The 144179-nt window shown below is 36.1% G+C and overlaps 11 protein-coding genes, 3 long non-coding RNA genes and 3 pseudogenes across 18 annotated transcripts; 8 read left to right on the top strand and 9 right to left on the bottom strand.

The window, feature by feature from the left end:
• Window positions 1–5589, bottom strand: part of LOC106379789 — a 14127-nt pseudogene extending 8538 nt beyond the window's left edge.
• Window positions 5590–19229: 13640 nt separating this feature from the next.
• LOC106382052 lies at window positions 19230–20969 on the bottom strand (annotated as a pseudogene).
• A 1328-nt stretch (window positions 20970–22297) lies between these two features.
• On the bottom strand, window positions 22298–23543 carry LOC106379791. The gene is made up of 5 exons (XR_001276180.3): window positions 23337–23543; window positions 23058–23240; window positions 22701–22971; window positions 22514–22604; window positions 22298–22393 (listed from the first exon to the last, which is right to left on the bottom strand). It is a non-coding gene; the product is annotated as an uncharacterized LOC106379791 (long non-coding RNA).
• A 1866-nt stretch (window positions 23544–25409) lies between these two features.
• Window positions 25410–27328, top strand: LOC106378616 (uncharacterized protein At3g60930, chloroplastic-like). The gene is made up of 4 exons (XM_013818721.2): window positions 25410–25921; window positions 26021–26191; window positions 26291–26647; window positions 26746–27328. The coding sequence occupies exons 1-4, from the start codon at window positions 25410–25412 to the stop codon at window positions 27326–27328; spliced, it is 1623 nt and encodes a 540-aa protein (XP_013674175.2).
• Window positions 27329–32376: 5048 nt separating this feature from the next.
• LOC111210994 (putative F-box/kelch-repeat protein At4g39600) lies at window positions 32377–33642 on the top strand. The gene has a single exon (XM_022711812.2). It carries the CDS (start codon window positions 32625–32627, stop codon window positions 33399–33401), a length of 777 nt encoding a protein of 258 aa, XP_022567533.2. The 5' UTR covers window positions 32377–32624; the 3' UTR covers window positions 33402–33642.
• A 5661-nt stretch (window positions 33643–39303) lies between these two features.
• Window positions 39304–39927, bottom strand: LOC106398319. The gene has a single exon (XM_013838895.1). The coding sequence runs from the start codon at window positions 39925–39927 to the stop codon at window positions 39304–39306; it is 624 nt and encodes a 207-aa protein (XP_013694349.1).
• Window positions 39928–40721: 794 nt separating this feature from the next.
• Window positions 40722–41662, top strand: LOC106397831 (annotated as a pseudogene).
• Window positions 41663–41832: 170 nt separating this feature from the next.
• On the bottom strand, window positions 41833–44281 carry LOC106397832. Its single transcript, XM_013838453.3, has 2 exons — window positions 42241–44281; window positions 41833–42165 (listed from the first exon to the last, which is right to left on the bottom strand). Exon 1 carries the CDS (start codon window positions 44181–44183, stop codon window positions 42507–42509), a length of 1677 nt encoding a protein of 558 aa, XP_013693907.2. The 5' UTR covers window positions 44184–44281; the 3' UTR covers window positions 41833–42165; window positions 42241–42506.
• Window positions 44282–57783: 13502 nt separating this feature from the next.
• Window positions 57784–61698, bottom strand: LOC106379998. 2 transcript variants are annotated; one of them, XR_007322336.1, is made up of 3 exons: window positions 60245–61698; window positions 59687–59835; window positions 57784–58084 (listed from the first exon to the last, which is right to left on the bottom strand). It is a non-coding gene; the product is annotated as an uncharacterized LOC106379998 (long non-coding RNA). The 2 variants fall into 2 exon arrangements; XR_007322335.1 differs by having other exon boundaries at window positions 59687–61698.
• An 11709-nt stretch (window positions 61699–73407) lies between these two features.
• LOC106449774 (lipid transfer protein EARLI 1) lies at window positions 73408–74078 on the top strand. The gene has a single exon (XM_013891473.3). The coding sequence runs from the start codon at window positions 73486–73488 to the stop codon at window positions 73891–73893; it is 408 nt and encodes a 135-aa protein (XP_013746927.1). The 5' UTR covers window positions 73408–73485; the 3' UTR covers window positions 73894–74078.
• Window positions 74079–77925: 3847 nt separating this feature from the next.
• LOC106382527 (lipid transfer protein EARLI 1) lies at window positions 77926–78738 on the top strand. The gene has a single exon (XM_013822556.3). It carries the CDS (start codon window positions 78026–78028, stop codon window positions 78524–78526), a length of 501 nt encoding a protein of 166 aa, XP_013678010.2. The 5' UTR covers window positions 77926–78025; the 3' UTR covers window positions 78527–78738.
• A 1469-nt stretch (window positions 78739–80207) lies between these two features.
• LOC111210523 lies at window positions 80208–80993 on the top strand. The gene is made up of 2 exons (XM_048755498.1): window positions 80208–80219; window positions 80277–80993. Exons 1-2 carry the CDS (start codon window positions 80208–80210, stop codon window positions 80991–80993), a joined length of 729 nt encoding a protein of 242 aa, XP_048611455.1.
• A 91-nt stretch (window positions 80994–81084) lies between these two features.
• Window positions 81085–81753, top strand: LOC125575150. Its single transcript, XM_048755497.1, has one exon. It carries the CDS (start codon window positions 81085–81087, stop codon window positions 81751–81753), a length of 669 nt encoding a protein of 222 aa, XP_048611454.1.
• A 258-nt stretch (window positions 81754–82011) lies between these two features.
• Window positions 82012–82863, top strand: LOC111208123. The gene has a single exon (XM_022706869.2). It carries the CDS (start codon window positions 82012–82014, stop codon window positions 82861–82863), a length of 852 nt encoding a protein of 283 aa, XP_022562590.2.
• Window positions 82864–102453: 19590 nt separating this feature from the next.
• Window positions 102454–106968, bottom strand: LOC106371580 (cell division cycle 20.2, cofactor of APC complex-like). Of its 2 annotated transcripts, none has more exons than XM_048754463.1 (4): window positions 105452–106968; window positions 103839–105288; window positions 103281–103377; window positions 102454–103113 (listed from the first exon to the last, which is right to left on the bottom strand). In XM_048754463.1, exon 1 carries the CDS (start codon window positions 106806–106808, stop codon window positions 105489–105491), a length of 1320 nt encoding a protein of 439 aa, XP_048610420.1. In that variant the 5' UTR covers window positions 106809–106968; the 3' UTR covers window positions 102454–103113; window positions 103281–103377; window positions 103839–105288; window positions 105452–105488. The 2 variants fall into 2 exon arrangements, with proteins under 2 accessions (XP_048610420.1, XP_048610423.1); XM_048754466.1 differs by having other exon boundaries at window positions 102454–103106.
• Window positions 106969–118284: 11316 nt separating this feature from the next.
• On the bottom strand, window positions 118285–139946 carry LOC111212346. 3 transcript variants are annotated; one of them, XR_007322334.1, is made up of 9 exons: window positions 139824–139946; window positions 139508–139727; window positions 120174–120380; window positions 119987–120077; window positions 119781–119866; window positions 119391–119672; window positions 118943–119303; window positions 118703–118854; window positions 118285–118627 (listed from the first exon to the last, which is right to left on the bottom strand). It is a non-coding gene; the product is annotated as an uncharacterized LOC111212346 (long non-coding RNA). The 3 variants fall into 3 exon arrangements; XR_007322333.1 differs by lacking the exons at window positions 139508–139727; window positions 139824–139946 and adding exons at window positions 120534–120753; window positions 120850–120992 and having other exon boundaries at window positions 120174–120447; XR_007322332.1 differs by lacking the exons at window positions 139508–139727; window positions 139824–139946 and adding exons at window positions 120534–120753; window positions 120850–120992.
• On the bottom strand, window positions 129192–131129 carry LOC125585429 (cell division cycle 20.2, cofactor of APC complex-like). Its single transcript, XM_048754462.1, has one exon. It carries the CDS (start codon window positions 131098–131100, stop codon window positions 129781–129783), a length of 1320 nt encoding a protein of 439 aa, XP_048610419.1. The 5' UTR covers window positions 131101–131129; the 3' UTR covers window positions 129192–129780.
• Window positions 139947–144179: the final 4233 nt, after the last annotated feature.

Raw genomic sequence — 144179 nt, 5'->3', positions numbered from 1 at the left:
TTGATCATCCAAGCAGGACGGCTAATTGGCAACGCTTCTATTTTTATGTCAAATCTGACAGTTTTTCCTTCGAGGAGCCGCCCAACGATTCCTTTCGGTTTTTGTGGAATCATAAGCTCGGTAGAACGCTGTTGTTAGCTTATCGACTGTTTCTTTTTCTTGTTTTCTGATGAGTCATTGTTTGATTGCAGTTGATCACCCAGACACGGCCTCCTATCCAGAAGATTTCGTTTCTGACGCTCGTGCAGCCGTGTCGCGTGTCCAAGTTAGTTGGAAAGACATCACCATCAAGAGGGTCCGACGAGTCCTTGACAGAATCTCGAAGCATAAGTCCTCTTTCCGTGGTTGCGTATTTTTCCTGACTCACGTTTGTTCGTTCGAGACTTTTATTTTTCCTGATCCTTTTCGGGGGATTCGAGATCTGATCTACCACCTTTGATTACCGGAAACAAGCGGCGGTTTTTGATATTCAGTAGTGCCGAGCAAAAGATCATCAACGCAGCCATGGAGATGAAAGAACTTCCGGATTTGAGTGCATTAATCAAGAAGAAGCTGAGCGGAGCGAAAATGGCATCTTCTGCGACTCTTAGTGAGACGACTCCTAGTGAGACGACTCCTCCCGCTACTCTTCCTCCCGCTCCTCTACACCTCGCCGTTTCCCCCGGGCCATCTGTAGGCCCGGTTAATGACGAGTCTTCGAGGGAGGATCTGATGCGGACCTCTGAATGGGAGACCGATAAGCCATCGGTGACCGATGGTAATAAGAAGAGATCCGCTCCTGATTCCTCTGCTTCGGTTGCTTCTCAAGCGAGGACCGAGTCTGATGGGCCCCCACAGAAGAAGAAGAAAAAGGAGAAAAAGAAGAAGCTTGTCGAGGGACAGTCGGAGCCTATTGGGGACATTGAGGGCTGCGAAACTGCCACCGAGGAAGGTTCCTCTCGTGATGCTGCGGCTCGAGCAGTCGTCGAATTAAACGACTCCCCGATCGTTTTGCCGAAGAGGAAGAAAACTTCTCGTAGTCATGAGTCGTCTACTCCTGCTGCATCCGCTTCTGCTGCGAAGACTCCTTCAGCCGCGCCTCTGACTATCGTTGAAGGTGGTTCAGCTTCGGAGGAGCGTCGGGTCAAATTTCGCGATCACGTGGAATTCAAGTATGTCGGCGAGACTCCACTTTCTTACGCCCCGTCTGAATGCGCTGAACTTATTCGACCGATTAAAGGTGGTCGCAGGGACTTGCCTACAGTCAAGGACCTTATCTTCAAGGACGCATATGTTGATGCAGCGAGGACCAAAATTTTGGTAAAAACTATTCTCCTCAGTTCGTCTCGTTTATATTCCTGTTTCTGATCCTTTCTTTCGTCCATACAGAGTGATGGAAGCATGAACTTCGTCGTCGAGTTGTACGACTCGGCCCTCAAGGAGGCCACATCCAAGTTAAAACAATCCGACAAGCTCCTTTTGGCGAAGGACGCAGCTCACGATCGCAAGGCAAAGGAGTTTAAAGCGACGGTCGATAGGGTTGCGGAAGAGCGGACTCGGTTGCTTGCCAGAAAGAAGCCTCAGAAGGCTCATTTCTTGGAGAAGTTCGGGGAGTTGAGAGATAAGTTCGAGGCTGCCGGCGCGAAGATCCGAGGACTTGAAGAGGAGAAGAAGGCTTAGACTAGAGAGAAAGTTGCCTTAGAAGAGAAGATGGTGTCCACGGCTCTGAGGCACTTGAAGGAGGTCAATAGGTTAAAGGATTCTCGGGGTTACGAGGTCACACACGAGCGAGTCCGCGTACAAACAACCATGATTGCTAAGAGCAATCATTGTTTCGCTAAAATTCGAGATCTCGAGAAGCGTCGTGGCGAGTTCGAAACGGCGAGGTCTTTGCAGAGCCAAGCCTTCGGGACGAAGAAATGCCTTGAGGCACTTAAGGAGAGTGGGACCGATATTCTGCAGGAGATGATTGACTTGTTCTCTGAACAAGAGAAAGAGTACGAGGCTGAAGCTGAACGCTTAGCCGTCGGCGGGATTCCCGAAGAGCTTCTCTGTCTATCTCCTCTTCGTCTTCGATCCCCCTTCTTGAACGAGAATGTGTTGGCGGCGATCGACCCATACGGGTCAAATGCAGGTCTGATTGACGATGGAACCGCTGCCTTCCTCCAAACTTCGAGTAGTTCTCAGGGTGATCATGTGACCGAAAAGTTGGATGACCCGACTGGATGAGAGCTCGGGGAGTCGTCTTTTCAGGAATGTGGGATTGCTAGCGAGGTCGTGAGGTCCGAGGACACGACTGCTCCACTTGTTTTGGACCCGACTGTGTTATCGGTCGGCCTCGTCGTGAATGAAGGTCCGTTGATCCCGACTCTCGGAGCTAGTGGTGTTACTCCCACTCCTATTCTGGGATTCGAGGAGACGGAAGTGGAGCCTGTTAACCTGCTTGACCTCTCGGACTTTTCGACTGAAGAGGTGGGTGGTGAGAAACCGGATGAAATTGAACCTGTCCTCGTGGACAATCCGCAACGAGAAGAGAGAGCGGTTGATGAAGCTGAGAATCCGCCTGTTCTGCCAACGGATGAGACTGGAGGTGCTTCGGATCAGCTTGAAGCTCAGGTCATCGAGGAGGGCCCTGATCGTATCGAGGACTAATTTGATATGTTGTTGTTGTTTTTCTTTAGCTTTCTATTTTTAGCCCTCGGAGGCTTTTGTCGATGTAATATCTGAACTCGTTTCGCTCTGCGGTTCTTTTGTTTCAGACTTTCAGTAAGTTTGTTTTCCTCAGAAATTATTTGTAGAGCAAAGTTTTCCTTAGTAGTGAGACATAGTTTCGTGGACTCGAAAGTGCCAGTTGGCTTTCGACGAGTCGCTGAATTCTACTTTGAATATTGGGTTTAAACGATTTTGATTTGGCAATTTGGTCGATGTCTTGAATTAAACCGGAGAGTCAATGACTCGGTCTTATCAAATTTTGACGCGTTATGCCGTCAGTTCGAGTCCTCGAGAACAGTTGAAATTTTCGAGTTTCGAAGACAATCGTTTATATTTTCGATCAACAACGGTTTTCACTCGATCTTGAAGTAATCCAAAAAATGTTAGGTTGGCCAAGCCCGGCTTTAGAGGATTATAAGATGATTGAAAGTTGTTGTCTCGATCGCATGGGTCAGGACCGAGATACGACCGAAAATCCCTTGAGCATGTGTCTGTTTAGGACATGCTCGTTAGTGGGTGTGAGTGCTAGTACGTTTGTCCGAGAGACAAGGTCGTGCTCGTGCGTAAGCATCACTTAAAACAATTCGCGCTCCTACATGTTGGGAGATTGTTTTTGTTATAGCTGGACCTGGTGAAAGGCTGTCTACGTACCTCTAGGAGAGGATCAAGCCATTCGTAGTTCGTTTTGGTTAGTGAAAGTGGCAGTGGATGCACATTCACTCTTTTGTCATTCACTCATTGATTTGGAGATTCGTCGATCGAGCAAGACTGTCAAGTGCTCGATCCTCAGGCCTATGCTCAAGAGTAGTATCGTCGGAGGTGCATGGAATTCCATGCTCTGGGAACGGGTTCGCCAGTCGACGTCTCGAGTCGGTAGACTCCTGGTTTAACAACTTCAGCAATTTTGTAAGGCCCTTCCCAGTTAGTTCCGAGCTTGCCTGCATTCAGCTCCTTAGTGTTTTCGAACACTTTACGCAGTACTATGTCGCCCAGTTCGAGAGGTCGAGACTTGACCTTCTTGTTGTAGTAGCCTTCGATCTGATGCTGATAATTCTGGATGTGTAGCAGAGCTTGGTCGCGGCGTTCTTCTATAGCGTCCAGGGCGTCGAAGAGCATATCACTGTTGAGTTCAATGTTCTGTGGCATCCTTGACCGTCGTAGACTGGTTATGTTTACTCCGGCGGGAGCCATGGCTTCGACTCCGTGTGCCATTGAGAAAGGAGTTGGTTTCGTTGCTCCTCGAGGAGTTGTCCTATGTGACCAGAGAACACCGTCCAGTTCATCAGCCCAGCACCCTTTTTTCAGGTCGAGGCGTTTCTTCAAACCGTCGATTATGATTTTGGTGGTTGCCTCGGCTTGACCATTGCTCTGCGGGTATCGCGGACTTGATGTGTTGAGTCGGATTCTCCATCTCTCGCAGAATTCTCAAAATTTGTTTGATATGAACTGGGAGCCGTTGTCGGTCACTATCTCGTAGGGTAAGCCGTGGTGACAGATGATGTTCTTCCACACGAACCGTTGGACTTCTGTTTCCTTTATGCTTGCGAAAGCTTCTGCCTCTTACTTCGTGAAGTAGTCTGTCAAGACTAGAACGAAGCGTTTCTGTCGAGAACTCGGCATTGGGCCGATTATGTCCATTCCCCATCGCATGAAAGGGTATGGAGCTGTCATCGTTCGCAACAGCTGCGTCGGGGAGCGGATCGTCGAGGCGTGTCTCTGGCATTGATCGCATCGCTGGGCGTAAGCTTCGCAGTTTGCATTCATTGTTGGCCAGTAAAAACCGAGACTTTTTACTTTTAAAGCAAGTGCTTGACCTCCGGAGTGATTTCCTGCAGCGTCTTCGTGCGTTTCGCCATGACTAGGTGCGTCTCCTCGCCGTTGATGCACTTCAGAAGCACCTTGGTTGCGGTCCATCTATGGAGCTCTCCATCGAGGACGACGTAATGGGCACTCCGCGTCTTGAGCCGTCTCGCAATCCATTTCTCGGGAGGTAGCTTTCCATCAACCAAGTAGTCGATAAATTCCGTCCTCCAGTCGGTGGCGTCAGCTGATTCCGCTTCAAGGACTTGATCCATGGGCGTGGCTTCGGTTATTGATGCTACGACGGTGGTCTCATTAGGAGGTAGATCGATGCTTGGTTTGTCGATCTTGTGGATAGGAATGGTACGTTTCACCTGATCGCGCAGTCTGCTACCTAGAGCAGCGAGGGCATCAGCGCACACGTTCTCTCCTCTGGGGACTTTGGTGAGTTCAAAGAATTCGAAGTCTTTGGCGAGTGCTTGAATGGTCTTGAGGTATGCGTCCATCCGTTCGTTACGGGCGTCGTAGTCGCCACTGGACTGACTGGTTACGAGTTGGGAGTCGCAGAACGCGCTGAGGCATTTTTCCTTGACTGCCTTGGCGAGTCGTAGTCCTGCGATCAACGACTCATACTCTGCTTCATTGTTCGAAGCGGCGAAGCCGAAGCTGAACGACTGTCTGATTAACTCTCCTGTTGGGGATTGCAGTTGTACCCCCGCTCCTGATCCTTTGTTTGTTGATGATCCGTCGACGTGGAGTATCCAATTTTGACTTGGAAGGATTAGATCTTGCTCGAGCTCTGGCGCGAGCTCGACGAGGAAATCTGCGAGGACTTGAGATTTTGCAGCTGTTCGATTCTTGAAAACAATGTCATGTTCGCTGAGCTCGATAGCCCACTTCGATAGCTGTCCAGATTGATTTGCAGGCGTAGCTTCCGCCTGTGAGAAGCTCCTCGCACATGTACGTTGTTCCCAAGTTACCTTTGCCTAATTCCTTGCCGAAGCTGTAAAGCTTTTTGATATCTTCTAGTGGCTTTCCTAGTATGTTCTGTAGCTCTCCATCTGACAGCGGCTGGTTCTTACTCCAGGAGCAACCCATTGGTTTGAGTGGGAGGAGTTATTAGCTGTTATTTTATATTCGATCTTTTTTAAAAAAAAACAAAAAAAAATAAATAATAAAAATAAAAAAATAAAAAATAAAAAATAATAGTAGTTATAAAAATAATTTTAAAAATATATAGCAAAACACTACTCTAAACCCTTGGGTAAACCTTAAACTCTTGGATAAACCTCAAACTCTTGGATAAATCCTACACTCTAAATAAAAAACACTAAACACTAAAACACTAAATCCTAAACTCTAAATCCTAAACCCTAAATCTTTGAATGTTTTAGTGTTTAGTGTTTTTGATTTAGAGTTTAGGATTTATCCGAGGGTTTAGGGTTTATCTGAGGGTTTAGGGTTTACGATTTAATGTTTAGGGATTATGATTTAGGATTTACGATTTAGTATTTTGCTGACGACGTTAAAAATATTTTTTTTCTGTAACTATTACTATTTTTATTTTTCTTTTATTTATTTATTTTTAAATATAATACAACTTGACAATATTCTTTTTCTTTTTTTTTTAAATTATCGAATATGAAATAACACAATTCTATTGGTTGGTGAACCTAGAGGTTCTTCCTATGGGGTGAACCCAAGAATAAGTCTTAAAGGAGAGTAGAGAACTTAGATTGTCAAAATGTAAGGTTCAGGAGCTGGTATTTTAAAATTTGAAGGAAGACAAACATATACTATATAGGGCCCGACTGGTTCAAACATAGCGGTTGCGGTTGCGGGTGCGGGAGTTTGCGGAAACTAGGGTTTGGCGACTCTCTCTCTATGCGCCGGCTCTCTCTCTCCTCTAGGGCGCGTCCAACTCTCTCTCTCTATAGCATTGGGCCGGTTATGGACATACACTATATGATTTATAACAAATTCGTAACATACTAAAATTAATTAGAAAAATTTGCCAAAACAGAACAATAAACAGCATAGTTGTCCCTTTGGTACAATAGCATCCAAGTTATCTCTTTAGTATATTTTTTTCATAATCTTAAAACTAACTCTTGATTAAGCAAATTAAACCCAAAACACAATTTAAAAGTTTAATTGAATTTTAAAATTTTTAATAAAAAGGAAAAAATGTTTTAAAAACGTTAAAATATAAAAGTTTATTTTTTACTAGTGGTTAGCCCGTCCTACGGGCGGGGTTAATTACTTTACATTTATATTTTTTTTTGTAAAATTTGGTGCAACTTGATTCGTAAAAGATCATGGTCTTCATTTTGTCACCAGCTTGGTCCATATAACTGTTTTATTTATTTGGGAGTTTTGTGTGATGTAATGAACCGTGATATATAGAATTTATTTTGCAAGTCTATTTAGCTTTTGATGCTAGTTGGAGAACAAATGATTTATGATATTTATTTTGGTGTGTTTTTTTGTAGATAGTCTCTTTTGTGGAGATGTATTTCTATATTTTCAGTTCGTAAGCGATGAAGAAGATTTTCTAAAAAAAAACTGATGAAGGAGTTGTTGAAAGCACTTAAGTAAAAATGTGGAACATATGAAAATTTGAAAATGTCGCCTATACGTGCACTGAAGTGATGGTTTAGGTGTAGAAGAAACCAACATGTTCCGTGGGTTTGGTGTAAAGTTTGAACTCATATTATCTTTATTCTATAGTTGATTCTTCTTTTCTTCTATTTTCCTTCTACATAACTTTTAAATACCAAACTTATTTTAGGTTGTAAAGGCCATCATTAGGGTTTTTGTAATGGAAAATTGTATAATCCTTTCTATGTATTGTTCCTCTACATTGGCAACACTTGTCACCGTTAACCATTTTTCATTACATTGTAGTACATACTTCTTGTTTAAAGTAGGTCTTTTGCGAAGAATGTGAATTAGGTTTATGTCGAAGGTGGTTTCAGTGGCAGCTTCAGTTTCACTGTGGTTACTTTTAACAGAGCTCCAGCGGTTGGGGTTTGGAAACTCCTTGCATGTCTCATCTCAGTATGTACTATTGATTATATAGTGGAACAAATAATGAAAGTTGTTATAGAAAAAATGTGAATGTTAATGTTATTTTGATTTGAAAATGAACTAAATCCTTAAAATCTGTTAATATTATTTCTTTTATTTTTTTACCCATTTTTAGGGTGATTGAACTCTAATTTTGCATAAAGATACATTATGATTGTTAGGAAGAAAAAAATCGTAAATTTTGTTTATGTTCTTTTTTGCATAAACACGATAATAAATTATTGACTTGCCTTTTTTCCTTGATAATGATGATGCTTGATGGTATATCCATTGTATAAACTTATAACAATTTTTAAACGATATATATTGAAAGAACAAAAATATTTCGTTAAAATAACACTATTTCATTTATATACAAAAATGAATCCTCATGAACTTCATGAGGGAACTACAGGGAGCACAAAAATGGAGCACGTAGACACTTAAAGTTATATACAGAAGCAAGAAAAAACTTAGCCAACGTCATCATCTTTTTATTCAACTATATCCTATAAGACCCTCAAGCTCTAAAAAGCTTCTGCAGTCAAACTACAACACCATTGCTTCTCCGCCGGAGGAGCCGCGTCACCATTTCATCAGCCGACAAGAAACAAACAACAACCACCGATACGTTATCAAATGTATTTAGCCTTGAAGCCTCTAAAGCAAGCTCTGTCACTTCTTCTTGACTTGTCAAAACGTCCCAAATCCCCTCACATCTCATTATCAGAAACTCGTCTACCTCTGTTAACGTATATGTTTGATCTCTGGCTATGCTATGAGTGTAGATCGTGACCCTCGTGATGTCCTAATCGCCTAGAGCTTGTGTGACTTATAGAATGCTGTTTAAGTAACCGTCATTGACGAAGCTTCCACTCTTGTTCTTTCTGGTAAGTAGATTGGTCTGTCGTCTTGAGACATGTTTATTGCTTCACCTTCTTACAGAGAACAGCTCTGCAATCCCCTGCATTTGTCTCAAGAAACAGAGAACAACAATCATGAGCAAACAAACCTACACTTAAAATCGAATCTTAGTGACTATGAGATGGGTTTGGTCGAAGCGAGCAAACATACCTTCCAAAAAGGGTAGCAAGAGCCGTGGTACAGGAAAAAGAGCCCGGAAGAAGAGCCGACGTAACACAAATAACATTGGCAAATCTGGACTATGATCACGTCATCCCATTGATTTCTAAGGTTTTCTTTGGAATAATAAATCGAATATAATATTATCTATAGATTGTGTACATTGTTTTCTCTCAGTACTAAGAAGCTAACTTCAACACAACCAAGAGTAGTAGTTTCTGACTGGTTTCATAAAATCAGAGCACTCTTTTTTTCCTTATTGATACTTATTTTGTTGCATTTTCTGGCTTATTTCCCAACCTCCCCAACCGTAAATGTTTTCCACTATAATTCTTTCCTCTATTCAGAAACCAGATACATTACAAAGACCAATTAAAAGATTAACTTTAGAGTGATTATGATCTCATGAAGGGTAGGATTATTTACTTTATCTTTGGAGAGACAGGTGATTAGTTGTTGCTGTTCTTCAGTAGTAAGTGTGTCCTTTAGGTACATCGTAGCAGCTGCAGCTTCATCGTGCCCGCCTTTCCATGTCAATCCTTGAGTTATGGCATCCAAAGCGTTACAACTTTAGAAATTTAGTATCAGAAACGAAAGAAAGTTTATGTCTACATACCTGTCACGAAGCAGACAGCCTTTGCCAATTTTGATATCCACATCATCATTCTCCTTCTCGAGATATTGGTATTAGACCAGCAACCTTACAAAGTACACCTAGGAGAGTTCATCATTCATATATAGTGTATGAGATAGGTGAGGAACGCTTGGAAGCTGGACGGATGAATTTATTGCTATGAATGAATGCCATCAACCACATCAAATCTTTAATCGCAGAGGAGTGGATGATTGGAGTAATTTCGACAGTTTCAGAAAGGCGGAGGTAGCTAGGAGAGTTTCGACCATAGAGGAGAGGTCGAAAACGTTTTAGCTTTTAAGCAATGGGCTATTGAACTAATTTAAACGGACAACAATATAAACATTTGTAATGGGCCAACGAAAAAGCATAAGTTCACTTCGTTCCCAAAAATCGAAAGACGGCCGAATGTGTTAAAAAGCAGGAGTACATGTGTCATCTTTTGCCCCTCAGTCCTCGCTGATGTGTACAACTTAAGGAGAGACAAAAGGCTCCTTTATTTATATAGATAGATAGATTAAAAAGTTTAATAAAACTAAAATTTTTACAAATGTTTTAATTTTTTTTTATAAAAATAAGAAGTTGTAAGACATTTTTTTATAAAGTTTATTTAATGTTTTTATCAAAAGCTTTTATAAACTTTTATTTTTATAAAGTTTACAAAGTTTATTTTTATTAAAAACGTTTTAAAATTTTTATTTTTTATTTTTTTTACAAAATTTTTAAAACGTTAAAATTAAAAAATTTAATTTTATTATACAGTTTAATTAAAAGTATAAAACTTTTTAAAAAAATTTTATTTAAAAGTTTAACAAAAAAAGAAAAGTGCACACACGTTTTAAGGAAGTTAGAATATTACAAATATTTTTTTGATATTTTTACAAGGCAAATCGACCTATACATGTTTTAGGAAAGTTAGAGTATTATAAATATTATTAGAATATTTTCTAAACTGAAGTTTTCATAATTTTCACCAAAATCTCATAAACAGATTCTACCTCATGTAGTCATTTGAATATTGTCTAGATTTTACATTCATAGAATTTAAAAATACCTCATAAAAGTAGAAATTGCATTCGTAAAAATAATATCTAACTTTACAATTATTAGAATTTGCATTCCCAATATTTAAGAGTTTAATTAAAAGTAGATGGTTTATTCTAGAAAAATAGATGAACTTGTTTAATCTGGAATTTAATTTCTATTAACCCATTTTCTGTAGAAGACGAAATTTACTTTTAGTAGAATGTAATTAAAATTTTGTTTATCAAATTTTTCAACAAAAACAACAAATTACCAGTTTGTGCATATGAGTGTTTTATCAAGAGATAATTGGCGTCCATATACACAGAGACAAACATAATTTGCATTCTACCATGATGGTGACTAAAATAATTTCGTTTACAATTTTACCCCTCTAGCCTATAACTCGATTCATGTGTACTGTGTGGTCAGTGTCAGTCTAGGGGTCAGAAAATCATGTCTTTATCCTGCAAATAAACCAATTAATTTAACTCTTCTATTTTTTCTGAAAAACGTAAACATTAGGCAAATAAATCATGTTAGTAATTCCAAAATATGTTTGTTTACTAGTCTCGATTCTAGTATACATTTTTTCATACATGGTTTGTTACTTAATAAATTGGTAGATATATGATTTGCGAGTTGATACATTTTTTGATAAATTGTTTGTTATCTGATAAATTATTTTGTTACATGGTACATAGACTTGTTGTTATCTGATAAAATATTTGTTACCTGGTATATGTTATGTTACCTGCTACATAAACTTCTTATTATCTGATAAAATATTTGTTATCTGGCATATGTTATGTTACCTGATATATAATTTGGTATAAAAAAATTAATAGATTGTTTATTACTTGGTACATGTTATGGTAGCTGATATATAATTTGTTATCTGATACATGTTATGTTAGATCAGATATAACAATATATCTTAGCGGTTGTAAGTTACATTAGTTGAAACATTTACATGTTGTCGTTGTTGTTAGACAGTTTGGAAGATCCCCCAAATATATTCTTTTTTTCATATGCTCGTAATTTTTCTAAATTGAGATTAATAAAGAGAATGTGAAAGTATAGGATGAAAGAGAATGTGAAAGTATAGGATGAAAGAGAATATAAGAAGAAAAAGAGTGTAAGAATATGTAAGAGGAAAGAAAGTGTAAGAATGTGTAAGAGGAAAGATAATGTAAGATTGTGTAAAAATGTGTAAGAATTTGAAAGAGGAAAGAGAGTGTGAAGAATGATAGTTTTGGAAATTCAATGTAAGAAATGTAGAGCAATTTACACATATGTCAAATCATGTATAGATTGCTAATTTTGACACTATTTATGTATATTGAGCAAATTCTCTCTTTTATCAATTGTTTTTATTTTTTTATAATGTTTTGATTCATAAAACTATTTATTTCATTAGATTTTAGAAATAGAAAGAGTAAAAAAGACAAAAAAAAAATGGATAAAAAAAGTTTTATACCAAAGAGACAACTATGCTGTTTTTGTTTCTTTTAGACAAATTCCCAATTAATTATTGGTTAAGTTAAACACCATCACATGACCCATAGGAGGGGCGGAGCGGAGGAGGGTCTGTGAATGCGGTAGTCGGTAGATCTCTTGAAGACTCAGCTTTCAAAATGACAGTCGGTTTTATTGATACTAGGTGCGGAGCCCCGCGCAAGCGTTGGGTTGTTGACAATGATTAATGTGATTTCCTATCAATCGGTGAGAGGCTGAGATTCTTAGAGAGAAACGGTTCCTTGGACGTGAAGTTAATAGGGTTGCATGAAATGTTGGCGTTGTAGTAAGAAATGGGGTGAAATTACACGGACTTTTGAAACAGTTACGCAGTGTGTGTCGTGATCATGCCCATTCTGGAGGGTGGGAATATGTTGCTGCGATGGATCCCTTAAAGGGGAGATATAAGTTAGCGGGTTTTATTTTTTAGTACATTGTACCTTTTTGCTTGAATTATGGGTTTTTACTTATAGTTGACTAGACGATGAGGTAAGAGTCTGCCTTATTGTAGATTTCAGTTTAATTGTAATGTACGTTTGTGTGCCATTTTTTGTGTGTTTTTATTTAGTAATTTCCTGATTTTTATTTAGTAATTTCCTGATTTTTATTTTGGCTGACTAATTGAAAGTATATATTCACTATGTTTATATATGATCATATAAAATCGTTATGTGTAGTTTTTTAATATCTATATTTTCGTAAATGCATGTAATTAAAAAGACTGAGCGTATAGGCGACGTATATCTCAATTCAGCATTTGTAGTTTGGTTAAGGTTTAATCTGTATATGTGCTGCTTTGTTTTTTTTTTGTTATCTAGCATACTAAATATTTTGTAACCGGCCCTTTTTATATTAAATCTTTAAAACTGTTCTCCTCATGTAGTTAGTTAGCCGTAAATGGCAAAAAAAAAACTGGAAATTTGAAAAAAGTATAAGAGTCTGAAATATGAAATGCAAAGTAAGTCCTGAAATTGTAAAGATACAGGAGCAGACTTGGGTTAACACTTAACAACTTTGTAACTTCAATCGCGGGGGCGTTTACGGCCACCCTCTTTGCCTTCAACACCGGATGGATATGGTTCATTGGCTTTACCCCCAACCTTGTAGGTGATAGATGCTGATGGTTAGACACCTTCCTAAACGTAGAGTTTAAAGTTCAATAGGGCGATCACGAGTGAAGCGTGATTCGTCTGCCATGGTTGTATCCTGGGACTCCATATTCGTACAGTCTCGTCTTACTAACGGAGCAATTATTTAGAGTTCAGGAAATAGATTATATCTCGACTCTATGTCCGTTTGCGAATACGATTTCTTATCGTTCTTGTATTCGTTTTTTACAATCGTCTATTTTCCTTAACATCGCTTTTATTATATCGTTTATGTCAGTCCGGTTTTCTGGCTTCTACAATCTTAACTTTAATTTCGCTTTCTGTCTAAAGCGTTAATCCGGTTGAAACGATTTATAAAGCAGTGTTTCAAACCGTGTTTGCGATTTGCTTTCTAGCACCTCCGCGAAACGTTTGTTACTTATCTCATAAACGGTTTGCGTTTTGCTCTGTAGCACTACCGAATAACGTTTATTGATATACGATTCATAGAAACCTTTTCTGGTTTTATTCAAACGATGTTTGTGATTTGCTATATGCTTATCCGCGAAACGTTTATTTGTTCTTCTGTAAACGTGTTTGTGATTTGCTTTATAGCACTTCTCCAAAACGTTTCTTATTTATTTCATAACACTCTGCGGATTCTTTTCTAGCATTATCTCAAAACATTTTTGATACATTCTTAAAACGAACGTTATTAAAATGATTCGTTTCCACGAATGCTTATAAAGCGAGTTTGTGAAACAATCCAAAAGTATACACAAAACGGTTTCTGCGAACGTTTTTCTAAGCGAGTTTGTAAAACGTTTTTTCAAACTGACATCGATATGATTTGGTTCAAACACCAAATATGACCATTGATTTTATACTATTATTTTCTTTAAAATAATATGTTATTTGTTGTTTGGAGTATTAATCCGTTTTCATGTTTTCTCTACAGAAAAATGACGAACGGTAACAACACCTCCGTTGACACCACCAATGTCACTCAGACTCCACTCAACGTTGCAGCAACTGCTGCAACCATGACAACCGTTGGAGCCAACACATCATCAACCGCTGCAGCAACAATAACAACAACAACTACCCTTCCAGTGGGCAATGATGCTGATGAAACCACGCGCCGTAGCCTATTCGGTGTTGGTCTTTATCAGACAGGTTCAGTTTCAGGAACCACAAGTTGTCTGGTGGTAGTTCAAACTCCTCCGTCTGTACCTAGCGTGTTCACTCAAGGATTGATGCCATACAAGTTTGACGGCAAAGGCTTCAAAACGTGGTAGAAGAAAATGTTGTTCTTCCTCACAACACTGAAGCTGGAAAAATTCATCCAGGAGGACAAGCCCCTTGTCTCTTACGGGATTGATGATGTGCACACTCTCGCAAGTGTTGACATATGTGTGCATTCCGACTTTTTCTGCAAAGGATACAACTTGGGCCGCCTCATTGACCCATTGTACCGAGTCTAATGTGAGATTCCCATTGCAAAAGGGCTATGGAGATCCTTGGACAGGAAGTACAGAGGTGAGGAAGCTGACTGCCAGAAGTATGTGATTGCAAAGTTCCATGACTTCAAAATGGTGGATTCAAAACCCATCATGGATCAGGTGGAAGCGTTTTAGGTCATGTGCCATGAAATCGCTGCTGAAGGAATGTCCACCTGCTAGATATTCACAACTCTTCGTTTCATTGAAAAGTTTCCTTCAAGCTATGCGAATTTCAAGAGCTACTTGAAGCACAAGAAGAAGAATATGGGGCTCGAGGAGCTCATCATGAGGCTTCAGATGGAATCCAAAACCAAACTGCTGACAAGGTCACATCTAAGGAGCATAGTGTCAACATGGCTGAGCACAAAGGAAAAGGAAATGCACACACCCATTCTCCTGCTAAGCCTTCCAAAACTGCTGCAGCCCTGAAGGCTTCTGGAAAAAACTTCAAGAACAAAGGCATTAAAATCAATGCGAATGTAGAGAAATTCAAGGGGAAGTGTCACTACTGCCACAAAGTGGGACACAAGACTGCTGAGTGTCGCAGCAAGATCAGAGATGAGAAGCATCAAGCGAATCTCACTGAGGAGGATCTCGTTACAATGGTTACTGAGGCCAACATGGTAGAAGGCAACAACCCAAAGGAATGGTGGTATGACATAGGAGAGACCACCCACATTTGCACTGATAGGGCGATGTTCAACACTTATCAGAAAAGCAAGACTCAGGAGAAGCTGTTCATGGAGAACATTGCAGTCTCCAAGATTGAAGGCCGCGGCAATGTGGTTCTGAAGATGACATCTAGACGTGAAGTCACTCTGACGAAAGTGAAGCATGTGCCTAACATGAGGAAGAACTTGGTCTCGGAAACCTTGCTCAGTAAGAATGGATTCGCCACAAGTATTGAGGTGGACAAGCTCATGATTAAGAAGAATGAGATGTATTTGGGAAATGGGTATGTTAAGGATGGACTTGTTAAGATGAATGTAATGACAGTCCCTCCGGAAGTTGTAGCTCCAAAAGTTTCAATGAATAAGAAAGAGCCAGTTGCTTATTTGGTTGAGTCTTTTAATATATGGCATGAAAGATTATGCCATGTAAACTACAAATCTATACAAAGATTAATGAATTTAAATCTAATTCCTAAATGCAAAACAATTAAACAAAAATGTGAAGTATGCGTACAAGCTAAGCTCAAAAAAACACCATCACCTCATGTTGAAATAACTAATAAACCTCTAGATTTAATTCACACCGATTTATAACATTTAAAATACATACAAACTAGATGTGGTAAAAAGTACTTTGTGATCTTCGTAGATGACTGCACAAAATATTGTTATGTATATTTACTACATAGCAAAGATGAAACCTTTGAAAAATTCAAAGAATTTAAACTTGAGGTCGAAAATCAGCTTAAAACAACTATTAAAGTAATTAGAAGCGACAAAGGAGGCGAGTATGATGGTCCATTTAATGCATTTTGTAAATAACATGGAATAATCTATCAAACTACAGCTCCTTACTCACCAGAATCTAATGGAGTTGTTGAGCACAAAAATCGAACTCTAAAAGAGACGATGAATGCAATGTTGTAGGAATCTGGGTTACCCCAGAACATGGGGGGGGGGGGGGGGGTGGGAAGCGTTGCTTACCACTAATTATATCCTCAACAAAATTCCACACAAAGTAACTGGTAAAACTTATATGAATTATGTAAAGGTAATTTACCTTCGTATAAATACCTTAAAGTGTGGGGGTGCTTGGCAAAAGTTGCGGTACCACCACCAAAAAGGGTCATCGAATATGCACATAATAGTAGTGCATATCGATTTCTGGTACATAAATATGAAATATCAGACATTCATGTCAATACAATTATGGAATCAAGAAATGCATCTTTCTTCGAAAATATTTTTCCGTGTAAGGAAAAACAATTTTCTAAACGAACTCGAGAAGAAAGAGACAACGACAAAGACTCAGAACCTGAGACAAATGTCGAGATTTCTATAAATGATATTTCTGAAAATGAAGAAAAAGATGAACTTCAAAGGAGCAAAAGAGCTCGAAAGGAAAAAACTTTTGGTAAAGATTTCCTAATGGCAGTTTTAGTAGAAAATGTTCCAAAAACTTTGGGAGTGAATTTGATTCTATGATTTCACCTGAAGCTCCATTTTGGAACGAAGCTGTCAGAAGTGAATTTGATTCTATCATGCAAAATTATACATGGTACATAACAAATTTATCACCTGGCTGCAAAGCATTAGAAAATAGATGGATAATGACACGAAAACTTGGTGGAAAATACAAATCTAGGCTTGTAGTTCAAGGATTCCGACAAAAGGGAGGCTTTGACTATTTTGATACATATTCTCCAGTAACAGAATAACATCAATATGACTGATGATAGCAATCACAGCCTTAAGAGACCTAGAAATCCATCAAATGGATGTAAAACCCGCTTTTCTAAATGGTGATTTAGAAGGGGAAATTTACATGAAACAACCTGAGGGTTTTGTCGTTCCTGGAGAGGAAGACAAAGTATGCCGACTTGTTAAGTCACTTTATGGGTTTAAACAAGCTCCTAAACAATGACACGAAAAATTTGACAATACAATGATGTCAAATGGTTTCAAACTAAATGAATGTGACAAATGCATATACTACAAAACTACCAAAAATGCGTACGTTTTGCTATGCCTATATGTAGATGATATGCTCATTATTGGAAGCAATAAATACATTATCAATCAAACAAAGAACATTCTCAAAGGGAAATTTGAGATGAAAGACTTGGGATTAGTAGATGTAATTCTCGGGGTTAAAGTCACAAGAAATTTAAACGGAATTATCTTAACCCAATTTCATTATGCTCAAACAATATTAGAGAGATTTAAAAATTACTCTAATAGTACGGCAAAAACTCCGTTAGATCCCCAAATGCACTTGACAAAGAATTCAAGTAAAGCAGTTTCACAAAACTAGTATGCACGTGTGATCGGAAGTCTCATGTACTTGACTAATTGTACAAGACCAGATCTAGCGCATGCTGTAAACGTACTTAGTCGATATACAAGTAATCCAGATCATACACACTGGAAAACTATAACGAGAGTACTCAATTACTTGCCCTACATCAAAGATTTTGGGCTTCACTTTGGTAAAGAACCAACAGTTTTAGAAGGATACTGTGATGCTAACTGGATATCAGATTCTAAGAACTCAAAATCCACAAGTGGATATGTCTTTGCACTAAGAGGAGCAACAATATCATGGAAATCTACCAAACAAACAGTGTTAGCCAGATCTACGATGAAATCTGAGTTCATAGCCTTAGACAAAGCAGCAGAAGAAGCTGAATGACTTAGAATTTTTTTGGAAGATATTCCTATGTGGGAGAAACCTGTTCCAGCTATACGCATACATTGTGATAGTCAATCAACTATAACTCGGGCTCAAAGTAATCTCTACAATGGTAAATCTCGTCACATCAGAAGACGACATAAAACCTTAGACAACTTATCTCAACTGGTGTAATCACAATAGACTACATCAAATCGGCTGACAACCTAGCGGATCCATTTACTAAAGGTTTTCCACGAGATGTTGTTGCTAAATCATCAAAAGGAATGGGTTTAAAACCTATAACGAACGAGGATGCTTGAATGCAACCCTACCTATCATGACTGGAGATCCCAAACGCAGGTTCAAAGGGAAAACAAAATCAAACAGAATCTAACCAAAGCACTTGAGACAAAGTAGTCTCTTCCCAGCTCCTAAGATGATAAAAGTGCTAACAAATGTAAGAAGGATACGCTTAAGCTTTTAATGATTCCATAGCTTCTAAAGCGAAGTATTACTCAATAGTTTTCATGGTCAATCACCTAATGAGTGTGAAATGGAGCCGTTTCTAGGAGAATGAATGCAAGGTAATATTCTCTAAGTTCACTCATGAAAACCAGGAATAGTTCAGGGCCACAATGAACACAATAGAGAACTAAGTTCTACGAGAAAATGAAGCTGCGTTATGCATGTTGTCTCCGTCTACATAAAACACCGGTTGGTTCAAAACATCATGTTCATCTGGTAAAGTAAACCCGACAGATATTAACTATGAGTGGTTCAAGGCTTAAAAATGCCACCAACTCAAACACATTGAATTTTTCGCAAACACTCTCGATAAGTCTGTTTAATCTAGTCAGGATTAGAATAAGTATAGTTTTTAGAGTCTATCGAGTCTGCATTTAGTCTGCATATGTTTATAGTCATTTATATTCATGTAGAGGATTGTTGGGTCAATTATTTAAAGTCCAAGGCTTATAAAAATAATTGTAAATCAGTGAAAAGAAATGGCCCATTAGTGGCCTTATCGATTAAATGAAGAGAAGATTAAGCATGTCCCACATCGGGGAACAAAAGTTTCTGGGAGTAGTTTATATATGTTCCCATGACATAAGGGTGTAAACAACTCAGGGAGAGAGGGAGTCTCTCCACAAGCGTGTCGCCGCCGTCCTACCGGCTCAGGTCTTGGTGGAGGGCCTTCTGCCTAATAGGATTTTTTTTGGACCAAGTTAAGCTCAATGTTTTGCCATTCATTTCGGAAAAAAACAACATACAATTTTATTTAAAACGACAAGTAGTTTGTCTAGAAAATAAAAACGTCATGCATTTTATCTTCTCGAAGCACTATATTTTTCCAAACGACAAGTAGTTTATCGTTCCTTTTATTCAAAGCACTATATTTTTCCATACAGTAACCAAAGTTTGATCTCGAACAAATAAGGAAGCGAGGTTAAACGATATGGACAACTGAAACATATGTTTGACTCAACAACTTTGATTAGAAAAGTTTACTTGGAAATACAAGAAAGAAAAAAAAAATTCTGTAACGATTAATGGCTTTGTTGTTATGACAGTTTCAACGGATACGAGGCACGGGAGAAAATGGCTCATGGGCTGCTTTCTGATCAGTTTTTTTGGCAGTGTCTGGCATTCCAAAAACATCCCAAAACCTCAAACTCTCGTCTCCTGCAGCTGAAGCAACGGTAGAGCCATCAGGACTCTGTGTCATATACAGAACTCTTGATGCATGGCCAGTGAGCTCAGCCATTTTCACCAAGGATGGGTACTTCCAAAGTGCAAGGTGGTTCTGAGAAAACCCATGTGAGCTAAGCAACTCTCTGTCATTCTTGCTCCACAACAAAGCACACACTTGGGATCCTGTGTCTACAGAGTTCAAGCAAGCTCCGGTGTGAGTGTTCCAGAACTTGATCGCCCCATCTGTTCCACCACCACCAGTTGCAAGCAAATTCGATTGGAAGGGGCACCAAGCAAGAGCTTTCACGGCAGAAGTATGTTCCTCAAGCCTGTGCAGCCATCTTGAAGACGCAGAAGAGCGATCCCATACGTGAACCACATTATCGTTGCCACCACTAGCAAGCTGCATTCCAGAACCTGACCACTTGAGTCCACAAATCTCTCCAGTGTGACCTCTGTAAGTTCCCACAACATGCGACCTGATCCTGACATCGTTGTTGATAATGTTCCCGTCCATTCCTCCGGTTGTGAGGATGTGATTGTTCCATGCAAGTGATCCTACTCTAGAGTGGTGGACACCGTTCAAAGTTCTTATCTTGCGGATGGATGAAGAATCCCAAAGCTGGACTTGAGAGTTGTTGAGGCCAAGTGCAACGTGGGAACCATCAGGTGCCCAGCTTATGCTTGTGATGGGTCCTTGGTCTTCCTCAATGGTCACGAACTCGGATACAGAGCCGGTAGAAGCATCCCAGAGGCAAAGAGTGTGGCCCAAGGCAATAGCTAAGACGTTACGAGAACCCCAGTCAAGCAAGTTGAGGTAGAAGTCGTCAAGAATGTTAGGAGCATCCAAGACTTTGCTACAAGACTGAGGAATGCGTCGGCGGCGAGGCTTTAGAGGTTGTTGGTGAAGAGAAGCAGAGTGATAATGAGAGTGGAGAGGAGGTTGAGGTTTGTTCCTGAAGGCGAGAATACGGGTGCGGTTGAGACCGAGCGTTTCCGCCAAACGCTTCCTGTAAGCCTCTTTGGAGGGTGAAAGCTCCCGCGCTTCTTTTTTTTGCCGTCTCTTGCTTCGATTAGGGCTTCGGTGAGGGCGTGATGAGCAAAGTCGAAATCCATAGCTGATCTGTTCGGTATGAATCTGTCCAGATTTTCCTTGGGAATCTTCCGACCATGTTCCTTCCAGTTCATACCTGCATTCATTATTACCAAACACACAACACAATACCGATCGACGATAAAAAAACTGATTAACCAAAACCTTAAAAACCGCTTAACAAAGGCAAGAAACGGACAACACAACAGCGACGACTGATAATATACGAAACCGGTGAACAAGTTTTCTAAAAATCTATAACGAATTTACAAGATTATCTGAACAACAAAACGCAATTAGCAGAGCGAGCAAAAGATATGCAAATATCAAATTCTCTAACAACCCTAAAACGAAATTGGCATAAACGTAGGAGAACAGAGCAAGCGAACGAGCAGGAGAGAGAGAGAGAGAAGCAACTATGTGAGAAATTGTGTGGGACTATTTCTGCTTCCAATTCTATTATTTATAGACAGCCATCGATTTTCTTTCCCGAATCTATCTTTCCTTTTTTTTTTTAATTAGGTTCGGGTAAAATCTAGAGAAAAAGACAAAAATAACACTAAATCAAGTTTTTGTTCTCAAACTAGTACTCAAGGTCAAAAGTCACAAAAATAGCACTTAATGTTTTATCAAAAGTCACAAACTTAGGGTTTAGAGTTAAAGGGTGGGTTTAGGATTTAGGGTTTAGGGTTTAGGGTTTAGAGTTTAGGGTTTAGGGTTTAGAGTTTAGGGTTTAGGGTTTAGGGTTTAGAGTTTAGGGTTTAGAGTTTAGGGTTTAGAGTTTAGGGTTTAGGGTTTAGAGTTTAGGGTTTAGGGTTTAGAGTTGAGAAATGAGGTTTTGGGGATAAGATTTCAAATTTTGAAAAATTAAAAAATTAAAATTTTCAAAAGATAAAATGCTATTTTGGTCATTTTAGTTTTTGAGTGCTATTTTTGTGATATAAAATTAGAAATGTGCTATTTTGGAGATTTGCCCTAAAATCTAATCTATATTTCTTTTTTTTAAACTATAATTCGTAACATACTAAAATTAATTTGGAAAATTTTGCCGTAAGAGAACAAAAAACAACAGTTATCTTTTTAGTATAATTTTTTCATAATCTTAAAACTAATTCCTGATTAATCAAATTAAACCCAAAACAAAATTTAAAAGTTTAATTTAATTTTAATTTTTTATTAAAAAGGAAAAAATGTTTTTAAAACGTTAAAAATTTAAAAGTTTATTTTTTATTAACAAGTTTAATAAAACTAAAAAAAATTACAAACGTTTTAATTTTTTTTTAATAAAAATAAGACATTATAAGACATTTTTTTATAAATTTTATTTAATGTTTTTATCAAAAACTTTTATAAACTTTTATTTTTATAAAGTTTGCAAAGTTTATTTTTATTAAAAAAAATTTAAAATTTAAAATTTTTTATTTTTTACAAACATTTTTAAAACGTTAAAATTTTAAAAAAAAATTAATTTTATTATACTGTTTAATTAAAAGTATAAAATTTTGTTAAAAAAGGTTTAGTTAAAAGTTAAATAAAAAAGAAAAGAATTTTCATAATTTTCACCTAAATAAAGTTTTCTTTTTAATTCTTACGTTGCACTTTCTAAACTACGTAGAACCAAAACAAAAATCTCATAAACAGATTCTACCTCATGTAACCATTTGAATAGTGTCTCGATTTTACATTCATAAAAAAGAGTGTGAGGTGTATATATAGGGATAGATGTTGCTGACTTTTAGTCTTGCTTTTGCCAATAAAGAATTGTAATATCTTTTTCAAAAATGACATTTTTGTAAGATTTCACTTATTTGATACCATAATACATCGCAGTTGAAGAGACCCCTAAACACTGCTCCTGCATCATCCCACAAAGATAGATACACAACCACCCTCTTGTTATGGAAATTGAAATAAGTTATTACGATAAAGATGACCTCTGAAAAAGTCAAACAAATTCACGGTTTTGGTTACTTACGGTTCAATCACGAAATGAACAACAACTTGACTCATCACTGTAGCGTCCTTGAGGTCCAAACTTTGGACAGATTGAAATTGCCCAACAACAACTGCGATGTGATGAACAAATTGAATTAATGCATTTTTTATCCACAACATATAATAACGTAAACAATTAAAAACCAAACGTTTGCAGAGTAACAAACCAGGGAGTTCTAAATTAGTGTTAGCGAGAGCTTGAAGAGGTCAAACTTCCGCAGCATGAATTTCTAGGTCGATGACGAGAGCATTCTCGATTACTTCATCAATGGTGGTTTGGGGGATGAACCGGATCACGAAAGGGTGTTCCGTAATCTTTTACATATTTGTACATCTTGCAACTTCATATCCTGAGAATCTCACGACTGAACCTGCTCGCAAAGACGGATGGTAATAAGGGGCGCGACCAACAAGAATGAACCCATGTATCTCCGATTTCTGCAATTAGATATCTAAGACTTAGATCATCGGCTATTTTTCAAAATAAAAGATAAAAAAGAAAAAGACGCTTCTGGTTACAATACCTTCTCATAAAGGAGGAGTAGAATAATTCCCATGAATTCACCTTGCTTCTTGATGTTTTTCGAGTCCAAAAATGGAGGCGACGACAACCAATGGTCTGGGCACAAGAACAATATCGGAGGAAGCCATCTCTGATAAACTGATGGTGGTTCTGAGGGTCAATCATCCTCACAAGCCGCTCATATCTATAGATATCAGGTGAAGGAAATAGAGGAGTCAACATCATGACTGGGTTTAATGTGATTAACAATGATTCCCGAATTAAAAGCAATACAACGAACCTCAGAGGAGGTGAAGAGATAATGTCAGGGGAGGTTTAGAGATGAGAAGAGAAGAGGTAGTTTTCCAGATCATGAAATGATAAAACGGCGGTTTGAGTTCTGTAAAGAAGGAAGGGAACGATGAAGCCCTAATCTCGGATGAACACGCATTAACGAAACCAAACTCGAAAAGCACAAACCAGATCCAACTTAACCGGCACAAACTAATAACCTATTCGTTCTAAATAAACCGAGATTAAGTGGGACCCACATGCTTTATGGGATGCATACGTGGACAGCCTTAGAGCTTCTCAAACCTTAGTTTCTAGGTAAAATGTTCACTTAAAAAAATGTAAAATCGGAAAGAGAAGGACGCGAGGTTCTCTGCAAATACTTTGCAAGAACTTGTTAAGATATTAAAAAATTTATTAAAACTAAAACATTTACAAACGTTTTAATTTTTTTTATAAAAATAAGGCGTTGTAAGACATTTTTTATAAAGTTTATTTAACGTTTTTATCAAAAACTTTTATAAACTTTTAATTTTATAAAGTTTATTATTTTTAATAAAAACTTTTTACAAAATTTTATTTTTTATTTTTTTACAAAAAATTTAAGAAGTTAAAATTAAAATTTTTAATTTTATTATACAGTATAACTAAAAGTATAAAAAAATTTTTAAAAAAAAGTTTAGTTAAAAGTTGAATAAAAAAGAAAAGTGCATACACGTTTTAGGGAAGTTAGAATATTACAAATATTTTTTTTTGATATTTTTACAAGGCAAATTGACCTATACATGTTTTAGAAATGTTCGAGTATTATAAATAATTTTAGAATATTTTATAAACTGAAGTTTTCATAATTTCACCAAAATCATGTTTTTTTTAATTCTTACATTTCACTTTCTACACTACGTAGAACAAAAAAAAAATCTCATAAACAGATTCTACCTCATGTAGCCATTTGAATATTGTCTAGATTTTACATTCATAGAATTTTAAAATACCTCATAAGAGTATAAATTGCATTCGTAAAAAAATATCTAACTTTACAATTATTAGAATTTGCATTCCCAATATTTAGGAGTTTAATTAAAAGTAGATGGTTTGTTTTAGAAAAATAGATGAACATGTTTAATCTGGAATTTAATTTCTATTAACTCGTTTTCTCTAGAAGACGAAATTTACTTTTAGTAGAATTTAATTAAAATTTTGTTTATCAAATTTTTCAACAAAAAAAAACAAATTACCACTTTGTGCATATGGGTGTTTTATCAAGAGATAATTGACGTCCATATACCCATATGTAGAACCTAAAATCTACATAAAATATTTGATAGTGATCGGAGTTTGATCTATGGAAGACAAATGATGTAGGGAACGATATCTTTAGAACACAACGATGTTAAATAGTTTCCGGTAGGCGAAAATGGACTTTATTGATAACTGGGATCGAATAGAATGAATTGAACTAGATCGAGTGATACAAGCGAGACCGATAAAAGAAGAATCTAGAAGTGGGTAGACAACAAGATCGATGTGAATGTGTAGCTCTCGCTAGGGTTTTCAACGTGTCCCCTTCCGTGTTTCTTCTCCTTCCTTTATAGTAAGTCGACTCCGAGATCTCCGCGACTCCTTCTCATGCTCGAATCCTAGTTGTGGGCCTCGGCCTGTCTTGGCCCATGCATTTGATCGTGGCCCATTACGGTGTTGACCAAAATTGGGTCCAACATTTGTCCCCCAGCCTCTTTTGATTTGATCGAAAAGGAAAAGGGGGCGGTTATCCTTCGGTCCAGATCTTGTGGTTAGATAATCGACATCTTTCGGATTCGGTTTTAATGATCATTTTCGAAAAGAGCCGTTCGTTGGCGCGTTTTCTTTTATTATTACTTTAATCGGTAACGGCTACTTTAGCTGTCGCTAGGGAATAGGCTAGGTCATAATTGATTTTCTCGATAGCGACGATATAGCTGTTAAGGTTGATTATATATAGCGACGATATAGCTGTATGGGTTTTTCTTTTAGCCTCACCTCTGCTTCTTATTTCAAATCTCTTTCTCCCTTGCTCTGAATCTTTCTATTCTTCGAGCTCAAGATGTGTTTGTCCCTTAATTTTCCTCACCCAACTACTACAGTTGATGATCTCGAGGACCTTTACAAGGTCTATGGGGTTGATCGTTCCGTCGTCCTTGATTTGGCCGGTACGCATGAGACTCCTGAAACCGTGAGAGAGGGCTACTATGGAGTCTATCTCTCCTTTTTTCACTCATGCGGTCTTATCTTCCCAATCCCGGAAATGATACTCGCGATCCTGGCGGAGCTTGGGTTATCGCTTACTCAGCTTCTCCCGAACTTTCTCAGGCATCTTATCGCCTTTCTGGTTAAGGCTAGGGAAGAGGGTCTTGCTTTTGGTCTTAGCGAGTTTCGCCAGTTCGTTCTGGTAAAGCGGAACAATCAGACTCCTGGGACTTTCCTCGTGTCTCCGCGTCCAGGTCGCCACGTCATAGAGGATGTCCCTTATCGTGACGAGAAGTGGCGCGAGCAATTCTTTGTTTTCCGGATGGATCGAGCATCCATGGGTGACTTCGATTTCTCCTGGCTTTCCTGGTGTTGGGTTGAGAATAACGGTTAGTTTTTGTTCCGCCTATCTGTCTAGGGTTTTCGGGATCGAAGACTAGAAGTTTCGTTTATTTTTGTTTGATGCAGCTCCCTCTGGAAGTTCTCAATGTCGGATGAGATCCGCGGTCTGATGAGGGTCCTTCGGAGAGGTCGTTCGAATTGGTCCACTTTTGACCGAACTCGGATCCAGACTGTTTTTGCCTTGCCAGTGGGGACTGGCAAAGCTCCTTTAATCGAGAAGTCTGAAGGTGAGGCCGGGCATTCCTGAGAGGTCGCGGGGACTCCTTCTGCCCAGGCACAGTCTTCGGATCGGTTGAATAGACAGCTTGTGAGGAGATCGTCGTTCCGAACTTCCAGGTCTGCCTCGATAGGTCGAGCTTCAAGAAAGTCTCCCTTAATCTCGATTCATGATTCCGATGAGAAAGATATTTCAGAAGAGAATCGACCTCCTGTTTCGCTGAGTCCTGGCTCGGATGACGAGACCGTGGTGGTGACTCGTAAGCGACGTCGATCATCGGAGGGGTCCTTGCCTGGTCCATCTCGTCCTAGGTTTGTTCCCGAGGGAGATGATTCTTCGTTTGCGGCTCAAAGCGATCTAATTTCCCTCGCTGGTCGTATGAGGTCCGCGGGTTGCCGCCTCCCATGTCTTGCTTCATCAGTCGATAGGGAAGCCTATGCAAAGGTTTCTGTGGCGAGTTCTAAGGTTTATTTCTCGTTTATTTTATTCTGAGAAGTTATTTCGTAGTACTTGCTTATCTTGATTTCTTCTCAGGTGATGGAGGCTTTCAATGAATATGTCGTGACGATGGAAGATATGTCGCGGCTTCCCGGAATGATAAAGAAATCGAAAGCATTGGTTCTGAGATCAAGAGGCTTTCGAAGGAGCTTGAAGCCATCAAGCGAGAAGGGAGGGAGGATGCTGAAAAGATCGAAGCTTTAACTAAAGACTGGAAGAGAGTTCACCTGGAAAATAAGGCTCTCGAATCGCAGATGGTCGCTCAAAGGGCAAGAATTGCGGCACTCGAGGTTGAGAGAGATCGGGATGTTCGACGTGCTTCTCATATTGCTCATCGTGACATTGTGGCCAAGCATCGAGAGGTTCTTGAATCCTTGAAGGACATGTGGGCGAGCAAGAAGAATGAAACATCTGCCGAGATTCGGCTACTGGAAGTGGTCGCGAATATCGATCTCCTGATCGAGCTCAAGGATGGAGGTTTGACTGTGGACGCGGAACTTGCTCGGTTAAAGGAAATGGAAAGAGATTGTGCGGATCTTCTCGCCTCGGCCACTGTGCCTGATTGGTCGATCTCTAAGCTCGATCTTCCTCAAGTTTCAGATGATTCAGTCTATCAAGTCGGGGGGTCGTCTGTCCCCGATGATCCCGCCTCTAGTTAGCTTTTTTCTTTTTAATATCTTTCGGGGTTTGGAGATCTTTTGATCTCGATATTTTGAATATCTTTCAATGGATAAATACAAAATTTCGGAATATCCTTGTTTCCTTCTTTTTCGAGATTCTTTTGTTCGGGTTGTTGGGATATTGCGAGGTCTCAATCTTTATAAAGCTTCTGGCTTGGTTCTGGGATTCGTCATAGTATTTCAGTCGGTCTTGTTTTTGCTTGCTAAAGAAACATGACTTCGAGAAGATCTAACTCTGGCAATTCCGATAGGGTGCGAACTCGAACTGGTGTTGCCAATGCGGAAAGTATTCGATCCGGAGATGTGAGCGACACGCTCACAGAAGTTCTTCGCGAGGAGGCCCGAATTCCGCGGTCTTCATCCCAAGGGACAAAAGATCCCGAGGGTGAAACATCTTCTGCTCGTGTTAAGTCGAGCAGCCCGACGGGTTCGGATGGGCGTGATTGTCCTCCAAAGAAGGCTAAAACGAATGGTTCGGACCGTCGTCTTGTTGTCCCGGGTGATGCCGCTGTTTCCAAGCCGTTTCATTGGCAATTCTTGCATTCGAAGGATTGCCCTATTACTGAAGATCCGGATAGTGTTGCTCAACTGGTGAGGCACTTCAAGCCCGCTGGATGTCCGCTTCCTTCTCTGCATAATATGACGGAACGCGAGGCCTATGTAAAAATGGTCGTGGCCCATGCCAAGGTGGTTCTTTTTAAAATATGATTTTCGTTGAACTTTTGGTTCGTCTTGTCTGTATTAATTTGTCGTGTTTCAGGCTATGGAAGCTAAAAATGAGTTCGCGGCGACTCTAAAGAAACGCCTACAGGATGTTCCGTGCTCAGACGAACTCAAAGAAATAAAGAAGGTCATTCGCGAGCTGAAGCTTGGTTTTAAGATGGCTCAAGATCAGGAGCGTGCCAATGCTGCCCAACTTGCTGCCGCCGAAAAGCTGGGGAATCAGGCTGCTACGCTTGAAGCTCGTCTGCGGGTTGTGAGTAACGAAAGGAGATAGGCCCTCGAGCAAGTTTCGATTTTGGAGGCGAAGGTTGAATCTTCTGCCAACAAGTTCTCTGATGATCTTCTCCGTGCGACCTATGATGCCAAGAAGATTATGGCGGATAGCTATCTGGAAGTGTTGGTTTCTCCGAAGGAGAAATGTGAAAGGAAGAATGCTGTGACTGATTGTGAGGCTCGTCTTCGGGAAGTTATGGCCAATATAGATCTCTTGAAGGAGATTATGGACAACAATCTCCTGGCCTCGGATGAGTTGTTGCGGCTTCGAGCGAAGGAGATCGAGCTTGGGTTCGAAGTCGATGTGATGGCGACCTCGGATTTTTCTATAGGGAAGCTCGACCTGCCCCAGATTTCGGAGGATCTGCCAGAGGATTTCTTTGCTAAGGTTCCTTCTGCGACGGATGGTGCGGCGAAGTGCTCAGATGACCGGTTTGAGGACGGTGAATTTGGCATCGAGGAATAGATTTAGAGATTTTTTCTTTTGTTTTTCCCTCTCCTTTCGTTGCTTTATTATTATTATTTTTTATTCAATAAAGAAGGGATTGTGGGTCCCGATTTGTTTGTCGTCACTTTATATTTTGTGTGAGGCTGACATTTTGGGGTCATGTGTCGATTTGTTATAGATATTTTTATCGACAGTTTAGATGTAACAAAAGATTTTGTTAGTTAGTTTCGTCGCACTTGTTGGCGGAGTTGGCCACGACCGAGGACTTGATCAGGGTCCTGGTTTTTGGTCAACTGTGAAGTTATGCGATTTTCTGACACGAGAAATCTGATGTGTTCGATTGTCTAAGAACTGTATTCATTAAGATGTTGGATTCTGTTTCGTTACATATTTTATGAAAGAAATCAGTTTTTGATATTGTCGAGCCGCTTTTCCTCGGATGCTGCGATACACCCGTTTTGAGTTCTGTAGGTGGGGGGGGGAGACTGAACTCGTGTCGTGAGTTGCCTACATACCTTCCTCTAGGGATCAAGTCATAACGTAGTTTGATTATTTTCCCAGGGAGAGGGTCAGTTGTTCGATTGTTCGTGTACGTAGGTATGTCTGTTGTCAACTTTGGTTGTGTGATTAAGGGTGTTGTTCGATATCTTTAAAGCTTGCGAGGTAGCATGTCCTTGAGTTCTTCTAGCCTCCTCTGATAGTTTCGACTCCCTTCGACGTTGGAAATTTCAGGCTGTATAGCCAAGGTCTACCAAGGATTGCGTTGAATGAGGCTGGACGGTCTATCACGATGAATTCTACGATTAATCTGACTTCTTCAGCGGTTACCGCGAGCTCGATCGATCCGAGAGAGTAGGTGGTCTCTCCTGCGAAGCCAATGAGGGGGGCTCGCTCTTGTCTTAGGAGTGCTTTAGTGAATCCCATTTTCTTAAACGCTTCGTAGAAGAGGACGTCGGCCGAGCTTCCGGTGTCGATCATTACTCGGGATAGTTCGCAACCACCAACGTCGATTCAGGGAGATAGGGATGCTCTCCACGCACGCGCCCCTGCTGCCGTCTGGCAGGCTCGGCGTGGGCTTGGGTCTTGGGTCTTGGTGGAGGGCCTCCGGTCCAATAAGATTTTTTAAGCTCAACGTTTTGCCATTCATTTCGCAAAAAAAACAACATACAATTTTATTTAAAACGACAAGTAGTTTGTCTTGAAAATAAAAACGTCATGCATTTTATCCTCTCGAAAGTTTTAAACGAGATAAGCGAGAGTCTTGGGAATAAGTTTCACAACTCAACTTCCCTCGATCTCCGCGAGATTCTCGCCCACGTGCAGCAGCTGTTGCGGGAAGTGGGTCTTCTCCTTCTCTTTAAATATCGACTCTCCTCCTTCTTCATTTCTAATTTTTTTTCACATCGAAACCGACAGCAAAAATTCCCTTAGCATAAGTCATAAATACGAGAGTGTTTCGTAGAGTTTAAAGTTCGATAAGGCGATCACGAGTGAAGCGTGATACGTCTGGCATGGCCGTGTCCTGGGACTCCATATTTGTACAGTCCCGTCTCACTAACGGAGCGAATATTTAGAGTTAAGAAAAGAGATTATATCTGGACTTCATGTCCGTTTGCGAATACTATTTCTTATTGTTCTTGTATTCAATTTTTACAATCGTTTATTTTCCTTAACGTCACTTTAATTATATCATTTATGTGAGTCCGGTTTTCCGGCTTCTGCAGTATCAAGTTTAGGTAGTGATTGTTTCCAAGATTATAAGATATTAGGTATTATCAGTGCCATGCATTCACATAATCTAATTTCTTAAAACGAATTATTAGAATAGGTGTGATATGCATACACATATTAGGCTTTGTCGGTTCTTTCTCCGGAAATTGAGAAGGTTCTGGTTTTTGTTTATTGGATGATCAGTGGTGAATCCTTTGGGATTCTTTTTATTAACCTTTTTGTATATCATGTAGCTTTGAAAAATGAATATGTGGCATTTCTGAGCTTTCCGCAACAACAACAAATAAAATTTCAAAAGTAGGCTAGGCTATACTGCTTGTTGATACTTTACCATTCTGCTCTGCCTCCTAGGCCTGGGCGTTCGGGTCTTTGGGTCGGGTTCGGGCCGGTTCTTTTCGGGTCCGAGTTTTTCCGGGTCCTAAATATTTAGACCCAATAGGTACTTAGAAATTTTTGTTTCGGGTTCGGATCGGTTCTTCTTGGGTCCGGATCGGTTCGGGTCTATATTAAAATACCCATAAAATACCCGTAATTTTTCATGTTCATATCGGGTCCGGGTCGGGTTCGGATATTTAGGATCTGAAAAGGACATGATATACTCAATTCCATCAACTTTAGTTGAATATTTGTCATATATATCTAAAATTTTACAAAACAGCTTAAATGAAACTATTAATAATTAAAATAAAACCTTTTAAAACTCTAAATTTTACATTTTAAAGCTTTATATTATTTAAAAAATGTTAAAAAATTATAACAAATGTTGTTCACAAAAGATATTTCAACTAAATCATAAAATAATATATATAAAATAGAACACAAAAACATCATAGTTTTAGATATACATGTTTTTAAGTCGGGTACAAATCGGTTCTTATCGGGTCGGGTCTATTCGGGTCGGTTCTTTTCGGGTCCGGGTCTATTCGGCCGGTTCCTTTTCGGTTCCGGTTCTTTCGGGTAAAAAATTTTAGACCCAAAAGGTACTTGTACATTTTCGGTCCGGTTCCGGATCGGGTATTTTTGGGTCGGTTCCAATTTGGGTCTTCAGGTATATTCGGGTCGGTTCCTTTTCGGTGCCTCCTTTGCCTGTTTTTGGATTTTGTTGCATTGCATCTGGAGTCATTTTTAGACGGTAGCTTTATGTGATTTGAGAATATGTCACTCGAATTTGTAGTGATTTTTCCTTAGTAGGTTAGCGTGAAATCGTTTCTTGAGAGGCTAGTTCGCCTGGAAGTTTAATTATTTGTGAAACATTACAACTTCTTTTTGTAGCCACATGTCATCACTTGGATGATTCTTAGAATTATTAGAAAAATAGGTTGGTCCATCTAATTATATAATAAGTTTTTTATTAAACTAACCATAAATTCATTATTAATGTCATTTATTATTTCCTTAAATAAAGATTACGGAATTGCCTAATGTGGGTAAAGTATATATGACAATTAATGATTTTGAATAATAAAGATCTGATAAAAAAAATATATCTTCTATCAAATTTGTTTAATTTAAAACTATTAAAATAATTTTTTAAAAACACAATAACCATATTATAAAAATTTAGATTTTTCTCTATATTTTATATTTTGAATTTTTAAAAATGACTATAAATTACTAAAACTATTAAAAGTCTCACATTCAAATTTTGCGATCCATGGTTTAAAATTTTTGTTATGACAAAATACAAATAATTACAAAATCATATAAATAAAAGTCTAATTTAATTAATCATTAAGATTTAAAATATATATGTATATATATCATTCTAAATTAAACTATAAACCATATTGAATAAATAAATATTTTAGTTTCAAAATTTACTTTGAATAATTTTTTTTGATAAAATATGTTCCAGAACTTGATCGCCCCATTTGTTCCACCACCACCAGTTGCAAGCAAATTCGATTGGAAGGGGCACCAAGCAAGAGCTTTCACGGCAGAAGTATGTTCCTCAAGCCTGTGCAGCCATCTCGAAGACGCAGAAGAGCGATCCCATACGTGAACCACATTATCGTTGCCACCACTAGCAAGCTGCATTCCAGAACCTGACCACTTGAGTCCACAAATCTCTCCAGTGTGACCTCTGTAAGTTCCCACAACATGCGACCTGATCCTGACATCGTTGTTGACAATCTTCCCGTCCATTCCTCCGGTTGTGAGGATGGTTCTCTCTTAAACCGCACCGAGAAGTGTCTCTATGTGTGCTTACAGTTCCCTACTGAACCAAACCTTCGTTGGTTCACTCTCTGTCGGAAACCAGACAAAACCGTTAACAAGACAGAGTCATTAAGTGGTAATATTTTGGTTCCTGTGCAGATTCGCAACTCTCCTCCCATAGAATGGTCCAATCTCGTAGCTGTTGATCATAAACTCTACGCCATCAACAAAGAAGATGACGTCACCTCCTGCTCGTCTAACGTCTTCTTCCTCGACTGCCGAACGCACACGTGGGTGGTCGAAGGACTTGTTGATTCGGCGTCTGGTAGGAGTGTTTTCCTTACAAAGGACTTGGTAGAGTTTGGTAGTGCTTGTTTGATCGAGAAAATAGACTATTGTTATGGATCTACTGGAGAGTTTCTTTGGTCTAACAATAGCGCCGAGGTAGATGGTTGGAAGAAAGTTGAAGGTTTGGAAGGACTGTCTAAGCTTGCCCGTTATAGCAATGTTAATTTGGTTGATTGTGGTGGTAAGATGCTGGTGTTTTGGGATAAGTATGTGCCTGCTGGGAATAAGGAGAAGATGATTTGGTGTGCTGAGATTTCTCTGGAAATGCGCAGCAGCGGTGAACAGGTTTGGGGGAAGGTCGAGTGGTTCGATGCTGTGCTTAAAGTACCCAAGTCTTACAAATTCGTGTATTCCATTGCTGCTACCGTTTGATTAACGACTCACGATGTGTGCGTTTGTCTTGTGTGTGAATATGATGTGTGCGTTTGTCTTGTGTTTTTAGGGGACAATGGTTCCCTTATAGACATATCTATTCACTAGCTTACTTACTCTGTGTCTTTGAAAACACTTTTTGTTTGTGTTGATGTTGCATTAGTTGCTACGGTTCTCTTTACAACCATGCGAATAGTCCAAAGCCTATGAAACTTTTTATAAGAACTTTTTTTTTTTAATATTATTAACCTATTACAAGCCATGACCGTAGTCATACAGTGTTTTGTGTTTTGACAAGTGATAACAAGAAAAGGGAACATATGATGAACCAGAAACAATCAAAGATCGATCTTCGACTGACTTAAAATACTATGAAGGAGATACTTCTAGCCACGTCCACCTCGATCCACGACCTCGGTTTCCCCTTCCACGAACCGTTGACTGCAAATGCATCTCTTTAGCTTTTATGGATGTTTTAACCGGTCTCTCTCTGAGAATCCTCTTTCCTAAAGGTGTCAAATCATTCATCGGATCAATCTCTTTGTCTGAATCTGATGAGTCTTCTTCTTCCTCAAGAGTAATCAATGAGGAAAACTTGTTGGAACCAAGGTCGGCTCATCTATTCTACTACTTTCCCTCTGGACCATAGAGGTTGCATGAGCAATATGAGTGTCAATTGTTAGGAAATACGCGGTCAAATTTTGTGGAAAACCAGAATTTGCGGAATTTATGTGAGCGGGAAAACACACACAAAATTGTTAACGGAGTTCGGCCAACTTTTGCCTACGTCTCCGGACCTGCTACAGATCTTTTTATTATCACCGGGAAAATTTTTACAAGCTCTCAACTCAACCCCGATCCCAAATACAATCAAAAATTACTCATAATTTCTTACGGAAGATATTTGTGAAAAAAAAAAGAATTTTTTTTTTCTCTTTCTCTCTCACGTTTTTCTCTTCTTCTTCTCTTCTTCTTCCCTCTGTTTTTCTTGTTTGAGATGAATTTCCATTTCTCCTTCATGCATGTATTTATAGGAGGGGGATTTGTGAGTTGGTGGTGAGTTGGTGTAACAACCAAACTTACCAACCAAAAAAACCAAAAAAAGAACGTGTTCTTCACCATCACCAACTTGCATGCGTTGCTTTTTTTTTGATCAACAATCTCCCACTTGAAGACTGATTTCAATCTGTCTTCACACCTTGATCAATGTAGCAGGTCTTCTCAGCTTGTTACTCTGACAAGCCAACTGAGGTTACACACAACCTCAGCTTATCATACGGCACGACCTTCGTTAGCATGTCTGTCGGATTCTTGCTTCATGGGATCTTCTCAAGCACCAACATTTCATCTTCCAACGCTGATCTGATGAAATGATATCGACGATGTATGTGCTTCGTCCGAGCATGGTAAACTGGATTCTTTGCCAAGTCGATGGCACTCTTACTATCACAGTACAACACACTTTTCTCTTGGTAATGGCCTAGCTCCTCTAGAAAAGACTGTAGCCATATCATCTCTTTTGTTGCCTCCGTTACCGCAACATACTCAGCTTCACAGCTTGATAGAGATACAATTTTCTGCAACTTTGAAACCCAACAAATTGCAGTACCGCCAAAAGTGTAAACATACCCGGTTGTGCTCTTCGTGCTGTCAACATCACCTCCATTGTCAGCATCAACATATCCCTGCAATCCCGTCTTAGACTTCGTGAAACATAGCGATAAGCTTGGATTTCCTTTCAGGTATCTGAAAATCCACTTAACGGCTTCCCAATGTTCCTTTCCTAGATTGCTCATAAATCTGCTGACGACTCCCACTGCATGTGCAATGTCTGGCCTTGTACATATCATCGCGTACATCAGGCTGCCTATAGCAGAAGCATATGGAACTATCCATATATGTCATCTCGTCTTCCGTCTTTGGAGACTGTTCTCTGGATAACCGAAAGTGACTTGCCTGGGGAGTACTAACTGGCTTCGCGTCATCCATATTAAACCTCTTGAGGACTTTCTTCACATACTCCTCTTGTGATAACTTAAGACCTTCCTTGCTTTTACTGATTCTCATCCCTAGAATTTGTCTTGCTTCTCCAAGGTCTTTCATCGCAAACTCTTCTGAGAGTTTTGTCTTCAAGCTATTGATCTCGTGCAAGTCTGCTCCTACTATCAGCATGTCATCGACATATAGGAGCAATATCAAGTAGGACTCTCCAAGCCTCTTGAAGTAACAACAGTGGTCAGCTTCACACCTCAAGAAACCAACGCCTTTAATAAAGCTGTCGAACCGTTTATACCACTGTCTTGGAGCTTGTTTTAAGCCGTACAAACTCCTTTTTAGCTTGCAAACAAGGCTTTCCTTTCCTTTGATCTCAAAGCCTTCGGGTTGCTTCATATAAATTTCCTCATCCAAATCACCGTGAAGAAATGCCGTCTTCACATCCATCTGTTGAAGATGCAGATCTTCTTGTGCTACCAGCCCAAGAACCGTTCTGATGGTCACCATCTTGACTACAGGAGAGAAGATTTCAGTGTAGTCAACGCCTTCTTTTTGTTGGAATCCCTTCACAACAAGCCTTGCTTTATAACGCTTACTTCCATCAGGTTCTTCTTTTATTCGGTAGACCCACTTATTATGCAATGACTTTTTCTCCTTAGGCAAATATGCTAACTCCCACGTGTGATTGGATAACAACGAGTCCATCTCGTCGTTCATTGCAAGCTCCCACTTGATCGACTCATCAACTTGCATAGCTTCCTCATAACATTCAGGCTCGCCTCTGTCTGCGAGCAGAATGTAGTTGAGCGATGGAGAAAATCTTACTGGCTTTCTGATGATTCTGCTTGACCGTCGTAACTCCGTGACTGGTGTATATGGGACCACTCCAGAATCATCACTTTCTTCAGCCTCACCACTCTCGTCTTGAGAGATTTCTTCTTCTGCTGTTGCGGTATCCTGTGGCAACTCCGGTGTCAAGATATCTTCTAAGTCAACAGCTCCAGGCTCTTTCTTCTCTGAGCCTTCTCTTAGCTTATCCTTGTACAACGCTTCTTCGTTGAACACAACATTCTTGCTGCGGATGATCTTCCGATTTTCATCATCCCAAAACCGGTTACCAAACTCCGCGTTACCATAACCGATGAAGTAACACTTCTTAGACTTCGAGTCAAGTTTACTTCTTGCAGCATCATCAATATGAACATAAGCTAAGCATCCGAACACCTTTAGATAAGAAAAATTTACTTTCTTTCCGCTCCAAACTTCTTCAGGGATCTTAAATCCCAACGGTACAGACAGTCCTCTGTTTATTAAGAAGGCTGCGGTATTGATTGCATCTGCCCAAAACGTCTTTGGCAATCCACATTGCAATCTCATGCTCCTTGCACGCTCATTCAAGGTTCGGTTCATCCTTTCCGCTATTCCATTCTGTTGAGGCGTTCCAGGAATAGTCTTCTCCATCTTGATCCCATTATCAGCGCAATATCTCTTGAACTCGCCGCTGATGTACTCACCACCATTATCAGACCTTAGACACTTCAACTTGAGATTCGTCTCAATCTCAACCATGGCTTTCCAAATTTTGAAAACCGAAAACACTTCATGCTTGTTCTTCATGAAGTAAACCCACACTTTTCTTGTGGAGTCATCAATAAAGGTCACATAGTAGTATGAACCTCCCAGCGATGCAACATGAGCGGGTCCCCACACGTCAGTGTGCACCAGCTCTAACTTCTCAGATTTTGGCTCTCTTCCTCCTTTAGAGAAACTAACCCGTTTCTGTTTTCCAAGGATGCATCTTTCACACATCTGATGATCCACCGTCTTCAGATCCGGAAGAGCGCCATTTTCCACCATGAGTTTCATCCCTTTCTCACTCATGTGCCCCAACCTACAATGCCACAACTTGGTCTGTTTGGCATTCTCGACAACAGCAACAGTGTCTTGATAACTCGTCGTCATATAAAGAGTGGCTCTTTTATGACCTCTAGCCACCACCATGGAACCTTTCTTGACTCTCCAGGCTCCACCACCAAAATTAACATCGTGCCCCATATCATCAAGTTGACCTACTGAAATCATATTTCGCATCAACTTTGGCACATGTCTGACCTTGGTAATCTTCCACACACGCCCGTCTGACATTTTCAGGTTGATCTCCAATACCAACTATGTCCAAAGGTAATCCATCAGCAAGATATACCTTTCCGTAATTTCCCGCAACATAATTTTCCATGATGTTATGGTGCGGTGTGGTGTGGAACGACGCTCCTGAGTCAAGCACCCATGAATCAATTGGGCTATCGACATAGGAGATTGTTGCTTTGGTGGTATTTGCAGTTGCATCACGAGCTTCAATTTTCCTCGGGGAATCAACAGACACTACCAATGCATCATCGATTTCACGTGTCACTGCATTGGCTCCGCCTCTAGTGTTGTCTTCCTTCTTCGGTGGTGCTCGGCAATTCTTCTTAATGTGACCTGTCTTTCCACAATTCCAGCACTCTGCAGGCTGTCTGAATTTGGACTGGCCCCATCCATTCCTTGACTTCGATCTGCCATTACTCCGGTTATTTCTATCTGGGTTTCTCCCTCTGTTTTCCACGTTGAAAGCAGAGCTCGTTGATGCCTCCCCAGAGTCTATCCTTCGAACTTCCTCACCAAGGATACGATCTCTAACATCATTGAATTTGAGCTTTTGAGTACCCACAGAATTACTAACCGCTGCCCTCATCGGCTCCCAACTATTTGGCAGAGATGCCAACAAAATCAGTGCTCGCACTTCATCATCAAACTCGATTTCAACCGATGACAGTTGGTTGACAATCGTATTGAACTCGTTCACATGTGCGGCAACCAGGCCACCTTCTTCCATCTTCAAATGAAAGAGTTTCTTCATGAGAAATACCTTATTGTTTGCCGAAGGTTTCTCATACATATCAGTGAGAACTTTCATGAGCCCTTCCGTGGTCTTCTCCTTCGCAACGTTGTGAGCAACATTTTTGGACAGTGTTAACCTTATAACACCCAGAACTTGTCTGTCAAGGAGCTCCCACTCATCCTGATCCATCTTCTCAGGCTTCTTGCTCAGCGGTTGATGAAGCTTCTTTCCGTACAGATAATCTTCAATTTGCATTCTCCAAAATGCATAATCTGTACCGTCAAATTTCCCGATACTGTGCGCCGAACCATCTTCGCCTCCCATCGTTTCTGGAACCACCGTGTATTAGAACACCTCCGTCGACAAACCGATGTTACCGACAAAATTCAGTATTCACGAATTACTGTTCACGTGAATAGTAATTCCACAAAACATTTGACCGAACACCGTAACTCAGGCTCTGATACTAGTTGTTAGGAAATACGCGGTCAAATTTTGTGGAAAACCAGAATTTGCGGAATTTATGGGAGCGGGAAAACACACAAAATTGTTAACGGAGTTCGGCCAACTTTTGCCTACGTCTCCGGACCTGCTACAGATCTTTTTATTATCACCGGGAAATTTTTACAAGCTCTCAACTCAACCCCGATCCCAAATACAATCAGAAATTACTCGTAATTTCTTACGGAAGATATTTGTGAAAAAAAAAGAAATTTTTTTTTCTCTTTCTCTCTCACGTTTTTCTCTTCTTCTTCTCTTCTTCTTCTCTCTGTTTTTCTTGTTTGAGATGAATTTCCCCTTCTCCTTCATGCATGTATTTATAGGAGGGGGATTTGTGAGTTGGTGGTGAGTTGGTGTAACAACCAAACTTACCAACCAAAAAACCAAAAAAAGAACGTGTTCTTCACCATCACCAACTTGCATGCGTTGCTTTTTTTGACCAACATCAATAACTGGTAAAATCTGGGCAGACTCTAAAACTGGACTCAATGGTTTCTTTGATGTTGGTTAGTGCAGACTGAGCTGTTATGGAAACATACATTCAAGAACAGAGATTGTAGCTAGTGGTATGAGATTGTCAACTTTGGCAACAGTATTTGGATCAACCAAGTTGGATTCATTGTGTACATCCAGAAGAATGTCAGGAGATACAACAATCTCTGAAACTGGAACTAAAGTAGTGTTAGGTTGAGGAGATTCAAAGGCAGTGACAGAAGTGGTCGTAACCACATCACTAATGTCGGAGGCCATCTCAATACCCTTGGGAGCAGCAATATGGGACTCATCGACCTTTTGCAAGCAAAGCTTGACCTTATGCCCAAGCTGACCACATCTACTACATTTCGAAGACAACCAAGCATATTCTACATCAACCATGGAAATGAAACCATTTTCATCATTAGCAGCGATTTTTGAAGGAAATGCTTTGCTTAACTCTACCTCAACCAAAATCTTAGCTTCACCCATTAAAATGGGATCTAACCGGGGTTTGTGAGTTGCCATCAGAGCACATAAACCAGAAGCTATATGACTTATTCCAGGAATAGAGTAGAAGATGTCAGGAATTTTCTTCAAAGTTACCCACACCGGAACTGTTTTGATCTCCGGGATAGCTAAAGATGCTTCCGGTTTCCATGGAGCAACAAACATTTAGCAGTCATCAACATGCCAAAGCCCTCTTTGAAGAACCCAAATTCTAGTCGATTCATCGGGAATATGGAACAAGTAATTAGATTCCCTAAGCTTCATTATAGTGATTCTACATTTCCTTCCCCATAACTTATTGAAAACTGCATAGATTAAACCACCAGGCGGAGGCAAGCATCTATAGAACTGACCCAAGATATATTCTTTTTGATTCTCTAATCCTTGTAAGAGAACATGCCTTGGTATAGTTAACTTAGGAGTACCATCTTCCAGGTACTCAGGTTCTGTTGCTCGGTAAAGATTCCTAGAAGCAGGATTCATCTTTGCTGCCCATGGAAATCGAATAGCATCTTCTTTCCTGTCTAGCGAATTTTGAGCTTGTGCCACTGCTGGGAAAGATTTAGTGACTGAGGAGCCTTAAATATTTCCCCTCTCATTTGACCCTTCTGAGATTCCTGTACAGACGGCCAGAGTTCAATTTTTATAAGAACTTTATTTGTTAAATCAAGTAAAATGATCAAAAAGAGATCAATTACCGGTCCTACAATGTGATTCGGTTCAAATATACTAATAAGAATCATCATTTCAAAAAAGTATGTTGAGATTCGATATTTAATATTTATAGAAAAACAAAACTAATATATAATTTTTGGGAAATCGGCCAAAAAAAACACTGAACTTTGCGGGAATTGCCAAAAGAAACCTGGACATATGGGCTAGCCAATAAAATCCTGAACTTTTGTTGACTTTTCGGGTTTATTAAGAAACTTACGATTGACTGACCAGATAAACACCGTTAACCGAGTTAACTGATAATTAAGCGGACGTTAATTTTGGGTGTTAAAGTATACGACGTCGTTTCATCACTTTGTCTGATTAAAGACAAACGACGTCGTTTATATAGCTGTGTTATTAAAAATATGTGTTTCCTACGGCTCGAACTCGTGTACTCGGGTTTAATGGTAGGGGTTTTTGCCACTGAGCTAGTGGACTTTGCAATGGATATACGAACACAGTTTCTTTTATTCTCTTTGAATCCGAGTTAAATGAATCAAAAAGAGACGACGGTTTTCTCCTCCGATTGGTATAAACCCTAAATGGGCGAAATCATGAATCCAGTTCGCGATTCTCTTCGATCTCGTCCTTAAGAATCTCGATTCTCATCTCTCCTTCTTCGAGTATCGCATGATGAGTTCGGGTTGTGAGGATTCGTCTGTGAATACGATGGGAATTCGTGGTATCCCGGAGCAATGCGGTTGTGGTCGAAGAACTGGGATATACACATCAAAAACGAAGGTCAATCCAGGAAGAACTTTCTTTAGATGCCCAACGTTTCAAAATGTAAGTGTTTAATTTGATTGTGTTTAAGATAAGAACATAAGATTCAATGGCTAGGTAGTAAGTGAGAAATTGTTTGAATATAAAGATTGTGTTCATGATTTGTGTCTAGGATCACTTGTATAAATGGGTAGATGAAGCTGTCTACGAAGAGGTTCAAGATGCATTGCCAAAAGTTGAATGCTTTGCATCAGATGTTATGAAAATTAAAATGGAGATCGAAAGCATGAAAACCGTGGAGGAAGACTTGAAAGAAGATGTCAGGAAGGCGAGCAATGAACTTAAGAAGCTGAATGTGATCATGAAAGTGGGTTTTTCGGTGGTTTGTTTAGGCGTTGTGATATGTCTTGTGTTGATCATGTTTGACAAAGCAGATGGGTTGTCTATGAATAGCTACTAAGAGACTGTTTATGTAAGGCTATGTTTATGTAAGAATCATGGTTCATGTAAGGCTATGTTTTAAGACAATGTTTCAGTAATGTTTATGTTTTACTTCTTGATTGTTTATAGAAGGACAAATGCACCATTGAACAGACCATCAAGATAAACAACATGATGAAAACACAAAGATAATAACCAAGACTATCTTCATTGAGAGTTTCAAATTAAAACAGCAGGAAAAGAAGAAAGAAAAAGGTAGTTCTTGTTCCAAAAGCATTCAGACAGAGACACCATCATAAACAACAGACAACGAAAGCATTCAGAAAGAGACCATCATAAACAACACACAAGCATCTAAAACAACCATCTTCCCCACGATGCTGTCTGTGATGCTTCAGCTTGTGAGGATTGACCTTCTGAAGATTGAGGAACTTCCCATGGTGATGCTTGAGCTTGTGAGGATTGATTTTGTGAGGTTTGAGCTTCTGAGGATTGAGCTTGTGACTCGCCAAAGTGTAGTCCCTGCAACATATAAATGAATTGTTAGACACATTACCGAGAGCTAAAAAACAATGAGATAGAAACTAAGACCCTAACCTGATATTTCCTTGGTCTGCCTCTTGGTTTTTTAGGTGGGCTCTCAACAAAAGCCTTCCGACATGTATTCTTGTAGTGCCCTTCTTCTTTGCAATTAGAGCATGTCATTACCCTGTTCGCACGACTCAGCTTGGTAGTAGACACTGTCTCATTGGTTCCCTTCTTTCGATCATGGTTTTTAGGCCTACCAGGCTTGCCATTTCGATTAGGTGGTGGAATCACACCTAATCTATTGGTCCGAGGCCACTCTATCATCCCATTGAGTATCATGAAAGCAAAGTGTTTACCTTTTGTTTGTCAGACATTATAACAAAGCCGTTCCCATTTTCCAATCCCAAATCCAAGGCCAAACGCTTCACAAACCAATCCCAGTTTGTATCATTCTCTATCTCCACTACAGCCCAAGCAATAGGGACAATCCTATTGTCTCCATCTCTTCCAACCGCAGCCAACAACTGTCCCTTGATGTCCCATTTCAAAAAGGCTCCATCTAAGCCAATAACAGGCCTACAAGTCTTCTTCCATGCTTCCTTTTGTGCTTGGAAACACATGTAGAGTCTGTAGAACCGTTGCTTGGTTCCAACCGTGGCTCCTGGTATGGTCTCAATTTCCATGGTTGATCCAGGATTGCTCCTCAATATCTCTGCTTGGTAATCCCAGATTTTATCAAAATGCTCCTCATGGGTCTTCCTCCTTTCTTTCATCACCTTCGTCTTGGCCTTAATGCATGAGTTTTCTAAAACTTCCATCTTATACTCCCTCAATATCTCAGATTGTATCTCCTTTGCCGTGAGCTTAGGATTCAGCCTTAACCTCTCAGCAAATAGACTTGCAATTGCTGACCTCTTAAGTATCTTCGAATACCCTGTCCTCTCACACTTATGGTCATTGACGTATGTCTTTACCATCAACTTCTGTTTCCTCCTATCATACGAACAGTAGACCATCCAGGGACAAGGAGCCTCATCATCTCTCATCTCAGCGGCACATTTTGCACCCATCTTCAAGCTACTGGATCTGTAGTACTTGATGTTGTATCTGGTTTTCAGGGTATACCTCAGACAAGCATGTTTGAAGTCCTCAGCATCTGAAAATGTCTTGCCTAGCTGAAGGAGCTCCTCTGGATCAGTGTCTTCTCTGTAAGCTTGCGCAGGTCTCATCTCCTCTTCATTCTCATCATCTGATGACAGAGGATCAGGGATTTTATCATCATCCCATGCATCATCATCGCCTTCGTCTTCATCAACCTCACAGTCATCATTTTTTGCTTTATCACCAAAATAAAGACTCAAATCTGTACAACCAACTTCCTCAATGCCAGCAATACCGTTCTCATCTTCCCTACCATCATCACCTATATCCCCAAATTCCTCAATCTGGAGAAATTCTTCTCTGTCATCACCATCATCACCTAGACTCCTCTCCGAGTTTACCTTCTGCTTCTTCGATTGTCTAGGAGACACAGGCGACCCGCCAGATGAAGTTCCCCGCCTTGTCTTCTTCGCAACTGTTGATGCCAACATCTCAGTCTCTGGCCATTCTTCTCTGTCATCACCAGAAGGAGCCACATTTACCTTCTGCTTCTTCGAAACTCTAGGAGACAGAGTTGAACCACGCCTCGTGGCCTTCACCGGAGATGACGCAGGCGACCCATATGAAGTTCCCCTCCTCGTGGTCTTCTCCGGAGATGACGCAGGCGACCCATATGAAGTTCCCCGCCTAGTCTTCGACGCCTTCGACACCTCTGTAGATGCCAACATCGATATCCCTTCAACGCTTTTACGAATCCTCGATCTCTCCAGCGATGGCAAACTCACAGAAGCATCGCGTTCTCCACCCTTCTTCGACTCTTGAACCGCTTCGTCACTCCCGTAATCGAAATTCCTCATCGCTCCGAAAATCATTACCTCCTTTCCATTCCTTGTGAACTTCGTCTTTACCATCTCTACAAGAGAAATCCCCAAATCGATTTGAGAAATTAGGGTTACGTTCAAACACGGGTTTCATTTTGTTTGATTGCAATCAAACACATCTTTTGATCAATAAAATAAACATGTGTGATAACCTTCCGAAAAGTCCACTAGCTCAGTGGCAATACCCCCTTACGACCACGAGTGCACGGGTTCGAGTCCAGGCAGCAACAACAATTTTAATTAAGCAAAACGACGTCGTCTTGAGATTTTGTGTTTAACAAAACAACTGAATGAAACGACGTAGTTTCACTAAACGGCAATAATTAACGGTGAGTTAACACTGTCTTAACTGTCGGTTAACGGTGTGTTAATTTGGTTAGTCAACCGTAAGTTTGTGAATTAACTAAAAACGTCAACAAAAAATCGGGGTTTTATTGGTCAGGTTCGAGTACAGGTTTCTTTTGGCAATTCCCGCAAAGTTCAGTGTTTTTTTGGCCGATTTCTCTATAATTTTTTGTGTCAATATCCCCTTTTATAAGTTTATGTTTGAGGTCAATAAAACTTGCGAAGGTATGTGATTTTTCCGTACCGACTAAGCCCATCAATGCCATCAAAATCATGTTTCTTGCAGTGAGAATTAGATATCTATTTCACCTGGCTACACAAACAAACATATCTGAAATGATAGGTTTCGAACCAGGAGTCCTTAACATCTTTCCAATCTCACCGTACCACTCGACCATATTTGTAATGTAGATTTTACCTTTAGGTTCCGTCAGATCTGCTACGGTTTACATTCTTTTTAAAATCGGAAGTAATGAGAATTGTTGAACATTTTAGCACTAATGATATTATGATCAAGACAGTTACAATAAAACAAGAAGTACAAGCCAATACACATATGAAAAGCCAGACTGTGGGTCATAAAATTCCAAATTACCAATCTTCAAAGATAATCGCCAGCGCCAGCTACATATAGGAATCGAGTGATTATCATCGACAGACAGATTCGTAATCAATGTCTAATAATGGACTCCAAGAGAATTCGGTCCTATGAGGGTGCTTTGCAACTATGGTTCTCCACAAGATAGTTTAAATTTTATTTTGTGAAGACAAACTTTTCTATCTAAAGTAGCTATGGCTGTAAAAACTACTTTTTCTGAATAAATTTTACATATTATTCAAAAAAAAAAAAAAAAAGATTATCAACACATGTGCATGGATTCCAATTTAAATCTTGTTTTTGGGAAGTTTTACCTTTAACCATTTAATTTTAAAAGTATATATAATTTAATAATATTATTTGTGAATTAAAATTTTAAAGACAATAATAGCATTAAGTTTTACAAAAACAATTTTTCTCTTTAGAAATAAAAACTAATATCTAATTATTACTATTAATAAAAAATTACCATATTGAAATAAAAAACGATTTATCTTAACTATTTAATAAAATAACGATCCACTTTTAGTAAAACAAAACGGCCAGGATCAACGAGTTATCCTTCAATAAAATTGACATATTCAAACTACGACAGCACAGCAGTGTGTTGATATCTATATATCCTTCAGTTTTTCACTACTAAATAAGAGCCATGATTATCAGTTAAAAAAATAATAATAATAAGAGCCATGATTGTACACATTTCTGAATGATATATGAAAAAACGATTTATTGTAACCACTTAATAAAACAATGTTCCACTCTCACTAAAATATCAAAGAAGTTAATAATTGCTCAAAATGATTTAGTAAGACAGCTTTATTTAACTGTCCAAACCCTTGCAATCCTAATATATATACTAATATACACACATCCTCTCTTTATTTTACTTCACCACTCTCTAGAGCAACACTTCCATCTTAAGATTGCTCAATTTGATGTATATCTTTGGAAAGATGGCTTCAAAAATCTCAGCCTCCCTTATCATTTTCCTCACATTCAACATTCTCTTTTTCACGCTAACTACTGCTTGTGGCGGTGGCTACGGTTCTATTCCCAAACCTAAACCCAAACCCACCCCAACTCCATCCTCTTAAGAAAGTCACTACAAGAAAACACATGCTTAACGACGAAAATTAACGAGGAAAAACAATCCTCGTAAATTTGCGTCGAGTTTACGACGAATTTACGTGAAAAACTAAAGTCATCGTTATTTCCTCGTAACGTAACGACAAAACTGTTTCGTCGTAAAGTGGATGTAACTTTACGAGTATTTTACGAGGAAAAACTATTTCCTCGTAAATACGACGTAAACTTTGTGTGGTATTTACGAGGGAATAGTTTACGTGTATTTAGCGAGGAAATTTTTGAATCCACCAACTTTATAGGTGTTACACGTTTTTTTTGCCCACCTAATTAATTTTCGTCGTAAATTCATAGCAAAATTACAACTACCAGATTCGAATTTTCCTATAAATATGGATGTTTAAACATCATTTTAAACACACCAACAACAAAAAACGTGAAAAAAAAAAAATGGCTGGCTCCGGGAATATTTACGAGTTGCGGAAGTGGATGTATATGCATAGAGATGCTAACGGGAGAGTGACGAAAGAATACCTTGCGGGTCTGGAGACATTTATGCATCAAGCAGATTCAACACCGCTCGCCCAAGAAAGTGGTAAGATGTTCTGTCCTTGTCGGAAATGCAACAATTCGAAACTGGCAAACCGTGAAAATGTTTGGAAGCATTTAATAAATAGAGGTTTCACGGCAAATTACTATATCTGGTTTCAACATGGAGAAGGTTTTAATTATGATCAGAATGAAGCTAGTAGTAGTAATAGCAATTTTCAGGAAAAAGAACCGGTTGATCATCATTTGCATAATGAACATAGTTACCAGCAAGAGGAGATGGTAGATTATGATAGGGTTCATGATATGGTAGCTGATGCATTCGTAGCTCATGATGGAGATGAAGAACCTAATATAGATGCAAAAAAGTTTTACGAAATGTTAAACGCGGCGAATCAACCACTTTACAGTGGTTGTAGAGAAGGTCTCTCTAAATTGTCGTTAGCTGCTAGAATGATGAATATTAAAACTGATCACAATCTACCTGAAAGTTGCATGAACGAATGGGCGGACTTGTTTAAAGAGTATTTGCCGGAAGACAATGTGTCTGCTGATTCTTATTATGAGATTCAGAAACTGGTTTATAGTCTTGGGTTGCCTTCTGAGATGATAGATGTTTGCATCGACAACTGCATGATCTATTGGGGAGATGATGAGAAGCTAGAAGAATGTCGATTCTGCAAGAAGCCACGATTCAAGCCGCAAGGACGGGGACGTAATAGGGTACCATACCAAAGGATGTGGTACCTACCAATTACAGACAGATTGAAAAGATTGTATCAATCAGAGCAGACTGCTGGAAAGATGAGATGGCATGCCGAGCATACTCAGACGGATGGTGAGATGACTCATCCATCAGATGCAAGAGCCTGGAAACATTTCAACAAAGTACATCCAGATTTCGCTAGCAATATCCGGAATGTGTATCTCGGATTATGCACAGATGGATTTAGTCCGTTCGGAATGTCAGGGAGACAATATTCATTGTGGCCAGTCTTTCTTACTCCATACAACCTGCCACCGGAGATGTGCATGCAACGGGAGTTACTATTCTTGACCATATTAATACCTGGTCCGAACCATCCAAAAAGGTCCCTGGATGTTTTCCTACAACCACTGATAAAAGAGTTGAAGGATTTGTGGTCAACAGGGGTGAGGACGTATGACTGTTCAACGAAGACGAATTTTACGATGCGAGCGATGCTTTTGTGGACCATAAGTGATTTCCCTGCCTATGGGATGTTGTCTGGATGGACTACACATGGGAGATTAGCTTGTCCATATTGTAATGGAACGACAGATGCGTTTCAACTGAAGAATGGTAGGAAGACAAGTTGGTTTGATTGTCACCGTCGATTTCTTCCCATTGGCCATCCTTACCGAAGAAACAAGAATTTGTTTAGGCACAAAAGGGTTGTGAGAGACACTCCTCCTCCATATCTAACTGGAGAACAAATTGAAGCGCAAATCGACTACTACGGAGCTAACGAAACAGTTCGTTGGGGTGGTAATTGGCATGTCCCTCGTAATATGCCAGATTCTTACGGTGTTCATCACAACTGGCACAAGAAGAGTATATTTTGGGAGTTGCCATATTGGAAGGATCTTCTTCTGCGCCACAACCTCGATGTGATGCATATAGAGAAGAATTTCTTTGAGAACATCATGAATACAATATTGAATGTCCCAGGGAAGACAAAAGACAACATAAAATCGAGGTTGGACTTGCCGGATATTTGCTCAAGAAGCGAGTTACATATTAAAAGCAATGGACAAGTTCCCGTTCCGATATTCAGATTATCTTCAGAAAAAAAGTCGGTGTTGTTCAACTGGGTGGCATCAGAAGTGAAGTTCCCCGATGGGTATGTTTCGAATCTCTCTAGATGTGTTGAAAAGGGTCAAAAGTTCTCCGGGATGAAGAGTCATGATTGTCATGTATTTATGCAACGACTACTGCCCTTTGCATTTGCGGAGCTACTTCCAACAAACGTACATGAAGCACTTGCAGGTACGTAGTGTATTATATCACAATAATTTACAAAATAATATATGACTAACAATGTGTTTAATTTTTTTTGAATATAAAAGGCATTGGAGCATTTTTCAGGGATCTGAGCACACGCACTCTTAAAGAAGAAGTTGTGGAACAGCTTCAGGAGAACATTCCCATCTTATTGTGCAACTTGGAGAAGATATTTCCTCCCGGATTTTTTGACGTCATGGAGCATCTAGCTGTCCACCTCCCATATGAGGCATTGCTTCGTGGACCTGTACATTACGGATGGATGTATCAGTATGAGCGAGCCATGAAATATTTGAAGGGAAAAGCAAAGAACCTCGCCAAAGTTGAAGGTTCTATAATTGCTGGAAGTTTGACGGAAGAAGTTTCTCACTTCACATCGTACTACTTTGCGTCAAAAGTACGTACACGGAGAAGAGCTCCAAGAAGATATGATGATGGTGGTGTTGCGCCAACATATGCAGTTGCTGGTGTTCCAGACATCTTTAGCCAGATTGGGCGACTCGGTGGGAAGTGTAAAGAGGTTTGGTGGTCGAGTGAAGAAGACGCTCATAGTGCACACACCTATATTCTACTCAATTGCGAAGATCCATTGATGCGTTATTTTGAAAGGTAACATATATTGACACTTCGAAACACAAATAAGTATAATTAATTGTATAATTGCGAGAGATTCATTCCTATAAAATGTGATTTTACAGCCTATTTGTTTCTCAAGTCGAAGAAACATTTCCTGGTATATCCACAAGTGACGTAGACAAAAGGAAAGATCAACACTTCATTAAGTGGTTGCGGAATCAGGTACTAACTAAAACTTTTTTTTCATACATTATCTGTATTTCATTAACATTCTCTTTATTTTTGCAGGTTGATTATGACGACGACGATGCAGATTATCCTAAGTGGTTACACGAAGTAATTCAATCTCCACTTGTAAAGGTCACCACATCACAGATGTATTTCACACGAGGCTATACTTTTCATACATATGACTATGGTAGACAGCGGACGACCAGTAACTATGGAATATGTGTGAAAGGGGAAACAGATTTCTACGGGATCTTGACGAAGATTATTGAAGTCGAATTTCCAGGGATACTGAAGCTGAAATGCGTCCTCTTCAAATGTGAATGGTTCGACCCCGTCGTCAACAGAGGTGTTCGGTCTAACAAATTCGGTGTAGTTGATGTCAACGGTGGACGAAGGTACAACAAATTCGAGCCTTTCATCTTAGCTTCACAAGCAGACCAAGTTAGCTTCCTTCCATACCCTCGGATGAGAGATTCAGGTATAAATTGGTTAGCAGTGATCAAAGTTATACCTCGAGGACGAATCATCAGTGGAGAAGAACCACCATTGCAAGAAGAACAGATAAATGAAGTCGAGGAACCTGAACAAAAAATTGATGACATCCTTCTCATTGATCCGCATAATCACGAGTACGAAGATCTTACCGATGATGCCACAGACGAAGCTGTTGAAGACGAGTTTAATGAAAATGATGATGTTTCTAGTGATGACGAGAATGTTAATGTATCCGATTGATGTATTTGTTTTATGAATAAGATGAGGGAGTTTGTTTTATGAATAAGATAATGTGGGGTTTGTTTTATGAATAAGGTAATGCTGGGAGTTTGTTTTATGAATAAGCAAATGTGGGATATTATGGTTTGGAATGGAAATAAAGATGGAGTTTGGAATATATGAAGTAGAAAATAAGGAATATGGGGTTTCGGGTATTTGGTTTCGGGTTTTGTGTTTTGGGTTTCGGGTTTGGGCTTTCGGGTTTCGGGGTTTGGGGTTCTAGGGATATATGAAGTAGAAAATTAAAGATGGGGGTTTGGAATATATGAAGTAGAAAATTAAAGATGGGGGTTTGGGTTTCGGGTTTCGGGTTTCGAGTTTCGGGTTTGGGGTTTCGGGTTTGGGGTTTCGGGTTTCGGGTTTGGGGTTTCGGGTTTAGGGTATGGGGTTTGGGGGTTGGGGTTTTGGGTTTCGGGTTTCTGATTCTAGGGATTTAAACATAACACTCGTTAATTCCACGTAAGCACAAATCGTCGTAAAGTCCACGCAGGATGAAATCGTCGTAAAGTCCACGTAGGATGAAATCGTCGTAAAGTCCACGCAGGATGAAATCGTCGTAAAGTCCACGTAGGATGAAATCGTCGTAAAGTCCACGCAGGATGAAATCGTCGTAAAGTCCACGTAAGACAACGAGGAAATAACGACGAAACCTAAAATTAAATATGGGGTTTGGCATATATGAAGTAGAAAATTAAAGATGGGGGTTTGGAATATATGAAGTAGAAAATAAGGAATATGGGGTTTGGGGTTTCGGGTTTCGGGTTTCAGGTTTCGGGTTTCGGGTTTAGGGTTTCGGGTTTCAGGTTTCGGGTTTAGGGTTCTAGGGATATATGAAGTAGAAAATTAAAGATGGGGGTTTGGAATATATGAAGTAGAAAATTAAAGACGGGGGTTTGGGTTTCGGGTTTCGGGTTTGGGGTTTCGGGTTTGGGGTTTGAGGTTTTGGGTTTCGGGTTTGGGGTTTCGGGTTTCGGGTTTCGGGTTTCGGGTTTCAGAGTTGGGGTTTCGGGTTTGGGGTTTTGAGTTTCGGGTTTCGGGTTTGGGGTTTCGGGTTTTGGGTTTCGGGTTTCGGGGTTGGGGTTTCGAGTTTCGGGTTTGGGGTTTCGGGTTTCGGGTTTGGGGTTTGGAATATATGAAGTAGAAAATTAAAGATGGGGGTTTGGAATATATGAAGTAGAAAATAAGGAATATGGGGTTTGGGGTTTTAGGTTTCGGGTTTCGGGTTTGGGGTTTCGGGTTTCGGGTTTGGGGTTTGGAATATATGAAGTAGAAAATTAAAGATGGGGGTTTGGAATATATGAAGTAGAAAATAAGGAATATGGGGTTTGGGGTTTCGGGTTTGGGGTTTCGGGTTTCGGGTTTGGGGTTTCGGGTTTCGGGTTTGGGGTTTCGGGTTTGGGGTTTCAGGTTTCGGGTTTCGGGGTTGGGGTTTCGGGTTTCAGGTTTGGGGTTTCGGGTTTAGGGTATGGGGTTTGGGGGTTGGGGTTTCGGGTTTCGGGTTTCTGATTCGAGGGATTTAAACATAACACTCGTGAATTCCACGTAAGCACAAATCGTCATAAAGTCCACGCAGGATGAAATCGTCGTAAAGTCTACGCATGATGAAATCGTCGTAAAGTCCACGCAGGATGAAATCGTCGTAAAGTCCACGTAGGATGAAATCATCGTAAAGTCCACGTAAGATGAAATTGTCGTAAAGTCCACGCAGGATGAAATCGTCGTAAAGTCCACGCAGGATGAAATCGTCGTAAAGTCCACGTAAGACAACGAGGAAATAACGACGAAACCTAAAATTAAATATGGGGTTTGGAATATATGAAGTAGAAAATTAAAGATGGGGGTTTGGAATATATGAAGTAGAAAATAAGGAATATGGGGTTTGGGGTTTCGGGTTTCGGGTTTCAGGTTTCGGGTTTGGGGTTTCGGGTTTCGGGTTTCAGGTTTCGGGTTTGGGGTTCTAGGGATATATGAAGTAGAAAATTAAAGATGGGGGTTTGGAATATATGAAGTAGAAAATTAAAGATGGGGATTTGGGTTTCGGGTTTCGGGTTCCGGGTTTGGGGTTTCGGGTTTTGGGTTTTGGGTTTCGGGTTTCGGGTTTCGGGGTTGGGGTTTCGGTTTTGGGGTTTCGAGTTTCGGGTTTCGGGTTTGGGGTTTCGGGTTTTGGGTTTCGGGTTTCGGGGTTGGGGTTTCGGGTTTCGGGTTTCGGGTTTGGGGTTTGGGGTTTCGGGTTTGGGGTTTGGAATATATGAAGTAGAAAATTAAAGATGGGGGTTTGGAATATATGAAGTAGAAAATAAGGAATATGGGGTTTGGGGTTTCAGGTTTTGGGTTTCGGGTTTGGGGTTTCGGGTTTCGGGTTTGGGGTTTGGAATATATGAAGTAGAAAATTAAAGATGGGGGTTTAGAATATATGAAGTAGAAAATAAGGAATATGGGGTTTGGGGTTTCGGGTTTGGGTTTCGGGTTTGGGGTTTCGGGTTTCAGGTTTCGGGGTTGGGGTTTCGGGTTTCGGGTTTCGGGTTTCGGGTTTGGGGTTTGGGGTTTGGGGTTTCGGGTTTCGGGTTTCGGGTTTGGGGCTCTAGGGATTTAAACATAACCCTCGTTAATTCCACGTAGGATGAAATCGTCGTAAAGACCACGTAAAAAGATTTAAACATAAATCACGTTAATTCCACGTAAGCAAAATCGTCGTAAAGTACACGTAAAGAAAAACACGGGCCTTTGTGATTCCTCGCCATTTCCTCGTAAAAAAAACACGGGCCTTTGTAACTGCTCGCTATTTCGTCGTAAATTTACGACGAATTTGCGACGATATGTAATCTTATATATACACCCGACCGCTCACTCTTTCTTTCCTCTCTACTTCCTCTCTACTTCCTCTCCATTTCGTAGCAATGGTAAGCCTCTCTCATTCCTCTCTAATTTGGTTAGTACAGGATAGATTAGGTGGTTAGTATAGGGAATTTAGATAGGTTTGCGGATTTTATGTTATTTAGTGTTGATTAGGTGGATAATGTTGGAAAATATATTGTTGATGTTAATTTTAAAAATTTCATTTTTTTTTCCAGGTTCGAAAAGGAAGACTTACTGCCCATTACAGAGAGATCTTCGGTGAGCCGGGTAGTCGTTTAGACCCGGCATCTTCTTCCGCTCCCAGTTCTTCAGGCCAGGAGACTGTCCCCGAGACTCAGTACACTCAGAGAGTCTCTGGGTCTACTTCTTCTAGTTTACCATCGGCTCCTCATGTGCCTCCTCCGATGCCTCCTCCTGTGCCTCCTCCGATGGCACCTCCGATGGTCGCTGATATTCATCCAGATCTGATGGTGCCTCCGAGTGCTCCTTACTCGCAGTACACGGTAGAGGACATTCTCAGTCTGCCAGGCAGAGAAGGTTTACCAATCATCGACCCAGACCGACCGGACGGAACGTTGTGGTATGTTGCATTAATTTTTTTAATTCGTTTAAATATCTTTTATAACATTAAAAAATAATTTATATTTTAAATTTGTATTTTCCAGGTGGGGGGTTGACGGATGTCTTGCATCGGACATAACCGACACGATCAAGGGTTACTTCTCCATGGCACATCCAAACTGGAGTAAGACGCCTCACTACGTCAGAAAGACGTGGTTCAAAATTTACATTGTAAGTTTCTATTTATTAATTATATATTTTTTAATTTTTTCATGATTTATATATATACTTTCTAAAAAACTAATTGTTAATTTATTTTTTCCAACAGCAAAAATATAATTGGGCTTTGGGGATCACTGAGAGGGTGAGGAAGAAGTTTAACGCGAAAGCGAAAGTTCGCTTGTTGGACACGGTCTCCAACTGGAAGGGTGACTGGATCGTGAAGGGGTATGAGCGTGGCAAACCCGCTGAGCTCACCAGAGACGTGTGGGATGGCCTCATCCGTTATTGGCGCCTTCCTGATTCGATTAGAATCGTCCAGGCTTGCTCTAACTCCCGTAACACGGTCGATGAGCACGGGAACGGGCCGATGCTTCACACTACGGGCCAAAAACCCCCACGCCGGTGTCCGTTTGGAAATGGTAATTAAATATTTTATTAAATAATTTTTTTAATAATTATATTAATTTATTATAACTTTCTTAACTGTTTTTTACGCCAAAGAGACGGGACATCTCCCGTCTCTTATGGAACTTTACGAGAGGACCCACAAGAACAAGGCGGGCGTATTTGTAGATGGCAAGTCCGAGCAAATCTACAACGACGTAGTTGCTCGGGTTGAAGACCGCCAGACTCAGCTGACCCAGCAGTCTACCGACGGATTACCCGTCACCTTATCCACACTTGAAGTGGATAAGATTTACGAGGAGGTAAATTTTCAAAAAAATTAATTTTTAATTATTCATTTAATTTAATTTTAAATATTTACTTACAATATTTATTTTTTGTTTTTAAGGTTGTCCCTAAAAAAAAGGGACGGACATTGGGTATTGGTTCCGTCAACGATGTTCCGAGAGCGACATCGTCTTATGGTCAGCGACGGGATGATGAAGTCACGGAGCTGCGTAGAGAGTCCGCTCAGCTGCGTAACGAGTTGACCGCGACAAAATCTCGTATGGGTGGAGTCGAGGGCTTCTTAGACGTTATTGCGGCCACAAATCCGGAATGGGAGTCCATGTTGAGGAACATGCGACAACAACATCCCATTCATGGCGAGTCATCCGGCGACGTACATAACGAGGCGGATGTTACGAGGAGGAGTGATGAATTCTACCGGGCGATGAACGACCCTTAGTTTTTTTTTGTTGTTGTATTATATAAATTCAAAACTTATTTATTTATAAAATATTTTCATATGAATTTATTTTTATTTTGAATTTTAATTTATTATTAAATTAAATAATTTTAATTATTTTTTAATTATATTTTAAAATTCTGTAAAATAATAAAAACGAAGTAAATTCGTAGCTAATGTACGACCTCTTTACGTGGAAATCTTACGAGGAAATGACGAGAAACAATTTACGAGTATTTTACGAGGAAGTATTTACGAGGAAATAACGAGGAAATGTTTACGACCATTTTACGAGGAAATCATTTCGTGGTTGTTACGTGTATTTTGCGAGGAAAATCTTTCAAGGTATTTACGTGTAGATTACGAGGAACTGTTTTCGAGTTATTTACGAGGAATTGTAGCGACGTCCTTACGAGGAATTGTAGCGACGTCTTTACGACGAATCGTTCTACTTCGTCTTTACGACGAAATATATTCCTCGCTAAGTTACGAAGAATTAGCGAGGAAATATGTGTTACGACGGACGTGTAACGAGCAAACACGTTTCCTCGCTAATTCGTCGTAAAGCCTCTTTTACGACGAAATAACGAGGAAAACCGCCCTCGTTAAGATTATGTTTTCTTGTAGTGAGTTGCCCTAGAAAAACTCTCAAACTTGGAGTTTGTGCCAATGTCCTCAGGGATCTTCTCAAAATCGAATTGGGCACGCCACCGGTTAAGCCTTGTTGTTCACTCCTTAGAGCACCTCCATCCATAGGAAACTCTTATGGGTTCTTTATATTAATTTAAGAGTTAAAAAGGTGATTTAAAAGGTTAAGAACCTTAGTTAGTGCTAATTAATTTTTTGACCTCCATTGGGAGAACTTGATAGGGTTCTTAATTTTTTTTTTAATTAGAATGATATAAATAAAAACATACGTAAAAGTTTTAATAAAAATGACACAAAAGCATATTACAAATACAGATCGTAAATGAGAAAAAACCGATTAGTTGAAATCTTGATTTGTTCCAAAATTTTGCCATATATGCTCAACCAAATCGGCTTTCAACTGTTGATGTATTTTATTATCACGAACTCGATTCCGAATGCTCATCATATTGCCGACATTTGAAGGCATATCAGTAGAATACGTGAAATCCACTTGTGAACTTCGGTTTGATTCCGGTTGTGCGAAAACTGATACATCAAACTGAGTGTACCCATCTCGTTTGTCTTCTACGATCATATTGTGTAGAATGATACATGCTCTCATTATCTTTCCAATTTTTATTTTATCCCACAAAAGAGCGGAATTTTTGACTATGGCAAATCGAGCTTGCAAGACCCCAAAAGCACGCTCGACATCTTTACGTACAGCCTCTTGATGTGTAGCGAATAAGGATGCTTTGGGACCTTGCGGAAGTGGAATAGATTGGACAAAAGCAGCTATTTTGGATATATACCATCTGTGAGATAGTAAGCCAAATGGTACTCGTGTCCGTTGACAATGTAATTAACTTTTGGAGCTCGACCTTGTAAGATATCATCAAAAACCGGTGATCGATCAAGAACATTAATATCGTTTAATGTACCTGGAGGTCCGAAAAACGCATGTCATATCCAGAGATCTTGTGAAGCTATAGCCTCTAAAACAATGGTTGGCTTTCCTGATCCACGTGTATATTGACCTTTCCATGCGGTCGGACAATTCTTCCACTCCCAATGCATACAATCAATGCTCCCTATCATCCCGAGAAATCCGCGTATCTCTCCAATATCGAATAGTCGTTGAAGATTTTCTGGCGTGGGTCTTCTTAGATACTCATCTCCAAATAGATTTATGATTCCTTCAACAAAATGTTCTAAGCATAAAAGCGCGGTGGTCTCACCAAATCGGAGGTATTCGTCCACCGCATCAGCTGGGCAACCATATGCCATCATACGAATTGCTGCCGTTTGTAACGGAGAGTGACTGAACCTTCCAGTAGCATCTCTTCTTTGTTGAACCAGGAGTCCTTAACATCTTTCTAATCTCACCGTACCACTCGACCATATTTGTAATGTAGATTTTACCTTTAGGTTCAGTCAGATCTGCTACGGTTTACATTCATTTTAAAATCGGAAGTAATGAGAATTGTTGAACATTTTAGCACTAATGATATTATGATCAAGACAGTTACAATAAAACAAGAAGTACAAGCCAATACACATATGAAAAGCCAGACTGTGGGTCATAAAATTCCAAATTACCAATCTTCAAAGATAATCGCCAGCGCCAGCTACATATAGGAATCGAGTGATTATCAACACATGTGCATGGATTCCAATTTAAATCTTGTTTTTGGGAAGTTTTACCTTTAACCATTTAATTTTAAAAGTATATATAATTTAATAATATTATTTGTGAATTAAAATTTTAAAGACAATAATAGCATTAAGTTTTACAAAAACAATTTTTCTCTTTAGAAATAAAAACTAATATCTAATTATTACTATTAATAAAAAAATTACCATATTGAAATAAAAAACGATTTATCTTAACTATTTAATAAAATAACGATCCACTTTTAGTAAAACAAAACGGCCAGGATCAACGAGTTATCCTTCAATAAAATTGACATATTCAAACTACGACAGCACAACGGTGTGTTGATATCTATATATCCTTCAGTTTTTCACTACTAAATAAGAGCCATGATTGTCAGTTAAAAAAATAATAATAATAAGAGCCATGATTGTACACATTTCTGAATGATATATGAAAAAAACGATTTATTGTAACCACTTAATAAAACAATGTTCCACTCTCACTAAAATATCAAAGAAGTTAATAATTGATCAAAATGATTTAGTAAGACAGCTTTATTTAACTGTCCAAACCCTTGCAATCCTAATATATATACTCCTTTGCTTTATTACTACAACATGTCTTGTTGTGTCACGAGAACTCCAATACACAAGGTTACTGTCTTGTTGTGTCACGAGATATACCACACCACCTGCAATAAAGACAAAGACACAACAGAACCATCAACAAGACAAAGAAACAACAGAAACAGCAACAAGACAAAGACACAACAAAAACAGCATCAAGACAATAACAAGTGAACTTCATTACTAGAGTTTCAAGGACTGAAATATTACATAGTGATCACACAAGATAACAAACTTGAGACCCGACTCGATACCAAACTAGAAACCAAACTAGAAACCAAACTACAGACCCGACTCGAGACCAAACTAACTTGTCAACTAGACTCGAAATTAAGTTGTCATACTAACTTGACAACACGTCAGTTATTAGTCTATTCTTCAAAGCGATTTCAAGCTCACTTAGAGGCTCTGACTTGGCAATTAAGCTATCAAGCAATTTTTGCTTGTTAAGCTTCTCCTTCAAGACAAAGTCATTTTGCCTTATCTCCCACATGGTCTGAAGCTCCACTGCCTCTTCCGAAGCCTTTCCCTTGCTTTTTCCTTTGGCCTTAGCTGCTTTTACACCAATCGGCCGAGCCATAGCTTCATCTTCTCCATGGCAACCTTGCACAGAGGTCGATTGTGCAGTCTGGTCATCCAGCTTTCTTCTTTTGGAGCTTACCTTGTCTTTGGTTGAAGAAGCGCCACACCATTTTTGATCATGGCGAAGCTCCAACCAGGCATGCTCGAGTGTAAATTTTAGCTTGTAATCACTGAAGAATATCTCATGCGCCATCTTCAAAACATCATCCTCATTCATCCCACTGGATTTAGCTTTAGTTGCAGCTTCATAACACCCAACAAACTTACATACACCCTCGTTGATCTTCCCCCACTTTTATTTACAGTTACTTGGCTCCCTCTTTTGCAAAGCAGAAAGCTTTGGGCTTGATGCAACATATGATGCAATCCGTTTCCAAAATGCGATTGCCTTCTGCTCATTCGCCACCACGGGATCCTTGGAGGTGTTCAACCAAGCACTGATGAGAACGAGATCTTCAGTTGGTGACCACTTCCTCCTTTCTTTACGGTCAGAGACGACGTGTTTTTCGTTTGCATCGTCAGCCCATTGTGTACCGAAGACAGAGGCATTTGATGAAGAGAGTTCTATACTAAGAATGACAAAGGAGAAAGAGGTGTTTGGTTGTTGACTGTTTAAGAGGTTTTGAAAATTACCAGCTTGACTAAATGGATCCATAGCAAAGAAGAAGTAGATATGAATTACAGAGGAAGAAAGAGATACGAAGAAGGATGTCTTACAGAAGAAGGAGATACGAAGAAGAAGGAGAAGGAGATAAGAAGTTGTATCTTCTTATCAAAGGAGAAGGAGATAAGAAGATGAAGGAGATACAAAGGAAGAAGGAGATACGAAGAAGAAGGAGATACAGAGGAAGAAGGAGTTGCTCGGTTTTAAATGCAACGTTAAGCTTGAGTTTAGTAGTTGTTAGTTATAAATGGCAATCAATATATCTACCTAAAACTAAAACAACCAAGACAGACAATGTATTTACCTAAAACTAAACCAACCAAGAAACGAAAGTTCATTTACCTAAAACTAAACCAATCAATGCTCGATTCTTTCAACTCAACTAACAAGTACAATGATATTAAAAGGATTGTGTATTTACCTCTTCCCAACCGAAATGACAGACGACTGCATTGATGATGCAACTTCAATGCTACCATCTACACCCAAACTCTCCAGGACAGGTGCTGGAACACCTTCCCCTTCACGAGCTTTCCAACAGAAGATGCTCTGTCCCGATGTAGTTATGTCCTCAAAGTCAAAGAAGAACAACATATCAATTTTGATAAATAATCAACAAACCTATGGCTAGAGAACGAGACAAAGAGTTATCATTATCGATAAATAGAGAGACTTTGATAATTAATCAACTTTTGTTTCTTATCAGAGAGTTATAATTATGGATAAACAGAGAGACTTTGATAATTAAACAGAGAGAACGAGACAAAGAATTATCATTTTTGATAATTAATCAACTTTTGTTTCTTATCTCCAATACAGAAAGCATTCTTTTTAAAACAAATCGATAGGCCTATACCCAAAGAATTTTTGATTTGTTCAACACAAGCAAATGAAGAGTATCCAGATTCCAAAATCAATACAAGTAAAATCAATACTAGCAAAATCAATACACAGAAGAAAGGAAAGGGTTTTTGTTTACCTGTCTACGCCTTTGGATGGAGAGGTGATTGCATGGATCGACGACGAACGAGAGAGACCAAACGACGGAGGGATTTCCACGTGATTGAACAAGAGAGAGACATAATCAACGATGGAGAAACCGATCAAACATCATCTCCGTCCGAGATTTTGATGGGAACAGTGGTGAAGAGATAGAGCGAATACGAAGAGAAAGAGAGCCGGAGCGATTTCGACGAAGATGAAAGAGAGAGAACCGACCAAAAACGAAAGAGGAGAGGCCACCTTTTTTCTACCCACTACGGAGCCGCCACGTTAGGAGTTTTAAGCGCTTCTACTTTCCCTTATTAAAACACCGGTCCTTTGTTTTTTTGCATTTTGCATTTAATTTTCCCCCTTAAATTCGGTAGAACCTCTCCCTCAACTCGCCGATGGAGATGGTCTTAAGGGTTTGGTCGATCTTGAGGCCGCGGCTTGTCTCTGTACCGCCTTAAAGGCAAATGTCCTAGGAATCAAGCTTAATGTTCCCGTCTCTCTCAGTCTTCTTCTCAATGCTTGTGGCAGGAAGACCTCTCATGGATTCATATGTGCTTGATCTACCTATCAATGCTTCGTGGGGAGAATATATATCCTCTCTTTTTAATATTCATCTATCTTTATATCATTTTTTGAAATTATCTATTTTAAATTTTTAATCGAATAATTGTTACTTCTACTTTTGTTATTGTATCCGCTTTAAAAACTGTGCTCATGCATAATTTAAAATAATTAATCGGCTTCTTGTTTCCACATTAATTATCCAAAAAATATTCATTCAATAATTTTATCATGCAGATTAAAAGAAAAAATAAATTTATGTTGACCTAATATATTCGTTAAAATAAATCGACTACACTAAGAAATTCTCGGGATGTTTGTAAGACCTGCAGAACATAAGAAATTTACAATTCTATTAAATATAGGAAGTTTTAATTAATATTAAAATACAAAAAACAACAATAATCCCAGAAACTAATTACACAAACGAAATAAAACCAATCAGATCTTACTCCACCATTAAATAAATTGGATTTCACTGTTTTTTGATCAGCGATATGGATTTATTGAGAGTTGCCTGCGCTGAAACCATAATGTCTATAAACACAAAACTTTGTTCAGTTAGAACTAAAGTTCTGATAAACCTAGCTATTCTCTCAAGATATGTCCCGCATAATGATTACGCATTTGTTGCCAACACAGTGTTGGTACATATATAGGATCCCCAACAAATATGCATTATCAGCAAATTATTGAACGTAGCAACCACATGAACGATAAATATCCCCTAGACTACATTTGTGAAGTGATTTTGCCACATGTCCTATCTACGATCATTTTTACAAAAAATGATGACATGGCTAACAAGATTGATGACAAGGCTTATAGTTAATATGACATGGACAATCACATTTATTACTGACATATATTTTTGGTACACTTTATAGAATATGACAATAACTACTACATTACATTTAATGTTGATTTATATTTTTGTTAAATTTCTTAAAATATGGTAATAATTCATAAATCATCACTAAAATAAATATATTAAAATATGCATTATAAATTTTGGAATAATTATTTAATTGTATTTTTATAATTATACAATTTTTATTACTAATATTTTCAAAATTTTCTACATCTTTTTCAAAAATTTAATAAATTGTTAATCGTAATTTCATTAGTTTCTTTTAGATATCTACAAATTTTATAAATATTGTTTAGTTATAATTTTTAATAACTATACAATTTTTATATGATTTTTAGTAATTTTTTACAAGTTGATTTAATACATTTAACACTACAAGAAAACGTTTCCATTACAACGAAGATTTACGACGAAAATATTTCCTCGTAAATTTACATGGTGTTTACAACGCAGTTACGAGGAGACAAAATTTCGTTGTAAACTCCATGTAAATTTACGAGGAAATATTTTCGTCGTAAAGTCCATGTAAGTTTACGATGAAAGTACGTGGAATGAGAAATAAGTCGTAATATTTACATCGACATTACAACAAAACATTTTACCGTTATATTTAGGTGAAAACGTGTATTCAATGTGCTTTAACTTACCTAATTTCGTCGTAAAGTCGTTGTAAATATTATGTTAAAACCATGTAAAATCCATGTAAAATCCATGTAAAACATTCCTTGTAAAATCGTTGTTATATTTCAACTACCCAACTCGAAAATTTCTCTATATATATGTCATTTCTCACAACTATCTTCCTCACAACACACAAACGTAAAAAAAAAATCAGAAAAAAATCTAAGAAAAAAATGGCCGGTGGCGGTAGTATTTACGAGTTACGGAGTTGGATGTATTTGCACAAAGATTCCGGCGGGAGGGTGACAAACGCATTTCTGAGCGGGCTAGAGACATTCATGCACGAGTCGGGCTGTACACCGATCACGCAGTAAAGCGGTAAGATATTCTGCCCCTGTCGGAAATGCAAGAATTCAAAATTTGCACGTACTGAAACTATATGGAAGCATTTAGTAAACAGAGGATTTACACCACAGTACTACATTTGGTATCAACATGGAGAGGGTTATGGGGGAAATGAAGCTACTAGTAGTAATAATAATTTTGAGGATGCTCATCATAGTGAAGAACAAAATCATTTGCATAATGAATATAATTATCATCAAGTGGCATTGGTCTTTGGGAATCACCGAGAGGGTGAAGGCGGAATTCGTTGCAGAGGCAAAGATCCGCCTCTGCAACACAGTCTCCGATTGGAAGTGGCATTGGTCTTTGGGAATCACCGAGAGGGTGAAGGCGGAATTCGTTGCAAAGGCAAAGATCCGTCTCTGCAACACAGTCTCCGATTGGAAGGACAAGTGAGAGATCTACGGGTATGAGGGAAAGCCCACTGAGCTCACGAAGGATGTGTGGGATGGCCTCATCGCCTATTGGGAGCACCCCTCTTCGATCAAAAAGGCCAATTCGTGCTCGACTTCTCGAAGGACGAAGGATAAAGATGGTCATTTGCCCATGCTTCACAGAACCAGACAAAAACTTCATGCAGGAATCTGTCTAGAAGCTGTAAGTTTTGTTTTAAATATATATTTTAAAATATTCAATTAATATAATTTTTAATATTTAATTTAATTTTTTTTTGTAGTACGAGAAGACGGGAGTCTTACCATCTCTGTCTGAGCTATTCAAGATGACTCACGCCACATCCGACGGAGTTTTTGTGGATCCTGCATCTGAGAAACTCTTCCAAGCAGTGGCTGCTCGGATTGAAGAACGGGAGACGCAACTAACCCAGGAGTCTCCCGATGGATTACCCGTCACATTGTCCACCGAAGACGCCGACAGAATCTTCGAAGAGGTACAACTTAAAATTTTTGTTTACATTATTTTTAATATTTTAACATAATTAACTATATTAATATATGTTTTAATTTTATAGGTGGCTCCTAAAAAGAAGGGACGGATAGTCGGTATAGGCTCTGTTAACGAAGTTGCAAGGGCAACTTCGTCATACACTTCGAGACGGGATGAAGAGACTTCTTAGATGAAAGCTCGAATGGATAACCAGCAGGTTCGTTTAGACTCTCTTGAGGATTTGCTAGACGTGATGGCCGTGGAAAACCCGGTTATGCAGAGAATGTTGAGTGAGAGACGAGCCGCTCCTGGGTTGCCAGTACGAGATCCCCAAGAGTCCGATCCAACCGGTCAACAGCCGAGCAACCCCACCGACTACTTCGAGGATATGTAGTTTTTTTTATATTTCTGTTTGTATTATGAATTTAAATATTATTGTATGACTTTTAAATGCTTTTTTTAAAATATATTTTTCATTTTCATATTTCGTTTTAAAATTTAAATTATTTTAAATTCCGAATATTAAATAAATTCAAATTTATTATATATATTAATAATAAGAATCGATGTAAACTTCACGTAAATGTTTACGAGTGATTAACGTCGAAAGATTTACGAGGGTTTTACATCGAAATGTTTACGTGTTCTTTACAACGAAAGTATTTACGTCTGCTTTACATCGAAACAGTTATGTGGAGTTTACCACGAAAACTTACGTCTCGTTTATGACGAAACCTTGCCCTGTGTTTTACGAATAATTTATGTCATCGTAAACGTAACAAGTCGTTTACGACGAAATCTCCGTTACGACAGACGTTTTACAACGAAACATATTTCGAGGTTAATTCGTCGTAAAAACTCCGTTTATGATGAATTTACAAAGAATATTGCCCTCGTAAAAAATATGTTTTCTTGTAGTGTAAACAAAATAAATAGATAAAAAATTTATCTAAGATTCAAATTTTAAATATATTACATTTATATATTATTAAATGTAATTTAAAATAAACAAAATTATTTTTTTTTCTTAATTTTAAGCTTAAATAATCAACTTTATATTAAATATTAGTCAAAAATAATAAAATATATAATATTAATAAATTTCATTTTAAATATAATTTAACTTTTAAAAAATTTATCACTGCACATGGTGCAGGAAAACACCTAGTATAACTAATACAATAACAGTATGCAACATATCTTTAAAACGTAGAATTTAACACGTAAGTCTACCGTTAGTAATTATCAGAATTTAGACCCAAATATGACTTTTTCTTGGGTTCACCCCCTAGGGTGAACCTTTAGGTTCACCAACCAATAGAAAGTTGTAATTTTAGATCTAGTATCTTTTAATTAAGGAAACAAAATAACTTGCCAAATTATATTATGTTTTTAAAATAAAAAATAAAAAATTAAGTAAATAAAAATAACAATAGTTCTAAAAAAATATTGTTTAAAAAAAATATTTATTTTTAAGATTTAGAGTTTAGTGTTTAAGATTTATAATTTAGAATTTATCCAAATGTTTAGTGTTTTTCCAAGGGTTTAGGGTTTACCTACGGGTTTAGGGTTTACCCAAGGGTTTAGAGTTTACCCAAGGGTTTAAGGTTTTCCCAAGGGTTTAGGGTTTAGGATTAGAGTTTAGGGTTTAGTGTTTTGTTAACAACATGTTTAGTGTTTTTCCAATGGTTTAGGGGTTTTACCCAAGGATTTAGGGTTTACTTAAGGATTTAGGGTTTAGGATTTGAGTTTAGGGTTTAGTATTAGAGTTTAGGGTTTAGTGTTTTGTTGACAACATTTTTTTTTTTTTGAATTCGTTTTTTATATATTATTTTTATTTATTTTTAAATTTTATTTTGAAAAAATAATATAATTTGCAAGTTATTTGGTTTCCTTAATTAAAAGATACTAGATTTAAAATGACAATTTTCTATTGGTTGGTGAACCTAAAGGTTCACCCTAGGGGGTGAACCCAAGAATAACTCCACAAATATTATCTACAGATTTTTCAGATTTCTAAATAATATTTTGATATAGCACGATATTTTGAAATTCCATACTATAAATCACGTCATTATCATACGTATGCTGTATCGTATATGTGGTTAGTTCAAGAAAAAGTGACGTATCCAAATGATGTGCGATAAGTGTTAGGTAAATACCGAATTTCAAACTAGTTCACGAACTGACTTGAATCCGGATGAAGCCAAACTGATCAACTTGACCAAAAAATAACATAACAACTTGAATGGATCATATACGTACATTACCAGAAAGATGATTTCATACTACCAACTGCCATGTTTGTCGGAATGTTATCAGAATAAGCAATGACCAATCGTTTTTTGAAAGAAACGCAATTTTCAGAGTTCTAGGCTCGGAAATGGATGTTTCTCATAATTGTGTTGGAAGAATGGAAGTTACCAATAGGATGTGTTCTTGCAAAAATTTCCGGAAATATCTACCGGAAAATACAAAGGAAGTTCTTACAAAATAGGATAACAATTCATCGAAACATATGGAAAGTTAACGGCATGGTTCATCTGAAAATTAGTCAAAAACGGATTGCTATAAACTAACACTATAAGAGCATCATTAACCCTATCAACCCATTAGGGGTACTTAATTTTTTTATTTTTTTATTTTTGTTTATTTTTTTTTCTGATTAAAAAAAAAGATCAATTGCGGACCGCCACGTGTCGGTTAGACCCGCAAACAGAACAAACAGCGACGCTTAAACAAGTAGCAAAAGCACTGCTGCTTAGATTTTTCTTGGGACCCACTCATTTTTTTATATTTTTTTAAGCACTCTCCCCTAAGCTCCCCTGGTTAATGATGGTCTAAGAAAACATGCTATTCCCGACATATTCTTCTGTCGGGAATCCGCCAGAAAATTGCATTCCCAACGAACACGCTTCGTGATGGATTCTCGCCGGAAATATTCCCATACAAAAAAACTATTCTGAAATTCATTGGAAAACTGAAAAATCCAGACAAATGGTATTTGTCAGGAAAATTCCCGACGGACACAAGTGGCCGGGAAAATTTCTTATGGAGAAAAGTCGTTGGGAGTTCCTGACGGACAGATCTTGACAAGCTAAAGTTCCCGGGAATGTAAACTAGTGGACCCCAGGTTGTGAACATAAAATTCTTACCCACCACGCTGAGTACACCGCTTACAGGAGTAGATTTGTCCCAGGCTTCTTAAAATCGTCCCAAACAGTGAGGTTTATCGACTTCGGCATTTTTCAGCGAGCCACTTCTGCTTCCACTCATTGAGTTTACCGCCATGGTTATCTCTTGCGTAATGGTGGAAGCGCCTTCCATATCCTTTGATTATTTTAAAACTAAATATATGTAATTTTTATAAATATATAAACTATATTATAGAAATTCATGTATCACTCGATTTCGGTTTGGTTTCAGTCTTTCGGTTCTAGGATATAGGATCCGCTCGGAAAATTGATCATATCCAAACCCGTACGAATCTCATTTTTTTGTTCATATCCAAAATCGATTGATCGGTTTTTTGGTTTTGGATAAGTGTTCCCAGGTCTAGTTCCATAAATGAAGCCATTCTTCATCCAAGACCTTTTATTGAAAATCTATGATATGCCAATATCAAATTAAAAAGCTTTAGGATCTTCTTCTTTGTTCCGTCTTGCGCTGGGTATTCGGTTCTCTGTTTGGTTCTAGAGGTTTAGGATTCATTCAGGATTTAGAAAATTTTGTTTGGTTATTTTGGTTGTCAGTTTGGTTTGGGTAACAAAATTGAGAACTGGCAAATATCTGAAGTAACTTTGGATCCCATTCGGTTTTGGTTAATTCGGGTTAAAAAGTCAGAAAATCCGTGTTTTGGATTATATATATCAGATTTTAAAAAAAAATTGGATAAAATTTGGATAATTCAAATAATTTTAAATATTTCGGATGCAAAGTATTCTGATAATTCTGTTTTTGGGTATTTCGCCTTTTAATTAATGTTTTTAATTATTTGATTATTTTAAAACTAAATATAGTTACTATTTAGTATATACACTATATTATAGAAATTTGGGTACCCATTCGATTCTCGGTTTGTTTCCGCTTCAGTTTCTATCTTGCTTCAGTTTCGGTCTTTCGGCTATAGAGATATAGGATCCATTCGGATAACTGATATGATCCAAACCCGAACCGAATCTTGTTTTTTGATTCAGGTTGGTTCTTCGGGATGTGTTTGCCTAGGTCAAGTTCCATCAAATTTAGATTTCATTGGTTTAATAGATTTAAAATCTTGATAAAAGAGTTATATAGCTAGTTAGCCACAAAGTGGATACATTTTAGAAGAAAAAAATTAAATATGGACGACCATATCTTGGTAAGAAATGTAGCGGATCATGGTTAATTTGAAGTAGATCTCATAAATTTTCCGGTTACTTGTCAAAAAGAACTCTAAAATCTCCTATATATTAATTGAGAAACATTACAACATCTTTTTTGTACCTACGTATCATCACTAGGATGATTCTTAGAATCATTAGAAAAATAGATTGGTCCATCTAATTATATAATAAGCTTGTTATTTAAACTAACCATAAATTCATTATTAATATTCTTTATTATTTCCTTAAATAAAAGTCACGGAATTGCCTAATGTGGCTAAAGTATATATGACAAAAAATGATTTTGAATAATAAAGAATTGATAAAAATTAGTGTATCTTCTATCATATTTATTTAATTTTAAATTATTAAAATCTAGAATGAAGATCTTGAGTTCTTTCCTGAAGCAGTTAGCGACCTCTTTGGCAAGAGAGTGCTTTTCGAAATTTCAAATGATTTGATAACATCAAAGGAAAGAGCTCTCAATGTTTTGTTCGGCTGCCTAATAACAACCGTGAAATGATAAAAGAGTTTGCAGCTTTGCCTCCTGAACCGGTACTATTCTTATTGTTTAATATTAAAATGCTTACACCCACGCTGGTAAACATTTCATTTTAAAAAAAATTTCTCTTGAAAATTTTAATGATGCAGTCTTCAGAGGAAATTTTCGGGGATTCTTGCGGTTCTTCAGCAACTACTTTGTCTAAAAGAAAAAGCCAAGAAGAGCGAGACAATGATGTTGAGGATCAGCTGTTTGTTAACAAGAAACACTCTAAAAAAAAGTCGAAAGCGAGGGAAGCTGCAGAAAAGAAAAAAAAAATATTTTCTTATTTCTTTGTTTTCAGTTCGCTTATTATTATTATTTTCTTGGATTTGGTTTCTTACATTTTTCGTTCGGGATTTTATAGTTTTAAACAATTACTTAAGTTGTTCAAAAAAAAACAATCACTTATGTAAGCACTCTTTTATTGGCTTTAATTATCTATTATTTTAACAATTACTTATATTAGCACTCTTTTATGGTATGTAATTTTAATCTATTTTTTATTCAAGAAACGTTTAAATTCATAAATAGTTTCAGTTATTCGTTCCTTTTATTAACCAATTTTCAAACTATTTAGATAACGTATATAAATTTAAAATTTCTATTAATAAAATTATAAATCTATTAAATTATGTTTTTTTCCATACAGAATTCAATCATTTTTTGCAGGCTTCTAGTGGATTTTGTTTTTTTTAATGAAATTGTACTTCTTAATTTTTTATATTACTTGTGGATTATATTTCAACACAATTTCACTTAATAATAACATAATTGTCTCTTTTAAAACTAATATGGAAATATATTTTTAATATATCTCGTAAATCCGTCAGAATTTCGTCAGAAATTTCCGACGAATATTTCTTCCATTAGAAATTTCGTCAGAAATGACTATGTTTTCTTGTAGTGGATCTGTTATGGTTTATATTCTTTTTAAAATCGGAAGTTGTGTGAATTGTTAAATATTTTAGCAGTAATGATTATGCCTGAGACTTTTATCCGAGATCCGGATTCGATCCGAGATCCGATCTGGATCCAGTCCAAAAATCTGGATATCCGGAGGGGCCGAATCCGGATCCGGATAGTAAAATGGTTGATCCGTCAAAGCCGGATCCGGATCCGGATATTTTGATTTTTTAGTCCAGATATCCAGATCCGTAAGTTTTATTAATAACTATTTCAAAATAGTAATATCTATATATAAAAACTAATTTAATTTAATATATTTTCATTTTTATAATAGTATATATAAATTTTATGTAAATTTTATAATATTATACATAGAAATAATTAAAAACATTATACATATATATATTTAAATTATTGTTAATATTTTATATATATTAGTATTATTATTTTTATTTATTTTAAGGATCTAGATCGGAATCCGGATATCCGCCAGATATTACAATTTTTAGAAAGATATCCAACGCCTGGATATCCGAGAACTCCGGATTCGGATAAAGATAGTAAAATTATGGATCCGGATCCGGATACCTTAAAATTACTCGGATACCCGATCCGTCCCACGCCTAGTAATGATATTATGATCAGGACAGCTACAATAAAACAAGAAGTATATGAAAACCCAGACTGTGTGGTCATAAACTTCCAAATTACCAATCTACAAACACAATTGCCAGACGCCAGCTACAATACGAGTGATTATTCTACACATGTGCAGGGATTCCAATTTAAATCTAGTTTTTTTTTAACTAAAAGAAAAACAGTTAGGCCACAAGGACTTCCAATTTTTTTACTAAATCTAGTTTTTGGCAAGCAAGTTTAACTGTGACACAAAATACCGTTTTACCTTTAACCATTTAATATATATATATATATATATATATATATATATATATCATTTGGGAAGTCAAAATTTTTTTTAAAAAATATTAGCATTAATGTTTTACAAAATAAAATAATTTTTTTTAAAAAATAAAAAACTATAATATCTATTTATTACTAGGAAAAATTTTATGTTTACCACTTTCATGGTAGCACTTTTCATATTTACCAGTACCACCATTAAAGGAACATTTTCAAAAATATATTCTTCATTAAATGGTAAAAGACTCTTACACACTTGTTATCTATATATATATAATAAATCATTATTTAAATAAATAAATAAAAAAAATTATGTTTTCGAATTATACTATTTCAAATTTGAAGTTTTTTTTCAAATTTGTTTTTTATTTTTTTTTCAAAATTTGTTTTTGAAAATCGAAAATTATGTTTGAAATTATTTTTAAAATTTTTTAAGTATTTATTTATATATTTATTAAAATCCTAAATTTCACATTCCAAAAACCCTACCCCACCCCTCAACTCTAAACTTTTAGTCTAGATTATTTAACCCTAGGAGTATAAGTGTCTTTTACCATTCATTAAAAGTGATGGTGAAAGTGATTAATGTAAACATGAAAAGTGATACTATGAATGTGGTATTTGTGGCAATTTCCCTTATTACTATTAATAAAAATAAACATATCTCTTTAATATTATTTGAGAAATCAGTTTCTTATGTGTTGTTCTCACGTTAATTCTTATTATTTAATTAAAATGATAATCTTAATGAAGTAATTTTATTATTAAAATGTCATTACCAATTTTTTTTATTTAACCTTTTTTAAAAAAATTATTTCCCAATCCCCTTATTATAGAAAAAGCATTATCTTTAGTATACATATATGCTTTTTATATTTAAAACATGTTATTTAATAAACAATATTTTTTATAATTTTTTCACGTTCATTAGAAACATCATTTACTATTTAATTTTATATTAATCAATTTTTAATATCTAAATAAAAAATAAAAATTTACAATCTTAATAATATATGAATGTTCATATCTCTACATAAATACAAATTATTTTTCAAGTTTGAACTACCAAAAAAAGTATTTCAATATATAAATTCTACTTTATTCATAAAAAGTTGTATTCTCTCCATAAAAAAATCACAATCATTATTTTTTTAAAGAAATTCATTCATCTTTGAATACATGAAATATCAAAATGAATATCATAAAGTCAATTTATAATGGAAGAATACTTCAAATCATTCAGCTGGCTACACATTTTATCGAGACAATGATTATAACATGTAATAGAATTAGTTAAAAGGTTTTAATACCTATCATGTTTGCTACTCTGCTAGAACAAGATTTTAATTTAGAATGCGGCACATTTTATTTTTACTTAGTGTTAGAAAGCTAATTCTGTTGTTTACTAGAAAGATTTCTAAAATTAATTAGTTTTAATTGAATTCTGTGTTTTTAAAAATAACATCTGAATGTTTTAAACTACCAATTTTGAATAAAATGGTAAATATTAACTTCAATTAATAAAATTTCAATGTGATGTTATATTTTAAATAATGCAATTTTAAACTGGTCTTAAGGCATATTTTCATTTTTGAAATTTTGTTAGTTTGAAATTTTAAACTGGTCTTAAACCATTTTTTTAATTTTCTTTATAAGTTATTTGTAATTTTTCATAATTCACAAAATCCAGTGATAAAACAAAATAAATAAAATACAAATTTAAAATTAATATAACCATACAAATAATACATTAAAACATTCACAACTCAATAACTCATAAATAACTGTCTTATCTAAAATAATATAAAATATCAAACTAATTGAAACACAAATAAATTTTAATAACTAAATTTAGTTTTTTCGTAAATATTCATTCCTGCGTATAGAGGCGGATAACTCACCTAATTGAAATTAAAAAAAAAGATTTACATTAACCACTTAATAAAAAAAAGATTCACTTTTTGTAAAACAACGATCAACGAGTTAAAACTTCAATAAAATCAATATTATTAAAACAGATGTACAAAGTTGGATCCAACTTGCTTCTATGTAAAATATTTTTAAAATACTATACCCTATAATTAATTCCACTAAATCAATTTTAATGGTAAGATTCTAAACAATTGAAAAGAAATATTCGATGGATAAGGAAGTCTTACACAATAACAAAAGCCACCTCTGCTTCTCAAAACCAAAAAGGAATATTCAATATAAAGCTAAACAATTCTATCTCAACAAATTTCACAAACAAAAAAATTAAACAAACAAACATTCGTTAATGACCATTAGTTTTATACACCATAGTTTAGTTTATATGATTATATCTTTATATATTAATCGTATTGCTTATGATAGATATCTTATGTGATTTTGTTATTGTGTATAATTTTTCAAAGGTTTCCAAATGTTAAATTATGAAATAAATAAGTCTAGGTTCAATTTCTAAACAAGTTGGAGTTAAAAGAGATATAATAAAAATACAATAATATTAAAACTAATAGTTATTTAAATATCTAATGCAAATTTTAAAATTAAAGATTCTACAATTCAAATCAAATTGAATTTACATATTGGTCACCAATCGGTTCAACCGGTTAGCTTCAAGATTTACCGGATTACATATGGGATTATTGGTTTACCGGTTTGACTATGGATCCGGGTCAAGTTTAGAGACGATGATTTAAATAAAATAATGTTTTAAATAGACATAATTCTTACAAATTAACAAAATATTTGTAACGTTGTTTATTAAAAAACAGTTTAGCATAAAATATTCCGCGCTTTAAAAGCATAGATCAAAATCTAGTTAGTTGACATATTAAAACTACTACAGCATTGATCAAAAAAAAAAAAAAACTACTACAGCATAAAATCACATTACTAAACCAATTCCATGATTGTGCACATTTCTGAATGATATATAAAAAACGAATTATTGTAACCACTTAATAAAACAATGTTCCACTGTCACTAAAATATCAAAGAAGTTAATAATTGCTCAAGATGATTTATTAAGACAGCTTTTTTTAACTGTCCAAACCCTTGCAATCCTAATATATATACATACATCCACTCTTCATTTTACTTCACCATCCTCTAAAGCAACACTTCCATCTTAGAACTTGCTCAATTTGAAATTTATCTTTGGAAAGATGGCTGCCAAAAACTCAGCCTCCCTTATCATTTTCCTCACATTCAACATCCTCTTTTTCACGCTAACTACGGCTTGTGGCGGTGGCTGCGGTTCCATTCCGAAACCTAAACCTAAACCTAAGCCCACCCCAACTCCATCCTCCTCAGGAAGCTGCCCTAGAAAAACTCTCAAACTTGGCGTTTGTGCCAATGTTCTAAAGGATCTTCTCAAAATTGAACTGGGCTCGCCACCGGTCAAGCCTTGTTGTTCACTCCTTAAGGGTTTGGTTGATATTGAGGCTGCTGCTTGTCTCTGTACCGCCTTAAAGGCAAATGTTCTAGGAATTAAGCTTAATGTTCCCGTCTCTCTCAGTCTTCTTCTTAATGCTTGTGGCAGGAAGACCCCTCGTGGATTCATATGCGCTTGATCTACTATCAATGCTTCGATTGGAGAATATATATTATCTCTTTTTCATATTCATCTCTCTTTATATCATTCTTTGAAATTACCTATTTTCAGTTTTTAATCCAATAAATGCTACTTCTATTTCTGTTATTGTATTCGCTTTAAAAAGTGTGCCCATGCATAATAAAAGTAATTAATCGGCTTCCAGTTTCCGCATTAGTTATAGAAAAATTATTCATGTAATAATTTTACTATGCAGATTAAAAAACAAATAAATTTATGTTGACCTGATATATCCGTTAAAATATATCGATTAGACTAAGAAAAACTCGAGATGTTTGTAAGAACTGCAAAACATAAGAAATTTACAATTTTATTAAAATATAGGAGATTTTAATTAGTAATAAAATATAAAAACACAACAATAATCCCAGAAACTAATCATACATACGAAATAAAACCAATCGAATCTTATTCTACAACTAAATAAAGAGGATTCCATTGTTTTTGATTGATCACTCAGCAATATGGATTTATTGAGAGTTGCCTGCACTGAAACCATAATGTATACACAAAACATTGTTCAGTAGAACTAAATCTGATAAACCTATTCTATCACGATATGTCCCGTATAATGATTACGCATGTGTTGCCAACACAGTGTTGGTACACATATAGTATGGATCCCCAACAAATAAGCATTATAAGTAAATTATTGAACGTAGCATGCAATAGAACATACAGTGTTGGTACATTTAAACTAATAATCTTACTAATACAATAACAGTATTAGTATACAACATATCTTTAAAACATAGAACAACACGTAAGTCTACAGTTAGTGAAATATAGTCCATATAAAAATTGAATTACATTATATCTGTTTCTAATTTAAGGTATCTGAACAATTTTTAGATTCTAAAGAATATTGATAGAGTGTGAATTAATAGAACCAAACTGTTTCAATGCATCAGTGAGCTTCGAAAACCAGCATATATCTCGGGACTTTTCAACCCATAATCGCCTTATGTAGTATGCAGACCTTGTTAGGATCAGCGTGTTGAAAGCCTTGAGGATGCTTCATATAGATTTTTTCAGTGGGATCACTATGCAAAAAGGCATTGTGAACATCCATCCTATGCATAATCCATCCCTTTCTTTAAAATCTTTTCTTTTGACTTGCATGTTCCCTAAGGCAACCAACCTAGATTTATGCCTTTCAACAGTACCATCTGTATTATATTTGATCTTGTACACCCACATATTACCAATGGCCTTCTTACCAGGAAGTAAAACCACGATACTGAATGTCTTGTTCACTTCAAAAGCGACAATGTCATCTTTCATAGAGTTTCGCCATATTTCATGTTGAACCGCCTCTTTGTAACTATTTGGTTCTACTCCACTTGTTATCGGAGCCAAGAAGGCTTTGTGAGCTGGAGAAAACCGTTCATCAGAAATATAATTGACAAGAGGATATGATGTTTTACCTTGGACTGACGAGGACTCTGATTGTGTATTGGGCGCAGTGTGATCGTGATGGGGGTTCTTCTTTGATACAGCTTGCATTGTAGTTAACATAATCACGCAAATTTTAGGAGGGAATCTTCTCTTTGTGTCGTCTACCTAGCTCAGGTTCTGTTTCAATATTATTCAAGTAATTCAATTTTTCTAGAAAATTCAAATCATAGAAATATAGTCCCTTTAAACCTATGATTGTACTCATAAATCTTAACTAAAAAATAGAATCATTTATATAAAATTTGAATTATAGTTACATAAAACCATGTTTTTCGCAGATTTTTAAAAATATAAAGTATTTTATTTTTTCAAATAATGAATGTAAGGTATCAAAATGTTGTCAGAAGATATTGTTATGCGTAAACAACCAGTAACACAGTAAATTACTTACAAAATCATAAACCCGATTATATTATAATATTGTTGATCAATAAATATGAACAACATTGTTATTGAGTTACAATATATATATATAAATGTAAACAATTCTTCAAAATATTTATTGTAAAATCAAAAGTAAACACATATAGAATTAAAATAAATGTTCTGTGAGACAAACAAAAACGTTTTAAATAACAATTGAGTTACATTCTATATCAATTTGGTTGTTTGAATATCGAAAGGAAATAGGAGCTAGCCACCAACGTATACAAAAACATTTTAAAGGATAACCATGTATTGAAACTAATCAAACAAATACAAATGAAAATTGGTTGTTGTATTCCGGTCTGGTTTCACAGACCACCTCAAATTTGAGTAATAGATCAGCCGTTTGATGTCAAAAAAAAATATCAATACAAATGAAAAAAATATTCGCATGATTGTGCAGTTCAAAATCTAGTGTTATTTTATATTGGTTAGACAACTTTTTACAATGGATTTTCTAGAATGACTATATTTTATTATTTTAAAAGTAGATAATCTCCAACCAAAACGATTATGGAATCAATCAATAGCACTCTTATTTGTATTTATATTTTTATTTATTATATTTTGAGAACTTCTCTAATTAAGGTCCTAATTTTTGGTCAAAAAATCGGAAAATATAATTACACAAATAAGTAATTAGAATAAGATGGATAGTACAAAGCGCAGACGACTTCCAGCAAATTCATCACTGGAATAGATTGATGTCCTATGTATTAATGATACGTTCCCTATCTAGTACGTTTCTTAAAAGTATTACGTTTGTTCACTTCTTACGTCGTTTTATGTCTCTTTTTTTGGACAAACGTGGTTTTATCTCTCTACTTCTAGAAATACAGCCCGAGTTTTTTTTTTTGAAAACTATATACAGCCCAAGTTTTTTTTTTTGAAAAAAGGCTTAATACAGCCCAAGTTTTGCCGACGACAATGTATGAAAGTGCTTGATTCCGGATTCCCCTTCATTTTAGATATGATATGATAAAGATGATATGTCAATAAGGAGCGGTTTTGACTTTTCAGGTATGATTATGTCCGATTCGAAAAATAAAATGGACTAAGACATATATTTCTACCCAGCAATACTTTTTTTTTTGAACATATACCCAGCAATACTTGCTTTCTGCTTGCAAAAAAAAAAAACTTGCTTTCTGCAGGCTAACTTATTTTAGATCCCAACCATATTAATTTGGGATGATGATATTTTGGCCAACTAAAATTTTGTTTGTTTAATGTTGAGAGATCGACTGATACTGATTTGAGTTCGTTGTTTCGGTCACTTACCCGCCCAAAATTATCAATGTTTTTTTTTAAATACATATTCTGTTTAGTATGTTTGATGCTTTAAGTTGGAGTCGGTTTAAACCAACGCTTAATACGTTTTAATTATATGATGAAAATAATTCAGATAAAAAAAAATATATATATATATATACTGAACGAAATAATTAGAATGAGAAAAGAATACATACAAGTTTTTTTGGACCCGGCACAAGACTATGACTCATGATCCTCCGATTGACATAAAAATGCTTCCAAGGCTTTTAGTTTTCTTTTGTCAATCTAATACTTGTATATCCAAAAATTAATACATATATAGCACATGAAGCACTCTGTGACAAATGAGATTCAAGCCCAACCCGAACCATTGATGTCCTCCAAATTAATAACATAAGATGATTATAAATTTTCTTTTTTTTAAAAAAAGATGATTATAAATTTTCTTTTTTTAAAAAAAAAAGATGATTATAAATTTTGAAAACATTAAAATATATAGAGCATTTTGTATTGGCTGGGATTTTATCTACACATGTAAAGTTATAGAAGCTCTCATGTAGTATGGCAATAGACTCTGAATAAATGTGCAATGGGGTCTTGAATTATAATCATGGTAGTGATAATAACAGCAGTGACAATTCAATAATACTATCATGAACGCACAAATGGAATTATTTATTTATAATTTTACAAAACCAACGTTCGACTCTACGAATCTACACAACGGTGGTGGAGGGAACAAGTAATATTTGGTAGAATGACAAATATATATAATATATAATCGATTATACTAAAACAAGTTGGTACTCTATTTTCACACCCTTGTAAAACCCTATAAATACCCACAACTTCTCTTCATTTCTCTTCATCTCTTTCTTAAACACACTTGACAATCCTTGTAACTCTGAGTCTCTCATCTTTTGAGAAAGAGAATGGCTTCAAGGAACTCGTCCTCTGTTGCTCTTTTCTTCGCCCTCAACATCCTCTTTTTCACCTTAACCGTTGCAACTAATTGTGGTTGCAGCCCAAGTCCAAAACCCAAGCCGGTCCCAAGTCCTAAGCCCCCCAAGCATGTCCCAAGTCCTTCCGTCCCAAGTCCCTCTGTCCCAAGTCCATCGGTCCCACACCCTAATCCTAGGCCGGCCACACCTCCGAGGACCCCTGGCTCATCAGGAAACTGTCCAATAGATGCTCTCAAGCTCGGTGTATGTGGAAATGTCCTAAGCGGCCTACTCAACATACAATTGGGTCAGCCATCAGCTCAACGATGCTGCTCGGTTATCCAAGGTTTGGTTGACCTCGAGGCTGCGGTTTGTCTCTGCACTGCTCTTAGGGCTAACGTTCTTGGGATCAACCTTAACGTTCCTATATCTCTCAGCGTTCTTCTCAACAAGTGTAACAAGAAGGTTCCGTCTGGTTTTGAATGCACTTGAATCAGCTATGCATACGGCATACGACGCACACACAGTTTCCTCTGCGAAATATTTAAGTTTGAATAAATGCATTCAAGCTACAGTCTAATATTTAAATCTTAATTTTGTTTAAGTGATATAATAAATGTGTAAGAGTTTTATATATTCTCTTAAACGTTCCTCGTCGTTCGTTCTTGTATGTTTTTCTAGCCATCTATACCTATTTTCAAATACTTAACACTTGCACTCGTATTATTGTTACAATCTTCAGACTGACATAATACCACATTATGAAATCACCAAACGATTAAATATCTCGTTTAAAAATGTAATTGTTAAACACTAAACGATGATTAGACCCTTCTCGAGAATTGTGGTGTAGTTGAACATGATAGTATGTTCAGCTGAGAATAAAGGTTGCTAATTCAAATTAAAGTAGGATCAGTAAAACTTATGTATGTGGCCATTTTATTTTTGTGTCTCCGTAAGAAATGCGGTTGGATTACTAGTGTTTGATGCGTGATCATGTGTATTAAGGTTGAATGATGTATATCCGATTTCATTACCTCACGACCCAGAGACATGGCCGCAGAATATGTGTGTTTATGAGTCTATGAGACCTTAATGGAAAGTTTATGTGATGATATTGAAATCTATTAAGGGTATGCTGAGAAGCCTTATTTCTTGGTAGAAGAAGTAATACCTTGCATGAAAATCTAAGGACAATTTCCAAAACCACTTATTTCTCAAAAAAAAAAATTCAAAACCACTCACTTTAAAAATGTTCCACTAATAATACAGTAATGTTTATGTGCTTTCAAGTGTAGTTTATTAAACTGAAAAGTATCAAAACCATAGGCTAGATGTCAGAAAATAATTGAAACCCTTGGAACGAAAAAAAAATACTATATGGAATATTTTGGCTCTGGACCTGAAAAAGTTACAGTTTTCAGCCTAAAAATTCTTAGTCATAAAAGATAGTACAATTAATTAGTAATAAAAACAACTGCGTTTATATGCCAATAAAGAAATATTAACTCAAATTTGAAATATAGGATTATCCAAATATAATTTAAATTTACTTAGGATAAAAATATGTTTATCCTTATTTATTCTACTTTTTGAATAAGAACTAACTCTTACGATATTTTAGTCATTTCTCAAATTAACAACTATAATTGCATTTGTCCAAACATAAAGACCCTATAATTTTTTTGTGTTTTCTTTTTGGATCAAAAACATACAGTATATTAGAATTCGAATTCATATTTTTCAAAAAATAAAATATGAATTCAAATCTAATATTGGTGATACGGTTATGGCACAAAGGACAAACACAAACCACTATGATATATATCTTTGTCTGTGGATTTTGTATTTTATGATAACCGGTTTTAACATTCATACGAATGGAAATTTCATGCATGTTCGGGTTGTACAACTCGTGATGGTGTGAATCTGAGTAAGATTAAGCTCAATGCCAGAAGTAAGTTGACTTATGTGGGGACAGTGGGATATTTGGAGCCAGTCTTGCCAAGATATATGCAATTATAGTCGCAAATAAAGGCTCAAAGAAATTAAAGACAATTATAGGGTTTTTAGTCGACTATGAAAATAAAATAACATGATTACATTGAATATTAAAACTACGGTTAAGGAAATGATTGATATCCCTCTGTATCAATATAAGTGGTTTTTAACAATGACGGCTAAGGTTTTGGGTGGTGATTTTAGGGTTTTAGGTGAGGAAGTGCAGGATGAGAATATGTAGGAGATCGGGGAGCATGGAAGACCGCCCGGAGATCCACCGGATGCTCCAGACTCTTGGGTGAAAAAGCTATTAGGGTGCAATGAAGGAGGGATGCCTGTACCGGAGGAGATTGTGGACGAGTCTTTTGTGCAATCAAATCTGAAACTAGAGTTCCCGAATGGTGAGGATGGAGAACCGGTGATAACGATTGGAGAGGAGGTTTTGATTGCTATGAATGGTTTATGGAAGAGATGTATGATTGTTAAGGTCTTGTGGAGGAGTATCCCATTATTGAGCTTAACGAGAAGGCTGAAGGAGCTATGGAAACCTGCGGGATCAATGTTTGTGATGGATGTCCCGAAGAATTTTTTCATGGTTCGTTTTGGAGTAGAGGAGGAGTATATGAATGCGCTATCAGGTGGCCCATGGAGAGCTTTTGGGAGTTACCTTATGGTGCAAGCATGGACGCCTGAGTTTGATCCGCTGAGGGATGAGATAGTTACGGCACCGGTTTGGGTTCGTTTAGCACATATCCCAGTTAATTTTTATCATAAAACGATACTGATGGGGATTGCCAAGGGGTTAGGAAAACCGATTAAGGTTGACTGCACCACGCTAAAAGTCGAAAGAGCTAGATTTGCGAGAATTTGTGTGGAGGTTAACCTTAATAAGCCATTGAAAGGGACAGTGATGATTAATGGTGAGAGGTACTGCCAAGGGGTTAGGAAAACCGATTAAGGTTGACTGCACCACGCTAAAAATCAAAAGAGCTAGATTTGCGAGAATTTGTGTGGAGGTTAACCTTAATAAACCATTGAAAGAGACAGTGATGATTAATGGTGAGAGGTACTGCGTATCATATGAAGGAATCTCGACGATCTGCTCGTCATGTGGTATGTATGGACATATAGCCTATTCATGCCCACGTAAGGTACTGGAGGAAACTCCTATAAATGCGGTTCTTCCAGTGGACATGACACAAAAGAATACGGAGGTTGCAGGTATGGATACCGATTTTATCCCAGTGAGACAGGCCAGGAAAGGGCTAACTCAGAATGGGCAGAGAGGAGTTACACTGCGGAGTAATGAAAGTAGGGAGATGGTAGGAAATAAGACGTTGATCGGTAGTAAAAGTCGAGGGGCTCGTCAAGAGAGTATGTCGGAGGAGATAAGGGTTTTGAATAAGTTTGGAGGGTTGAATGTGGAGGAAGATATGGAGGAACAAATGGAGGAGAGTGGGAATAGAGAAGAGAATAAAGAAAATGAAAATACTACTAATATAGTATCTGGAGGAGCGAGCAAAGAGACTGGGAAGGAATTCTCATTTGGAAAGAATGGGAACATAGGGAACCAACAACCAGCTCGATTGGGTCCAAAAGATAAGAAGATTAGCAACATGAGAGGTCCAAATCCTTCTAAGACCAAACTGAGAAATGTTGGGCCTATGCGCGGTTTGGTGTTTGGCCCAATAAGTGGGGAGAGTGGCATGTCGGCGTGAGGGAAGAGACTACGGGTAGAGAAGGAAAATGTCGGCCGACCAGGTGGTGTTTTCGCAGGAGATGGGGAGCTAGACAGAAATGAGAAGAATTTTGGGCATGTGTACGATAAAAGCAACGCTCAGGAGCAACTTGCAGAGATGGAGAATCTGGAGTTGGATGAGGCAGAAGCTAGTGCGAGCCAAGGACGAGAAGTCATGGAGAGTGTGGGGGCATAACATTTTGCCCCGGTGATTCTATCTATTGATTATAAAGATCTGATGAAGTGCACTCTGTGGAATTATCGAGGGGCAAATAAACCCCAATTTCGAAGATCGGTTAGATATTTGGTGAAGAAGTTCAAGACAGATATCCTTGCTGTTTTTGAAACTCATGCTGGTGGAGAAGCGGCAGGCCGGATTTGTCGTGGTCTAGGGTTTGAAAACTCGTTTCGGGTGGATGCGTGTGGCCAGAGTGGAGGTTTATGGCTGTTATGGAGGGAGGAGATTGGAGAGCTTGAGGTGGTCAAGTCGTCGGATCAGTTTATACATGCTCGAATCGGGAATGGAGCAGAGGTGATTAATCTGATTGTTGTGTATGCGGCTCCTTCACCGAGCCGTAGAAGTGGCTTATGGGCTGCTTTAGAAGAAGTTTTGCGTAATGCGGAGGGTCCGGTGTTCGTTGGGGGAGACTTTAATACAATAGTGAGGATAGATGAAAGGAGTGGTGGGAATGGGAGATTGTCTGAGGATTCTCTAAAGTTTGGTGATTGGATAAATGATATGTCACTGATTGATATGGGATTTCATGGCAATCAATTCACATGGAAAAGAGGGAAAACTGAAAGCACATTTCTAGCGAAGAGGCTGGATAGAATATTATGTTGTGCCCAGTCTAGACTCAGGTGGCAGGAGGCAAGTGTGAGGCATTTACCTTTCTTAGCATCAGACCACGCTCCTTTGTATAAACAGCTCACACCGGAGGTTAAGGGTGATGCACGTCGACGTCCATTTCGTTTTGAGGCGGCATGGCTACAACATAATGAGTTTCAAGACTTGCAAACAACTTCATGGGATCGTGATATTGATACAAGAGAGGCTTTGCAGAGGTTGGAAGTGACACTCCGAAAGTGAAACAGAGAAGTTTTCGGAAATGTCCAAAGAAGGAAAGAGGACTTGTTGACGGAGATTACATAGATACAGGACAAAATTGAGCAAGACCTCTCTGATGAGATCTTGGTAAAGGAGGGAGAGCTATGAAAATAACTTGAGATCGTCCTCGGGCAAGAAGAAGTGCTCTGGTTTCAAAAGTCGCGGGAGAAGTGGTGTGTGCATGGAGATAGAAATACCAAGTTCTTTCATATGTCGACAATCATTAGGAGAAAGCGAAATCGAGTGGAGATGCTAAAGAAAGATGAAACTCAGTGGGTATCAGATGCAAAAGAACTTGAGAAGCTAGCGGTGGATTATTTCAGAAAACTATATTCTCTGGAAGACGTGGATACATACATACAAATGCTATAGGAGAGGAGATTTGTTGGGCTTACAAGACAAGAGAAAATGGATCTTGACAAAACGTTTTCTGCGGAGGAAGTAGAGAAAGCGGTGAGAGATATTGGCAGCTTCAAGGCACCAGGTCCGGATGGGTTTCAATCAGTTTTCTATCAGAGGTGCTGGGAGACAGTTGGTGTATCTGTGATCAGGTTTGTCCTTCTTTTCTTTGAGACGGAGAAGTTGCCGGAGAATACTAATGATGCACTCGTGGTGCTAATTTCGAAAGTGACGAAACCTGAGTATATTACTCAGTTTCGACCGATAAGTCTCTGCAACGTGTTGTTTGAAACTATCACGAAGGCCGTGGTAGGGAGACTGAAGAGTATTATGCCTCAACTGATTGGTCATGCTCAATCTAGTTTCATCCCGGGTAGATTGAGTGCGGATAACATTGTTGTGGTTCAGGAAGCTGTTCATTCGATGAAAAAGAAGCAAGGCCGCAAGGGTTGGATGCTGCTGAAACTAGATTTGGAGAAAGCATATGATAGGCTACGTTGGGATTTTCTAGAAGATACACTAAGGGCTGCTGGTTTGTCTGAGAATTGGGTCAAGAGGATTATGGAATGTGTCTTTGGTCCATCAATGTGTATTTTGTGGAATGGGAGAAATCTGAGCCGTTTAAGCCATCAAGAGGACTGCGACAAGGTGATCCACTCTCCCCGTACCTGTTTGTCTTATGCATGGAGAGCTTATGTCAACTGATTGAGAAAGTAGTGGAGGATAAAAGATGGAAATCGATAAGATTGTCGAGAGGTGGTCCACAGCTATCTCACATTTGCTTCGCAGATTATCTAATCTTATTTGCAGAGGCATCGGTGACGCAGATTCGAGTGATCAGGAAAGTGTTGGAGAAGTTTTGTAAAGCCTCTGGTCAGAAAGTAAGCCTCCAGAAATCGAAGATTTTCTTTTCTAATAATGTCTCTAGAGGACGAGAAGAGAGAATAAGCAGAGAAAGTGGTATTGCATCAACAAAGGAGCTGGAAAAATACTTGGGGATGCTGATACTACAGAAAAGAATTAATAAAGATACTTTTGGGGAGGTACTGGAGAAAGTAGCTTCACGGCTAGCAGGATGGAAGAAACAAACATTAAGCCTTGCAGGAAGGGTAACATTGACAAAGTCGGTTCTGTCATCAATCCCGGTGCATACGATGAGTACGATTAGCATGCCAGTGGATATACTGGAGAAGCTTGATAGCCTAGCGAGGAGCTTTGTGTGGGGAAGTGGACAACACTTAGTCTCTTGGGATAAAATATGCAAACCGAAGGCGGCCGGAGGTTTGGGGATCAGGGTGTCGAGAGATATGAACAAAGCCTTGTTAGCTAAAGTGGGATGTCGTCTGTTACACGATACTGAGAGCTTATGGGCCAAAGTTTTACGAAGTAAGTACGGTGTGGGGGACATACATGACACAGATTGGATGGTAGGGAGTAGCTCTAGCTCGTCAACATGGAAAAGTGTGGCAATGGAGATAAGAGAAGTGGTTCTTGTGGGCCATAGTTGGGTCACTGGTAATGGGAGAAATATCAGGTTCTGGACGGATAGTTGGATAGCAGGCCAACCACTCATGAATGAAGTGATTGCAGGGCTTCCAGAAGGATATGAAGATATAACAGTTAGAGATATGTGGGGGGAAGGTGGAGGTTGGGATTTTGATAGAATTACCCCGTTGGTAACAGCTGAGAGAAGACTAGAGCTTATGGCAGTAGTAGTGGATACTGTTACTGGAGCAAAGGACCGTTTGGCATGGGGGCAGACTCCGAATGGGCAGTTTACGGTGAAGTCTGCATACGCCTTGCTTACAAGAGATGAGAATCCAAGACCGCAGATGGAGAGTTTCTTTCGATCTATGTGGTGCGTTGTAGCACCTGAGAGAGTTCGAATGTTTCTCTGGCTAGTGGCAAACCAAGCAATCATGACGAATGCAGAGAGACATAGAAGGCACCTGAGTGGGACTGACTTATGCCAGGTCTGCAGAGGAGGAATTGAGACTATAATACATGTGTTACGTAATTGTCCTGCGATAAAAGGTATATGGGAGAGATTTGTTCCGAAAACGAGAAGGGATGCTTTCTTCAGAATGCAGTTACTGGAATGGTTATATAAGAACCTATGTGACAACAATGCAGGTGGTGGTATTCCGTGGGCTACTATATTCGCTTTGACTCTGTGGTGGGGATGGAAGTGGAGATGTGGAAATGTATTTGGTGATACCCGACTGTGGAGAGATAGAGTCAAGTTCTTACGTGACTTGGCTAAGGGAGTTATAGCAGCAAATAGAGCAGAGAATGCTCACATAAAGGAGAGACATATGGTTGAGATAATGGTGGGATGGAAGCCACCTTGTGTAGGGTGGATGAAACTGAACACGGACGGAGCATCACATGGGAACCTGGGGCCGGCGGCTGCAGGGGGAGCACTGTGAAACGGAGAAGGCGAGTGGTGTGGTGGTTTTGCGATTAATATAGGTAGTTGTACGGCACCATTAGCGGAGTTATGGGGTGTGTACTATGGTTTAGTGGTTGCTTGGGAGAAAGGGGTGAGAAGGCTGGAGGTAGAGGTCGATTCTATGATGGTGATGGAGTTTCTTACTATAGGGATTGGGGATACTCATCCGCTGTCTTTCCTGGTACGCTTGTGCCATGGCTTCTTGACAAGGGACTGGCTGGTCCGATTTGGTCATGTGTATAAGGAAGCAAACCGCTTAGCTGATGGTTTGGCTAACCTTGCATTTTCTCTTCCGTTTGGTTTTCATAGTTTTGTTGTGGCACCGATTGAGGTCGCTGTTTTAGTTCATGAGGATGTTGCTGGACCGTTGCGGCCACGACAAACTCGTCTTGTAAGCTGAAGTTTGAGTTTCTTTTTTTAAATAAATTGGGAGTCATTCTCCCATATTCATACCAAAAGAAAAATATAAGTGGTTTTTAAATTTTTTGCACATGGATTAAGAAAATACAAACTTTTTACAATTTACATTGGTTACATAAAATATCATTAAATGAAACTAGTTTAACCAATAAGAAAAGAAGACACTATTTTGTAATTGGTCACAAAATTCAAATGCTATTAAATTCTATCTAGAATAGTGAGAACATCAATTATTTGGAAACAAATTTTTTTTCTTTAAACATCACTTAAAGTGATACGGAGGGAGTATTACTTAACACATCCCCTTATATATTAATTTAGAAGTCACTTAATTGATTTCTGCTGATGTGTCGCTCATAGGAGATCTTTCTAGTTAATTGTTATAATTTGATTGGTTGATGGTTTTTAAATTTTTATTTATTTAATTAAAATTTTTAAAAGTAAACTAACCCTAGAATTACCTAATCTAATATATGTTTCTAAACATACAATTAAGCATCTTAAATATAGATAAATTAATATAATTTATTTATAGAAACAATTAAATATCATAGATTACATTATATAAATTGATAATATACATTTAAATACATATGATACTACAGAAACAATTATAAAAATGGTTTTTAATATATTTATATTAGTAGTGGATACAATAATCATAGATTCCAGAAAACGAATTAATGTAAACCTAATAATATTAATTAAACTCACTCATTCACGCTATATATATTCTTAAATGTATCAAATGAATGCAAAACAATCAAATATATAATTATAAAACATTCTCATCATTATCCAATGACAATGTGATATCATATATAAGTTATCACTTTTAGAAATGTATACACAAGATCCATCATTTTCTAACTTATGAATATACATATTACTGAAATATATACACAAGATCCGTACAGGTAATTAGTTATATCTGAAACTGAACCAAATCTAGTTTTTGGGGTAGGTTCGGTTCTTTTGGTTCTGACTTTTTTGAGAAGTCCTGCTTACCACCATGGTAGAAACATAAGTATCTGAAATATCTAGAATGAAAATGGAACTGAAATATACTTACTACAAAAATTATTGAAATAGCTACCTAATCTAGAACAAAAATAAACTGCCCAATCAAACTCCACATCACCCATATATGCATATAGAGACATCCATAATCAAAATGAAACTGAAGTTTACTCGTGTAGATATTGAATAATAAATACCTCTGGTCAGTGTTCAAAACAATTGCGGCAACTGGCATTTACTGGCGACTAGGTGGATAATTCAGGTCTCGGTGGGTTTTAATGGTTGATGAATTATTAATTTATTTTTATTTATTTTAAATTTATATTATATATTCGAGTTTTAGGTTTAATTATCAAATTATTTTATGAATTATAAAACCTAGATATACAAAATAAAATATTTACACCAGTTTGCATTAACATTATTGGTTAATTTAAAAGATTTACACCAATTTATATGGATCTAGACTAATATATGCTATTTTATCTAATTTAGAACTGTTACACACATTGGATTTTAAGAAAAATATTTTGATTATAACATTTGTCGTCTAGGCGTCCACGCATACCCATGTTTATTTTAGAACAATATTGCTTATGGCTAAATACTAATCTCTCTGTTTTAAATTATATGATGTTTTAGAAGGTTTATGTTATTTCAAAATATAAGATGTTTTTAAGTTTTAAGATTAAATTTAACTTTATTAGATATTGTTTAACCAATTAGATTTTAATGTGTTTTTATAACTGATTGAATAATTTTAAAACTAAATCCTTAAAAATTCTTTTAGAGAAAAATATGTTTATTAATTTCCGTGCACTAAGTCACAACATTATATACTACTCCTTCTGTTTTTTAATGTTACATATTCTAGATTTTTCACACATTTTAATAAAACACATTAAATTTGTATATTTTTTTGTGTTTATCTTTGTTTCATAATTTTAAACCAATAATAATTCAGTAAGTGCAATTAAGTTTTTTGAAATTTGCAATTAGTTAATAAAATATGTCTTGAAAATGTAAAAAATAGATTTTTTTAAAATAAATTTTTTTCCTAAAATATGTAATATTATGGAACAGAGAGTATGAAACGAAAACGAGGGAGTAAAAGGTATTAAATAGCAGGCCAATCAAAATTTGTCCGCTCCTTAATAATTATTTTCCATATGTATATTCTATGTCCACTTGACTTTATTAGTTTTCCTAGCTATTTGTTTCTTTTGAAGAAAGTCGAGATAATATCTTTATTAACGGGTTTTAACTATTTTGTGGTCTGCATTGCTGAATTAACATGGTATACTTCTTTGAGGACGAATGCTTTTATTGACTATGAAAAAGTAAAGCAGCTTTTGGGGTAAGACCAATAATCTGCGTTACTCTAATTGTCTAACAGAAGAGTACGTGACGACGTTCACATCATAATTTCATGTCAATAATATAAATTCTTTTGTTTGTTGTTTTTACTAAACAAATATTGCATATTCTGATAATTCCAAATATATTAATTAAGAAGCATTATAATATTTTTTTGTAGCAACTTGTCATCAATAGGATGATTCTTGGAATCTTAAAAAAAAATAAGTTGGTCCATCTAAACATATATTATATATTTTATTAAACTAACTATTAAATGATGTCAAAAAAACTAACTATTAAATTAATTAGTTGTGTACAAAAAATATACTATATTCTTTTCTTACATAAAAATTACATAATTACCTAATATGATTAACATATTTATGATAATTAATAATTATGAATTATAAAGATTTGATAACAATTTTTGTATCTTCTCTTTTTTGTTTAAAATTAGAATTTTCTTATATGTTATATTTTGAATATCTTAAAACGAATATAAATTACTAAAAAAATTCCAAGTCCCACATTGAAAATTTTGTGATCAATGGTTTAACCTTTTTGTTATAACAAGATACCAAGCTGACAAAAAAAGTTATAACAAGATACCAATGATCATAAATCGTATGAATATATGAAGTTTCATTTAATAAATATCATATTATATATTTATATATATGTCTAATTTAATATTGTTTTAGTTAAACTATATACCATATAAATATACACAAATATGTTAACTTCAGAATTTGCATTGAAAACGTATTGAGACATTAATATTTGATTTTGAAATTTGCATCGAAAAAATCTCACTTTGAAAATTTTGTGATTAATGATTTAATTTTTTTGTTACAGCAAATATACAAATATTAATAAAATCATATGAGTAGAAAGTCTCAATAATAAATATTTATATTAAAATATATTATATCTTTATCTCAATATCATTGAAATTTAATTATATACCATATAAAATAAATAAAATGACTGTTTTGATTTACTTACCAAAAACATAATGTCAATAAACAAGAGATATTATTTTTATTTATGTGCTTGCTCTAATTTAAATATGTATATGATATAAATTTTAATATTTAAAAATCATTTTTATACATAATCTCATCCCGTGCGGATTTTAACCTAGTATACATATATTACACAACATATGTCCCATTGATTAGTCGTAAACTACTATCAATAACATGGATTAAGCTGCATTATTGCAGTGGTAAACTGGTAAAGAGGCGTTTGAGCCTAGTAAAAAAAGTTGGCACCGGGATTTGTATACTGGCGATTTATTTCGATGGTGATTGTGTTTAAAATATGAGGGTTTCTTAGTTTAGAAAGTAAAATTTTGGTAAAACTGAAATTGCTCCTGAAGCCTTGATTATTTGAGTGGATAATAAATCAGTATACTATATAAGCAATATGATGCGGCAGAAGTTGTATATTTTAACTAATCTATTTAATAGAATGATTGGTAAACCAGTATGAATATGTTATTTAAAATTATTATAAAAATTATTATATAATATATTTATTTCTAATGAATATATTCCTAATATATATATATTTTTTTTTGTCATCAACAATACAGACTCATACTGACTCTGTAAATCAAACCGGGTGATCTGCATCCATGTGAACGACGAAAGACGATTGCTTTCTAGCATTGCGTGCTAGACTATCCGCCTTTGAATTTTGCGTCCGTGATACATAGATAATCTCTGATCGGGTGAAGCTCTCTTTCAGGATCTTGATATCTTCCAAATAATTTACAAAATTTGGTCATTCCTCTGGTTCCGAAACCATCTTCACCAATTGAGAACAATCTATTGCAAACATAACCTGAAATTGAGGTAAATTCCTCATGCATTCCATTGCCCATAGTAGCGCTTTCATCTCCGCATGAAGAGGCGAGAGACTAGCCCTAACATTCCTCGCCCCCAACAATCCATCGAAACCTTCCATAGTACCGAGCCAACTTTATCCTGAAAAAATAGCACCCTCTTTCCACGAGTCATCTGTAAAACACCATCTTCCTGGGATCGACGGCAATATCGTATCTATTATTGGTGGTGGCGTCCTCTGGTCATTCACTACTTGTGCCTCAGCCCACAAAGTTGATTCTGTTTCAGCCAATTTAAGCGTATCCATAGGATCCATATCCAAATTACTGAAAACTTTATTATTCCTAGCTTTCCAGATGTACCATAGTATCCATGCAAACTGGTGATCCTCCATCTGCGGGAAAACTCTCCAGAATAGATGATCCATGTTTGTGAAGAGTGAACTTGTTGGAAAAATAGCTGGATTTGATGGTATCTTCGAAAGAGACCAAACCTGAAGAGCTGGAGGACATTCAAAAAACACATGATTTATCGATTCTTCAGGAGCTCCACATCTTACACAACAAATATCCCCTTGAATCCCCCTTGCTTGTAAATTCTTCCGCACTGCTATACACCCTGCCACTAATTGCCATATGAAATGTTTTAGCATTGGTGGGCACCGTATTTACCGTATTTTTCCAGCAGTAAGCCTTCAAAATATCAACTATGGGACCAATCAGTAATGGTGGTCTTTCTCTATCTGGATAAATCCGCTCTACCTGATATCCTGATTTGACCGTATATTTTCCATTTTTTGTAAAGTGCCTTCCATCTCAATCCACCCGCTGAGTCCTGCTTAGTGGAATACTTTCTATAAGTTTCGCATCCTGAGGATCCACGAAAGCCCGAATTGCCTCTGAATTCCAAGTACGCGAGGTAGAGTCAATGAGGGACTCTACTGTATGGTCCAGGTATAAATTGTGTTGATTTTTATTAGCTGGTCTCGGTCGAGTGGTTGGGAGCCAAGGGTCATTCCATACAGATATAAAAGACTCTGATCTCACCCTTTTGATTAGTCCTTTGCTAACCAGAGATCTAGCAGAAACAATGCTCTGCCACAGTGGCGAACCCAAAAATTCTTTTTTGAGGGGTCAAAACATAATAAAAGTGCAACAAGAGGAATTGATCCTGGGTTTTGTGGGTTCAATGGTAACCTTAAACACCAAATACGTCACTTTTATTTATTGAACAAGGCTTACAAATATTTATTTTAACATATTTGTGGTGTCAATCGACACCTATAGCTTCCACGTGGGCCCGCCCCTGCTCCGCCAGCCGTATGATGGAAAATATGAACGAATCGGTTCCAAGGGTGAAGCATTCCTAAAATACCGACCTTTTAAACTCGAGAAAATAAAGTGTTTGGCTTCTCTATCAGATGCCATAACTGTTTACCAAGCATCGCTGTGTTGAAATCAGTGATATCTTTAAATCCTAAACCTCCTTCATCCTTATCTGTACATACCTTGTCCCATGATTTCCAGTGCATGCCTCTTGTACTTTCTCCTGGACTCCACCAAAATTGTGATACTAAGCTTGTCAGTTTTTTCACCGTTGCTTTAGGCAAGCGATAACAGGACATCGTATGATTTGGTAATGCCGTAATCACTGATTTAATGATCACTTCCTTTCCACCTTTTGTGAAAAACTTGAAAATCCACTCATTGACTCTATTATTTTAACGATCCTGTACAAAGCTAAAAATTTGGATCTTTGATCCCTCTAGATTTTCTTGTAGACCAAGGTATGATCCCATTCCTCCAAGATTCAAAATATCCAAAATATCTCTTAATTTCTGTCTAACAAATTCTTCAATCTTATATCCAAATCGAATGGAAGACTTATCAATCTTATATTCCTAATATATATATATACTTCACAATCTTTTTATTACTTCTATGATTTCCAAATTGTGCGATTCGGAGTAATTCAGTCGTTGTCAAGTTGACTTTAACAGGAGCCACTAATAAAATCAGTAGAATAAAGATTCATGCTTCCATTTAAACCACATAGCATCGATTCGCAGAAATGTAGAAATATAAGCCTACAAAATATTTACGTAAATTATTGTAAAAGAAAACAAAATTTTGGTCATCAACGTCTACATAAGAAGATCATTGTTGACGAATTAAAAGAAGACAATCTTTTAATATCAAGAAGATATGTACCTTTTCTTCAAAAAAAAAAAAGAGAAGATATGGACCAGTAAGCTTGAGATGGCCATTTACTTATTTTATATAAATGAAGTATCGTATGTAGACATTAGCAAAAAAATAACAAAGAAATATCGCATTTTGGATTTTACCAAAAAAATAATATCTTACTTTGGCCGACTACGTCTTTTTAATTAGGAAGAATTTAAACTTCAGAGCACCTCCAACTGGGATTTTTCCCGTTGGGGTTCTTAATGTATATGTTATGTATATATATGTGTAAGTAATTGTGGACCCCCATAGGTAAGGATTCTTAAAAGAGGGTTTTAAGAATCACTAAGAACTCTTATTTATGGGTTTCCACAATAATTATGGACCCTATAATTATTTACATATATATAATATATACATACATATATATATATATACATAATACATACATTAAGAACACCAATGGGAAAAACCCCCATTGGAGATGATCTTAGAGCATGATTATTGGGGAGTTCTTAGAGTGAGGTTCTTAGCGGAATATAAAAACCCATCTCTTAACTTTTAACTAAAAAAGTTAAGAACCGGCTCTTAAAACTCTTATTTAAGAATCGGTTCTTAGCTTTTTTAGTTAAAAGTTAATAGACGCGTTCTTATATTCCGTTAAAAACCTCACCATAAGAACCCCCAATAATTATGCTCTTAGTCTCTAATTTTTTTCCTAGCCTGAAATCAGTAGTATTTGTTAATATTAATGACACGACGTAAAACATTTTTTCCATTGAAATTTGAACTAAGAACACAACATTACTAATTCATGCGTTTAACTACTAGTTTTTTTTCTAAAACTTATTTAACTACTAGTTTACACACCGGTTGTAACTTGTAACTAACAAGTCTTTGCGTTGAGCCAAAACGAAACACACGGCTTCAATTGAAAATCAAAGATATGCATAGAAAAAAACTAATAAGTCTTTGCGTTAAGCCAAAACGAAACACACGGCTTCGATTGAAAATCAAAGATATGCATAGAAAAAAGGACCGAATCAGAGTTGTAATATGTTGACTTTATTGTAAAGTAGTTATACAAGTCGATATAACTAGAACCGTGAGACACCAGATAATAGTGAGTCAATGCGTTGGAACATTTTATCTTTATTACACCATCCGTATCTTAAAATAAGATTTTTTAGAGTTTATTCTTATTCCAAATAAATAAATTTTCTATAATTTTAAGGTATTTTTGTATTTTTTTGAAAAACATTAATTATGAATATTTGAATTGATTAAATTTCATTGGTGGATAGTTATTGGAAAATGTATTGAAAAATAAATTTTAAATTAAATTGTAAACATTTATTGTATTCTTAATAAAGATGAAAACTCTAAAAAAAATTACTTTCGAGAACGGAGGGAGTAAGAATCACTTGAACAAGTCCTTCAAACTTGTTTGTTAGATTTAAACACCGTCAGAGTAGCTCTTTGATTCCTCTCTGATCACTCTCCAACTCTACCAAAAATCCCCTTTTCCGACGATCAATGTTTCTTCTCCTCAAAACGGCCAACCCTAGCTAGGCGTAGGAGTAGCCAATTAATTTATTGCAGCCATGGCAAAACTATTTTATCTTAGAATAAATTTTTCAAAATTCAAAAGATGTGACTTGCGTAAATTATCTAGACTAAGCGGACTATCCAACTAATACAAAGAGAGACCAGAGATTTATAAGCTTTTTGTTGGAGAAAATGAGATATCATAGTTGTCATAGCATCCCTAATTTTGTATTTGAAGCAATGTGGTTAACCACAATGAGTTAGTCTACTGGTTAAAACGTTAGATTATCTAATAAAGATTTGGAGTTCATAAATTAATTAAAGTGTTTTTGGGAGGGTCATGCTTTCTAAACAATAATACAATTACCTACATAATTCAGACTTTGTCCTATGAAGATGTAAGGATCCAAGGGCGAAGCAATATTTCAGACTATGGGTGCACGTGCACCCATTATTATTTAGATATCAGAATTTTTAAATTAGACATGCAATGTGGAAGTGGCTTAATTGGTTAAAGTGTACCAAGAATTTCTAAATAACCATATTTGTACTCTTATTTTAACATATACTAGAGATTTATCCGCACAGGTGTGCGGGTGTTAGTTTTTACCTTTTTTATATTGATATTTTGTTTTTCATAATTATTGTTATATATTTTATATGTATCATTATATAATTAATTGTATAAATATTTGAATATTTTTAGATTCCTATACATGAAAATAGAATCCGGATCAAATCGGGTAATATGGTTGTTTTGGTTATTTGGTTATTTTAAAGTTATTTTTAGTTTGAATTCAAAATACCCAAACCGGATCAGTTAATATGGTTACTTTTGATACAAATATCTGAACATGTTTTAGATACATTAGCTTTTGGAAATTTTAAAGTTTTTATACATCAAAAGCTAGTCCATCCGGACTTCGGAGGACCCGAATTTGAAGCCCACACGAAAATTTATATTACCTGAATGAAGCCTAATTTCAAAACTCAAAAAAAAAACTGATACCTCAAAGAAATAACTTGTAGCTGAACAGGTATCTGAATGTCTATGCATAACTGATTATGTAACCAAATTAAAAATACTCTTTATTAACCATTTTGAATTTTTGTCACAAATAGAGTAATTTTATTCAAACATATCGAATTATTATGATATACACAATGAATGATGTCTAAATATTATTAGTAAGAACTATTACTGAAGTAGTTAAAAAGAGTGAGAAAAATAACGTAAAAGATAAAATATAAAGGTTGAAAATAAATAGTTATGTTTTGTACTTCTGTAATAAATGATGTTGATTTACTTAGAAAGGGTAATTAATAAAAAAATTATAATGAATGAAAATAAGGTAAGAAAATATGTAATAGATCTGTTGAAAATATGAGTAGTTCTAATTGTACTTAAATTTTAATAATATAGATTATTATCTTTAGTTATTATTTCATTTATATGCACCCAGTAAAAATACGTCTGCCTTCGTCCCTAAGAGCATCTCCAAAAGAAGCTCTATAACTTCAAATATATAATTTTTTCTTTCCAAAACGGAACTTCAAAACTTACAAATTTGAAGTTTCACTAATCAAAACTCCAAATTTGAAGTTTCATCTTTTTATTTGCATTTTGGTCCTTATAATTAATTACACATCACATTTATGATTCTTAAGTATTTTCTCATTTATCGTTTTAATCTTAATAATTTTTGTATATCTCAAATTTTTCAATTTTGTTTTTATAAATTTAAATTTTACACATAAAATTAAAAAAAAAATTATAAAAGATTTATAATATGTTAAAGCTAGAATTAGACAACAAGAATATTACAAAAGAAATTTAATAAAAAAATATTTTAAAAACATACATGAAAACATAATTATTACACAAATTTAAATATCACAACAACACTAATAGTCTAGTAAATTTTCTCTAGAACCTCCTAAATCTCTAAAATATTGTCCAAAAAAAATTGTGTAACCAAAAATGGAGCATTACAGAAATAATTTTATGGAATAATGTAGTTTTTTGCTTGTAGTTTAATATTTAATTATTTATTTCTATTTATAATTTTATATTTTAGTATAAAATTTTATTAATATTACTGTAATATTTTTATATATGTGCTAGTTATCTATAATTTTTTTATGAATTTATATTAAGTATGAAAAATATAAGGGCCATAAGGTACAACACAAATAATTTTGAACACAAATAATTTTGAAATTAAATTTGAAGTTTTGTTTTTGGAAAATAACACCTTGAAATTTCAAATATAAATTTTTGTAAACTCTAAAGTAGAGATTTTTTTTGGAGATGCTCTAATGGATCTATACTATTTTTTTTTTCCTACTGGATCTATACTATCTTAGAACCTCTAACTTTATAAAGAAAAGTAACACATGATTATGACCTTCACGAACTCAAATGCCCCATCTCCCAAGCAACAACCTTATTTTATCACGGTAACATCAATGCAGTGTAAGTTAGCAAAAAAAAAAAAAACATCAATGCAGTCATGGTTCTAAAACGCGGCAGCACAGGCGATTACTCGGCCGGAGAAGCGCTCGGCGGTGGTGAAGCGTCGCGATTTTAACGTAGGCGGCCATTAAATCGGAGTCACTAATATTATTCACATTTTTGAGGTTTGAAAGCTTGAAATCGGATGATACATGTTAAACCTTCAAATTTATTTCATGCCGAGAAAGAAAAACACAAAAATAATGGAAGAAATCAGAGGAAGAAAAGATGGCGGCTCTGTAAAAAGGTTTGCGTAACCCTAAAAAGAAGATGATGATTAATTTACAGTTATGCCATTAATGAAAAAAACAGAAAAAAAAAAGCAAAACACGCTTCCTAGTCATCAAACTCTTCACCTTGCCGACATAAACATGGAAAATTTCCACTAGGCTACATCAACAATTGATGTTTTTCACGTAAGTAAGTTAATAATATATACATTTATTATAAAATTGAAAACAGTGTTCAAAACTAATCCCCGCGTATATTCCGCTTATTCCCCGATTTTTTGGTAACTCGCTAGGCCCGTGATAGCCGTCCGACTAGCGCCTAGCGTAGTTCCGAACAGGGAATGCAGGGAATGCAGTGTACCTCTTTCTGTACGAAGGGCCGACTAATAAGAGGAAGAGATATCGTGACGGCATTGGCCCCAACCTCGTATCCACTGTCTAATAATTAAGACCATAATTTATACATATATATATATATATATATTAAATCAAAATAGTAAAATATTTAAAATATATTGAATAAAATCTATAACGTTATATTTTTTTTGTCAGCATCTATAACGTTATATAATATATATATCTTGAAAAATGTATAAAATATTTCTTATAAATTTGAAGAACAAATTTAGTATCCACCTTTATAGTATAAACATTAAGGATTAAAGACAAGCATGCATCGAGTTGACTATCTTTTTATATTTTTTAGTCAAGTATTTATAGTGCACTTAGGAAGAATTTTCATGATTTTCGTGATTTTAGTTTTTTCCTCGTATATAAAATTCAAGGTCTATAATTGACAAATATGATACATACAACGTGTATATTAATGCATATATCGAGTTTTACGAGAGCAAGCTGTTGCGATTTGAAATACTATAAAACCATTTATACGATTTATGTAACCAGCATCGCTGAAAGCCTGAAACGTATATATTTTCAGAGATATTTAAAACTTGTAATAATATAAAAATAAAAAATAAAAAATATAAATATATTATATATCTATTTGAAAATCCAAACTCATATTATTCTTATCATCCCAAATTTATATTAAAATAATCAAACTAGAGCTTGACAGGGCGGGAATTCATTTTTAACATTATTAAAATGTTTATCTATATAATTGATAATATATTTTAAAACTTTATCTGTATTAAATAATATTTATAAATGCAATAATTTTATAATTTATAATAAATAATTTATTTTATTTTTGATCTTCAACTGTATCTTCCACATTTTAAAAATATGATTCGTGCGTTCGTGAAAATTTAGTTTTATAGATCAAAATTTAAATATAAAATAAAATTTCTATCTACGGTTATATTTGATTTATACGATCAATAATTCAATATATTATTTATAATTCTATGTTTTATATTATGTATATTTATACCACTTACTTGTGTCTTTTCCGACAGTAAATATACCAAAAAAACCAACCCGTAATATTGGAAATCTTGTTACAATTTTTTGGAAGTATTAATTTATTGTTTAGCTTAATTATAAGAAATATTTCTTAAACCAACCGTACATAATTTGTTGTACTTTATTTTAAGAAAATGCATTAATAAAACACAAAACACAAAAATACTAAAAAGTAGGTTAATTAATTAAGAAAAATTATCAAAAATGCCACATTCAAAATACCATTTTCATGTTTACACTAACCACTTTTACCCTCACTTTTAATGAAGGGTAAAAAAACATTTATAACCCTAGGGTTAACTAATCTAGATATAGGGTTTAGAGTTGAGGAGTGTGGTAGGATTTTTGGAATGTGAAATTTAGGATTCTAATAAATATATAAATAAATACTTAAAAATATAAAAAATAAAAAAATAGTTTCAACAAAAAAGTTTGAAAAAAAATTCAAAAAAAAAATTATAAAAAAGTTCGAATTTGAAAAAGTATAATTCGAAAACATAAAAAAAATTGTTTTTTTATTTTATTTATTTAAATAATTGCTTATTATATATATATATATATATAATAACAAGGATATAAGAGTTTTTTGCTACTTAATTAATCCAGTGATATTTTAATGTAAATAAGTGGCAAAACTGAATGTTATTTCTTATTTGTACTCCTCTTTTAATAAGATTGATATAGATATGAAAATCATTAATCCAATATAATTAGTAATGAAGAACGAGTATGTAATATTAACATTTATTGTTAGTTTTCTTTAATTTAGATAAGCTTATGATTTTTGCGAGAAATTATTTCTTTTGTGGATATTAATGTTAGATTTATAAATATTTATTTTTTTAAATTCATTAATACCTATGTGTGTGTGTTAGTGATCTATACTATTATTTGAGAAGTGATTTTGTCATTTCTTCTATGATTTTAGCATAAATCATTAGTCAAATTAATTATTATTTTAATAAATAGATATTAACCAATTCTACTGATCTAAATATACTATTATCTGAATATTATATATATATTTTTTCTCATGATAATTGGATTGTTCATTAATAAATATATGTTAACAAATTTTACTGATAATATAAAGTGTTTACATAATCCAAAACAACTTTTACATTTATTGGATATTATGTGACCAATCCATCAATGCATGCTTTTTATTATTGGTTGAATATATATATATATATATATATATATTAAATACTATTTTTTATATATATATATTAAATACTATTTTTTCAAAAGTTACAATTTTCTTAATATTAGCATTCCCACTTAAAACTATTTACATATTGAAACAGAGGAAGTGCCAAATTCTACTAATAATTTCATAGTTAGGCTTATCTTATATTTAGTTTATGATTTTAATGGTTAATATTATAACCATGCTTTCTATTTTTATTGAAAATATTGATCTAAATACAGAATATTACAATAATAAATTATAATTAGGTTTATCTTATATTTAGTTTATGACTTTAATTGATTATATTATAGTTTGGTTCTCTAATTCTTATTGGAAATAATAATATAAATACAGATTATTACAATATTAAATTTAAGATGAAAGGTAAAGAATCATTGAAATATATATATCGCAAAATATAAATTGTATACTTATGCTAATATTTGTATATTTTGAATATTACATAATCATATTCCTAACTAAAATAAATTAATATTTATACATGATAAACATCAAATTATTTTAGATCCATAAAATCACTAATATTATCAAAAATAATACATTTAAACTAAAACAGTAAATAAAAATAAATAAGGTAATGTTATGATTGTGATTATAATAGTAAATTATATTTTGATTAAACATAATATAAATATAATAAAAGAGAATACAAAGGTAATATTTTGTGATTTCTTGTATTTTTTTTCTCCCGTGGTTTGAAAAATCTAAATTATTGATAATAGTTAATGTTTATTCGCTGTCATAAATGTATTTGTAATGTTATTATGTTATTGTACCGAGAAGTATCTAGTAAAAATAAAATATGAAGAGATATTTTCAAAATTGTTAAATATTTTTAATTTAACCAATAGTTTCAAAGCGCGGAATGATATTTCATTTGACAAAAACTATAGTTTTTGTTTATAATTTAATGTATTTTAAGTTTCTTACATAATATATTTAAATTTGTCTAATAATATTCACTTTAATTTCTTTTTAGTTGGATAAATTTTTTAATATTAAAGAGAATTATGACATGCATAATTGGCATTTTCTCAATTTTTATATTTAAAATTTATAGAAAATAACTAATTAAAGATATAATTTTTGAGTTTAATTGTATTTGCAGATGTGTTTAGCCTTCTCTATTTTAAATTTAGTTTAGTTCCTTTTTAGTTGGGTATTTTTTTTTGAATCTTAAGGAGAATTATTATATGCAAAATGGGCATTTTATTTATTTGTATATTTAAAATTTATAGAAAATAACTGATTGAAGATATCATTTTTTGAGTTATATTGTATTTGCAGATGTTTAGCCTTTTCAATTTAAAATTTCTGATAAGAAACTGAAGCCTGATTGTGACATGTCAAATAAATTTACATTTGAGCATGATAATATTTTAAAATAAAAATTACAAAATATTGTTGTTAGGTTCTAACCCCTGGTATAAAGTGAAATAATATTTTAAAATAAAATAAAATATTTTTATTTCTGTAAATCAGTATTATCCTGATTTTCGAATATTTTAAAAGTATTTGACAATATTTTATTTGAGTTTATTTCAAAATTTATTATGTATTTGTTAAATTACAATATTTTCGGAAATATATTTTTTAGAATTAATAAATTTCACTAATTTCAAAATACAGTTCATCATAGTGTATAAGTCTGTAATTTATATCACATGTTGTTTTTGTTTTCATTTTTATGTTTCTATATTTATATCTACTGAAATTCATAGTTTATCATAATGACATAGTGTATAAAGTCTGTAATGATTCATAGTTTCTTAGTTGCGAATAATTGTAACTATGTTAAATGGAATCTCATTTTTGTCAAGTGCAAAAAAATTAGAATACCCCTAGACCCTACGGATTGTAAAAAGGAAAAGTATACTTATATACTAATATGTATTCTTCACTATCATAAATGTATTTGTAATGTCACATATTTAAGGTTAATTAAAAAATGTCATACACTTAATTGTAACTGTTTTTCTTTCCACGTTTTTAATGAGATATCATTTAAAAAAATATACCATTAAAAATAATCATAATGTCGTTGAGTTACTTTAGGGAATATTAGATTGATTAGTTTGAATAATATTAATATAATATTAATAATCATAATGTCGTTGAAGAATATTAGTTTAAAAAAAGAAGGGTACATCAAAAAAAGAATTTATGTTTAGTTAGTATTAGATGTTTAAATTTTTGTCTAAATTTTTGTCACAAAAATAGTCTTCAATGAGAAAAATAACGAAAAAAGTTTTATTAATATATAAAATACATTTATACTCTAAGTTAACTAATCTAGATTTAGGGTTTAGAGTTAATGAATGGGTTTCCAGAATAGGATTTCAAATTAAAAAAAAATAATTTTTTTTTTAAAAAAATTTATAAATAAAAAATAGATATTTTGGTCATTTTTCTTATTGAGTATTATTTTTGTGACAAAATTTTTTAAAAATCTATTTGAGAAAATTGCCCTCAAATGTATTCATGTTTTTCATAATAATGAAATTTTAATATTAACTTATTATATATTTGAGTTTAAAACAAAAAAAAAATTATTTGTCTAATTATTCATCCACAACTAGTGAAATTTTAGGGTTCGACTAATGACCGTTCTGGAAACAAGAACAACGAATAGGAAAAGAGCGTAAAAGAATAAAATTGCAGAAATGAAAAGGAATGGTTGTTCCATCTCAAATTTAACGAAGAATAATTTTGTTTTTTATTTTTCTACAAATAAAAAATGGTAGGGTATGAAAAGAAAAAAATTATTCCTTGTGAATGATGATATTTTTTATGAACGTTAGAGAATGCATTATTCCTCGTCGTTTCCTAGTCACTATTCATACCCTTTAATATTTAAACGTTTTCAGTTTATTCATTAAATTTTTAATGGTAAAATATCATATATCCTTGAATCCAAGAACATGGTCCGGTCCGATCTACCTAACCAAACAATGCAAGGCAAATTCCTTAATTTTGAGTGACCATGGGTTATTTCAATTGATCCCTTTGTATTGAACTAAATACAAATAGATCAAGACGAATATTTTCCCAAATGTTGGAACCAACACTCATTTTTCCCACTGACCTTTACAGTGAGTTTCTTCTATAAACTCTTTTTTCTTAAAAAGAAACTCTTTCTTTCAGGACACTCTCCAAGATATAACAAAGGGATGTACTCAAGTCTAGAGTAGAGAAAACGTTTGCATTTCCAGAAGGAAGTAAATAACACGTAACAATAAGTAAAATATTCTACATATTTCAAAGTGTTTTTTTATAAATCACTTACGGATTTTCCGTATTCATATGCTTGGTCCAAGAGGTAAGAGTACTCCAAGTCTTCGAAACACTTTTGTAGAGATGATATTGGTTCATTGAAATAAACAGGAAGACAAACTCGTGAGAGATCCTTTCCAACGTTGTCCTTAATCATAGACCAGAGACTAACACCTTTCTCTTTCTCTGCTGGATCAGGAAGCCTTGTTCGTCTTTTGAAATGCATGTTCTCGGAACCAGCATCAGGTTCGCTAAAACACTCAATAGTGTCATGGAAGGAAGGCTCATCTTCCTCGGAGATATCCTCAAACACATCAGATGAAGCACTTGTACTGCATTCTAGAAACTAAACAATGTCAAGCAAAACAACACAATACAAGAACCTCTAGAATTGCTGAAGAAGGGAGCACTAAGGAAGCAGATTATCGTAACAAACATTACTATTATATTATGTGGTTAAAGAGATCTTAGAGAACAGAAAGGCAATTAAGCAGCAGGGTGTGTACCACTATATTTTCCACTTCTTAAGCTGGAATAGTTATGATTTGGTAACTGGTAGACACTTTCATGGATCCCTGAGGCTTCAGCTTCAAGGTTAACCATCTGTAAACAAAGAAACTCCGACTTCAGAATTGCCAGCATGGATATAACCGTATACATGTGAAATAAAGCATCTTTACTAAATTTTGAAAGGCAGTGGGAGATCTTTCCAAGATTCACAGATATCATCACATGACCATAAAGTTTTTGATACATGATACATGATACTTGGCATAGATTTATGAAGTTCAGAAATTATCAACTCAGTGGAAAACATATCCTGATGAAGGGCGATGAGAGAATGTAAACCTAACATTCAAATAACTTTTCAAACAGTAAAATACATGACAAAAATGCACCTAGCATGTTTGTGGATATGCTCAGGTGTGACCAATGCAAATGTGCCGTAAAGGATGTTAAATAGTATGGTATTTAGTGAAGGGGAACAATGTGCAAGACTAACATTGAACAACTCAACCAAACCAAAACAATCATAAAGGAAAATCAAGTATCCAGCATTTTACCTCTAGTTGCTTGAGTGCATCAAGTAACTTTGTACGTTCTTCGTGGAGAAGTTTAATTTGTTCTTGAACTTCGGAGAACTCTGAATCCACGATCTCTTCACACTCTTTTACGAAATTCTCGTTTATTCCGTTTTCACGCAACCGTTTCTTTAGCCTCTCAGTAGATATGGATAAATCCTTTGGTGATACGAAGGAAAAATCCCCACTAATTGACCGAAGAGGTAAGATACGTCTGGTAGATGCTAAAGCTTGGGTCTTGGTGGAGGGCCTCCGGTCCAATAAGATTTTTTAAGTTTAACGTTTTGCCATTCATTTCGAAAAAAAACAACATACAATTTTATTTAAAACGACAAGTAGTTTGTCTAAAAATTAAAAACGTCATGCGTTTTATCCTCTCGGAAGTTTTAAACGAGATAAGAGAGAGTCTTGGGAATAAGTTTTACAACTCAACTTCCCTCGATCTCCGCGAGATTCTCGCCCACGTGCAGAAGCTGTTGCGGAAAGTGGGTCTTCTCCTTCTCTTTAAATATCGACTCTCCTCCTTCTTCATTTCTAATATTTTCTTCACATCGAAACCGACAGCAAAAATTCCTTATCGTAAGTCATAAATGCGAGAGTGTTTCGTAGAGTTTAAAGTTCGATAGGGCGATCACGAGTGAAGCGTGATTCGTCTGCCATGGCTGTATCCTGGGACTCCATATTTGTACAGTCCCGTCTCACTAACGGAGCGAATATTTAAAGTTAAGGAAAGAGATTATATCTGGACTCCATGTCCGTTTGCGAATACGATTTCTTATTGTTCTTGTATTCAATTTTTACAATCGTCTATTTTCCTTAACGTCACTTTTATTATATCGTTTATGTGAGTCCGGTTTTCCGGCTTCTACAGTATCAAGTTTAGGTAGTGATTGTTTCCAAGATTATAAGATATTAGGTATTATCAGTGCCATGCATTCACATAATCTAATTTCTTAAAACAAATTATTAGAATAGGTGTGATATGCATACACATATTAGGCTTTGTCGGTTCTTTCTCCGGAAACTGAGAAGGTTTTGGTTTTTGTTTATTGGATGATCAATGGTGAATCCTTTGGGATTCTTTTTATTGACCTTTTTGTATATCATGTAGCTTTGACTGTGGCATTTCTGAGCTTTCCGCAACAACAACAAATAATTTTTCAAAAGTAGGCTATACTGCTTGTTGATACTTTACCATTCCGCTCTGCCTCCTTTGCCTGTTTTTGGAAACTGTTGCATTGCATCTGGAGTCATTTGTAGACGGTAACTTTATGTGATTTGAGAATATGTCACTCGAATTTGTAGTGATTTGTCCTTAGTAGGTTAGCGTGAAATCGTTTCTTGAGAGGCTAATTCGCCTGGAAGTTTACTATATACAATATAGTGGACAACTTTTATCTCTGTATGATTGTCGTTCCTTTTATTCAAAGCACTATATTTTTCCATACAGTAACCAAAGTTTGATCTCGAACAAATAAGGAAGCGAGGTTAAACGATATGGACAACTGAAACATATGTTTGACTCAACAACTTTGATTAGAAAAGTTTACTTGGAAATACAAGAAAGAATAAAAAAAAAAAATTGAAGGAGATACCTTCTGTAACGATTAATGGCTTGTTGTTATGACAGTTTCAACGGATACGAGGCACGGGAGAAAATGGCTCATGGGCTGCTTTCTGATCAGGTTTTTTGGCAGTGTCTGGCATTCCAAAAACATCCCAAAACCTCAAACTCTCGTCTCCTGCAGCTGAAGCAACGGTAGAGCCATCAGGACTCTGTGTCATATACAGAACTCTTGATGTATGGCCAGTGAGCTCAGCCATTTTCACCAAGGATGGGTACTTCCAAAGTGCAAGGTGGTTCTGAGAAAACCCATGTGAGCTAAGCAACTCTCTGTCATTCTTGCTCCACAACAAATCACACACTTGGGATCCTGTGTCTACAGAGTTCAAGCAAGCTCCGGTGTGAGTGTTCCAGAACTTGATCGCCCCATCTGTTCCACCACCACCAGTTGCAAGCAAATTCGATTGGAAGGGGCACCAAGCAAGAGCTTTCACGGCAGAAGTATGTTCCTCAAGCCTGTGCAGCCATCTCGAAGACGCAGAAGAGCGATCCCATACGTGAACCACATTATCGTTGCCACCACTAGCAAGCTGCATTCCAGAACCTGACCACTTGAGTCCACAAATCTCTCCAGTGTGACCTCTGTAAGTTCCCACAACATGCGACCTGATCCTGACATCGTTGTTGATAATCTTCCCGTCCATTCCTCCGGTTGTGAGGATGTGATTGTTCCATGCAAGTGATCCTACTCTAGAGTGGTGGACACCGTTCAAAGTTCTTATCTTGCGGATGGATGAAGAATCCCAAAGCTGGACTTGAGAGTTGTTGAGGCCAAGTGCAACGTGGGAACCATCAGGTGCCCAGCTTATGCTTGTGATGGGTCCTTGGTCTTCCTCAATGGTCACGAACTCGGATACAGAGCCGGTAGAAGCATCCCAGAGGCAAAGAGTGTGGCCCAAGGCAATAGCTAAGACGTTACGAGAACCCCAGTCAAGCAAGTTGAGGTAGAAGTCGTCAAGAATGTTAGGAGCATCCAAGACTTTGCTACAAGACTGAGGAATGCGTCGGCGGCGAGGCTTTAGAGGTTGTTGGTGAAGAGAAGCAGAGTGATAATGAGAGTGGAGAGGAGGTTGAGGTTTGTTCCTGAAGGCGAGAATACGGGTGCGGTTGAGACCGAGCGTTTCCGCCAGACGCTTCCTGTAAGCCTCTTTGGAGGGTGAAAGCTCCCGCGCTTCTTTTTTTTTGCCGTCTCTTGCTTCGATTAGGGCTTCGGTGAGGGCGTGATGAGCAAAGTCGAAATCCATAGCTGATCTGTTCGGTATGAATCTGTCCAGATTTTCCTTGGGAATCTTCCGACCATGTTCCTTCCAGTTCATACCTGCATTCATTATTACCAAACACACAACACAATACCGATCGACGATAAAAAAACTGATTAACCAAAACCTTAAAAACCGCTTAACAAAGGCAAGAAACGGACAACACAACAGAGAGAACAGAGCAAGCGAACGAGCAGGAGAGAGAGAGAAGCAACTATGTGAGAAATTGTGTGCGACTATTTCTGCTTCCAATTCTATTATTTATAGACAGCCTTCGATTTTCTTTCCCGAATCTATCTTTCCTTTTTTTTTAATTAGGTTCGGGTAAGACCTAACCTACACACACCTTAGCTTCGGTTATTATTTTCTTTTTTTTACTCGCATCTTAACTTTGACACGTGTACTGATCTTGTCAACGATTAATGACTTTCTGAACTTCGTATTTCTTTTAGTTAAAGTGATTAATGCTTCACTATAAATCCAATTCGTAATATACTAAAATAATTAGGAAAATTTTACCATAACATAACAAAAAACAACATAGTCCTTTTAGTATAATTTTTTCATAATCTTAAAACTAACTCCTGATTAATCAAATTAAACCCAAAACACAATTTAAAAGTTTAATTGAATTTTAAATTTTTATTAAAAAGGAAAAAATGTTTTAAAAACGTTAAAAATTTAAAAGTTTATCTTTTATTAAGAAGTTTAATAAAACTAAAAAATTTACAAACGTTTTAATTTTTTTTATAAAAATAAGACATTGTAAGACATTTTTTATAAATTTTATTTAACGTTTTTATCAAATAACTTTTATACACTTTTATTTTTATAAAGTTTACAATGTTAATTTTTATTAAAAACGTTTTACAAAATTTATTTTTTATTTTTTAACAAATATTTTTAAAACGTTAAAGTTAAAAATTTTAATTTTATTATACAGTTTAATTAAAAGTATTAAACTTTTTTAAAAAAAGCCATTTGAATATTGTCTAGATTTTACATTCATAGAATTTTAAAATACCTCATAAAAGTAGAAATTGTATTCGTAAAAAAATATCTAACTTTACAATTATTAGAATTTCCATTCCCAATATTTATGAGTTTAATTAAAAGTAGATGGTTTGTTCTAGAAAAATAGATGAACTTGTTTAATCTGGAATTCAATTTCTATTAACCCCTTTTCTGTAGAAGACGAAATTTACTTTTAGTAGATTGTAATTAAAATTTTGTTTATCAATTTTTTCAACAAAAAAAAAACAATTACCAGTTTGTGCATATGGGTGTTTTATCAAGAGATAATTGGCGTCCATATACCCAGAGACAAACATAATTTGCATTCTACCATGATGGCGACTAAAATAATTTCGTTTACAATTTTACCCCTCTAGCCTATAACTCGATTCATGTGAACTGTATGGTCAGTGTCAGTCTAGGGGTCAGAAAATCATGTTTTTATCCAGCAAATAAACCAATTGATTTAACTCTTCTATTTTTTCTGAAAAAACGTAAACATTATGCAAATAAATCATGTTAGTAATTCAAAAATATGTTTGTTTATTAGTCTCGATTCTATTATACATTTTTTCATACATGGTTTGTTACTTAATAAATTGGTAGATATATGATTTGCGAGTTGATACATTTTTTGATAAATTGTTTGTTATCTAATAAATTATTTTGTTACATGGTACATAGACTTGTTGTTATCTGATAAAATATTTGTTACCTGGTATATGTTATGTTACCTGCTACATAGACTTCTTATTATCTGATAAAATTTTTGTTATCTGGTATATGCTATGTTACCTGATATATAATTTGGTATAAAAAAATTGATAGATTGTTTATTACTCGGTACATGTTATGGTAGCTGATATATAATTTGTTATCTGATACATGTTATGTTAGATCATATATAAACATAGTTGAAACATTTACGTGTTGTCGTTGTTGTTAGACAGTTTGGAAGATCCTCCAAATATATTCTTTTTTCATATGCTCGTAATTTTTCTAAATTGAGATTAATAAATTGAATGTGAAAGTATAGGATGAAAGAGAATGTGAAAGTATAGGATGAAAGAGAATACAAGAAGAAAGAGAGTGTAAGAATATGTAAGAGGAAAGAAAGTGTAAGAATGTGTAAGAGGAAAGAGAGTGTAAGATTGTGTAAGAATTTGTAAGAGGAAAGAGAGTGTGAAGAAGGGTATTTTTGGAAATTCAAGGTAAGAAATGTAGAGCAATTTATACATATGTCAAATCATGTATAGATTGCTAATTTTGACACCATTTATGTATATTGAGCTAATTCTCTCTTTTATCAATTGTTTTTATTTTTTATAATGTTTTGATTTATAAAACTATTTATTTCATTAGGTTTTAGAAATGGAAAGAGTAAAAAAGACAAAAAAAAATGGATAAAAAAGTTTTATACCAAAGAGACAACTATGCTGTTTTTTGTTTCTTTTAGACAAATTCCCAATTAATTATTGGTTAAGTTAAACACCATCACATGACCCACAGGAGGGGCGGAGCGGAGGAGGGTCTGTGAATGCGGTAGTCGGTAAATCTCTTGAAGACTCAGCTTTCAAAATGACAGTCGGTTTTATTGATACTAGGTGCGGAGCCCCGCGCAAGCGCTGGATTGTTGACAATGATTTATGTGATTTCCTATCAATCGGTGAGAGAGAAACGGTTCCTTAGACGTCAAGTTAATAGGGTTGCATGAAATGTTGGCGTTGCAGTAAGAAATGTCGTGAAATTACACGAACTTTTGAAACAGTTATGCAGTGTGTGTCGTGATCATGCCCATTCTGGAGGGTGAGAATATGTTGCTGTGATGGATCCCTTAAAGGGGAGATATAAGTTAGCGGGTTTTATTTTTTAGTACATGGTACATTTTTGCTTGAATTATTGGTTTTTACTTATAGTTGACTAAATGATGAGGTAAGAGTCTGCCTTATTGTAGATTTCAGTTTAATTGTAATGTACGTTTGTGTGCCATTTTTTGTGTGTTTTTATTTAGTAATTTCCAGATTTTTATTTTGGTTGACTAATTGAAAGTGTATATTCACTATGTTTATATATGATCATATAAGATCTTTATGTGTAGTTATTTTAATATCTATATTTTTGTAAATGCATGTAATTAAAAAGACTGAGCGTCTAGGCGACGTATATCTCAATTCGGCATTTGTAGTTTGGTTAAGGTTCAATCTGTATATGTGCTGCTTTGTTTTTTTTTGTTATCTAGCATACTAAATATTTTGTAACCGGCACTTTTTATATTAAATCTTTAAAACTGTTCTCCTCATGGAATTAGTTAGCCGTAAATGGCAAAAAAACCTGGAAATTTGAAAAAAAAATATAAGAGTCTTGAAATAGGAAATGCAAAGTAAGTCCTGATTTACAAACTTGGGTTAACAATTAACAGCTTTGTAACTTCAATCGCGGGGGGGGGGGGGGGGGGGGGGGAGGGGTTTACGGCAACCCTCTTTGCCTTCAACACCGGATGGATATGGTTCATTGGCTTTACCCCCAACCTTGTAGGTGACAGATGCGGATGGTTCGCCACCTTTATCAACGTAGAGTTTATAGTTCGATAGGGCAATCACGAGTGAAGCGTGATTCGTCTGCCAAAGTTGTATCATGGGACTCCATATTCGTATAGTCCCGTCTTAGTAACGGAGCAATTATTTAGAGTAATGGAAAGATATTATATCTTGACTCTATGTCCGTTTGCGAATACGATTTCTTATCGTTCTTGTATTTGTTTTTTACAATCGTCTATTTTCCTTAACATCGCTTTTATTATGTCGTTTATGTCAGTCCGGTTTTCTAGCTTCTACAATCTTAACTTTAATTTCACTTTCAATCTAAAGCGTTAATCCGGTTGAAACGATTTATAAAACGGTGTTTCAAACCGTGTTTGCGATTTTCTTTCTAGCACCTCCGCGAAACGTTGTTACTTATCTCATAACGGTTTGCGTTTTGCTCTGTAGCACTACCAAAAAACGTTTATTGATATACGATTCACATAAACCTTTTCTGGTTTTATTGAAACGATGTTTTTGATTTGCTATATGCTTATCCGCGAAACGTTTCTTTGTTCTTCTGTAAACGTGTTTGTGATTTGCTTTATAGCACTTCCCCAAAACGTTACTTATTTATTTCATAGCACTCTGCGGATTCTTTTCTAGCATTATCTCAAAACATTTTTGATACATTCTTAAAACGTTATTAAAATGGTTTGTTTCCACGAATGCTTATAAAGCGAGTTTGTGAAACAATCCAAAAGTCTACACAAAACGGTTTCTGCGAACGTTTTTCTAAGCGAGTTTGCAAAACGTTTTTCCAGACTGACATCAATATGATTTGGTTCAAACACCAAAAATGACCATTGATTTTAAACTATTATTTTCTTTAAAATAATATGTTATTTGTTGTTTGGAGTATTAATCCATTTTCATGTTTCTCTACAGAAAAATGACAAACGATAACAACACCCCCGTTGACACCACCAATGTCCCTCAGAGTCCACTCAACGTTGCAGCAATTGATGCAACTATGACAACCGCTGGAGCCAACAAAACATCAACCGCTGCAGCAACAACAACAACTACCCTTCCAGTGGGCAATGCTGCTGATGAAACCACGCACCGTAGCCTATTCGGTGTTGGTATTTATCAGACAGGTTCAGTTTCAGGAACCACAAGTTGTCCGGTGGTAGTTCAAACTCCTCCATCTGTACCTAGCGTGTTCACTCAAGGATTGATGCCAGACAAGTTTGATGGCAAAGGCTTCAAAACGTGGCAGAAGAAGATGTTGTTCTTCCTCACAACACTGAAGCTGGAAAAATTCATCCAGAAGGACAAGCCACTTGTCCCTTACGGGATTGATGATGTGCACAGTCTCGCAAGTGTTGACATATGTGTGCATTCTGATTTTTTCTGCAAAAGATACAACTTGGGCCGCCTCATTGACCCATTGTACCGAGTCTACTGTGAGATTCCCATTGCGAAAGAGCTGTGGAGATCCCTGGACAGGAAGTACAGACGTGAGGAAGCTGGCTGCCAGAAATATGTGATTGCAAAGTTCCATGACTTCAAAATGGTGGATTCAAAACCCATCATTGATCAGGTGGAAGCGTTTTAGGTCATCTGCCATGAAATCACTGCTGAAGGAATGTCCACCTGCTAGACATTCACAACTCTTAGCTTCATTGAAAAGCTTCCTCCAAGCTATGCGGATTTCAAGAGCTACTTGAAGCACCAGAAGAAGAAGATGGGGCTCGAGGAGCTCGTCATGAGGCTTCAGATGGAATCCAGAAACCGAACTGCTGAAAAGGTCACTGCTAAGGAGCATAGTGTCAACATGGCTGAGCACAAAGGCAAAGGAAATGCACACACCCATTCTCCTGCTAAGCCTTCCAAAACTGCTGCAGCCCTGAAGGCTTCTGGAAAAAACTTCAAGAACAAAGGCATTGAAATCAATGCGAATATGGAGAAATTCAAGGGGAAGTGTCACTACTGCCACAAAGTGGGACACAAGACTGCTGAGTATCGCAGCAAGATCAGAAATGAGAAGCATCAAGCAAATCTCACTGAGGAGGATCTCGTTGCAATGGTTACTGACGCCAACATGTTAGAAGGCAACAACCCAAAGGAATGGTGGTATGACACATGAGAGACCACCCACATTTGCACTGATAGGGCAATGTTCAGCACTTATCAGAAAAGCAAGACTCAGGAGAAGCTGTTCATGGAGAACATTGCAGTCTCCAAGATTGAAGGCCGAGGCAATGTGGTTCTGAAGATGACATCTGGACGTGAAGCCATTCTGACGAATGTGAAGCATGTGCCTGACATGAGGAAGAACTTGATCTCGGGAACCTTGCTCAGTAAGAATGGATTCGCCACAAGTCTTGAGGCGGATAAGCTCATGATTAAAAATAATGGGATGTATTTGGAAATGAGTATGTTAAGGATGGACTTGTTAAGATGAATGTAATGACAGTCCCTCCGAAGTTGTAGCTCCAAAAGTTTCCATGAATAAGAAAGAGCCAGTTGCTTATTTGGTTGAATCTTTTAATATATGGCATGAAAGATTATGCCATGTAAACTACAAATCTATACAAAGATTAATGGATTTAAATCTAATTCCTAAATGCAAAACAATTAAACAAAAATGTGAAGTATGCATACAAGCTAAGCTCACAAAAATGACATCACCTCATGTTGAAATAACTAATAAACCTCTAGATTTAATTCACACTGATTTATGTGATTTAAAATACATACAAACTAGATGTGGTAAAAAGTACTATGTAATCTTCATAGATGACTGCACAAAATATTGTTATGTATATTTACTACATAGCAAAGATGAAACCTTTGAAAAATTCAAAGAATTTAAACTCGAGGTCGAAAATCAGCTTAAAAAACTATTAAAGTAATTAGAAGCGACAAAGGAGGCGAGTATGATGGTCCATTTAATGCATTTTGTAAATAACATGGAATAATCTATCAAACTACATCTCCTAACTCACCAGAATCTAATGGGGTTGCTGAACGCAAAAATCAAACTCTAAAAGAGATGATGAATGCAATGTTGCAGGAATCTAGGTTACCCCAGAACATGTGGGGGGGGGGGCGTTGCTTACCACTAATTATATCCTCAACAAAATTCTACACAAAGTAACTGGCAAAACTCCATATGAATTATAGAAAGGCAATTTACCTTTGTATAAATACCTTAAAGAGTGGGGGTGCTTGGCCAAAGTTGCGGTACCACCACCAAAAAGGATCACTATTGGACCTAAAACTGTGGATTGCATCTTCATCGAATATGCACATAATAGTAGTGCATATCAATTTCTGGTACATAAATCTGAAATATCAGACATTCATGTCAATACAGTTATGGAATCAAGAAATGCATCTTTCTTCGAAAATATTTTTCCATGTAAGAAAAAACAATGTTCAAAACGAACTTGAGAAGAAAGAGACAACGTACAAAGACTCAGAACCTGAAACAAATGTCGAGATTTCTATAAATGATATTTCAGAAAATGAAGAAAAAGATGAACTTCGAAGGAGCAAAAGAGCTCGAAAGGAAAAAAATTTTGGTAAAGATTTCCTAATGGCATTTTTAGTAGAAAATGTTCCAAAAATTTTGGCAGAAGCCATGATTTCACCTGAAGCTCCATTTTGGAACGAAGCTGTCAAAAGTGAATTTGATTCTATCATGCAAAATTATACATGGTACATACCAAATTTATCACCTGGCTGCAAAGCATTAGAAAATAGATGGATAATGACACGAAAACCTGGTGGAAAATATAAATCTAGGCTTGTAGTTCAAGGATTCCAACAAAATGGAGGCTGACTATTTTGATACATATTCTCCAGTAACAGAATAACATCAATAAGACTAATGATAGCAATCATAGCCTTAAGAGACCTAGAAATCCAACAAATGGATGTAAAAACCGCTTTTCTAAATGGTGATTTAGAAGAGGAAATTTACATGAAACAACCTGAGGGTTTTGTCGTTCCTGGACAGGAAGACAAAGTATGCCGACTTGTTAAGTCACTTTAAGGGCTAAAACAAGCTCCTAAACAATGACACGAAAAATTTGACAATACAATGATGTCAAATGGTTTCAAAATAAATGAATGTGACAAATGCATATACTACAAAACTACCAAAAATGCGTACATTTTGCTATGTTTATATGTAGATGATATGCTCATTAATGGAATCTATAAATACATTATCAATCAAACAAAGAACATGCTCAAAGGAAAATTTGAGATGAAAGACTTGGGATTAGTAGATGTAATTCTCGGGGTTAAAGTCACAAGAAATTCAAACAGAATTATCTTAACCCAATTTCATTATGCTCAAACAATATTAGAGAGATTTAAAAATTACTCTAATAGTACGGCAAAAACTCCGTTAGATCCCCAAATGCACTTGACAAAGAATTCAGGTAAAGCGGTTTCACAAAACGAGTATGCACGTGTGATCGGAAGTCTCATGTACTTGACTAATTGTACAAGACCAGATCTAGCGCATGCTGTAAACGTACTTAGTCGAAATACAAGTAATCCAGATCATACACACTGGAAAACTATAACGAGAGTACTCAATTATTTTCGCTACACCAAAGATTTTAGGTTTCACTTTGGTAAAGAACCAACAGTTTTAGAAGGATACTGTGATGCTAACTGGATATCAGATTCTAAAAACTCAAAATCCACAAGTGGATATGTCTTTGCACTAGGAGGAGCAGCAATATCATGGAAATCTACCAAACAAACAGTGTTAGCCAGATCTACCATGGAATCTGAGTTCATAGCCTTAGACAAAGCAGCAGAAGAAGCTGAATGACTTAGAATTTTTTTGGAAGATATTCCTATGTGGGAGAAACCTGTGCTAGCTATACGCATACATTGTGATAGTCAATCAACTATAGCTCGGGCTCAAAGTAATCTCTACAATGGTAAATCTCGTCACATCAGAAGACGACATAAAACCATTAGACAACTTATCTCAACTAGTGTAATCACAATAGACTACACTAAATCGGCTGACAACCTAGCGGATCCATTTACTAAAGGTTTTCCACGAGTTGTTGTTGCTAAATCATCAAAAGGAATGGGTTTAAAGCCTATAAAGAACGAGGATGCTTGATTGCAACCCTACCAATCATGACTGGAGATCCCAAGACGTAGGTTCAAAAGGAAAACAAAATCAAACAAAATCTAACCAAAGCACTTGAGACAAAGTAGTCTCTTCCCAGCTCCTAAGATGATAAAAGTGCTAACAAATGTAAGAAGGATACGCATAAGCTTTTAATGATTCCATAGCTTCTAAAGCGAAGTATTACTCAATAGTTTTCATGGTCAATCACCTAATGAGTGTGAAATGGGGCCGTTTCTAGGAGAATGAATGCAATGTGATATTCTCTAAGTTCACTCATGAAAACCAGGAATAGTTCATGGCCACAATGAACATAATAGAGAACTAAGTTCTACGAGAAAATGAAGCTGCGTTATGCATGTTGTCTCGGTCTACATAAAACACTGGTTGGTTCAAAACATCATGTTCATCTGGTAAAGTAAACCCGACAGATATTAACTATGAGTGGTTCAAGGCTTAAAAATGCCACCAACTCAAACACATTGATTTTTTCGCAAACACTCTCGATAAGTCCGTTTAATCTAGTCAGGATTAGAATAAGTATAGTTTTTAGAGTCTATCGAGTCTTCATTTAGTCTGCATATGTTTAGAGTCATTTCTATTCATGCGGGGGATTGTTGAGTCAAATATTTAAAGTTCAAGGCTTATAAAAATAATTGTAAATCAGTGAAAAGAAATGGCCCATTAGTGGCCTTATCGATTAAATGAAGAGAAGATTAAGCTTGTCCCACATCGGGGAACAAAAGCTTCTGGGAGTAGTTTATATATGTTCCCATGACATAAGGGTGTAAACGACTCAGAGAGAGAGGGAGGCTCTCCACAAGCGTGTCGCCGCCGTCCTACCGGCTCGGGTCTTGGTGGATGGCCTCCTACCCAATAAGGTTTTTTTTGGACCAAGTTAAGCTCAACGTTCTGCTATTCATTTCGGGAAAAAACAACGTGCAATTTTATTTAAAACGACAAGACCTAACCTAACACACACCTTAGCTTCTTCGATTATGGTTTTCCTTTTTTTTACTCGCATCTTAACTTTGACACGTGTGCTGATCTTGTCAACGATTAATGACTTCATGGCCCTTGTATTTCTTTTAGTAAAAGTGATTAATGCTTCATTATAAATACAATTCGTAACATACTAAAATTAATTTGGAAAATTTTGCCGTAAGAGAACAAAAAACAACAGTTATCTCTTTAGTACAATTTTTTCATAATCTTAAAACTAACTCCTGATTAATCAAATTAAACCCAAAACACAATTTAAAAGTTTAATTGAATTTTAAATTTTTTATTAAAAAGGAAAAACTGTTTTTAAAACGTTAAAAATTTAAAATTTTATTTTTTATTAACAAGTTTAATAAAACTAAAAAATTTACAAACGTTTTAATTTTTTTTTTATAAAAATAAGACATTGTAAGACATTTTTTATAAAGTTTATTTAACGTTTTTATCAAAAAAATTTATAAACTTTTATTTTTATAAACTTTGCAAAGTTTATTTTTATTAAAAATATTTTAAAATTTTTTATTTTTTATTTTTTTACAAACATTTTTAAAACGTTAAAACTAAAAGATTTAATTTTATTATACAGTTTAATTAAAAGTATAAAATTTTGTTAAAAAAGGTTTAGTTAAAAGTTAAATAAAAAAAGAAAAGAATTTTCATAATTTTCACCAAAATAAGGTTTTCTTTTTAATTCTTACGTTGCACTTTCTAAACTACGTAGAACCAAAACAAAAATCTCATAAACAGATTCTACCTCATGTAACCATTTGAATAGTGTCTCGATTTTACATTCATAGAATTTTAAAATACCTCATAAAAGTAGAAATTGCATTCGTAAAAAAATATTTAACTTTACAATTATTAGAATTTGCATTCCCAATATTTAGGAGTTTAATTAAAAGTAGATTGTTTGTTCGAAAAAAATAGATGAAGTTGTTTAATCTCGAATTCAATTTCTACTAAACCATTTTCTGTAGAAGACGAAATTTACTTTTAGTAGAATGTAATTAAAAATTTAATTTAAAACAATTTGCAACAAAAAAAAAACAAATTACTAGTTTGTGCATATGGGTGTTTTTTCAATTGTTTTTATTTTTTATAATGTTTTGATTCATAATCTATTTATTTCATTAGTTTTAGAAATGGAAAGAATAAAAAAGACAAAAAAACGGATAAAAAAAATTTATACCAAAGAGACAACTATGTTGTTTTTTGTTTCGTTTAGACAAACTCCCAATTAATTATTGGTTAAGTTAAACACCATCCCATGTCCCATAGGAGGGGCGGAGAGGAGGAAGGTCTGTGAATGCGGTAGTCGGTAAATCTCTTGAAGACTCTTCTTTCAAAATGACAGTCGGTTTTATTGATACTAGGTGCGGAGCCCCGCGCAAGTGCATGGTTATTGACAATGATTTATGTGATTTCCTATCAATCGGTGAGGTAAGAGGTTTTATTTTTTAGTACATGGTACCTTTTTGCTTGAATTATTTGTTTTTACTTATAGTTGATTAGATGATAAGGTAAGAGTCTGCCTTATTGTAGATTTCAGTTTAATTGTAACGCACGTTTGTGTGCCATTTTTTTGTGTTTTTATTTAGTAATTTCATGATTTTTATTTTGGCTGACTAATTGAAAGTGTATATTCACTATCTTTATATATAATGTTGAATTCATATAAAATGGTTATGTGTAGTTTTTTAACATCTATATTTTCGTAAATGCATGTAAAAAGACTGAACGTCTAGGCGACATATATCTCAATTCGGCATTAGTAGTTTGGTTAAGGTTCAATCTGTATATGTGCTGCCGTGTTTTTTTTGTTATCTAGCATACAAAATATTTTGTCAACCGGCCCTTTTTATATTAAATCTTTAAAACTGTTCTCCTCATGGAGTTAGTTAGCCGTAAATGGCAAAAAAATCTGGAAATTTGAAAAAAATATAAGAGTCTGAAGTAGAAAATGCAAAGTAAGTCCTGAAATTGTAAAGACACAGAAGCAGACTTGGGTTAACACTTAACAGCTTTGTAACTTCAATGGCGGGAGCGTTTACGGCCACCCTCTTTGCCTTCAACACCGGATGGATATGGTTCATTGGCTTTATCCCAACCTTGTAGGTGACAGATGCGGATGGTTCACCACCTTCCTCTTGAACAAATGGTGCTTCATTGGTATTGAAAATCTGTGCAACAGTTCCACTTGTGTTAGTTTGACATGATTAAGTTGATAGCGTTATGAAAACTATATATTTTCATACCTCGGGTTGATGTGATTAACGATTGCAAAAACAGTGAAAGTACGGTGGTTCGAGGTGAAATTGAATGGTTTCACACGTATCTGAAATACAAAATATTTTCCAGCTAGTTCTTTCAGGCATTGTGGGAGTTCCTCACCTCCACCAACATTCATCTGCAGTTGTAGCCATGTTTAGGCAAGTACAGAGCTTTGCTGGCAATTGGATATGATCAATTAAAGCTGTGTTAAGAAAGTTACAAACCTCATCTAGAGTCAGAACAGCTGCATCTTTCTTAGTGAGTTTAAGCATCTCTCTGTCGAACACCACAAAATTAGCAATATCATTTCCATCATCAACCAATAACTTAACACGGTACTTGGAATAAAGATTGGCATTAAAAATCGTAATGATATGAATTGTCTATTATTTTATGCATTTATAATTTTAAAAATACTCAATTTATAACTTCGGTAACGTTCGGATTAACACATCGGTTTCAATGGAGAGAAGTCCCTGCTTTTTCAAGCTCCCTGCTGCATCCAGAGAAAGAGACGAAAGACCAGCCATTTTGTTGCAACACCTCAACAACTCGAGCTTTGCAAATAAAATCAGCTTCATGTGTCTTCACCAAGGCAGTAGATAAACTGGTTAATAATTATTATCTGAAACTCAAAACACATTTTAACTTTCTTGGAACCAAGAATATTACCTGGTCGTCAGAATTGGAGATGAACTTGTTAAAATCTCCTATTGAGACAACTTCCTTCTTTTTTATCTCTTCGTCTTTGGTATCGGTACTTGGGAAAACTTCTCCAAATGGGCCTTCTAAGCTGGAACCAGATGGCATAATACGTCAAGTAACCACAAGACTAATTATTAGTTCAACCGAAACATCTAATGAGTTGATAGCTGGCTGTGAACTCTGTGATGGCTTGAAGGACTAGGTCAAAATAAAATTTCGTTGCTGGTGTTGAGCTGAGGTATAGGTTACCTGCAAGATTGTTCGTAATTCATATGGTGGAAAAACCTTAAACCACGCATAAGTATATAAATTGACAAACAATGTTCAATATGATGACTGAGTTAACAGTTTACAAACCTCCAAATATTTTGGGATTCACAGTAGTGACCACCATGACAGACTCTGCCCTTTCACCTGAGTTAAAGAGACCCTAAACACTGCTCCTGCATCATCCCACAAAGATAGATACACAACAACCCTCTTGTTATGGAAATTGAAATAATTTATTACGATAAAGATGACCTCTGAAAAAGTCAAACAAATTCACGGTTTTGGTTACTTACGGTTCAATCACGAAACGAACAACAACTTGACTCGTCACTGTAGCGTCCTTCAGGTCCAAACTTTGGACAGATTGAAATTGCCCAACAACAACTGCGATGTGATGAACAAATTGAATTAATGCATTTTTATCCACAACATGTATATGACGTAAACAATTAAAAACCAAACTTTTACAGAGTAACAAACCAGGGAGTTCTAAATTAGTGTTAGCGAGAGCTTGAAAAGGGTCAAACTTCCGCAGCATGAATTTCTCTAGGTTGATGATGAGAGCATTCTCGATTACTTCATCAATGGTGGTTTGGGGGATGAACCAGATCACAAAAGGGTGTTCCGTAATCTTGTACATATTTGTACATCTTGCAACTTCAAATCATGAGACTCTCACGACTGAACCTGCTCGCAAAGACGGATGGTAATAAGGGGCGCGACCAACAAGAATGAACCCATGTATCTCCGATTTCTGCAATTAGATATCTAAGACTTAGATCATCGGCTATTTTTCAAAATAAAAGATAAAAAAGAAAAAGACGCTTCTGGTTACAATACCTTCTCATAAAGGAGGAGTAGAATAATTCCCATGAATTCACCTTGCTTCTTGATGTTTTTCGAGTCCAAAAATGGAGGCGACGACAACCAATGGTCTGGGCAGATCTACCGAGTCGGAGAGGGTCGAAGGTGGAGTGCACAAGAACAATATCGGAGGAAGCCATCTCTGATAAACTGATGGTGGTTCTGAGGGTCAATCATCCTCACAAGCCGCTCATATCTATAGATATCAGGTGAAGGAAATAGAGGAGTCAACATCATGACTGGGTTTAATGTGATTAACAATGATTCCCGAATTAAAAGCAATACAACGAACCTCAGAGGAGGTGAAGAGATAATGTCAGGGGAGGTTTAGAGATGAGAAGAGAAGAGGTAGTTTTCCAGATCATGAAATGATAAAACGGCGGTTTGAGTTCTGTAAAGAAGGAAGGGAACGATGAAGCCCTAATCTCGGATGAACACGCATTAACGAAACCAAACTCGAAAAGCACAAACCAGATCCAACTTAACCGGCACAAACTAATAACCTATTCGTTCTAAATAAACCGAGATTAAGTGGGACCCACATGCTTTATGGGATGCATACGTGGACAGCCTTAGAGCTTCTCAAACCTTAGTTTCTAGGTAAAATGTTCACTTAAAAAAATGTAAAATCGGAAAGAGAAGGACGCGAGGTTCTCTGCAAATACTTTGCAAGAACTTGTTAAGATATTAAAAAATTTATTAAAACTAAAACATTTACAAACGTTTTAATTTTTTTTATAAAAATAAGGCGTTGTAAGATATTTTTTATAAAGTTTATTTAACGGTTTTTATCAAAAACTTTTATAAACTTTTATTTTTATAAAGTTTACAAATTTTATTTTAAATAAAAACGTTTTACGAAATTTTATTTTTTTATTTTTTTACAAACATTTTTAAAAGGTTAAAATTAAAAATTTTAATTTTATTATACAGAATAATTAAAAGTATAAAAAAGTTTAAAAAAGTATAAAAAAAGTTTAGTTAAAAATTTAATAAAAAAGAAAAGTGCATACACGTTTTAGGGAAGTTAGAATATTACAAATATTTTTTTTTTGATATTTTTACAAGGCAAATTGACCTATACATGTTTTAGAAAAGTTAGAGAATTATAAATAATTTTAGAATATTTTCAAAACTGAAGTTTTCATAATTTTCACCAAAATCAGGTGTTTTTTTTTAATTCTTACATTTCACTTTCTACACTACGTAGAATCAAAAAAAAATCTCATAAACAGATTCTACCTCATATAGCCATTTAAATATTGTCTAGATTTTACATTCATAGAATTTTAAAATACCTCATAAAAGTAGAAATTGCATTCGTTAAAAAATATCTAACTTTACAATTATTAGAATTTGCTTTCCCAATATTTAGGAATTTAATTAAAAGTAGATGGTTTGTTCTAGAAAAATAGATGAACTTGTTTTTAGTAGAATGTAATTAAAATTTTGTTTATCAAATTTTTCAACAAAAAAAAACAAGTTACCAGTTTGTTCATATGAGTGTTTTATCAAGAGATAATTGGCGTCCATATACCCAGAGACAAACATAATTTTCATTCTACCATGATGGTGACTAAAATAATTTCGTTTACAATATTACCCCTCTAACCTATAACTCGATTCATGTGCAGTGTCTGGTCAGTGTCAGTCTAGGGATAAAAAAATCATGTCTTTATCCAGCAAATAAACCAATTGATTTAACTCTTCTATTTTTTCTGAAAAAACGTAAACATTAGGCAAATAAATCATGTTAGTAATTCCAAAATATGTTTGTTTATTAGTCTCGATTCTAGTATACATTTTTTCATACATGGTTTGTTACTTAATAAATTGGTAGATATATGATTTGCGAGTTGATACATTTTTTGATAAACTGTTTGTTATCTGATAAATTATTTTGTTACATGGTACATAGACTTGTTGTTATCTGATAAAATATTTGTTACCTGGTATATGTTATGTTACCTGCTATATAGATTCGTGAAGCATGATTCATCTGCCATGGTTGTATCCTGGGACTCCATATTCGTACGGTCCCGTCTTACTAACGGAGCAATTATTTAGAGTTAAGGAAAGAGATTATATCTCGACTCTATGTCCGTTTGCGAATACGATTTCTTATCGTTCTTGTATTCGTTTTTTACAACCGTCTATTTTCCTTAACATCGCTTTTATTATATCGTTTATGTCAGTCCGGTTTTCTAGCTTCTACAATCTTAACTTTAATTTTGCTTTCTATCTAAAGCGTTAATCCGGTTGAAACGATTTATAAAACGGTGTTTCAAACCGTGTTTGAGATTTTCTTTCTAGCATCTCTGCGAAACGTTTGTTACTTATCTCATAAACGGTTTGCATTTTGCTCTGTAGCACTACCGAAAAACGTTTATTGATATACGATTCATAGAAACCTTTTCTGGTTTTATTGAAACGATATTTGCGATTTGCTATATGCTTATCCGCGAAACGTTTCTTTGTTCTTCTGTAAACGTGTTTGTGATTTGCTTTATAGCACTTCCCCAAAACGTTTCTTATTTATTTCATAACACTCTACGGATTCTTTTCTAGCATTATCTCAAAACGTTTTTGATACATTCTTAAAACGTTATTAAAATGATTCATTTCCACGAATGCTTATAAAGCAAGTTTGTGAAACAATCCAAAAGTCTACACAAAACAGTTTCTGCAAACGTTTTTCTAAGCGAGTTTGCAAAATATTTTTCCAGACTGACATTGATATGATTTGGTTCAAACACCAAAAATGACCATTGATTTTAAACTATTATTTTCTTTAAAATAATATGTTATTTTTTGTTTGGATATTAATCCGTTTTCATGTTTTCTCTACACAAAAATGACGAACGATAACAACACCCCCGTTGACACCACCAATGTCACTCAGACTCCCTCAACGTTGCAGCAACTGATGCAACCATAACAACCGCTGGAGCCAACACAGCATCAACCGCTGCAGCAACAACAACAACTACCCTTCCAGTGGGTAATGCTGCTGATGAAACCACACGCCGTAGCCTATTCAGTGCTGGTCTTTATCAGACGGGTTCAGTTTCAAGAACCACAAGTGGTCCGGTGGCAGTTCAAACTCCTCCGTCTGTGCCTAGCGTGATCACTCAAGGATTGATGCCAGACAAGTTTGATGGCAAAGGCTTCAAAACGTGGCAGAAGACGATGTTGTTCTTCCTCACAACACTGAAGTTGGACAAATTCATCCAGGAGGACAATCCCCTAGTTCCTTACGGGATTGATGATGTGCACACTCTCGCAAGTGTTGACATCTTTGTGCATTCCGACTTTGTTTGCAAAGGATACATCTTGGGCCGCCTCATTGACCCATTGTACCGAGTCTGTTGTGAGATTCCCACTACGAAAGAGCTGTGGAGATCCCTGGACAAGAAGTACAGAGGTGAAGACGCTGGCTGCCAGAAGTATGTGGTTGCAAAGTTCCATGACTTCAAAATGGTGGATTCAAAACCCATCATGGATCAGGTGGAAGCGTTTCAGGTTATATGCCATGAAATCGCTGCTGGAAGAATGTCCATCTGCGAGACATTCACAACTCTTAGCTTCATTGAAAAGCTTCCTCCAAGCAATGCAGATTTCAAAAACTACTTGAAGCACAAGAAGAAGAAAATGGGGCTCGAGGAATTCATCATGAGGCTTCAGATGGAATCCAGAAACCGAACTGCTGACAAGGTCACTGCTAAGGAGCATAGTGTCAACATGGCTGAGCACAAAGACAAAGGAAAGTCACACACCCATTCTCATGTCAAGCCTTCCAAAACTGTTGCAGCCCTGAAGGCTTCTGGAAAAAACTTCAAGAACAAAGGCATTGAAATCAATGCAAATGTGGAGAAATTCAAGGGGAAGTGCCACTACTGCCACAAAGTGGGACACAAGACTGCTGAGTGTCAGCAAGATCATAGATTAGAAGCATCAAGCGATCTCACTGAGGAGGATCTCGTTTCAATGGTGAATGAGGCCAACATGGTTGAAGGCAACAACCCAAAGGAATGGTGGTATAACACAGGAGAGACCACCCACATTTGCACTGATAGGGCGATGTTCAACACTTATCAGAAAAGCAAGACTCAAGAGAAGCTGTTCATGGGGAACACTGCAGTCTTCAAGATTGAAGGCCACAACAATGTGGTTCTGAAGATGACATCTGGACGTGAAGTCACTCTGATGAATGTGAAGCATGTGCCTAACATGAGGAAGAACTTGGTCTTGGGAACCTTGCTCAGCAAGAATGGATTCGCCACAAGTCTTTAAGCGGACAAGCTCGTGATTAAGAAGAATGAGATGTATTTGGAAAAGGGGTATGTTCAGGATGGACTTGTTACAATGAATGTAATGACAGTCCCTTAGAAAGTTGTAGCTCCAAAAGTTTCAATGAATAAGAAAAAGCCACTTGCTTATTTGGTTGAGTCTTTTAATATATGACATGAAAGATTAATGAAAACTACAAATCTATACAAAGATTAATGAATTTAAATTTAATTCCCAAATGCAAAACAAGTAAACAAAAATGTAAAGTATGCGTACAAGTTAAGCTCACAAAAACGCCATCACCTCATGTTGAAATAACTAATAAACCTCTAGATTTAATTCACTCCGATTTATGTGATTTAAAATACATACAAACTAGAGGTGGTAAAAAGTACTTTGTGACCTTCATAGATGACTGCACAAAATATTGTTATATATATTTACTACATAGAAAAGATGAAACCTTTGAAAAATTCAAAGAATTTAAACTCGAGGTCAAAAATTAGCTTAAAACAACTATTAAAGTAGTTAGAAGTGACAGAGGAGGTGAGTATGATGGTCCATTTAATGCATTTTGTAAAGAACATGGACTAATACATCAAACTACAGCTCCTTACTCACCAGCATCTAATGGAGTTGTTGAACGCAATAATTAAACTCTAAAGATATGATGTATGCAATGTTGCCGGAATCTGGGTTACCCCTGAACATGTGGGGAGGAAGCATTGCTTACCACTAATTATATCCTCAACAAAATTCTCCACAAAATAACTGGTAAAACTCCATATGAATTATGTAAAGGTAGTTTACCTTCGTATAAATACCTTAAAGTGTGGGGGTGCTTGGCAAAAGTTGTGGTACCACCACCATGAAGGGTCACTATTGGACCTAAAACTGTGGATTGCATCTTCATCGGATATGCACATAATAGTGGTGCATATCAATTTCTGGTACATAAATCTGAAATATGAGACATTCATGTCAATACAGTTATGGAATCAAGAAATGCATCTTTCTTCGAAAATATTTTTTCATGTAAGGAAAAACAATGTTCAAAACAAACTCGAAAAGAAAGAGACAACGACTAAGACTCAGAACCTGAGACAAATGTCAAGATTTCTATAAATGATATTTCTGGAAATGAAGAAAAAGATGAACTTCGAAGGAGCAAAAGAGCTTGAAAGGAAAAAAAATTTGGTAAAGATTTCCTAATGGCATTTTTAGTAGAAAATGTTCCAAAAAATTTGGCAGATGCAATGACTTCACTTGAAGCTCCATTTTGGAACGAATCTGTCAGAAGTGAATTTGATTCTATCATGCAAATTTATACATGGTACATAACAGATTTACCACCTGGCTGCAAAGCATTAGAAAATTGATGGATAATGACACGAAAACCTGGTGAAAAATATAAATCTAGGCTTGTAGTTCAAGGATTCCGACAAAAGGGAGGCTTTGACTATTTTGATACATATTCTCGAGTAACGAGAATATCAATAAGACTGATGATAGAAATCGCAGCCTTAGGAGACCTAGAAATCCATCAAATGGATGTAAAAACCGCTTTTTTAAATGGTGATTTAGAAGAGGAAATTTACATGAAACAACCTGAGAGTTTTGTCGTTCCTGGGCAGGAAGACAAAGTATGCCGACTTGTAAAGTCACTTTATGGGCTTAAACAGCTCCTAAACAATGGCACGAAAAATTTGACAGTACAAATATGTCAAATGATTTCAAAATAAATGAATATGACAAATGCATATACTACAAAACTACCAAAAATGGGTATGTTTTGCTATGTCTATATGTAGATTATATGCTCATTATTGGAAGCAATAAAGACATTATCAATCAAACAAAGAACATGCTCAAACAGAAATTTGAGATGAAAGAATTGAGATTAGTAGATGTAATTCTCGGGGTTAAAGTCACAAGAAATTCAAACAGAATTATCTTAACTCAATCTCATTATACTCAAAAAAATATTAGAGAGATTTAAAAATTACTCTAATAGTACGGAAAAAACTCCGTTAAATCCCCAAATTCACTTGACAAAGAATTCAGGTGAAGCGGTTTCACAAAACAAGTATGCACGTGTGATCGGAAGTCTCATGTACTTGACTAATTGTACAAGACCAGATCTAGCGCATGCTGTAAACATACTTAGTCGATATACAAGTAATCCAGGTCATACACACTGGAAAGCTATAACGAGAGTACTCAATTACTTGCGCTACACCAAAGATTTTGGGTTTCACTATGGTAAAGAACCATCAGTTTTAGAACGATACAATAATGCTAACTGGATCTACCATGGAATCTGAGTTCATAGCCTTAGACAAAGCAGCAGAAGAAGCTCAATGCCTGAGAAATTTTTTTGGAAGACATTCCTATGTGGGAGAAACCTGTGGCAGCTATACGCATACATTGTGATAGTCAATCAGCTATAGCTCGGGCTCAAAGTAATCTCTACAATGGTAAATCTCGTCACAAAGGAAGACGGCATAAAACCATTAGACAACTTATCTCAACTATTGTAATCACAATAGACTACGTCAAATCGGCTGACAACCTAGCGGATCCATTTACTAAAGGTTTTCCACGAGATGTTGTTGCTAAATCATCAAAAGGAATGGGTTTAAAGCCTATAACGAACGAGGATGCTTGATTGCAACCCTACCTATCATGACTGGAGATCCCAAGACGTAGTTTCAAAAGGAAAACAAAATCAAACAGAATCTAACCAAAGCACTTGAGACAAAGTAGTCTCTTCTCAGCTCCTAAGATGATAAAAGTGCTAACAAATGTAAGAAGGATACACATAAGCTTTTAATGATTCCATAGCTTCTAAAGTGAAGTATTACCCAATAGTTTTCATGGTCAATCACCTAATGAGTGTGAAATGGGGCCGTTATTAGGAGAATGAATGCAAGGTAATATTCTCTAAGTTCACTCATGAAAACCAGGAATAGTTCAGGGCCACAATGAACATAATAGAGAACTAAGTCCTACGAGAAAATGAAGCTGCGTTATGCATGTTGTATCGGTCTACATAAAACACTGGTTGGTTCAAAACATCATGTTCATCTGGTAAAGTAAACACGACAGATATTAACTATGAGTGGTTCAAGGCTTAAAAATGCCACCAACTCAAACACAGTGAATTTTTCGTAAACACTCTCGATAAGTCTGTTTAATCTAGTCAGGATTAGAATGAGTATAGTTTTTAGAGTCTATCGAGTCTTCATTTAGTCTGCATATGTTTAAAGTCATTTTTATTCAAGTGGGAGATTGTTGGGTCAATTATTTAAAGTCCAAGGCTTATAAAAATAATTGTAAATCAGTGAAAAGAAATGGCCCATTAGTGGCCTTATCGATTAAATGAAGAGAAGATTAAGCTTGTCCCACATCGGGGAACAAAAGCTTATGGGAGTAGTTTATATATGTTCCCATGACATAAGGGTGTAAACGACTCAGGGAGAGAGGGAGGCTCTCCACAAGCGTGTCGCCGCTGTCCTACTGGCTCGGGTCTTGGTGGAGGGCCTTCTACCCAATAAGGTTCTTTTTGGACCAAGTTAAGCTCAACGTTTTGTCATTCATTTTGGGAAAAAACAACGTGCAATTTAATTTAAAACGACAAGTAGTTTGTCTAGAAAATAAAAACATCATGCATTTTATCCTCTCGAAAGTTTTAAAGGAGATAAGAGAGAGTCTTGGGAATAAGTTTCACAACTCAACTTCCCTCGATCTCCGCGATATTCTCGCTCACGTGCAGCAGCTGTTGCTGGAAGTGGGGCTTCTCCTTCTCTTTAAATATCGACTCTCCTCCTCCTTCATTTCCAATCTTTTTTTCACATCAAAACATATAGCAAAAATTCCCTTAGCGTAAGTCATAAATACGAGAGTGTTTCGTAGAGTTTATAGTTCGATAGGGCGATCACGAGTGAAGCGTGATTCGTCGGCCATGGTTGTATCCTGGGACTCCATATTCGTACAGTCCCGTCTCACTAACAGAGCGAATATTTAGAGTTAAGGAAATATATTATATCTCGATTCCATGTTCGTTTGCGAATACGATTTCTTATCGTTGTTGTATTTGATTTTTACAATCGTCTATTTTCCTTAACATCACTTTTATATCATCGTTTATGTGAGTCCGGTTTTCCGGCTTCTACGGTATCAAGTTAGGTAGTGATTGTGTCCAAGATTATAAGATATTAGGTATTATCAGTGCCATGCATTCACATAATCTAATTTCTTAAAACAAATTATTAGAATAGGTGTGATATGCATACACATATTAGGCTTTGTCTGTTCTTTCTCCGGAAACTGAGAAGGTTTTGGTTTTTGTTTATTGGATGATCAATGGTGAATCCTTTGGGATTCTTTTTATTGACCTTTGTTTATATCATGTAGCTTTGAAAAATGAATATGTGGCATTTCTGATCTTTCCGCAACAACAACAAATAAAATTTCAAAAGTAGGCTAGGCTATACTGCTTGTTGATACTTTACCATTCCGCTCTGCCTCCTTTGCCTGTTTTTGGAAACTGTTGCATTGCATCTGGAGTCATTTGTAGACGGTAACTTTATGTGGTTTGAGAATATGTCACTCGAATTTGTAGTGATTTGTCCTTAGTAGGTTAGCGTGAAATCGTTTCTTGAGAGGCTAGTTCGCTTGGAAGTTTACTATATACAATATAGTGGACAACTTTGATCTATGTATGATTGTCGTTCCTTTTATTCAAAGCACTATATTTTTCCATACAGTAACCAAAGTTTGATCTCGAACAAATAAGGAAGCGAGGTTAAACGATATGGACAACTGAAACATATGTTTGACTCAACAACTTTGATTAGAAAAGTTTACTTGGAAATACAAGAAAGAAAAAAAAAATTCTGTAACGATTAATGGCTTTGTTGTTATGACAGTTTCAACGGATACGAGTCACGGGAGAAAATGGCTCATGGGCTGCTTTCTGATCAGGTTTTTTGGCAGTGTCTGGCATTCCAAAAACATCCCAAAACCTCAAACTCTCGTCTCCTGCAGCTAAAGCAACGGTAGAGCCATCAGGACTCTGTGTCATATACAGAACTCTTGATGCATGGCCAGTGAGCTCAGCCATTTTCACCAAGGATGGGTACTTCCAAAGTGCAAGGTGGTTCTGAGAAAACCCATGTGAGCTAAGCAACTCTCTGTCATTCTTGCTCCACAACAAAGCACACACTTGGGATCCTGTGTCTACAGAGTTCAAGCAAGCTCCGGTGTGAGTGTTCCAGAACTTGATCGCCCCATCTGTTCCACCACCACCAGTTGCAAGCAAATTCGATTGGAAGGGGCACCAAGCAAGAGCTTTCACGGCAGAAGTATGTTCCTCAAGCCTGTGCAGCCATCTCGAAGACGCAGAAGAGCGATCCCATACGTGAACCACATTATCGTTGCCACCACTAGCAAGCTGCATTCCAGAACCTGACCACTTGAGTCCACAAATCTCTCCAGTGTGACCTCTGTAAGTTCCCACAACATGCGACCTGATCCTGACATCGATGTTGATAATGTTCCCGTCCATTCCTCCGGTTGTGAGGATGTGATTGTTCCATGCAAGTGATCCTACTCTAGAGTGGTGGACACCGTTCAAAGTTCTTATCATGCGGATGGATGAAGAATCCCAAAGCTGGACTTGAGAGTTGTTGAGGCCAAGTGCAACGTGGGAACCATCAGGTGCCCAGCTTATGCTTGTGATGGGTCCTTGGTCTTCCTCAATGGTCATGAACTCGGATACAGAGCCGGTAGAAGCATCCCAGAGGCAAAGAGTGTGGCCCAAGGCAATAGCTAAGACGTTACGAGAACCCCAGTCAAGCAAGTTGAGGTAGAAGTCGTCAAGAATGTTAGGAGCATCCAAGACTTTGCTACAAGACTGAGGAATGCGTCGGCGGCGAGGCTTTAGAGGTTGTTGGTGAAGAGAAGCAGAGTGATAATGAGAGTGGAGAGGAGGTTGAGGTTTGTTCCTGAAGGCGAGAATACGGGTGCGGTTGAGACCGAGCGTTTCCGCCAAACGCTTCCTGTAAGCCTCTTTGGAGGGTGAAAGCTCCCGCGCTTCTTTTTTTTTGCCGTCTCTTGCTTCGATTAGGGCTTCGGTGAGGGCGTGATGAGCAAAGTCGAAATCCATAGCTGATCTGTTCGGTATGAATCTGTCCAGATTTTCCTTGGGAATCTTCCGACCATGTTCCTTCCAGTTCATACCTGCATTCATTATTACCAAATATAGAAAGATGTGGGCCCGTTGCACTATTTGCACAGTAAATTTCTTTCTATATATACGAACGTTTTCGTTCATTGTAAACGCACATCAACCTTCTCTTCTCTCTCTAATAAACTCTTTCTATCAGTGTTAAAAATTCTACGGATATAAAATTTCGCCCTTATTCAAATTCCTGCGATACAATAAAATTCCAGTTCTTTTTATAACAAGTTATTAGCACGATCACTCTGCGATTCGGTAAAATTTATTTGTATCATTTATACCCTGTTATAATGTTCGGTATACCGCATCTACTATTATTTATATCATGTTATAATGGCCGGAATACCGCTTATATTATTTACTAGTAATTTAATTTATTTATTGGTCGGCCGAACCGCCTTATATTTTGTTTATTATTTATTGGTCGGCCGAGCCGCGTTATATCCTGTTTACTATTTATTGGTCGGCCGAGCCGCCTTATATTCTGTTTATTATTAATTGGTCGGCCGAGCCGCCGTATAATTTATTTATTACTCTGCATTGATCGGCTGAGCCGTCGCATGATTTGTTGTCATAACATAAATATTTCATTGCCATAATTTTTACTTTTATGAAATTTTATAGATTTGATTGACTGTTTAATACGATATTTTCAGACTGATTTTTAGTGCACTCGATTTAACCCCAACGGTCACAAAGAAAAATTTTCAAAAATTTCTTCTTTCTCCAATGGTCATGAACAGTAATTTTCATCTATAAATACAACTCATTTTCACTCCATTTCATCATCCAAAAAATTTCATCTTCTCTCAAAAATTTTAAATCGCTCTCCTCCGATTCTCATTTCAAGAAAGATGATTCGCGCACTTTTGTTTTTATGTGCCATTTTTATTTGTGTTTCTATTTATGGTTTATTCGTTGGAGAATTTACTCCGAGTGAATTTAAGATGAATATCGGTTTAATTTTCTTTACATCGCTTCTCCTTGTAATTGCTTGCATGATTAATGTAAACGGTTCCTTTTAATATTAATAATATTCTAATAATCGAGAAACTTCAGTTTCCGGCATCGGAAGTAACTAGGACAAACTACACGGCATGGGTTACAAACATGGAGCTTCATCTAGATTCCGAGGAAATACTCGGAACAATAAAAGACGGCAATATATCAACCTCTCATGAAAAGGCTAAGGCCGTGATATTTCTGAGAAGGCATCTAGATGAAAATCTTACGCATGATTATGCGAGAACCAAAGATCCCTTAGATCTTTGGAAAGCTCTGAAGGAGAGGTTTGATAACCAAAAGAAAATTACTCTCCCCCATGCACTCGATGAGTGGAAAAATCTACGATTTCAAGATTTTGAAAAAGTGGAAACGTACAATTCCGCTATATTGAGAATAGCCTGTCTCGAAAGAAGAAATGCTCGAGAAAACTTACCAAACGTTCCACAAAAATCATTATGTTTTACAAGAACAATATAGAAATTGTGGGTATACGAGGTTCTCTGAACTCGCTGTGGCGCTTATAATAGCGGAGAGAAATAATGAACTCCTCATTAAAAACCACAATGCCCGACCCACGTGAACCAAAGCATTTCCTGAGGTAAATGCAACAGATATAAAAAATCCGGAAAAAGGAAATTATTCCTATCGTGGGCGTGGTCATGGCCGTGGTCACAATCGTGGTTTTGGTCGTGGTCGTGGTTATCGATTTAACCGCAACCATGAAAGGAGTAACAACCCAAGAGGAAGGGGATCCAACACATGGAATCGATCTGATCGGGTAAAAGGGAAAGAAACCCAAGAAAACCCTACTCATAAAAATGAGAACGTCTGTTACAGATGTGGATCGAAGGGACACTGGTCTCAAGTATGTCGAACTCCTCGGCATCTATGCCAATTGTACCAAGAATCTATTAAAGGCAAGGCAAAGGAAGTAAATCTCAATGAACACCTTGTGGGTACAACATCGACATACCTCGAATCCTCTGACTTTATGGGAGATTTCGACGAGGCCACTCATCAAAATAATTGAAGTGCTTGTACTGATCAAGCTTAATAATGCCTAGTGATGCCATAAAATATTATGTATTTCACTTTCAAAATAATGTTGTATTTCAAAATATCTAATGTATAATTATTGTGTACTTGTTATTGATGCATAATATGTTTACTTATGAAAGTTTATTTTCTTTATTAATATTAACTGTGTGTTACAGAAATGGATAAGAAAGCAAATGGAACAACAACTAAACAAATTGGTAGAGAAGTTTGCATACCAGATAGTGGCACAACGCACACTATACTGAAGGATAAGAGATATTTCTCTACTTTAAAGTCAGTAAAAATGACTATAAACACAATATCAGGTCCTACAGACCTGATCGAAGGAATTGGCAAGGCGAACTTTATGTTGCCTAATGGAACAAAGTTTTCCATAGATAATGCCTTATATTCTCCAAATTCTAAGAGAAATTTGTTGAGTTTCAAAGATATATACCGTCAAGGGTATAACACTCAGTCTGCAACTGAGAATGGAAAGAAGTATTTGTATATAACTTCTGAAAAATCAGGCAAAGGCCTTGTACTGGAAAATTTCCAGAACTTCCTTCTGGATTGCATCACACTTATATTGATGCTATAGAATCACATCTTGTGATCAAAAGAAATCCAGAAGATGTTACATTATGGCATGATCGCCTTGGTCATCCAGGCACTACAATGATGCGAAAAATCATTGAAAGCTCACATGGTCATTCAATAAAAACCCAAGATATATACCAAAGTAATAAAATGACATGTGATGCGTGTGCTCTTGGGAAATTAATCATAAGACCATCACCAACCAAAATTGACAAAGAATCACCAAAGTTTTTGGAAAGAATCCAAGGTGATATTTGTGGACCAATACATCCACCGTGTGGACCATTCTACTACTTTATGGTATTAATCGATGCATCGAGTAGATGGTCACATGTTTGTTTGTTATCATCTCGAAATATGGCATTTGCGAGATTTCTAACTCAGATAATCAAATTAAGAGCACAGTTCTCAGATTATCCAATTAAAAGAGTTAGATTAGATAACGCTGGTGAATTCACATCCCAAGCTTTTAATGATTATTGTATGGTATCAGGGATTGAAGTAGAGCATTCTGTTGCTCATGTTCATACACAAAATGGTTTGGCAGAATCATTAATTAAACGGCTGCAACTAATTGCAAGGCCATTGATCATGAGATCAAAACTCCCAACCTCTGTATGGGGACATGCTATTTTGCATGCAGAAGCACTAATTCGGATAAGACCAAGTGCATACCATAGATATTCCCCATTACAGTTAGCATTTGGAAAAGAACCAAATATCTCTCATCTAAAAATCTTTGGTTGTGCGGTTTATATTCCAATAGCACCACCGCAACGTACAAAGATGGGACCGCAAAGACGGTTGGGAATATATATTGGCTATGATTCTCCATCAATAATAAGATACCTAGAACCACAAACTGGTGATGTGTTTACGGCACGATTTGCCGATTGTCATTTCAATGAGAAAGAATTCCCAACTCTAGGGGGAGACAATAAACAAGTAGGAAAAGAGATCAAATGGAGTGTACCATCGTTATTACACCTTGATCCTCCTACGAAACAGTCAGAACTAGAAGTTCGACGTATCATGCATTTACAAAATATAGCAAATCAGCTACCTGATGCATTTGCTGATACCAAAATGGTAACTAAATCACATATACCCGCTGCAAATACTCCTGCTCGTATTGAAATACCACAAAATGGTGGAACGGCAGTTGATACACGTGAATCAGGAACACGTTTAAAGCGCGGTAGACCTATTGGTTCAAAGGATAAACTTCCTAGAAAACGTAAGGAATGTGAAAAGCATGATACTCCCAAAATAACAGAAAATATTTTGGACGAAGAAAATTGTGAATCTAACGACAATATAAAGCATCTTGAATCTGAAGGAAATCATGAGATTTCTATCAATTACATCCATAATGGAAAGATATGGAAACGAAATGAGATGGATGATATTGATGACGTTTTCTCATACCTTTTAGCAAAGGAAATAAATGAAGAAAACGAAGATCCAGAACCAAAGTCCGTATATGAATGTCAAAAGAGACATGACTGGATAAAATGGAAAGATGCAATTCAAGTCGAACTAGATTCGCTTAACAAACGAAATGTATTCGGACCCAAAGATGTAAAACCTGTTGGGTACAAATGGGTGTTTGTCCGAAAAAGAAATGAGAAAAACGAGATTACAAGATACAAAGCTCGTCTCGTAGCCCAAGGTTTTTCTCAAAGGCCAGGAATTGATTATGAGGAAACTTATTCTCCTGTTATGGACGCAATCACATTTAGATTCCTGATGAGCCTAGCGGCCAATGAAAATTTAGAAATGCGTCTCATGGATGTCGTTACGGCATATTTATATGGATCATTAGATACTGATATCTATATGAGAATCCCAGATGGATTTAAAATGCCAGAAACGTTAAGTTCCAAACCTAAAGAGTTATGTGCAATAAAATTGCAAAGATCATTATATGGGTTAAAACAATCTGGACGAATGTGGTATAATCGTCTCAGTGAACACTTAACAAAAGAAGGATACACAAATGATCCTATATGTCCTTGTGTTTTCATAAAGAAAACAACATCCGGATTTGTGATAATCGCGGTGTACGTTGATGATCTTAATATTATTGGAACTCAAAACGAAATCCAAAAGGCATCAAACTATCTGAAAGGAGAATTTGAGATGAAAGATCTCGGGCAGACAAAATATTGTCTAGGATTACAAATTGAGCATTCTCGAAAGGGTATATTTGTACACCAGTCTACATATACCAAACGAGTATTGAAACGCTTTAACATGGATAAAGCAACTCCTCTTAGCACCCCGATGGTCGTTAGATCACTTAATGTTGAAAATGATCCGTTTCGACCATCTGAGGAAAATGAAGAAATACTTGGTCCTGAAACTCCATACTTAAGTGCAATTGGAGCTCTTATGTATCTTGCAAATTGTACTCGACCTGACATATCTTTTGCCATTAATCTTTTAGCGAGATTCAGTTCGTCTCCTACGCGAAGACATTGGAATGGAATTAAACATGTCTTTCGTTACCTTCAAGGAACAACTGATTTAGGCTTGTTTTATCCTAAAAGTTCAAAAGGTCAAATGATTGGTTTTGCAGATGCAGGTTATTTGTCAGATCCACACAAAGCTCGATCCCAGACAGGATATGTTTTTACAATTGGAGGCACCGCCATATCTTGGCGTTCTCAGAAGCAGACACTTGTTGCTACTTCTTCAAATCACGCTGAGATCATTGCACTCCATGAAGCAAGTAGAGAATGTGTATGGCTAAGATCAATAAGCCGACACATCTGTTCAAGCAGTGGGATTGACGAAAATACGGAGCCAACTATTCTATATGAAGATAACGCGGCATGTGTTGCTCAAACGAAGGAAGGATATATCAAAAGCGATAGAACCAAACATATACCTCCGAAGTTCTTCTCATACACTCAAGAGCTCGAGAAGAATAAAGAGATCGAAGTAGATATGTTCGATCATGCGACAATGCAGCCGACCTCTTCACAAAATCACTCCCTACCTCGGTATTCAGAAAACACATCCATAACATTGGGATGCGCCATCAGAAGGATCTATGACTGTTCATTCGAGGGGGAGCTTACGTAGTTGTACTCTTTTTACCTTACTATGGTTTTTCCCGTTGGGTTTTCCTGGAAAGGTTTTTAACGAGGCAACAAAGACGTTAAGCGAGAGCGGATAGTGACACCGGCCCCCAAGGGGGAGTGTTACGAAAGTCAAAAACAAGAGGAGGAGCCGTAATGTTTGAAAATATAAAAAAATATGGGGTCCGCTGCACTATTTGCACAGTAAATTTCTTTCTATATATACGAACGTTTTCGTTCATTGTAAACGCACCTCAACCTTCTCTTCTCTCTCTAATAAACTCTTTCTATCAGTATTAAAAATTCTACGGGTATAAAATTTCGCCCTTATTCAAATTTCTGCGATACAATAAAATTCCAGTTGTTTTTATAACACCATCGATTTTCTTTCCCGAATCTATCTTTCCTTTTTTTTTAATTAGGTCCTAACCTAACCTAACCTAACACACACTTTAGCTTCGGTTATGGTTTTTCTTTTTTACTCGCAACTTAACTTTGACACGTGTACTGATCTTGTCAACGATTAATGACTTCATGGCCCTTGTATTTCTTTTAGCAAAAGTGATTAATGCTTCATTATAAATCCAATTCGTAACATACTACTGTAAAATTAGTTAGAAAATTTGCCAAAACAGAACCAAAAACAGCATAGTTGTCTTTTTAATACAATAGCATCCAAGTTATCTCTTTAGTATAATTTTTTTTCATAATCTTAAAACTAACTCTTGATTAAGCAAATTAAACCCAAAACACAATTTAAAAGTTTAATTGAATTTTTATTTTTTATTTTTTACAAACATTTTTAAAACATTAAAATTAAAAATTTTAATTTTATTATACAGTTTAACTAAAAGTATAAAACTTTTTTTAAAAAAGTTTAGTTAAAAGTTTAATAAAAAAGAAAAGTGCATACACGTTTTATGGAAGTTTGAATATTACAAATATTTTTCTTTGATATTTTTTACAAGGCAAATCGACCTATACATGTTTTAGAAAAGTTAGGGTATTACAAATATTTTTAGAATATTTTCAAAACTAAAGTTTTCATAATTTTCACCAAAATCAGGTTTTTTTAATTTTTACATTGCACTTTTTACACTACGTTGAACCAAAACAAAAATCTCATAAACAGATTCTACCTCATGTAGCCATTTGAATAGTTTCTAGATTTTACATTCATAGAATTTTAAAATACCTCATAAAAGTAGAAATTGCATTCGTAAAAAACCTAACTTTACAATTATTAGAATTTGCATTCCCAATATTTGGGAGTTTAATTAAAAGTAGATTGTTTGTTCTAAAAAAATAGATGATCTTGTTAAATCTGGAATTCAATTTCTACTAACCCATTTTCTGTAGAAGACGAAATTTACTTTTAATAGAATGTAATTCAAATTTTAATTTATCAAATTTTTCAACAAAAAAAAACAAATTACCAGTTTGTGCATATGGGTGTTTTATCAATTGTTTTTATTTTTTTATAATTTTTTTATTCATAAAACTATTTATTTCATTAGGTTTTATAAATGGAAAGAGTAAAAAAAACAAAAAATGGATTAAAAAAGTTTTATACCAAAGAGACAATTATGATGTTTTTTGTTTCGTTTAGACAAATTCCCAATTAATTATTGGTTAAGTTAAACACCATCACATGACCCATAGGAGGGGTGGAGCGGAGGAGGGTTTGTGAATGCGGTAGTCGGTAGATCTCTTGAAGACTCACCTTTCAAAATGAGAGTTGGTTTTATTGATACTAGGTGCGGAGCAAGCACGGAGTTGTTGACAATGATTTATGTGATTTCCTATCAATCGTTGAGAGGCTGAGATTCTTAGAGAGAAACGGTTCCTTAGATGTCAAGTTAATAGGGTTGCATGAAATGTTGGCGTTGCAGTAAGAAATGAGTGGAAATTATACGGAATTTTACAACAGTTACGCAGTGTGTGTCGTGATGCCCATTCTGGAGGGTGGGAATATGTTGCTGCAATGGATCCCTTAAAGAGAAGATATAAGTTAGCTGGTTTTATATTTTAGTACATGGTACCTTTTTGAATTATTGGTTTTTAGTTATAGTTGAAGAGACCCCTAAACACTGTTCCTTCATCATCCTCTTGTTATGGAAATTGAAATAATTCATGGTTTTGGTTACTTACGGTTCAATCATGAAACGAATAACAACTTGACTCATCACTGTAGCGTCCTTCAGGTCCAAACTTTGGACAGATTGAAATTGCCCAACAACAACTGCGATGTGATGAACAAATTGAATTAATGCATTTTTTATCCACAACATATAATGACGTAAACGATTAAAAACCAAACTTTTACAGAGTAACAAACCAGGGAGTTCTAAATTAGTGTTAGGGAGAGCTTGAAGAGGATCAAACTTCCGCAGCATGAATTTTTCTAGGTTGATGACGAGAGCATTCTCGATTACTTCATCAATGGTGGTTTGGGGTATGAACCGGACCACGAAAGGGTGTTCCGTAATTTTTTGCATATTTGTACATCTTGCAACTTCAACAATAAAATCCTGAGACCCTCCTGACTGAACCTGCTCGCAAAGACGGATGGTAATAAGGTGCGCAGCGAGCAGGAATGAACCCACGTATCACCGATTTCTGCAATTAGAGATCTAAGACTTAGAAAATAAAAGATAGAAAGAAAAAAACGCTTCTGGTTACAATACCTTCTCATAAAGGAGGAGTAGAGTGATTCCCGTGAATTCACCTTGCTTCTTGATGTTTTTCGAGTCCAAAAATGGAGGCGACGACAACCAATGGTCTGGGCAGATCTACCGAGTCGGAGAGCGTCGAAGGCGGAGTGCACGATAACAACATCGAAGGAAGACATCTCTGATAAACTGACAGTGGTTCTGAGGTTCAATCATCCTCATAAGCCGCTCATATCTATAGATATCAGATGAAGGAAACAGAGGCGTCAACATCATGACTGGGTTTAATGTGATTAACAATGATTCCCGAATTAAAAGCAATACAACGAACCTCAGAGGAGGTGAAGAGATAACGTCAGGGAGGTTTAGAGATGAGAAGAGAAGAGGTAGTTTCCAGATCATGAAATGATAAAGCGGCGGTTTGAATTCTGTAAAGAAGGAAGGGAACGATATATGAAGCCTTAATCTCGGATGAACCACAAAAAGCTATGTTTCACGCATTAACGAAACCGAACTCGAAAAACACAAACCAGATCCAACTAAACCGGCCCAAACTAATAACCTATTTGCTCTAAATAAACCAAGATTAAATGGGACCCACATGCTTTATGGGATGCATACGTGGACAGCCTTAGAGCTTCTCGAACCTTAGTTTCTAGGTAAAATTTTCACTTAAAAAAATCATTAATGAAGTAAAATAGGAAAGAGAAGGACGTGAGGTTCTCTGCAAAAACTTTACAAGAACTTGTTAAACTGCCATGTGTCCTTTTGTTATTCATCAATTTTTTTCAAAAGAAGTTGAACTTTAAATGTTTATAAAAAAACAGTAGAATATTATTTACTTATCACTAGTGTTTTAAAACCCGACCCGGACCCGCGGTTGAACCGGTAAATCGAGTGACCCAAAAAAAATCTGGTTTGGGTTTTGTGAAAACCCCTATATTTAGAAACCCGCAAAAACCCGCAAAAACCCAGTAAAACCCGGAAATCGATACTGGTTGAACCAATAAATAACTTTTTTTTTTTAGTTTTTAATTATTTTTTTAGATAATGTTTTATATTCAAAATTTCCAATTAACAAATTAGGTGATGATTAAAAAAAAGAGTTAGGTTTTCTCTTTTCAGTCTTATATTTGTGATTTTTAGATTTTGACGAAGATTTTACTATGCCATCTGAAGAAAATGAAATGAACGATGGTAGAGAGAACCAAAATTAGTTGATGTTATTTGGTGTTAGTTTATTTTCGTTATTGATAATTTATTACAATGATCTTTTACTTTTGATTTATTTTGTATTTAAAGTTTGATTTATTATTCACATTAGATATTTAAATATTCATAAATTTTATGTCTTGATTTTTTTAGATGTCATACCTCTTACCTTGTTAGAGAAAATTTTAAATAGTCTAAACTATTTTTTGATATTTTGTATGTCAAATGAAAAATAAAAATATAAAAACTAAAGTTAAGTATTTTCTAAATGTTTTTAAACGTAAATAATATACATATCCAAACTATTATTTTATGTTTTAAAAAACATAAAAAAATATTAAACTTTAGTTTTTATATTTTATTTACATAGCTGATATATTATTATATAATAAAATTAATTCATTTGTTAATCAGCGGTTCATCCGCGGTCGACCCAGTGATCCAGCAACCCGGTAAGTCATCCGGTTCAGTGTCCGGGTCGGGTTTAAAAACATTGCAAGAACTTCAAATTAGTATACTCACGGATAAGGTTGCCCTTAGGAGAGGCAAAAGTGTCTCATTATATATATGATTTATATTGCATGTTATATAAGTCTTTTGAATTTTAAGTTGCAAATATTGCATCCAAACTATACTTCTTTTAACATCTCAAATATTAAGATTTTCTTGATGTTATGTATTTTGTATTGAAATGCAGCATCTAGATACTAATACAATTGTATCCAAATGAACAATATCTAAATATTTGCATCCAGATGCAACATCCATCATAAAAGACGAACATGGCCTTAACCAACATGCAAACTATTACATCTCTTAAGAATCAGTGTTTTGGAACAGATTGAAGGCGTTCAGATTCAAGAGCGATCTGAGTTTAATATGTTCATATATTGATCAGAAACCCATCATCTACGCTAAACTAGCATGCCTGGATTCTCGATCTGAACAGTAACAAAGATAGTCTAGTGATTGTGACTTTGTGAGGAGTGTATAGTTCATATGAGATTTACTCTCACGTGTTCATTCTTGAAAATAATTGATTCTAAGGAAAAGCTATAGCTCTTCGTGCGTTACAAATGCATCTTTCCGGTATTCTGTAAGTGCCCATTGTGGGAACCGAAATTCGCACTGTCGATTTCCGTTTAAATTAGGAAAGTTAGGAAAACCCTAATTTCCCAGAGGTCCCGGATATATGTTAAACCACACGCCAAGCAATCAGAACACGCAATTAAAGACGAAAAGAAATAAGAAATCGTAAAAGAGAGCAAAAATAATTTTATTCCGAATCCGCGTATGAGCGTTACAACAAGGTAGAAGCTTTGGCTACGAGAGCTGTCGGTGAGATTCCTAGTTCTAACAACCTAAGACTGCAAAACCTAGTTGAGTCGCAGCTCGAAATAACAAAAACGAAAAGTTGCCTAATTGCTCCAAGTGCTAAGTTTGCTCTGAAAAAAGTCCTCCAACATGCCTCTCGCCTAGGACTCCTTATAAACTGGCTCCAAGGTCGGTTTACGCTTTTCCTCTTCTGTCCTTAAGTCGCCATAGCATAAAATGGAAATATTCCATTTTTCCGATCTTCGTAATTATATTCAAAATTTTGTATTTATCCGTGGAAACTTGACATTTATCTTTCCTTGCGAACCAAGCGTAAACCGCAATGCGGTTCACGGGCTGTTGGTTAAGAAATCGTAAGTCGGGCCTCGAGTCATGTCTTAGGTCCTTTTGGGCCGTCTTCTGACTCGAAACGTTTATTACGGCTTCTTTCGATAAAGAACGAACTCTCCGCGGTTTTTACGGTAAAGTTTGATCAATAACTTAGAATAGCGGGGAACGTGAAATGGGCTCGCTACGGTCTTCGGGAGATAGCATCGAAGGGTAGACGAGAATGCATGGACCAATGTCGTATCGACGTTTCGGAAGAGCGATCGGTCGCTATGTAGCGACCGAGTTTTGGCTCGAGCTCGGTCGCTACGTAGCGACCTAGCGGAATGGACGTTTGGTTGCTACGTAGCGACCGAGCTTTGGCTCGAGGTCGGTCGCTACGTAGCGACCAAGCGGAACACGCGTTCGGTCGCTGTGTAGCGACCCTTTTCGAGCTCTTGTCCGATGACTCGCGTTTCCTCCGCAAAGCTTTTCGTAAAGAAGAATCTATTTCGAAAAAATATTTGTCGAAGAAGGTTTCTACGTTTTCTTCTTCGGGGATTTGGACGTTAACTTCGTCGCAACCGTTTTCGACCCCAACAGTTAGCCCCCAGCTCGTTGGGAGCGTGGATTTCTAGTGAGATCCCAATGCGCGGTATGGCAAGTTCGGACGAGATTGGTGTATTTGGGCGAAGTTCGTGTCCAAAAATCCGCAAGTAAATAATAATTTCTCATGCCTATAAGAAGGGAGGTAATTTCTTCACAATCTTTACACTTACTCATTCGCATAGAGAGGTTTTTTGAAAAGTTCTTTCTTCTTTCTCTTTTTCTCTACCATTTCCTTCTTGATATCTCAAACATCAAATGTCTTTGGTTGAATAATGTGAAAGCAATCATTACTAACAAGTCTATTAGCTATCTTAGAACCTTTAACAACAAATGTCTTTGGCGAAGTATACTAAAAGCCTAGGAGAGTTATCTCAGACATTTCATCAAACACCTTTTGGGTGGAAAATGCTTATTGATCAACTTTTGAGTGGCCAACTCAGAAGATGCATTATGAATACTCTACTAGCAAGGAATAAGAATGATCTACACTAAAACATCATAGAACTAACCTAATCACCCTTGATCTCCCTAACCCATGAATTCAAAAGGTGATTACTCACTAATTTCCATGATTCCTCTTAAACCCATATTGGATTTCAGATTAATCATTTAGAGAAAATACAGATAATAGAATAGAAATCAACAGTAGAACATGTGATCAATGAATCAAAGAGATCCCCTTTTCCAAGGTTTTTGGTGGTTTTCTTGAGAACAAAAGATATCCAGCCTCCAATGGCTTACAAAAGACTCTTAAACATAGGTTTAGAAAGTGTAAAACGTGCATAATAAAATGACCAAAAGACCCTTGATAAATCATAAGTTCGACCAAAGAAATAGACGCGGAGCGAGCTCGGCACGTCGCTCCGACAAGTCGCTCCGGGCTTCGGGAGCGACCTCAGTGGGTCGCTCTGAGAGTTCGCTCCGGCTCCAATGTGTTGTCGTCACACGTTAGAAATGCGAGCAACCTCGGGGTGTCACTCTGGCCAAGTCGCTATGGGCTTCGGGAGCGACCTGGAGTGGTCGCTCTGATAGGTCGCTCCGGGTCAGTTTTCGGCTTCCACCGGGATGAAATGGCGAGCGACTTCTCGGGGTCGCTCTAGCGAGGTCGCTCTGAGAGGTAGTTTGGAGCGACCTCATGGCGTCGCTCCGTGATGTCGCTCCCATGCTCTGCTCGTCCAATGATCACCTAGATCACCTCTTTTGAGCTCCAAATGCACTCAAATGT

This window comes from Brassica napus, chromosome C4 (assembly GCF_020379485.1).
Source record: "Brassica napus cultivar Da-Ae chromosome C4, Da-Ae, whole genome shotgun sequence".
Classification (NCBI taxonomy): domain Eukaryota; kingdom Viridiplantae; phylum Streptophyta; class Magnoliopsida; order Brassicales; family Brassicaceae; genus Brassica; species Brassica napus.
Note: the sequence above shows the minus strand (reverse complement) of the source record. Positions and strands in the feature narration are given on the sequence as shown.

Bases quoted from the DNA above. Each gene is read 5' to 3' on its own strand.
- LOC106378616 (XM_013818721.2), top strand. From the start codon at position 25,410: ATGTGTTTGTCCCTTAATTTTCCTCACCCAACTACTACAGTTGATGAT. The intron at 26,192-26,290 runs GCATTCCTGAGA...CCGAACTTCCAG, and splicing joins AAGTCTGAAGGTGAGGCCGG to GTCTGCCTCGATAGGTCGAG. The intron at 26,648-26,745 runs GTTTATTTTATT...TGACGATGGAAG, and splicing joins AGTTCTAAGGTTTATTTCTC to ATATGTCGCGGCTTCCCGGA.
- LOC111210994 (XM_022711812.2), top strand. From the start codon at position 32,625: ATGCGACCTGATCCTGACATCGTTGTTGACAATCTTCCCGTCCATTCC.
- LOC106398319 (XM_013838895.1), bottom strand. From the start codon at position 39,927: ATGTTTGTTGCTCCATGGAAACCGGAAGCATCTTTAGCTATCCCGGAG.
- LOC106397832 (XM_013838453.3), bottom strand. From the start codon at position 44,183: ATGGTAAAGACGAAGTTCACAAGGAATGGAAAGGAGGTAATGATTTTC.
- LOC106449774 (XM_013891473.3), top strand. From the start codon at position 73,486: ATGGCTGCCAAAAACTCAGCCTCCCTTATCATTTTCCTCACATTCAAC.
- LOC106382527 (XM_013822556.3), top strand. From the start codon at position 78,026: ATGGCTTCAAGGAACTCGTCCTCTGTTGCTCTTTTCTTCGCCCTCAAC.
- LOC125575150 (XM_048755497.1), top strand. From the start codon at position 81,085: ATGATTAATGGTGAGAGGTACTGCGTATCATATGAAGGAATCTCGACG.
- LOC111208123 (XM_022706869.2), top strand. From the start codon at position 82,012: ATGAAGTGCACTCTGTGGAATTATCGAGGGGCAAATAAACCCCAATTT.
- LOC106371580 (XM_048754463.1), bottom strand. From the start codon at position 106,808: ATGAATGCAGGTATGAACTGGAAGGAACATGGTCGGAAGATTCCCAAG.
- LOC125585429 (XM_048754462.1), bottom strand. From the start codon at position 131,100: ATGAATGCAGGTATGAACTGGAAGGAACATGGTCGGAAGATTCCCAAG.